The sequence below is a fragment of the Heloderma suspectum genome, chromosome 1, assembly GCF_057233095.1.
Source record: "Heloderma suspectum isolate Gila_16-S chromosome 1, 16-S_ref, whole genome shotgun sequence".
NCBI classification, from domain to species: domain Eukaryota; kingdom Metazoa; phylum Chordata; class Lepidosauria; order Squamata; family Helodermatidae; genus Heloderma; species Heloderma suspectum.
In genome coordinates this window covers 396,345,262-396,489,440 of record NC_139458.1, presented here as the reverse complement: position 1 = coordinate 396,489,440, position 144,179 = coordinate 396,345,262, and the positions used below count along the sequence as shown (strand labels likewise).

General features: G+C 42.8%; 3 protein-coding genes across 8 annotated transcripts; all 3 read right to left on the bottom strand.

The window, feature by feature from the left end:
• Positions 1-41,814: 41,814 nt before the first annotated feature.
• LOC146360064 (calcium/manganese antiporter SLC30A10-like) lies at positions 41,815-51,132 on the bottom strand. The gene is made up of 4 exons (XM_084828775.1): positions 50,327-51,132; positions 49,130-49,213; positions 48,061-48,300; positions 41,815-46,834 (listed from the first exon to the last, which is right to left on the bottom strand). Exons 1-4 carry the CDS (start codon positions 50,904-50,906, stop codon positions 46,350-46,352), a joined length of 1,389 nt encoding a protein of 462 aa, XP_084684901.1. The 5' UTR covers positions 50,907-51,132; the 3' UTR covers positions 41,815-46,349.
• Positions 51,133-65,377: 14,245 nt separating this feature from the next.
• On the bottom strand, positions 65,378-69,981 carry LOC146360063 (calcium/manganese antiporter SLC30A10-like). Its single transcript, XM_084828776.1, has 4 exons — positions 69,960-69,981; positions 68,419-68,793; positions 66,736-66,783; positions 65,378-65,694 (listed from the first exon to the last, which is right to left on the bottom strand). Exons 2-4 carry the CDS (start codon positions 68,789-68,791, stop codon positions 65,669-65,671), a joined length of 447 nt encoding a protein of 148 aa, XP_084684902.1. The 5' UTR covers positions 68,792-68,793; positions 69,960-69,981; the 3' UTR covers positions 65,378-65,668.
• A 2,482-nt stretch (positions 69,982-72,463) lies between these two features.
• On the bottom strand, positions 72,464-143,103 carry EPRS1 (glutamyl-prolyl-tRNA synthetase 1). Of its 6 annotated transcripts, XM_084828774.1 has the most exons (34): positions 143,003-143,103; positions 139,977-140,061; positions 136,416-136,515; positions 135,844-136,000; positions 134,822-134,967; positions 134,065-134,159; positions 133,766-133,892; positions 132,001-132,193; positions 130,995-131,166; positions 123,545-123,778; positions 121,292-121,376; positions 118,673-118,732; positions 115,665-115,775; positions 114,234-114,370; positions 113,497-113,704; positions 112,793-112,905; positions 107,505-107,622; positions 105,284-105,670; positions 104,485-104,718; positions 102,856-103,122; positions 102,198-102,431; positions 99,709-99,977; positions 97,875-97,926; positions 96,246-96,455; positions 95,820-95,892; positions 95,272-95,351; positions 94,287-94,388; positions 93,398-93,553; positions 93,114-93,311; positions 92,025-92,198; positions 91,337-91,497; positions 89,561-89,639; positions 75,492-75,556; positions 72,464-74,835 (listed from the first exon to the last, which is right to left on the bottom strand). In XM_084828774.1, exons 1-34 carry the CDS (start codon positions 143,043-143,045, stop codon positions 74,685-74,687), a joined length of 5,076 nt encoding a protein of 1,691 aa, XP_084684900.1. In that variant the 5' UTR covers positions 143,046-143,103; the 3' UTR covers positions 72,464-74,684. The 6 variants fall into 6 exon arrangements, with proteins under 6 accessions (XP_084684900.1, XP_084684894.1, XP_084684897.1 ...); XM_084828768.1 differs by lacking the exon at positions 104,485-104,718; XM_084828771.1 differs by lacking the exons at positions 104,485-104,718; positions 143,003-143,103 and adding an exon at positions 142,656-142,902.
• Between the last annotated feature and the right edge of the window lie 1,076 nt (positions 143,104-144,179).

Below are 144,179 nucleotides of genomic sequence, written 5' to 3'. Positions count from 1 at the left end.
CTGATCTTTTCAGGACCCTTATCAAAATAGATTTGGCATAAGCCAAAGTGAGACAAAGTCACAAATGGGTCAGTTTAACAGTTTACTGATTACACATGTGATGGTAAATGGAAATTTATAAATAATATAAATTTTATATTATAAATAAATAAAGCCAGGCAAAGAGCCTCACATGTCCCTTGTGCTGACTGGAGCTGTGGTCTCCCCCCACAGCTACACATGTATCTGAGTCTCAGTGAAGATACACTGGACGCTTCTCCACAGACAGATAATCAGTTTTCCAAGTTGGTATGTGCACAGATTCGCCTTGGAGAGAGACCAACTTCGCATGCTTTAAACAATGCTTATATACCTTCTCTTCCATGCCCTAGTGGATGCATAAAGCATCATAGCCAAGGCAATGGGCCCCAACATTCCAGTCTGGGCTCAGAAGCTTCCCAGCTCTTCATGGGGACATAACGCTATGCTCTTACCTGAGGGACCAGAGGGACCTGGCAAGAATCAAACAGCTTCACGTTTGTTTTGTTGACATATAGAACCAGCCTTGTCTGGCACCAGCCCTCCTGTGTAAGACAGCCTGCATAATTACCTAGAAGCCACCTTCTATACTATGTTAACAAAGGCCTATATGCACATTAAGAACTGTGTAGAACATGACTGTTGAAACTCACTATAGTCCTCGTCATGTCTTCCAGTGTAACCCACTACAGAAGGCCCTTTGAAGGAAATGATTATCCTACTCCTGGTCCCTACCATTTAATTGTTTGGTGTGTTCTGCAAATATTTCAGGGGCCCTTGCAGATTTGAAGCCTGCTAGCTTTGTAGGATTCATACATACTTAGGGTATGATTCTTCTCTTCACAGAGGGTTCAACAGAGCCCTCTTTCTCCACCACTGCCCCCTTGGCACAGGCAGCACGGAGGGTTGGTACATGGAGGGGGGATTTGTGCAAACTTCCCAGTCCCCCCAATCCCCTGGTCTGCGCTGCGAGGGAGAGGCACAGAACCTGTGGGGGGTACTGAGTAGAGGGTTGGACTCGATGGCCTAAACGGCCCCTTCCAAGTCTATGATTCTATAAATGCACCCTTAGTATTAATCATCATAGTTTTGGGCTACATTGTAGCCCTTTGGGGGCATTCAAAAACGTGCTTACCCATGAGTGGGTACTGGGATATACCCCCACCCTGATATTGCCACATACCCACCCCCCTGACATTGGACGTGTGATATAACTTCCCAGTAGGGTCCACTCTAGGTTTTTTAGGGCCCTTGGGCAAGACAACCTCAATGGGCCCATCCCTCAGTGAGTTTGCCTTCTCACATCCTCTTTCTCAGGATTGCTACCACTTGCTTGCTTGACAAGCAGAAAGCCAGTGAGCAGGAAGGCAGGGGCATCTACTGCTCCTCCTTCTCACCCTGACGGTTGTCTGGGCCAGAGCAAGAGGCAGGTGACCAAGCTGGTTGCCATGGTGAAGAGGAGGAGCAAGTCCAGGGGGGTCTTGTCAGCGGGCCCCTACTGGGGTGTGGGTCCTCAGCAGGTACCCAACCATGCCTACTCTTAATGCCAGCCCTGGTCCACGCATGTGGGAGGAATGTCTGCAGGCAGGAAGCCTATTTGCAGGTGTTTCCACCGTATGTGCAAACACCTGAGGAGGCCTATGTCATGCACATGATGTCAGGAGAAGGGCTGCACGGCGCATCCCTGCTCATGCATAGCGGTAAGTATGTTGCTGAAGGCCCCAACAGAGCTTCTGGCTCATCTTGAACATATTCAAGGGTGTTTTTTTTCTGGATTTGGGATTAATGTAAATTTGATTTGATCCCTCCATAACGCTGAAATGGGAAATGTCAATTGAAAACGCAATTCCCATTTTCATCAGCATCCATTTAAAAAAATCAGAACCATCCTTTCCTTCCCTCCTCCCACCCCCCTTACAGTCTGGCTTTCAATCTCATTGATGAGATGCCTTTAAAATACTCCACAGAAAGGCAGCAACGTCGCCAGTAGCAATGTCAAGCGACAGGACTGCCCACGCACATTAATTACTGTTGCTGTTGTTAATTATTTACACAATGTCATAGGTGTGCCTGGCAATACATCATTTCGACAGGTTCCTACCCCAAGGATTTTACATTCTAATCTAGATGGACACACTACAAGCAATTAAAGGATGGGAATGGGAGCAGAGAGCGCTTGGTTGACTCCATCCGGTCATTGTGACCGTGGGACATGTTTGTTCCTTTGGACACCCAACGTCATTGCCTGACCCTCTTTTCATCGGAGTACAGTACAAGTCATCTTCTCTCAAACATATACCAGAGACAGCGACCTATGCACATTCCTTGAATCAAGGTTTCCCAAAGTGGGGCACCAGAATGTATGGATTTCTGGGTGAAAACCCAGAAATTGTAAAGCTGTGAAAGATTTTGAGTTTCTAGGTTTCCCACAGGACTTGTCCAAAGAAGGACGCAGACAATGTGGTCACAAGGTCACAATGTTCTGGTTGGCAGAACACACACGCCAGTTTGGCCCAAGTCCCTGACATTGAATCCAGACAAGAGAGTGGTACTGTTGGTCAGTAGACAAGCTAATCTGGGATTGGGGGTTTAGCCTGCTCTGGATGGGGTTGCATCTCAAGGATCTGGTTCACAGCTTGAGGATGCTTTGGGGCCTATCATCACTCAAGGAGGGGCTGGCGGTTGCTCCGGCCAAGAGTGACTTTGCCAAGCTTTGGCTGGCGTGACAGTTATGCTCCTTCCTAGAGAAGGCAGAACAGGCCCAAGCGACCCATGCCTTAGTCACCTCCCAGCTAGACTACTGCAACATGCTTTACATGGGGCTGCCCTTGAGGAATGTTTGGAAATCGAAGCTAGTACAGAATGCAGCAACCACATTGCTTTCAGGTGTGCATTTTGCTGACTGTAGTATACTGGCCCATGCCAACTGGCCTAGCTCCCAATTTGTTTCCAGGCACAATGCATGGTGCTTACCTATAAAGCCCTAAACCAGACGTGCTCAGTGCTAATTCCACTTTAAGCTCAAGGGCCAAATTCCATTTTGGAGAAGCTCTCAGAGGCCACATTCCAGAGGCAGGTGGAGCCATAGGCAAACAGGGTAGTGACCCAAATACCAGAATGCCAGCATCTTAAAGTTCTTATTGCCAGTAACAAAGCCTTAGGAGAAGACTGCAACCTTTTAGAATGGGGGTGGGGAGCAACACCCTACTTTCACCATATACTTGTATGTATCATACTTGTATGATGCTAGAGGCTTTATTACATGTGTATTGCAATGCTTTTATGCAAGTTATTTTCTTCCTTGCTTTTTCAGCTACCAGTTCCCTTCGTTCTTCCTTCCCATTTAAATTGTACGTTTGCTCCAGGGTTCTGCTTTATTAAATGCTGTGAAGTTTCATCTACCTTTGTAGTACTGTTATTAGCAGCTCTATGTCTTGAGTCCAACGTGGCTTGAGTCAAGCCCTTAATAAGCGCCCCTAGAAAATAAGCATAGCTTTTCTTTTCTTTTCTTTTTGTAGCCTAGCTATTCTGCTTACATTCCTACCAGTGTGTTAGTGTGTGTGTGTGTGTGTGTGTGTGTGTGTGTGTTTTAAAGAAGTATCTCTGGGGCAGTATTTATGGACACAGACTAAAATAAAGGAGCTGGTAAGCGTGCTTTGCGTACACATTCAGTTTCTATGGGAACTACAGAGCTATCCATGGTTTGTCCAGAGCAACTATGCTCTTTCCAGGGGAGACAGGGTGGATCCCTGGTCCAGTATGTGGTTGTCCCACCCCTTCCAGTCCACCGTCCTGTTTGATGAGCATCTCAGGAAGTTTAACCTTCTCCTCCAGAGCTGGAAGAAGCGCCAGCCCGGGGCATTTTGCTGCCTGAAACAGAGCCCAAATGGCGACTCTCCTTGCACTAGGGACAAAATTTGAAAGCAGTCTGGAATACAAATCACATCATCCCCAGCCAGCCCAGCTGGGCTTGATGGGAGTTGTAGTCCCAAGACACCTAGAGAGTGCCAGGTTGGGCATGGCTGCTTTAAGAAGGCTTGCTGCACCATCCCAGATGCCAGTTCATGTCCTGGACTTTTTCACCTGAAGCTGATCGCTTCACCCTGCTGCACAGCAGCAGCAGCGAAGAGAGGTGTAAGAGAGAATGGAGGGCATTTGCTGTTGGCTAGCTGTATGTAATCATTTTTGTTAAACTGTATTCTTTCCTTTTTTTCCTTTCAAATCTGTTTTGGAGGTCAGTGCTTTCATATTTACACATCTGGAAGTTGACTTTGAAGTCAGGAATGTTTAATTAAAACCTTTTCAGAAAGGAGGAGGAAAGCTCTGTTTTTTAAAAATTTTGATATTATTAATATTTTTTTAATCCTCACAACAACCCTCTGGTGTAGGTTAGGAGTGTGTGACTCTCCCAGGTTCACCCACTGAGGTTTATGGCTGAATGGGGATTTGAACCCAGGTCTCCTCAATCCTAGCACGCTCTAACACTCTAATGAGCTCACTTTGTTTTACCTTTAGCAACAAAAGGAATTTCCACACACACAACCACTCACATTATGCCTTTCAGCTTTGAACAGCCAGTCGCAAAAATGGATCTTGACTGTCCCAAACATATTCATGAAAATATAGGTTTTTGTTTATTATCAGCTTGGGGATTTCTTCCAGTTTAGGGCTGGAAGAAATATTTCATTTTTCTGCTAGCCATATTATTATTATTATTATTAAGCATCTTTCTTTATTGCTTCCCCCACCAAAAAATGCAACATGAAATAAAGCAACATTTTCATTCCATCAGGTTTATATAGCATGCAAATATAAATGCCATATTTACTTCTAGAAAAGAAAAGAAAAGAAAAGAGAGATTTGTCTTATCTAGTTAGTAAAGTTCTCAGATCACAGTCAGAATTATTTATGCATATATTTATTTCTTTGTTTGTTACAGTTACATCCTGCCTTTTCTTCAAGGAGCTCAAGGCAGCCTGCTTACTTCACACACACACACACACACACACACACACTTACTTTATCCTCACAACAACACTGTCAGGTAAGTTAGGCTGAGAGAGAATGGTTATACAGCTATATTATATTAGAAATAATTTCTAAGCCTCCAATGTCTACAATGTAGATTCTACATGTTCAGGTGACAATGAACCTGGAATTTTTCCAGCCCTCTTGTGAAGAAAACCCTGAGACTTCAGTTTGCACTATTAGCAGCTAAGATCAATTGTACGTTTGGGCTTATATCATTAGCTTCAATCACTATTTGCCGTTCACTTTGGAGTGACCCAAAGGATGAATTTCAGTCCTCACGCTAACATCCTAATGCCAACATCATCCCTTCCTCTAGAAATTATTTAAAGAGACTGTTTTAAGGCAGCCTTATTCTCCCAGCCAGGTGACCTCCACATGTGTTGAATTACATGATAGGTCTATCCAATAAACAAAATCCCTTTCATTTTAACATATTGGGTTAAGGGTTTTCCATGTTCACTCAAGCTCCAACATGCTGGGAAATTACAGCTGTTAATGGAATATGCCCATCAAACTGCTGGTGGGCACTCATCAAATTTAAATGCCATTAAATAAGTCATTCCTTGCCCTTTCCACCTCAAAATTGGCACAGACCATCCTCAAAACTTCCTCTCCTATATTGCCATGTTTCAGTTCAATCTGTTGAGCTGTTTTCTCAGTATAAGCCATAGAACCTACTGCCCCACCCATGACTTCTGGTTATAATGGTGGAGTTGTGATTCAGCCATCGTACCCTTAACACAGAGCTATGACTGTTCCAAAGTAATTCTGTCATTTCTCTTAAAATGCTTAACTGTCAACTCTACCAATTGTCCAAATATTGTTTCCTCTTTAAACCTCCCCCAGTTTCAGGCAGTTGGGAGACTCACTGGAAAACATGGGGGGGGAAGCACATGGGATCAAGGGAAGGAGAAGAAGGGAAAGTCCCATGGCGTGAGCAGAAGTCTGCATGTGTGATGTTAGATGTAGCCCACACTATACGGAAGTATAACAGGGACTTAGGACCAGCTTTAGAAACAGTGAACTCAGATACAAGCTTCTGATTGGCTGCCAGTGATGTCATACCTGCTCTAAGTGTGCCGTTTAGATTAAGAATATAAGCTATAACTTTTTTTTTCTTTAGTTATATATTTTACAATAGTATATAGTCCTTTTGGGCAGAGAATTTCCAGGCAGTTATGGAGCCCTTTGGTTGTAAGGTCAAGCACCTCATGAACCGCTTGAGGTATTTAACACAGCTCACACCAAAACTACTCCTGCCTGTCAGAGCTGATTCTGCGAACACTTTACATAATTGCATAAATTGCTTTCACCTCCCATGGAGGGTACATAAGGCCAATATGAAAGAATACTGGCATTGCCAGTGGATGTATTTATATATTCAGTCATGTAATTAAAGTAATAAACATTTATATTTGTTGACTTTGGATGGACTAGTTTGGTGACATCAATATTGTGGCTAGTATCCAGTGTTAGTCCTATGTAGAGTAGACCCTTTGAAATGAATGGGACAAGTTAGTCATGGCTAATTTAAGTCTCATTCATTTCAATGGGTCGACTCTATGCAAGACTAACATTGGATGCTACCCTCTGTCTGCATGAGACTTCAACAACTAAATTGTTTTTAGATATATGTTGTCTGTGAGTGTGCTGTTTTTATGTAAATGGTTTTTATACTTTGTATAATGTATTTAGATGGCTTTTAATCTTTGTGAACCATCCAGAGAGCTTCAGCTATGGGGTGGTATAGAAATGTAATAAATCAGCAGCAGCAACCTTTTTCATTTCTCTCCCTTCTATCCCTTGGAACACTGCTAACTCATGACCTTAAAACATGGCCAGGAGCTGGGGAGAGCTATGATTAATTTCATTCCCATAGCTGAAATTCCACACCTTCCCCCCAAAAAGTGAAATAGGAAGAGCAGTTTCACCCCTTCTTTTAACCAAAAACTCCTCTCAAACCAACCCTAACATATATGTGTGGGTGTGGGTGTGGGTGTATACACACACACACACACAGTCAGGGCCAGAAATATCGGAACAAGGATAACTGTTTTGGCAGTTGGCCTCTATACAATACCACATTGAAGCTGAAAGGAAACACACCCAGATGGGAGCGAAGACAGGACTTTCAGCTGTAATTCAAGGGGTTTGACAAAAGTGGCGCTCTAACCATTCAAGAAGTACAGCCCGTAGCATACACACACCCCTATCGTTGGTGGTTCATAAGTAATGGAACAAACCAACATCATTTCAAACTTAAGGGTCGCCTTTAATAACTGGATGAAAATCATTTGCAGTCAATGATTGCCTGAAGTCTGGAACCCATGGACATGACCAAATGCTGAGTTTCCCCCCTTGAAATGTTTTGCCAGGCCTTTACTGCAGCTGCCTTCAGCTGCTGCTTGTTTGTGGGTCTTTCTGCCTTCAGTCTTGTCTTCAGTAAGTGAAAAGCATGCGCTATTGGGTTGAGATCAGGTGACTGACTTGGCCATTGAAGAACATCCCACTTCTTTGCCTGGAGAAACTCTTGGGTAGCTTTTGCTGTATGTTTCGGGTCATTATCCATCTGCAATATGAAGCAGCGTCCTATCAGTTTGGCAGCATTCAGCTGAATCTGAGCAGAAAGTATAGCCCTATACACTTCAGAATTCATCCTGCTGCTTTTATCAGTAGTCAGGTCATCAATAGGCACCAGTGACCTGGTTCCATTGGCAGCCATGTCCATGTCATAACACTGCCTCCACCATGTTTGACAGATGATGCGGTATGCTTTGGATCATGAGCTGTTCCTTTCCTTCTCCATACTTTTCTCTTCCCATCATTCTGGTACAAGTTAATCATGGTTTCATCAGTCCAAAGAATCTTATTCCAGAACTGGGCAGGCTTTTTTAGGTGTTTGCTGGCAAAGGCTAATCTGGCCTTTCTGTTCTTGAGCGTTACCAGTGGTTTGCACCTTGTTGTGAAGCCTCTGTATTTACATTCATGAAGCCGTCCCTTGACTGTAGATGTTGACAATGACATGCCTACCCCCTCAAGAGTGTTCTTGACCTGGCTAGATGTTGTGAAAGGGTTCCTCTTCACCATGAGTAGAATTCTGCAGTCATCCACTTTAGTTGTCTTCGGTGGTCTGCCAGGCCTTTTGCTGTTGCTGAGCTTGCCAGTTAATTCCTTTTTCAGGATGTTCCAAACTGTTGTATTGGCCACTCCCACTGTTTTTGCTATCCCTCTGATGGGTTTATTTTGTTTCCTCAGCCTAATGATGGCCTCCTTCACTCTCACGGACACCTCTTTGGACCTCATGTTGGGAGTTCCAGTGAACAGCTACCAAATGCAAATGTCACACTCAGAACACCTCCAGGCCTTTTATCTGCTTGATTGGCCATGGGGCACACAGGAAACAGGCCACACCTGGCCATACAGCTGCTTGTCAGCCATTCATTCCATTACTTATGAGCCACCAATGATGGGGGGGGTATGCCCCTGGCTGTCCTTCCCGAATGGTTAGTGCCCCACTTTTGTCAAACCTCTTGAATTACAGCTGAAAGTCCTGACTTCACGCCCGTCTGGGTGTATTTCCTACCTTTCAACTTCAATGTGGTGTTGTACAGAGGCCAACTGCCAAAACAGTTATCCTTGTTCCAATATTTCTGGCCCTGACTGTGTGTGTGCGTGTGTGCGTGTGTGAGTGTGTGTGTGTGTGTGTATGTAGTCTCTGTGTGTGTCTATCCAGGATCTGCCTTCCATTGGTGGAAGGGCTCTGTTCACAAAGGGCTTTTCTACACAAGGTTGTTTATGGGTTCTTTAGACAACAATGTGACCCTTCAGTTTCACTTCTGTGTCTAACCAGCACTTTGGGTGATTTTTTTTTTTGAGCAGGGGAAATGCAGCAATTAATTGTGAAAGCAGAAGAAAGCCTGATTTCCTCTTGAGTATTTACACTATTCCACTATACCACAGTGCCACCTAGAGGTGATCTAGTGGAAAAACAGGAAAGGAAATGCTCCTAGTGTAGTGCTTGGATCTCAATTATGTGACAAAACTGAAAGGAGATGCAGCAAATCAAAGGCCCATTAACAGCCTTGTGTAGAAAAGCTCAGAAAATGCCTCCACCCAATTTTGGGGGATCACACACACACCCGTACCACAGCTCACCCCATTCAGCAGTATTCACTGAACCTATGTTCACTGACCCTATTTGTAGCATTTGCAGGGGGGTAGAGGGCCTGCTATGGACAGGAGGGGCCAGAAAAGTCCACTTCTGCCAGCCCTGCTGCATGCACCTAAATCTGGATCCAATCCATACTTTCTTTTTGTCTCTGGAATCCATTTGCTGCTTTCAACATACTGAAAAACAGCATTTTAAATTTTAGTGTAACATAAAATAAATACATCCCATAATCTGTATTTCACATTCTTCTAACAACAGCCCTACAAGAGCAAAATAGAGATAACGCCACATGAAATTCTTCCATTGAATTGTGTGCAGTCAGATCACTATTATTTCTCCAAATGGGGTGTGTTTATAAGATTCGGTAACCATAGATAGAGGGTGGGGATGACTTTGTAATCATGCTGGCATGATCATGCTGGCTCCTGGCAATATTTTCCCCTAAAAAACTGATTGCAAAACTGGCCTTGTGTCAAATTTTGGAATGCCCATACTTCTACTTCTGTCATGAAAAGACTGTAAACCCATGAAATAAAATGACTGAATAAGACAACTGTTTCATGAAGCGACGCATTCTGTTCATGTGATAAAATCACTGCATATTTGCAGCACTCATGGTCAGGGAACGAGGCACTTGCAGCAAACTAGCATTTTTGGTAATGCTTTTGAGATAGATGCATATTGGTTTGTGCCTTTGAAGTTCCTCACAGAAATACAAAGAAGATGTTTTAACAACTGGTATCTGTTTACAATGAAATGCAGATGTGCAAACATGTGGCTGTAAGGTGTGCTTCCAGTGGAAATGATGTAAGGGGCAGAAGAATTTTTAGCAGACCACCTCTCTTGGTCACTTTGAGAGAGGTGGACTTTTTCTTCATCTTTTTTGTCATTCTGTCATTAGGGGACTTGCTTGCTTTACTTTTTGGTGGGTGTTGATTATGAGAGCTGGACAAAACTAAGAACACATTTTAGTAGGAAATTTGAATTGATTCATATATTTAAACCAAGCAGGATGGGGTTTGTTTGGGCTACTGCTGTTATCATGCTGAATCTGTGAAAGCATGTTGACAACATGTCCCATTTGAATCCAAATGTGCATAAATAATTTTAGTAAACATTTTCTAAACAAAAAAAAAAAAACACCCCCATTATCATAAGATACACTCCACATTCATTCATTTACATCAAAATATGCTTTTGCCATTGACGTCAGTGGGGTGTAAATTGCCTCCACGTTCAATTATATGGTTGTGTAAGATGTTGGGCAGGGGGTGGACAGGAGAAGTTAACAGAGCCTGGAGAACAGCTGAAGTTAGTCAAATCTGCTGGTAGGTCTGTCTATAGCTGTTTTTGTTAGGGAGATTACTGGCTAGTGTTTTCTGAATGGCTAAAAAAATACCTGAAAGGTTCTGAAAAGAAGCCTGCCTTTCTCTCTTTGCCTCCTGCCCCCCCACCCCAACCCACCCAGCTAAGGATGATGTAATATAGGTCTGTGGCTGTGTTTCCACAACAATGGAAGGAGAAGCTAATGGAGGAGTACTGGATTTTTTAAAAAAGGAATCAGCTTTGCTGTTCTTTGTTCATGCAGGGCTCCATGAGCAGGTTCTCCGCACCAGTAAAAATCGATGCACAGAACATACTTCCTGGTGGGGGTGGGAGTGAACGTCATCTGACTGGCAGGGGCTGCTCAACCAATAAGAGTGGCTCCCCCCTTTCTCCTTTCCCCTGAAAGTCCAGATGCACCTGCATTTCAGGAGCAAGCCTCAGGAGCACAATGGGAAATACTTCTGAGTAGGTACACATATGCTTGTGCTGGGAAAGACGGGGGCGGACACAGGGATGGGAAACCAGCCCCCATTTTAACTCGCAGGATCTCTATAATGAAGGGTTGAAGTAGTTACTTCCCAAGGCAATAACCAAACAAAGAAGAATCGGAGCCTTGAGATCGGGCTTTACCACATTTAGGGAATTGGGCTTTAAACTGTGCCATTTCAGTTGAGGGGGATCTCTGTCAGTTCTGATGTGGGTATTCAGGGGAGAAGCCTCATTGACCACAAGAGGAGTTACTTCTGAGGAGACACTAATTGGTTTGTGCAGGGACGGAAAACACATAGAAAACACCCCTTGACCGGGGTCACGGTGAAAGGCACACCCCTGGGCAGGGCTAGCATACTCGAGGTAAATGCAGGGGTTGGGGCACACAGCAACCATACCAAGGAGAACCTGACTTAAGGAAAAGAATCGGACTTTAAGCAGTCTCAGGAAATCCATTTTTTCCCTGATAAGCTCCAGGGTGGCTGCTGGATGGCCACAACATCATGTATCCCTAATGACCTCCAAATGCAGCCAGCTCGGAGTAAATCGCTGGTGGAAACACCCCCTGTATCTGTGGACAAACTGCAGTTTTCAAGTTAGATTCAAGGACAAATAGGGAGAGTGCTGAGCTGAGCTTTGGGCTCTGTAAGTTACAGAAGCATTTTGGGGAATGCAGAGCAGTGGTGCACTTGTTAGCAAAAGTTGCTGGATAAAGCAGACTGAATCCAGAAAGTGAAGGGCCTGGAAAACTTTACTGCGTCATGAACAGATAAGCTCAACAAAACTGTTACAATAATACTGCGGGTCTCGTGGGGCAGTTTACAGGGAGTCCCCTCAGCTAAGCAAAGCAGGTCAGGTTACTAATAGAATGAAACCACTACAACTACCGAACAGACTGAGCGTGCTGGTTTTTTATACACAAAGATCAGTAAGGTCCCATGGCAAGCGATGCTAGCGAGAAAAGGAGTCCAAGATGGATGGGAGCTTTTAAAAAAGGAAATTCTCAAGGCACAATCACAAACAATTCCAACAAGAAGAAAAGGTGGAAGACAACAGAAGAAGCCAATGTGGCTTCACAAAAAGCTTAGGGATGACCTGAAAACAAAAAAGGACACATATAGGAAGTGGAAAGAAGGCCAAGTAACAAAGGAAGAGTACAGGCAGATAGCACAGAATTGCAGGGATGGCGTCAGGAAGGCTAAAGCTGAGAATGAGCTGAGGTTAGCAAGGGATGTTAAAAACAACAAAAAGGCTTTCTTCAGCTACGTGCATAGTAAAAGGCAGAGGAAAGAAATGGTGGTTCAGCTATTAAATAAGGATGGCAAAATGATAACAGATGACAAAGAAAAGGCAGAGGTGATCAATTCCTACTTTGGCTCAGTCTTCTCCCAAAAGAGGGTCTATGACCCCCCTGGCAAAGGCGAAGTACAGGCTGAAGGGGCAGGATTGCAGCTTGAGATCGACAGGCATATGGTCAAGGAACACCTCATTACTTTGAATGAGTTCAAATCTCCAGGGCCAGATGAACTGCATCCTAGAGTCATAAAGGAACTGGCAGAAGAACTCTCAGAACCGCTGTCTATTCTCTTTGAGAAATCATGGAGGACGGGGGAAGTGCCAGATGACTGGAGGAGGGCTAACGTTGTCCCTATCTTCAAAAAGGGTAAAAAGGAGGAACCTGGGAACTACAGACCAGTCAGTCTGACATCAATCCCTGGGAAAATTCTGGAGCAGATCATAAAGCAATCCATCTGGGAGCACCTTGACAACAATGCCGTGATTACTCGAAGCCAACATGGATTTGTCAAAAACAAGTCCTGCCAGACAAATCTGATCTAATTTTTTGATCAAGTAACCTCCCTTGTAGACCGTGGGAATGCTGTAGACATCATATACCTCGACTTCAGCAAAGCTTTCGACAAAGTACCCCATGATATCCTGATGAGCAAACTAGCTCGAAGTGGGCTAGATGAAACAACGATCCGGTGGATCCACAGTTGGCTACAGAATCGGACTCAAAGAGTGCTTATCAATGGGACCTTCTCAAGCTGGGGAGAGGTAACGAGTGGGGTACCACAGGGCTCAGTCCTGGGCCCAGTGCTCTTCAACATTTTTATTAATGACTTGGAGGAGGAGGTGCAGGGAATGCTGATCAAATTTGCAGATGACACAAAATTGGGAGGGATAGCTAATACTTTAGAAGACAGAAACAAAATTCGAAGTGATCTGGATAGACTGGAGTTCTGGGCAGAAAACAACAGAATGGCATTTAATAGGACAAATGCCAAGTTCTGCACCTAGGAAAAAGAAACCAAATGCACAGTTACAAGATGGGGGATACATGGCTCAACCACACTGCGAGCGAGAAGGATCTTGGAATTGTTGTAGATCACAAGCTGAATATGAGCCAACAATGTGATGTGGCTGCAAAAAAGGCAAATGCTATTTTGGGCTGCATTCATAGAAGCATCGCTTCCAAATCCCGGGAAGTACTAGTTCCCCTCTACTCAGCACTGGTTAGGCCTCATCTGGAGTACTGTGTCCAGTTCTGGGCACCACACTTTAAGAAGGATGGAGACAAACTGGAGAGGGTTCAGAGGAGGGCAACAAAGATGATCAGGGGACTGGAAACAAAGCTCTATGAAGAGAGACTGAAAGAACTGGGCATGTTTAGCCTTGAGAAGAGAAAACTGAGGGGAGATATGATAGCACTCTTCAAGTACTTGAAAGGTTGTCACAGAGAAGAAGGCCAGGATCTCTTCTTGATCATCCCAGAGTGCAGGACACGGAATAATGGGCTCAAGTTACAGGAAGCCAGATTCCGGCTGAACATCAGGAAAAACATCCTGAGTGTCAGAGCAATACGACAATGGAACCAATTACCTGGGGAGGTGGTGGGCTCTCCCACACTGGAGGCCTTCAAGACGAGGCTGGACAGCCATTTGTCGGGGATGCTCTGACTTGGATTCCTGCATTGAGCAGGGGGTTGGACTCGATGGCCTTGTAGGCCCCTTCCAACCCTACTATTCTATGATTCTATGATTCTAAGAACAGGCTAAAAAAAAACTTATTTGGCTCCCTCTGGCTCCTAGGCAATATTCTCCCCCTGCCCTATTTGTGACCCCAGTTTGCACCCAAGGCTCTCTGATGCATCCAGAGCTGTTAATTAGGTCTGCATCCTGAGTAACTCTTCCTATTGCACCTACAACTGCTATAAAAACTCCAAGAACAAGCTTGCCCCTTTATTTGGTGTGAACCCCTGCCATAGCAATTCCAACAGCACACAGGTAATTTTAGACTCTGGACTTAATGGTCTTATGTAGGGGGCTTCTTTAGATACTAATGGGTATTATTTCACTTACTTCTAAATGTGGTAAGCCAGCCCCCTGCTCTTTCAGCTGGGCAGAGTGCTGAATGTCTCCCCAAAGTCCTGGCTTGAGTGCACTACTGATGCAGGGCTGCCTTTCTGGAAGTCTACTGTGGGGAATAGTGAAAAGCAGAGATATCACACTGACAACAAAGGTCCGCATAGTTAAAGCAATGGTATTCCCCGTAGTAACCTATGGCTGCGAGAGCTGGACCATAAGGAAGGATGAGCGAAGGAAGATAGATGCTTTTGAACTGTGGTGCTGGAGGAAAATTCTGAGAGTGCCTTGGACTGCAAGAAGATCAAACCAATCTGTACTCCAGCAAATAAAGCCAGACTGCTCACTTGAGGGAATGATATTAAAGGCAAAACTGAAGTAGTTTGGCCACATCATGAGAAGACAGGATACCCTGGAGAAGATGCTGATGCTAGGGAAAGTGGAAGGCAAAAGGAAGAGGGGCCACCCAAGGGCAAGATGGATGGATGATATTCTGGAGGTGACGGACTCGACCTTGGGGGAGCTGGGGGTGGTGACGGCCGACAGGAAGCTCTGGCGTGGGCTGGTCCATGAAGTCACGAAAAGTCGGAAGTGACTGACTGAATAAACAACAACTGTGGGGAAATGAATTTGCTGCCAGATTATTTAAACTCCCTGCCTCCACTTATGCTCAGTCTGTATATTGGAAATAAACTTGAATATTACAAAATGCCCATAAGCCTCCAGTGGCCTCCTTCCGAAGGAAATCAAATCCGTGCCCTGGAACTTCTCACCATGCAGATAAGTGAGATGAATGTAACAATATGCTATCTACAGCTCAGAACTATATAAGACTTTACCTAGGGAGGTGGAGGCCTTCAAGATGAGGCTGGACAGCCATCTGTCAGGGATGCTCTGACTTGGATTCCTGCACTGAGCAGGGGGTTGGACTCGATGGTCTTATAGGCCCCTTCCAACCCTACTATTCTATGATTCTGTGATTCTATGATTCTATGAGTGTGCTTTGTTTGTTTGTTTGTTTGTTTACAACCTTTATTAGGGTGCAATCCTAACTAGATAGGCGGCCGCCTCCAAACTTGGAGGCAACTGCCTATCCAAAGTAAGGCAGGAGAGGCATGGGGGGAATCGTTCCCTCTGCGCCTCTCCTGCTGATGGGGAGAGGAAGCTGCCATATGACACATTGGATGTGTCGTACGCGCAGCTCCACTCTCCCCACCCTGGAACGCCCCCCCCCCCCACGGAACGCCCCTTTTCAGTCACTCTGCGCTCCTCTTCCGAGTGTGGAGGACAGTGCTTCTCCACGCTGCCTGTGAGGCAGCGCAGACAAGGGGGGAGCCCGGATTTCTGGGCACCGACCTCGGAGCGCGGGCTCTGAGGTCAGTTCCCGGAAATGAGCATATCCTATGGTCCTCTAGACAGTGTCTAGAGCACACTTTTTCACCTTTCCTCAGAGTGCTGAAGGCACCAGATGACAAATTACAATCCAAATAAATAAAACAAGTCATTCACAGATTATTGTATTTATTGTTTTATCAAAAGGTTTAAACCTTGCCTTTCCATCAATGGCATCCAAAGCAGCTTACATATAAAATTCAATGAAAACAATACTAGGATTTTTTTAAAGAAAATCACTTCACCAAAAACAGGCTTTTAAATTTGTGACATAGCAACATCTATTTAAAGCAGGGGTGCAGAACTATTTTAAGGTGGGGGGCCAAATTGTCCCCACCAGATGACACCAGTAGCTGTGTCCATGTCCACTGATGTCATCCCCCCACCCATTTTTCCTTTCCCTGTGCCAAGAGTGGTTTTTCCCAGTGCCTGCTGAGTCGGGCACCAGCTTCATGTGCCTCTGCCCATCCCTTGCGGGGGAGGGGCGCAAGAGGCACACAACGAAGACTTGGCTGGTTCTAGAAAGAGCATCCACTCCTCCCAGGGCCAGCAGAGTCCCCTGCGGCCTGCATCCCCATGCTTATCTCCAAACTGAGATCCGACATAACAGCAGGGATTCTTCCAGGGGCGATTCCTCAGGGGGCGGGGGAGACAGAGGCCAAGCCCTGCCCTCTAGAGGAACCCAAGGAAGTTCTGCAGGCCGGGTGCAAGACCTCAACAGGCCAGAGTAGGCCCATGGCCTGGACATTCCACATCCCTGATATAAAGAATAAGAACTTGGTTTCTAATTTTTAAAAAAGTGGTGGCGGGTCCCCCCTGCCAGTGGTAGTACTCCAAATTCCACCCACAGCAGGATTCCTGATCACATGGAAGCCTATAAGCACATACTGCTATCCGCTTGTAATGGCCTCTTTCATATGTTCAACTACATGTGTAGATGTCAAAGGCTTGGCCAGGACGGTGTGCCAATACCGGGCCATGGTTTGCCAGTGCAGTTCTGCTTCCTCCTCAAGCTTTCACTAAATACATGAGGGATTCACACGAAGAATGCTGCTCTGTTTATTTAAGGAAGATGATTCTTTTTAAGTGGGGAAAAGCTTTTAGACTTGAAAACCACTGCTCTTGTTCGGTTTACAGGTTTCTGACACTAACAACGCATAGGGTGCTTCCAGACAGAGGGCTCCTAGTGCCACGAATCATAAAGCAAGCTGTTCCATCTTCCTTCCTTAACAGATTTTTTTCCTGGTAAGAAAAAAAGATGCAAGAAGCCATGGGAAAACATGGGAGGGATAAAAACTGAAGATGACAACATCTGGGCTCCCCTGTAAATGTTACAGTAAAAGCCTCATCTAGAAGCACCATAAATGCACAGAGACACTGAGGTTGGTGACAAGAGTTACAGACCTTTCTGGAGGTCATGAGGAAGAAATCATACCCAACCTGGAAATATAGCAGCTCCACCTAGTGACAAATTAAGATTTGTCTCACTGTAGCTTTCTGTCATGCATGGTGTGACACTCCATTAGAACTGCAGCTTTTCTCCGCTAGAGGGATCCATTTCATCACATTTGACATTCACAGACATAGTGGGAAGGAACTGTTTCTTTTGCAAGGTTAAGGTTTCTGTGATTCAGTTCCTTGTGTCCTGCAAAGAGGGCCTGTTGAATAGATACGGTACCTATTCCTTCATTATGTGTACCACATGATGATGCATGCTGAATTTTTACCCTTTACTATCCAAGAGCAGCTTTCCTGAATATACATGTGTGAAATATGTGAATGCCATCATGTCAGAGCTCAATTCATATGTGGATTTCTTGATGCTTCCTACAGAAATCCTTTGCGAATAGTGTCCTGTTTGGCAGGCTCTATGCGCTATATGACATTCTCTAAGATGTGAAACAGCTGGTCTTTAATGAGAAGTGTCGAGTAACAAAAGTCGAGTGAGATAATGTGAAATAATGGATGTGGTCTCTCAAGACAATTGGGCAAATAACTAATTGAGGAGAACCTGAAACGGTTCTTCTCTGTTCAAAAAATACTAATTCTTGAGCATCAACAAATTTGGAATAAGGGCAGAAATTCAGTGGCTTCTGTTCACGCTTGATGGATTTTTATGCAGTCCAACAAGACACAGTCCCAACTCACAGAGAAGCAACACAGATGAGAAACGGACTCTTCTTGAGTATTGATTTTCAGTTCTGCGGTGGGCATACAGGCATTGGCTGGTTTGCAAAGTCAACAAGTAAATCAAGCAGATTCGGTAGAGTATAAAATGCTTCTTTTTGAGTTTTCTGGGTTTTTGATTACATAGAAAGAGCAGTTCCAAAGTCTTGTTAGTCACCTCATAAGAGATGCAAATATGACCTTGGGCTGCAAGGTGTACGCAGCAGTTTCTGAGGATAAGTGATATCAGAGCAGCATAATTCATTCCTCGCACCATCCTCCTCTGATAACTGAACATAAATGGGCTAGCAATTTGCGTCAACGGGCCTTGGAAAATGCTGTGTGAACTGACAACGAGGTCTGTCACCTACAAATGCAGCCTTTCATTTTTCGCTGCTTTAAAAGTAGACCTTTTCTCCGAACAATGGGATAGCTTTCTGCAGTCACTATTAATACTTCATTAGGGAGAAAGAGGGCTTGTGAGGTAAACTCAGGGTGCTTCCAGATGAGGCTTTTATCATGCCATCATCCTGCCTCATTCACAGAATTTTACAGGGGGTTCAAACAACAGCCTTTTCTATTTGTAGCCCTCCCTTCTGCTTCTGTCTTTTTTTCTTAACACAGAAAAACAGTGAATGAAAAATCACATGGAATTGCTGCACAATGCTTTCTGGTTGGTAGTGCTAGGATCTCTCTGCCTGGAAGCACCCTTGCAGCAGCTTAGCAAGAATAAAGCAGGAACATTAGCTAAAGGAATTGACAAAGATTCAGTGTATAAGCTTTATTTTATCACCAATTTTTATTTAAAGGAATAATGGATTAGTATACCATCACCACCAGCCAGGAGTAACACAACAGAGGGCCTGCGAGCTGGGGCTCACAATCAAAATTCTCAAACGGGGGCTGAATCCAGAGAAGTTATCAAGGCTGGCATCAAATGTAGTTACTTACTTACTTACTTACTTACTTACTTACTTACTTCCAATAGCAGAAGTTCTCTGGGTGGTTCACAACAATTCACAAGATAAAATACAGCATAAAAATGTAAATATACAAAATTTTAAAACAATGTAAACACCTAAAACAATGTCAGTAAAATACTAGACCTGTTCAAACAGCTGGCATAAATATCCCATCATATGCCATTAAATGCCTGGGAGTAGAGGACCATCTTAACGTGGTGCTGAAAAGATGATGGTGTTGGTGCCGGGCAGGCCTCAGATCATTCCATAATCAGGGGGCTACCACTGAAAAGGCCCTTTCCCTTGTTGCCACCTTCTGAGCCTCTCATGGAGGTGGCACTCAGAGGAAAGCCTTGGATGTTGATCATAGTGTTCAGGTAGGTTCAGATTGGGAGAGGTGCTCCATCAAGTGTAGGCATGGTCGGGCACCTGCGGAAGCCCACACCTCAGCAGGGGCCCACCAACAAGAGTCCCCTGGACTTGTTCCACTACACCACTGCAACCTGGTTCTTCACCTGCTTCTCACTTCAGTGGTGGTGAGAAGGAGGAGCTGTAGACGCCTCTGCCTACTCGTTCACTGTCTCTCAGCTTGTCAAGCAAGCAAGTGACAGCAATGATGTGAAAGAGGATGAGGAGCAATAGCAGCTAGTAACAATGGTAATGAGAAGGCAGAGTTACCAATAGAGGAGGCCCATTGAGAATGTATTATTATTATTGTTATTATCATTATTAAATTTATTAATCGCCCATCTGGCTGGTCACCCAGCCACTCTGAGCGATGTACAGCATACAATAAAACAGTGTAAAACAATAAAATTCTACAATAAAAAGATTTTCTAAAATACCCTAACCCACCCCAAATGCTGCCTGAACAACCATGTTTTTAATGCACGGCGGAAGCTCATTAAAGAGGGGGCATGGCGGAGTTCCCTAGGGAGGGAGTTCCACAGAGTGGGGGCCACCACAGAAAAGGCCTTCTCCCTCGTCCCCACCAGTCTAGCTGTCCTGGCTGATGGGACAGAGAGAAGGCCATCCGAGGCTGATCTTGTTAAGCGGCCTGTCTGGTGCTGCTGGAGGCGCTCCTTAATAGGCTGGGCCGGAACCATATAGGGTTTTAAAGGTCAAAACCAACACCTTGAATTTGGCCCGGAAAACAACTGGTAACCAGTGTGACTTCTTCAGCACTGGAGTGATGTGATCTCGCCGGCGTCTTGCCCAAGGGCCCTCAAAAACCTGGAGCTGGTACTGGAAGTTACAAAGGTCAGGCAAAGAGCAAAAGGAGGTAATGACTCTGGGCACACTCAAGAAGAGGTTAAACAAAGGGATCAGTTGCTTGGCTTCTGAAATGAACAGAACACTTGGTTTAGGCTCTTGGCTTCTGGAGTGGATTTGGGCAGTTGCCCACAGGGATGCAGGGAGAAGCAGTGGTGAGGATGCCTGGGTCTTCTAGTTCAGGGGTAGGAAACCTCTTTCAGCCCAAGGGCCAAATCCAATTTTGGGAGCGACATTCCAGTTGTGGGAGGAGATGAAGGCAAAGGGAGTGGAGCCAAAAATACCAGCATATTTTAGCTTAAAACTCATACTGCCAGTAACTAAGCCTTAGGAGAGGCATTTCAACCTTTTAGATTGGGGAAAAAGCTGCACAAAAGCCAGGAAGCCACCAAACAATGGTTGATTAGGGAAAGAGGGAGAGGCCAGAGGAAGGGGGTGGGGCTGACTGGGAACCCCATAGGGCCTGACTGGAACCCCAGGAGGGCCAGATTTGGCCCTTGGTCCTAAGGTTCCCCACTCTTGTTCTAGTTGGTCAGCACTGTCTTCCAGACAGCCACCCTGTGCAGATATTCCTATTTATTAGTTTGTTCAAAGGGCAGGTAAGGCCTCAAATATTCCCACATAAGCTCAAAAGAATCAGGAGTGCTTATTACCTGGCCAGGCAAGGATCAAAAAAGGAAATCTTACCTAGTCTTTTTTTTTTTTTTTTTTAAGAGTTATCAAGTTTAAACCTCTAATGGCCTGGTCTTTGATTTTTCCGTATCTCAGTTCTGACACACATCTTGCATCAAATTTTACCTAAATGCTTCAGCCACAGCAAACTTTTCTACCTTTGAGCTTATTCCGATTAATCATCTTCAGAGCTGTTAGGCTAAGTTATATATATTTTTTCCAAAACACAGAATCAAGGACATCAACTACAATGCCCTACTTTACCTATGTTATTGGAGCATTCAGAAGAGATAATGTAATTGCTTTAAAATGTATAGGACTGTAAGATAAACTAAGAAGAGGAGTTCTACGTAACATCATTCGCCATCTGATTCATTCTGGAACAAGTTTCCATTACACTGTTTATATTGAGATAACAGCTAGCTGGCCACTTATACATCGCCAAAAAGGAGGAAACACATCACCAAAACAGGAGAACAAAATGGGGGCAGGTATCTGCATAAAAATGCATATCCTATTTTATATGTATAGATGCACATTTAGAAATATTACTGTAATTTAAATAGAAATTCAATACCTCTCACCATAGTGAGGAAGACTCATCAGGTGACCTGTGTGCCTTGCTCAGTCTGTTGCCCAGGTGTTAACGGCTGATGGGCAACTTCAAGGCCCAGCTCTTCCTTCTGATGGTTCTTTATCTACTGGACTTCGAATAGTAGACACCTTCAAATAGTCCTCAGTCTGTAGAAACTAGTAGACAATAGTAGACACCTTAGTAGACAATAGTAGTAGACAATAGTAGACAATAGTAGACACCTTAGAGTAGACAATAGTAGACAATAGTAGACACCTTAGTAGACAATAGTAGACAATAGTAGACACCTTAGTAGACAATAGTAGACACCTTCAAATAGTCCTCAGTCTGTTGCCCAGGTGTTAACGGCTGATGAGCAACTTCAAGGCCCACCTCTTCCTTCTGATGGTTCTTTATCTACTGGACTTCAAATAGTAGACACCTTCAAATAGTCCTCAGTCTGTAGACACTAGTAGACAATAGTAGACACCTTAGTAGACAATAGTAGTAGACAATAGTAGACAATAGTAGACACCTTAGAGTAGACAATAGTAGACAATAGTAGACACCTTAGTAGACAATAGTAGACAATAGTAGACACCTTAGTAGACAATAGTAGACACCTTCAAATAGTCCTCAGTCTGTTGCCCAGGTGTTAACGGCTGATGAGCAACTTCAAGGCCCAGCTCTTCCTTCTGATGGTTCTTTATCTACTGGACTTCAAATAGTAGACACCTTCAAATAGTCCTCAGTCTGTAGACACTAGTAGACAATAGTAGACACCATAGTAGACAATAGTAGTAGACAATAGTAGACAATAGTAGACACCTTAGTAGATAATAGTAGACACCTTAGTAGACAATAGTAGACACCTTCAAATAGTCCTCAGTCTGTTGCCCAGGTGTTAACGGCTGATGGGCAACTTCAAGGCCCAGCTCTTCCTTATGATGGTTCTTTATCTACTGGACTTCGAATAGTAGACACCTTCAAATAGTCCTTTGTAAAGTAGGGCACATGGCCACACTGCAAAGTGAAAAGAAAGATTGGTTAATGGGGATGGTTTTCTCCTAGGCCATCTTGATACTATCTGGTTCCTTAGTGGTAATATTAGCACAGCTTGTGAAACACCAAAGCGAACATAGCCCACACCAGACCCAAAGTCTGCCAGCTGTTTAACAACCCCCTAATTTTCCAATTCTAGGCAGGCAGCATAAGCTTCAAGTTTATTGATCCCCATGTGTCTGGTGAGTTGCATTCAGCTTTGTGTGTCACAAGCTGCATTGGCCTGGCATAGTTCAGGAAGAATAACATGAAATGGTTCCAGACTGGAATTTGCCAGAGCAGATTTCCCCAACCTAGTGCCCTCCAGATGTGTTGGACTGCAACTCCCATAGTTCCTAGCCAGGGGCGCCAGGTTGAGGAAGGCAGTGGAGGCTGGTGGCTCTGATGACAGTGAGGCTGTGCATTCGTTCTGGGTTTCAATCAGAACCAGTCAGAACTCCAAAGAAGCTATCCGACATGCTGAACCCTATCCCTGAAATGCATTCAGCAGCTTGGATAGCTCCTTTAGAGTTCTGGCTGGTTCTGACTGAAACCCAGCATGGGTTCACAGCCCCACCGAATCAGAGCCACCAGCCTCCCCTGGAGGGAGATTGTGCTAGAGCACCTCTACACCAGCCTAAAATCCCACATTTAAAACAGGGCTTTCTACTTCCATTTTAAATGCAGTATCACAAGTCCCTTTACACGTGCTTCCTTCTCCCTCTCCCCTTTTCCCCCTTATCTGAGTCCTCCATATGTGTCATTGGTCAGGCTCCTCTTCTTGCCACTTTTCTTCTTTTCATGGAGGGAGCTCACTGAAGCAGAACACAAGCAGGATAAATTGATAGCTCATTATCTCCAATCTATTTAAAAACAGAACAAAGGTCATTTAGTGTGGGAGACCCCCTGGAGGTTAACAGCGTCATCTAAAGGGCTCGCAAACTTCCGTGAGTGAGCAATCTCAATAGCAGAATAAAAGCTTTGCATGAAGAAGTCCCTAGAGACTTTGGGGGGTGAGGGGATCAAACTGTGTACTTTTATATGATTCCTTATGACCAGTGCTATTTGGTGGTATAGTCCAGGGGCATAAACAGAAGTCTTAACTCACACTGGTATTAGAATTTGCATCTTCTTCTTTTCCTTTGTCCACGGCTCACAGAAATTCAAAGGGTGAAACTTTCTCCATCACTGCCTCTCCATGCTGGGGAAAGATACACAGCTTAAACGTCTGCCTGCCATGCAGCTGTTAAAGGCACAGAGGTGGCCACGTTGCAACTTTTTCTTCCCAGTGTGGTCTGGAGGATCAAGTATTGGGTTTGCACAAGGCACACTGAGACTCATATCCTTGCTTAGCCATGACTCTTGTCAGATGGCCCTACAAACATAGGAAGCTGCATTCATCCATCCAGCTCAGTATTGGCTACACTGACTGGCAAGGGCTCTCCAGGGTTTCAGACAGGAGTCTTTCCCAGCCCTGCCTGGAAATGCCAAGGATTGAACCTGGAATTTTCTGCATGCAAATCATGTGCTTTACCCACCGAGCTACGGCCTCTCCCTTGAACATTTTGCTCTCTAAAGTTCAAGACAGAAAGATCCATAGCTAGGCATTTTATGGTAAGGAAATTGGAGTGAGTGCACAAATCACTGCATTATAGCCAGTGCATAAATACAGGTAGCCTGATACATTTTGTTGTTGTTCAGTCGTTGAGTCGTGTCCAACTCTTCGTGACCCCATGGACCATAGCATGCCAGGACTTCCTGTCCTCTGCTCCCTCCCATAGTGTGCTCAAGTTCATATTCCATGGGGTTTTCCTGGCAAGAATACTGGAGTGGGTTGCCATTTCCTTCTCCAGTGGACCACATTTTGTCAGAACTCTCCACCATGACCTGTCCGTCTTGGGTGGCCCTGCACAGCATAGCTTATGGCTTCACTGAGTGACGCAAGCCTCTTCGCCACAACAAGGCAGTGATCCATGAAGGGGCTGATACGTTTACAGTTCTTTAATTATAATTACATTACTTAGGGAGCAATCCTAGGGAGATAGGCAGCCCCCTCCAAACTTGGAGGCGACTGCCTATCCAATACAGGGCAGGAGAAGCATGGAGGGGATAGTTCCTGCCATGCTTCTCCTGCTTGCATTTGCAGCTAGACAGCCGATTTCAGCTGTCTAGCTGCAGGAAGGCGGAGCAGGGGAGGAGGCTGCTGGACAACACGTAGGATGTGTCGTACCGGCATTTCCACCCTCCCCGCCTCAGAACGCCCCATTTCAGCCACTCCGCACACCTCTTGCGAGCACGGAGCACGGGGCTGTTCCATGCTGCCTCAGAGGCAGTGCAGAAGTGAGGGGAGGTCAGTTATCTGGGAAATGACCTCGAAGCGTGGGCTCCGAGGTCAGTTCCCGGAAAACCACATATCCTATGGCCATCTAGCCACTAACTAGCAGCCATAGGATTGCTCCCTCCATTGAACAGATCAATAAAAATGGGGTCACAACAATGAACCTCATGTGTACCCATTAATTACTGGTAACATTCATTCTGTAATTAATCAGACCTGAACCAAATGAAACCGGGGTGCTAGTAGGCTATGTCGTTTTTTTGAAAGTGTCCTCTCTTTGAAGGGCTGTCCTGTCTAAAACCTGTTTAAAGATTAAAAAACCATTCAAAGGGAGGGAGCACAAGGACCTTGAAGTTGCCCATCATAAGTTGCCACCTGGACAACAAATGAATGAACAAGCCATCATGTCACCTGGTCACAGGCTTCCACACTATGGTCACACGTATTGCATTTCTATTTAAATTATAGTAATTATTTCTATATTTCTATATGCAAACATTATGCATATCTGTGTCCTCTTTCTGTCTGCCTAAGAGCCTGAAATTGAGCACGCTCCGGGAGAGAGCGCAGGACAGGAAGGCCTGGCGTGCTATGGTCCATGGGGTCACGAAGAGTCGGACACGACTGAACGACTGAACAACAACAAGAGCCTTTCTACACAAGGCTTTTATTGCACAATCATGATTGTTCATTCACGGTAGTTTGCGGGTCCTTTATATGACGTTGTCATCCTCTAGGGCCTCTCCTGAATTTGCAACCGTTATTGGGGGTGGAGGGATTCTAACAAGGAAAGTCTAGTATATCCTGAATGGTGCCATGAAACCCTCCATGGAATTGTGCAATTCCGCTATACTGCAATGCCATCTAGTGGTTATATAATGAAACATATAGAAAGGCAGAGAAAGAAAACCCCTGGAAAAAAAGTATGTGTAAAGAGCCAACTTAATCCCAAAAAGAATCAGGAAGCAGAAGCCCCAGTAAAGGTACGGTATATAGAAATGCCCTAAGTTAACCCTTATAGTTAGTCTTCCATTTGTTATGAAACAAATGCACACCCCTAAAAAGATATCCGGGGACTCAATCCATTCTCCCATATGCACACAGGCTCCGCTCCAAGCAGGGATAGCCTTGCAGAATATTCTAGGTGAGGAGCAACCAGCTGAATCAAATTATGGGAGGTGCCAAGGGCTTCTCAGAACAGGTCATGGCTAATTGCCTTGCTACGTGCTTGTACACAGGCAAACCAAAAGCCAAGCCTTCCAACAAAAAGAAGGGAAACTAAGAAAAATGGGTTGCCATTACACATGATCCATAGGAGGGTGGATTGTGCCCTGGGCAACCTTGGAACATTTTGCTCCTTTGTGTGCGTGTGCGTGTGTGTGTGTATTTCCCCACAAAACGCCAATTGTTAAATTATTGTTAACCCTATCAAAATAACCAAACTGAAGAGCAAAAGATTTGATGCTTCTTTATTGGGGGCAGGGGGAGCAACTGCGTAACCAAAAACCTGGGGAAATATTACTTTGAGGAGAGAAGACACTCAACAAAGCTCAGGGTCTTCTGGCAATATTCCCTCACAAGTTTATTAAAACACACTCTCACCTTGTCCTCCTATCTGCCTGCTGTCTTATGTTCCTCCCTGTTTTTTCCTGTTGCATTTACCTCAGTAGAAACAAAAGGGTCATTAGGTTTCTTCTTCATTATCTTTGCTTGCTTTGCAGTCACGTGTAATATCTTTGCTTGCTTTGCAGTCACGTGTAACTGTGCTTTAAGATTGGTCATTCGTGACAAAGTGATAAAGGCAACAATGGGTGACTGGCCTGCTCAGATGGCAATAAAGTGGCAGGATATGTAAAACCCTCCATTTAAGGTCCCCTTTCCCACACCACTAAAAAAATGTTTTTATCCTCACACATTTTACGTCACAAATGTGTCTCCCCACACCTCTTATTCCCACTGAAATTGCAGGTTGCCTTCTCTTTTATCTTTTTGATGGATATATCATTGTGCCTTTTCCCTGGAAAGGCTATCAAAACAGAACTAACAAGTCCTCGTCTCATTTGGGTAGACCAGATGGAAGATTGCCAGAGATGAGTTTGGTTGCTGTGATGGTGGGCAAGGAAAGGAGAGAAGACAACCATCTGGGCTGTTTGGTTAAGGAACCTGGCAGGGAACAGTATGGTGGCAGTTTTTCGAAGGTTGAAATTCTCTAGCAGTACCTGCTGGCTCTGGAGTCATTGGGTTGTATCCATTTGCTGGCTTTGTCTTAGCGCAGAGCAGGGATGAGCAACCTATTTGGGATTGAGGGACACATTCCCACATGGGAAAGTGGTCTGGGGCCACATGTGGCCAGCACTGGGAGGGGCAAAAGCCAAGAGTAGATAGGGACACCCCTTCTCTCTCTCTCTCTCTCCCTCTCTCTCAAGAACATAAGAAGAGCCATGCTGGATCAGATCAAGGGTCCATCTAGTCCAGCATTCTATTCACACAACCAGGTGCCGACCAGGAACCCACAAGCAGGTCACAAGTGCCACAGCATCCTCCCACCCATGTTCCCCAGCAACTGATGTACATAGGCATACTGCCTCTGATACTGGAGGTAGAACATAGCCATCAGGACTGCAGCCATTGATAGCCTTCTCCTCCAGGAATTTGTCTAATCCCCTTTGGAAGCCATCCAAGTTGGTGGCCATCACTACATCTTTCTCTCCCTTTCATTCATCCATCCACCTCTCTTCCATTCACTGTCTTTCTCCCTCCCTCTCTTCCTCTCCCCCCACCCCACACACAAACTTGGCTAAATTCTCTCTCCACCAGCACCAGCACCACAATCCCAATGAAAATCGGTCATTCTTCACTGCTTTTAGCAATACTGGAACAGCAATCTTTCACTGCCCAGCTAATGGCTGGTCAGCTGGACAGTTTGTTTGTTTGTTTGTTTGTTTGTTTGTTTGTTTGTTTACCACCCAATAGCTGAAGCTCTCTGGGCGGTAGACCAGTAGAGGGACATGGGTGGAGCTCCCTGGAACTCTGTGGGCTGCATGGAGAGCAGCTGAGGGCTGCATGCAGCCCATGGTCATGGATAGCCCCCAGGGCTGGCTCTTCCATTAGGCAGGGTGGAGCAGTTGCCTCAGGCAGCAGATGCTGGGAAGTGGCAGCAAAGTGTTGGAGAAGAGTACTGTGTGCCTCATGACCTGCTCTATGCTCCCTAACCCAGCCTGTTGTCTTCAGGTTCAATGGAGGATGCTGTCCCATCACCAGTGTTGTAAAAACAGTCTATTCAGCTTTTGTACATGAAACTGGAGAGGGCCTCAGGCAGCAAAATGTCTTGGGGTGGCCCTGGTTGCCCCCCTGTGCCTTAGCAGGAAGTTCTTCCACTCACAGAAGTTGGGACACCCAATTTTCACAGATCCTCCCTACCCACTTAAGCCTTCCATCGCCTCCCAAAATTTGCTCCTGGAGTTTGGGGACCCTCTGGAACTGAATGAGATATGGCATGAGGGGCTGCAGTAGGTATGGGAACTAGCGAAAATTGGCTTGCTCCAACATGCACAAATTGAAGCACATTTCATTAAGGCAAAGCCACCACTGGCTACAATCCAGTAGTAATTTTCTGCACATCGCTATATTCCAGCCTCATTTTCTACTGGATAGGCTGAGAATCTTAATGGGATACAACCCAAAATTAAAACATTCACACAGAAAAGATATTTGAAATGCTGTATTTCACATTTTAAAATGTAAATGTGAAGATGACTGCCAATCTGAATATTTGAATGGGAATGTGTTTTTCCATGGGGCAGGGAATTTGTGTCAGCCTGACCATGCTGTAAAAAGGCAGCAAAGAGGGGCCGTTCTCAATGCAAATTCACTTCAGGGGGATGTTCCTGTTTCTGCCCCTTATCTTTCACAACAACAGGTCAAATTCTGGCAGCTCTTGCCTCTCCCTACTATCATTGAAGATGGTCTGGCTTTTTGAAGTTGCTCCTGCAGCTGACATGTTGATTATCAGCTTGGCTGTATGAGTCATCATATCAGGTAGTTTTCAACATACAGATACAGTGCACTTACTTGCATATTGAACCTGATTTAAAAGATGGAAGGGGCAAGAAAGGAGCAAATGCCCGTAGTTGTTTATTTAATTCAGGGTGGGGGGAGAGATTGATAGTTTTACACAAACTTTGCACTGAAGCGTACATTTTGCAACAATTAAGGAGCAATCCTATAGATGTCTAGACAGAATTTTGAAAAAGTCCTACAATTCCCAGCATGCCCCAGCCAGCCATGCTGGAATGCTGGGAGTTGTAGGACTTTTTTCAGTCTAACCTTCCCCAACCTGGTGCCCCCCAGATGTGTTGGACCGCAACTCCCATCATTGGCCATGCTGGCTGGGAATGATGGGAGTTGAAGTCCAACACATCTGGAGAGCACTCTGTTGGAGAAGACTGCACTAAGATGAGCAGTTGCCAGACTTGGTATGTGTGGCACAGACACTGCACCGATGAAGGAGTGGTTCATGCATTGCCACAGCATCATGGGAACTGTTACCCCATCCCATCTGCCTACATTGCTCTGTTGGTATGGAGGGACGACGTGGGCATGAACAGTGACATGATGCAAACATTGCTCTCCTCCCCAGTCTTTCCATTCTATGGAATCTTTCCATTCCAATGTTTTCCTGGATTGCTGATCAGAGGCAGAAGTATAGCCATATGCTCTCCACTGCTTTGCAGGGCAATACAAATTCCTGGATCACCAAACAGTCACATGCACATCCAAGAGAAAACAGCATGGATACAGGCTAGGCTGCTTAAGATGAACTGAGGATGGCTGTATGGCATACATAGAACGCAGGACATTGTGGGGCAGACTTTGGATCAATTGTTCAGCACCCAAAAGTACTTAGGGTGGCCCCTTATGCATCACCAGAACCTAGGAAATGCCTCACCAAAAAGCTCAAAGGAGGACAAAGATTTGCATAAGATTTGCCTGTGCTAATTTCTCTGCATAGATAAGGATTTAGAAAGAATGGCTCTAATTTGAATACAATACATCTCACCGGAGTGGGGGAAACTGTGACCAGGTGACCTGTGTGCCTGCTCAATCTGCCGTCCGGATACTGTAGGTGGGAAACTTCCAAGCCCAATTCTCCCTTCTTCTTGTGGCTCTTTCTCTTTAAACTGGACTTGGACTGGACAGCCCTTCCAAGAGAGGAAGATTTCAAATAGAGGACTGTCCTCTGTAAAGTAGGACACATGGCCACCCTAGCACTGAACACCTAATGGAAAGTAACAGACAACTGTGGCCTTGGGAGAGCCCAGACACAGCACACCTGTTGTACCTAACACCTGCCATTAAAGGCCCCGCCTCCATGTGGCCATCACTTGCATGGTATTTCTTCCTTTTCCCCCAGTGGGTTTTTGTTTAATGCCAGGCAGCATCAGAGACTGCAATCAAAAGCAAGAAATACAGCAAGGAGGAGAGCAGCTGAACCTGTTGCCTTCCTGCTCTGTGTCTACTCAAAGTGTGTCCCAGGCATTGTCCGAAGGCACGTGAGACAGCCACCTTGCTGAAGCTAAGCAGGTCTGGGTCTGGCCAGTGCATGGAGGGGAGACCACCTGGGAACCCCATGTAGCCATCTTGAGTTCCATGATGGAAGAAAGGTGGGATAGAAATGAAATAAATGAAACTGAAAAAAATGAAGTGTCCCCCCCTCCCAACAGCTGCTTTCCCACTTGTACAAGGGGGGAGGGGACATGGGATTCACAGCTCCACCAAAATCAGAGACACCATTGGCTGCATTCGCTACGGTGGCAGTGCCAACAGATCAGTAGCGCCAGCGGTGTACCCTGCTGGTCCCCCTGGCATTTGTACCACCATGCTGCGTGCTGCTGCTACGCCTATTGCACCCCTCCCTGCTGCTCACTATGCAGAATTGGGAATGCGCCACAGTATCGTGTAGTTTTGCACTTACTAGAACTCAGAGCTGTCGCAGTTTTCTCTCCAGCCTGTTCCAGATGGCTGTGCGCATTAATTCCCTGGTCAGTTTAGGGCAGCAAAGGTAAGCGCAAAGGGTTTTCTGCTGAGAAAGCTGTGTCAGCACAGGCTGTCCATGTCACTTTATTTCTAGCAAGCCAGACATTCTAATAGAAGTAGCTCCAATATCATCAATTCATAGGCTTCCAGACAACAGTCAGAATCATTTTTATGGAGTGAAAACCAGTAGGACCCACAACAAAATCTTGCAGTTCAGGATAGTCCGTTCCATTCTATCCCCCCTCTATTTAGGAGAAGCCATGGCTCAGTGGTAGAGCACCTGCTTTCCCTGCAGAAGGTCCCAGATTCAATCCTTGGCATCAGGTAGGGCTGGAAAAATTCCTGCCAGAAACCCCAGAGAGTTGCTGCCAAACAGACAGACTAACGGTATGACTTAGCCTGAGCTTTGCTACACAAGGTATTTATTGTGCACTTGTGATTCCTTACTCACCATCGTTTAAGGGGGGGGTTAAACAACGTCATGATTCTCCAGTTTCACTTCTGTTTTTTCAGAGCACTTTCTCGTTTTGTTTTTAGAATGGGGAAAATGGGATATTATTTCTGAAAGCGCTGTTTGTACTTGTGTATTTGCGCTATTCTGCTATAGCACAGCTCCACCTAAAGGTTATGTAGCAGAAAAGCAGGAAAAGGAAAACTCTTTGTGTAGAGTTCGGATTTCAATTCTACTGTGAAACCAAAAGTAGATACAGCAATTAATAGCCTTGTGCAGAAAAGCTCTAAAACGCAGCTTCCTATGTTACCACACCACCCGGTCTTTTGGGTCTCTCTCTTGCTCACACACACACATGCCAATATTTAGATATATATATATAGATATATTTAACTGAGAGGAAGAAGCAGGACTTCATCCTATTTGAAATGTTTATCAGCTTCAATAGCAACAATACACAACTAACAGATGTGGTAGTATCTTGAGACACAGTGTCTGAAGGATTGCCTCTTCCCATATCTGCCTGCCTGGACCTTAAGATCATCCTCAGTGATCCTTCTCTCTGAGCCCCTGCCGAAGGAAGTGAGGTGGGTGGCTACTAGGGGGAGGGCCTTTTCTGCTATGGCACCCCCGCTGTGGAATGAGCTCCCTAGAGAGGCTTGCCTGGCACCTACACTGTATTCCTTCCGGCGCCAACCTTTTTATTTTCCCAATCATTTTAGCATTTTACCTTTCTAGACTTTTAGCTTTGCTGTTTAAAATATGTGTTTTAAATCTCTGCATTGCTTCTAGGTTTTATTCTAGTTTTATTCTGGTTGTATTGTTATATTGTGGTTTTAATGTTTTTATATTGTTTTACTGTGTGCTTTTTAGTTTTAATTTTTGTGAACTGCCCAGAGAGCTTGGGCTATTGGGCGGGATAGAAATAAAATGAAATAAATAAATAGTGTGATGGAGCTGACACATAGGCTATGGATTTGGGGATGCCGTTAAAGGGGGCAATATGAGTGACAGTCCCAAACCATGGGATACAACCCACTAGGAAGTTCTCTGTACACCAGACCCATTGCAATGAAGAGGAACTGCATGAAAGCCCCATGTTCGTTAGTGGTTAGGGGATCCATTTGGATTATCCACCTAAGGAACCAACCTTGGGCTTAACCTTGGCAAGCAAGGATAAACCAACTCCCTAAGTAATGCAACCCATGTCATTTTACCAAGGAAAATCGACCGTGACCACCTTTTTCCCATTTAACGGTTTACACAGAGCACATGAGAGATTAACATAATCCATCCTTAGAAATACAATGGTGAGTGAATCTGTCAGTGTTTTGTAACTGTCCATCAGGGGGAGAAAAACGTTCGTGACTCGATACAATATGCCTTCACAATCACTTTGGCAAACAAAACATGAGATGGTTATATTATATATTATAGGATAATGAGTTCAGAGCTGTATAACCTGGAAATCTTTTACTACATGGGGTGGTGTTACAGGCATTAAAGTCATGATGTCAGTTGTTATCATTGGTGCCATAATCTCAAAGACATCAGGAGACTCGAATTGACTGGCTCAGAGTTCCTGTTGAAGAACTACTGTACTTGAACCTGAAAAATCTGGATCTCTTAGTCTTCTTAGCAGAAGAGAAACGTAGCTGAACTAATTTGGCATTATCACAGGCTCAACCCCCACTCCATTTTTCCTCAAATACCTTACTGCAGCCTTCCCAGCCTGGTGTCCTCCAGATGTGTTAGCCAGCCTGCAACTCACTGGCTGGGAGTTCCTGTCCTACACATCTGAAGGGCCTACTGAATATAAACTGAAGAGTGTAGAGTGTTGGTTCAGCTCAAAAAAGCATTCTGGCTTCTAGGTAAGAATAATTGGGTTGGCTTAACAAGGGGAAACAATGGGCCATATTTCTCAAAATCACAATTCTCAGCCTCTTATTTCGTAGTTCTTGGAATATATGGACTGCCCCTGTAGAAATCTAAGAGTAGTTTCCAGTGTTAGTCCTAAGTAGAGTAGACCCATTAGAATGAAAAGGACTTAAATTAGCCACAACCAACTTAAGTCCCATTCATTTCAATGGGTATACTCTACATGGGACTAACATGGGATACTACCCTACGTCTTCAGTACTATGTATCACCTCAGCCTTTCTCACAGCTAACTACAATTTCCCTTTACTGCCCAGCTATATCCCTAATATCTATCCCCCAAAAAATCTACCATAAAGATTGTGCTTGTGCTGTTTTCCTTCTGTTCAGCTTTGTATCACCCCGCTTCCTAGAAAGCAGCTGGAAAGTGCTTAAAGAGACGAAAGACTTTAAATTGAGCTTTGGGATTTGCAGCTAGGCAGTTGATGTTTTGTGGAATTTAGCATTATGCCAGGGGTCAGGAAACTGTTTTCTCCTGAGGACCCCATGTGTCAGTGCATAGTAGTTGGGGGCCGCATGCCAGCAATGGGTGTGGACAGAGCCAGTAATGGGTGAGGCCTGGGCAGTCCTCCCATCCTCTCTCCAAAACATACACACATTCAGAAACATACATATACAGAAACACATACATAGCCTTCTGCCTGGTCACTGCCTCACAAAGGCACAGGGCTTTTCTACTTGAGGCTGTCAATGTACTGTATCTACTTTTGGTTTCATCGCAGAATTGAGATCCAAGCAGTACATGAAGAGTATTTCCTTTCCGGCTTTTCTGCTACATAACCTCTAGATGGCACTGTGGTACAGCAGAATAACATGAATAGACAAGTGGAAAAGGTCTTTTCTTTCGCTTTGACAAATAATACCACTTTTTCCCTGAGATAAAGAAAACTCGCTGAAAGTTCTCTTTAGACACAGAAGTGAAACTGGAAGGTAATGACAGCATCTAAAGAACCTGTGAACAAGCATGAGTAGGGAATGATGAGTGCACAATATATGTCTCATGTAGAAAAGCTTACAGACAGACACACACACACACACACCTCCACCTCCCTGCCCTCACTGTCTGTCTGCCTCTCTCACTCACACACAAAGAGACTTCCCTTGCCCAAGATTCTCCCCATGGAGGGATATTCATCAGGATCTTGGGGGAGATAAGGTTTATCTCCCCTCTTGCATAGTTCCCCCTTCCTGGCTTTCCTTTCCCTTCTGGAAGAAGCTGCTCTTGCCCACTCTTTCTCTGTAATAAGATTCTTGAGGAAGAGACCACAGATCATGGAGAGCTAAAGTATCTTTTGCCACTCTAGCCTGTTGTATTCTATGGTTTCCCTCTCAATTATGTTATACTTCTTTGTGGTTTCTCTCTCAAGAATGAGAAATCACATAATATCATGGGCTAGAGCAGCAAAAGGGTCCATTTGGGGGCCCAGAGGCACAAAGAGAGGGAGAAAGGTGAGGAGGGGAATTGGTTGCCTATTAACTACCGAGCGACATATAAGGTTATGTTATTATCATAGAAAGCCCTAAACAACTTGGGACCAGGATATCTAGCAAACCGCCTTCCCTTATACATACCCTTATACATACTTACATACCTTTAAGATCATCAGAGGAGGCCTTGCTGGTCATTCCAAAATTAATGGAATGTCACCATGCAATAACTCAGCGAAGGGCCTTCTCTGTAGCGGCTCCCACCCTTTGGAAAACCTTCGTGCAGTTCGGGAGGCAGAAAATGTGGCATCTTTCAAACACCTCCTGAAAACACACTTGTGCACCCAGGCTTTCCCTGGGCTGTAATTAAATTGGTCATGCCGCTCCATCTTACTGCTCCTTGTATCGCTTTTATTGTAACTGGAATTGTTTTAATGTTGTGTTTTTAATATTGTATTTTAAATGTGATTTTAATATTTATATGTGAACCACTTAGGGATTTTATTATATTTAGTGGTATATAGATATAACAAATAAATAAATACATAAATTGTGCGAGATCTGGGGCACCTGTGGGTTCCAGGGGAGACACCCCCCCCAAGGGCCATATGTGGCCTACGGTTGCCCAGAGGTTGCCCACATGTACATATTCAAAGAACTTAGCATATTGTGAGCTATGCTCACTAAAATGTGAGAAAATTGTACTGAGTGGGATACCAGATGCTGAAATCCTCATGTATTGAAGGGAAGTTTCTCATTTTTATATAGTTGCTTAAATCCAGAGTGTTTGTTTGGATTTTGAACTCTCATCCCAGATCACTACCCATTTGGATAGCTTGCACCTGCCACAATAGTGTAAGAAAGTGGCCCAAGAATGGTGGTTCTGTGTGGGAATTACAGGCCAAAGGGTGCTTACCCTACTGACACAAACGAGAGCCATACAAAAGCTTCGTACATAGCTGAAAGATGACAAGGCTGGCCCGAACTAGAACAATAAAATGGGGCTTCAACAAACCTGCAGAGAGCCGATTGGCACTGCAAGATAACAGCCGAGGCACTGAGCAGTGAGATTAGAGAGGCCAGCGGTAGATGAGGAAATGTATTACAACCAAGGATAAGGAGTTTTGAAAAAGAATCTACAATGGACACAACTTTGAAAGAGCACACATGGTCAGGGGGCATGTTTGCTAGAGAACCTTTATCATCGGAATGATGGTTTCATGAAGGCAGCAATAATTATCCCCTTACCGCTTACTAGTCCACACATAAGGCTACACCAGAGAATGCACGTATAATTTTCCCCTTTATTTTCCCATGCTTCAAACATTGCAGTATTCTTCGTGTAGTCACACAGCAGAAGCTGGATCCTTCCAGATGGCAGGCTTTACAGATCAAAAGACATTGTGGCATTATTCTGCAGGGTTGCTGCTTTCAATTCTCTCCCACTGAAGGCCTCAGGAATAGTTTTTGGTAGCTGGAAAGAGGAAGGCTCTCAGCTGGATAAACAATCATTCCTAGAATTCCTTGGAGAAAGCCATGATTATTAACTGGTATGAGACAAATATAACATTCTAGTGCATTCTATTTATTCATTTATACATTTATACATTCATCATTTTGACTTAGCCCACCTTTCCACATAGTGTCCAACAATAGTAAAAAAAATAACATTTTTTTAAAAATTGCACAATCCAGAAGACAACCTGGGCGATTCTGAAACAAACAAACAAAATTACCCCAGGGGAGGGAGGTTGTGATCCCAGCATTGGAAGTGTTTCTTGGGAAAGCTGTTGCTTAAATCTAATATGGTATTGAGATTTGAGAGTTAAAGAATAGCAATTTGAAGAGCTGGAGGTTTGTCAAAACAAGTTCCTGAGATATATATTGGCAGTACCCTCCCAGGGACCCCAGCTCCCTTTCTTAGGGTAGAGACAGGTTTGTTCTCAGTAGAAGCTTTTTCTCAGAAGGCACCCTGTATCATAAGAGAGCCTTGGATATGCTTGAGGATTGCTTTCCCAAACTTTGCTTCAGAGAACAAATGAAGAACGGAGGCTGAGCCAAGTCATGTCAAGAGCTGTCAGTCTCTAAAAATCTACCACCCAATATTTTCACTATTCCTAGAGGCAAAAATTAGTTGAAAGACTGGATATATGGGCTGGATAACTATCAGGACTTAGAGCTTAAATTCTCAGGTATTTCAGTGGTGCTTTTTATTTCAACAATATATTGTTTTTAATTTATTTAATTTATTTTAATTAAAACAAAAAAAATCTATTATTTAAAATGGATCCTGAAAGAGCTCTAATTTTTGCTTCATTGAAAATTGAATTTACAGAATTATGTTTTTAAACCATGCCTACAGTATTTGTGGATGGAAGATATTTGAAGGCTTTAATAACCTACAGCTCTGTGACCAAGTTTGCACATCACAACAATGGTTGTTGAGAATGAAATGGGAGCAAGTGAGTGTGCCAGTCAGTTCTCACCACCTGATCACTCTTGCTGCAGCCGGGCGGAGCTAAACAACCCAGGGACACTCCATCCCTGGGTTGTTTATTGTATCATCTGAACCTGAAATTGTTGAGGAACAACCCACCCTTGTAACCCATGAGTTGTTCTTGGGTTACAAGTCCAGGGCCCTGTTTCCACAACAATAGAAGAAAGGAGGAGTGGCTCATCCGCATTTTTGTAGGAGCCACTTCTGGTCCAGGCAGGGCTCCACAAGGCTGTACATTGCACCATTCTAAGTGGCTTCACATAACTTACTTCTGAGTAGGGTAGGGGGATTGGATTGAACATCATCTGAGTGGCAGAGGCTGCTCAACGAGTAAGAGAGGCTCCCCCCCAGGCTCCATAAGGAAGGTGCGAAGTAGTTACTTCCCCTTGTGCACATTTGTAAGACAAGCCTTCCAACGAGCCCCAAGCCTCAATGAACACAATGGGTGTTACTTCTGAGTAGACACACATGTGCTTGTGCTAGGAAAGAGGGGCAGGAGAACACAGGGACGGGAAACCAGCCCCCTTTCTAACCAAACCAATACTGCGCAGGATCTCTATAACGAAGCTGTGAATTAATTACTTCCTAAGGCAATGAAGCAAACAAAGGAGAATCAGAGCTTCAAGATCATGCTTAACCACACTTGGGGAACTGGGCTTTAAACTGTGCCATTTCAATTGAGGGGGATCTCTGTAAGTACTGATATGGGCAGTCAGAGGGCAAGCCTCATTCAGCACAATGGGAGTTACTTCTGAGGAGACACTAATGGGTTTATTGTGGGAAAGAGAACATAGAATCATAGAATCATAGAATAGTAGGGCTGGAAGGGGCCTACAAGGCCACCGAGTCTACCCCATGCTCAGTGCAGGAATCCGAGTCAGAGCATCCCTGACAGATGGCTGTCCAGCCTCGTCTTGAATGCCTCCAGTGTAGGAGAGCCCACTACCTCCCTAGGTAATTGGTTCCATACAAAGTTAAATACAGTAAATACAAAGATGGAAACCAGCCCCCATTTTAACCCACAGGATCATTATTCAGGGGAGAAGGCTCATTGACCACAAGGGGAATTACTTCTGAGAAGACACTAATTGGTTTGTGCAGGGACGGGAAACACACAGGAAACACCCCTTGACCAGTGAAAGGCACACCACTGGGCAGGGCTAGCATACCTGGGTCAATGCGGAGGTTGGGGCATACAGCAGCTATAGAGTAGAGAACCTGACTTGAGGAAAAGAATCGGACTTTAAGCAGTCTCAGGAAATCCGGTTTTACCATGATAAACTCCAGGGTGGCTGCTGGATGGCCACAACGTCATGTATCCCTAATGACCTCTGTACACAGCCAGTTCAGAGTAAATCACTTGTGGAAACAGGGCCCAAGCTGCTACTTCCCCAACACCCTACAATTCTAGATTCAGATGCCACAATAAACAATGCAGGAACAGAGCATTCCTAGGTTGTTTGACTCAGTGGGGGCAGCTGGGGCCCAGCTCACTTGCTCGCTCCCACTCACTCATGGTTACCCAGGGTTTGTTTAAACCCTGATAATCATGAATGAGTGGGAGGGAATGAGTGGGTAGCCATCATGTGCAAACTGGACCACTATCTGCAGTCTAGGAGAGGTAGAGGATGTCTCACATTTTTTATTAGGCTGCCCTTTATATCAAAATTCCAGGGAGAGGCAGATTTTGACATCTTTGCAGGGTAAGTATCTACCTGAAGATTGACTGGTTACCATCAGACTGTGATCCCTCTGTTACATATAAAACAGTTTTGTTTGTTAAGGCAAAGAAAAAAACATATTTGTGCAGTCACTCTGAACACTATCGCAGTCAACTGGGCAGGCAGTATGTTGACTTGACTCATGATTTGTGTTCTGTTATTACATGATGCTTTCAAGTTATGTTGTTTGTAATGGCTATTAGTAATATACAATAAAATGTTTGACTGACAGACAGACAAAATATTGCTGATGCAGCAAGCAGTGGAAAGGGTGACAAAGCATCTGTATTTGAGCAAGCATTGCAGCCTGTATAGAAATATGCTGCTGTGATGCTTGATTTGCTCATGAGGTAAAATGGCTAAATTCTTACATTTTGTACATAGATGTTATACTGAAGGAACCAATGGCATAATTAAAAAATAACTAGCATACCCAGTTATCACTGGCCTATGGGAGTCAGTTATTTGTATTTTTACAATGGTAGCATCTCAGTTTTGTAACTTGTCCTTGGCAAGGAAGACACATTACATAGGATCTGAAATATTTTAAAATTAGTTCATTCTTAGCTTCATTTTTCTTTAGGGCCTGCCCTTCTCCTTCCTTGACTTACCCATTCTTCCTGTACATAGTCTGAAGTCTAGTCCTGAAAACCTATGAGAAACACATAACATTTCTCTTTACGTAATTCCCATGTACTCTTGGCCACCTTTTACTTAATGGAGTTACCATTGCTAATGACAACAGAAACAGACTTCACTGACTCTGTGAAAGCTTTCATTGCAGTGGGTTGTTAACCAGAATTCACATGGAACTCGCCCGTTCCTTGTCCATGCTGTGTGTGTCCCCCATACAAAGAACGCAACCCTTGTCCATGCAGTATCAGGGATAGATGCGAACACAAATGTGGCCTGGAAGAAGCTATGGGCACATTGCTGAGCTCTCTGACCAACAGAGTTGGGACTTAAAAGATCTGTCAGAAAGAATGGTTGTTGTTTCTGCTGGGTTTCTTCTGATCTCTCGTTTCATGTAGTGTTTTATTTTGCAAAGAATGGGGCTGTTCCGGAGCAACAGAGAAACCGTTGCATCTGTGTGACTGACATAGGGAGCTGCCTTATACTGAATCAGTCTGCTGGTCCATCTAGCTCAGCTTTGCTTTTTTCCATGAACTCAGGTGCAGAACATCTTTCAGTCCAAAGGCTGAATTCCTTTTTAGAGAAGCTCTTGGGGGCCAAAGGGGCAGGGCCAAAAACAAAAATACCAGTATATGTTATCTTAAAAGGTCTCACTGCCAGTAACTAAGCTTTAGGGAAAACGTTTCAGCCTTTTTTAATGGGGAAAAACCACACAAAATATTGTATATTGCCCTGGGTGCCTAGTTGACAGGGGAAGGTATAATTTCAAAATAAAATGTTTACTCAAAAATAAATCTCGCTGTGTTCTGTGCAGCTTAATCCCAGATAAATGTGCGTAGGACTGCAACCCAAAGCTATGTTCCCAACATATGCAAAACTTTCTAGGGAATCAATATGCTCTTTGTCCAAGACTTTCACCGAATAGCACAAGCAGCTTTATTTTCTTATGGCTTAAACTGGGGGTGCACAACTTTTTCAGCCCAAGGGATAGATTAGGTGGCTGCTGATGTGGTGGGAGCCGCATGTGTGTATGTGGATTCATGCACATACATACAATTCACACACATACACCACTCACTCTCTCCTCTCCTCTCTGTTCTCTGTCTCTGTCTCTCTCTCTCTCTCTCACACACACACACACACACACACACACCATTCATTCAAAACCAAGTCCCACCCCAGGGTGTTTCAGAGGCCTGGCACCTGCTCTGATCAGATACCTCAGTTCTCAAACCAGCTGGGAATCCTGGCTCCTAGCCCTTCTCCCTTCTCTAATCTGCCCTCTGTCTGAAGGATCCTGACATCTCATACTCTGTTACCTTCAGAAAAAATACATGGGGAAAATGCTCTAGACACAGGATAGATGGAGCCTGTCATAGAGGCCTTGTTCCTAGAGCATGCTATGAAACAGGCAGGAGACTTCAAGTGCTGCTTCCTAGGACACTCTAGGAGCAAGACTTCTATGGCAAGAACCATAGAGCCCATTCCTAGTTTTTTCCTGCTGCCCCCTCCTGCTTTTTTTTCTGGGGGTTGGGAGGGGCACCAGATCTGGTTTGGGTGGGCTGCCCACAGGCCACAGTGTTTGCACTCCTGGTTTAAAGAATTGATACTGAGAGGCAGGTCTCTCTATTACTACTCAGACCTCTCTATACAACTCTATTAATTTTGGTGAGGCTTGCACAAAAAGCATCACTTCATAGAATGATCCCCCTGGTTTGAATTATGTTTCTAAAATTGGCTCCTCCGTATGGCTAGGACACCTTCCAATTCTCCCAGCCGAGTACTACACTGATTTGCATCCTACCCTTCAAAACGTATGACAACCCTGAAAGGCAGCTTCCCCCCCCCCAACCATTTTACAGCAGGTGAGACTATTCATCCATCTATCCCAGTATCCTCCACTGACTGGAGGCAGCTGTTTGGAGTCTCTGCCTGCTACTTGAGCCTTTCAAATGAACCTGGGACCTCTTGTATGCAGAGCATGTGCTATTCCCACGTCTGGTCATTGGTAATCCTGGAAGACAGCTTCTTATCTACCAGAGTACAAAATACATATGCCTTCTATGACATATGACACATGTAACAATTTGGCACATATCCCCGTAAAATACCAGTGATGGCTGGATCCTTCAGAGCATTTTAAAGCCACATGCACCACATTGTTCACATGTGAAATAAGGCTCATGTAGTTTGTACTTCCAGTTACATACCTGAGCGCAAAGTGTAAAGTAACCATCAGCCCTTAGGATACAGTGTTTCACAGATAGCAAGCATGACACGACTGTTTACTTTAAAAATTCTTTTTTTATTAGTAGCAGCATCAGACTTCTTTATTTACAGCATTAAACATTTTTTGCTGTTGTTGTCTTCAGCAAATCAAATGCACAAGGCACATGGAGAAAGTTTGCACTGAAGGTTGGTTTTTAAAAGCACTTGTACAATTCAAATGTTTAAACAACTGGCAGACCTGGATGTTTGGAACATCACTGTTCCAAACAGAATTCTGTTCCACAGAATTCACATACTGTAGCAACAGAAGGCAAGGCAATAATGTAACTTCACAAGAAGTTAAACCTTCATATAGTGAAGAGAGCACATTCCAAAAATGATACTTGCCACTTATAGTCAATTCATCAATCTGTACGTATAACTCCAAGACATGGAAGAGCCACAATTGCACTGTAAAGTACACTAAACTCTGTTTTGGATTGTGGCCATTATATTTGGCAGGCACTATAGAAATCTTTAGAATTCTTGCAGGTTTCTAATCCTCAAATCTCAAGGATCAAAACCTGCCTCCATCTCCTCAGCATAACCATAAGTTAGCTGTAGGGAAACAAACAAAAAAGGCAGGCGGAAAAAATCTTACTTAAATATGTCACATGTTATGTGTGTGAAGGTTTTAGGCTTTAAGGAAATCCAGCAAAACTCAAAAGGCCAATGGAAGGTCTATGGCATACTTTAAGCATACCAGGAAGCTGTCCAGTCTGAGAATTTTTTTAATGGGCCATGATTTGTTATAATTTACAGTGTATGACAACCGTAATGGTATAGCAACCACGTCTTACTTCCAACAGGGAAGAGACTTTATTCTCTTGCCAGGATGAGATCCTTATTAGGCCATTCAATACATAATGTGATTAAAACTAGAGGCTATATACACCATGCATTAGGAACAATATTCTGTAAACAAACATGAACATTCCCTTCTTTCAAAGCTAAAGGACATTTTTGAGAGAATGGGTAGTAATGGCAGAAAGCAAATCTCTTCACAAGTTCCTAATGGGTAGAGTGGAAGGCAGGGCCAACCAGCATAGCAAGTCTTGAAAATAAGACTTGTAAGATGGTTTTGCAGTACAACATTCTTTATTGTTGAGAAACAAGTGAATCCTATGAGCTACTGTACTGCCAAAGCAATACACACAACTGCGTGCTGGAATCACAGCACTGGCACATCACACCCAATCCACTGGCACCAACTTTACTCACACAGGGTAACACTGTAGTGGCTGAGAAAAGCCCAAGCAAAATTTAGCAAGGGCCAAGATATGGGCTATAGCTTGAAAGAGAGACTCCTGTTGGCTCCCCTCGACTTGTCAAGGGTAGGCTATTACTGTAGCACAAACGCTTGCTAGCACTTGCAGGTTGACTTGGCTGGATTGGATCAAGCTGCCAAAGGCAGAAGTTTCCCGTTTTGCTATTATCTGGGGCCTACAATAATGCCATTGTCAAGGGTACTTGAAACAAATTTAGCACCTTGCATATGTTGGGTTACTTCTGAAGATTTCTATAGTTCCTGGTGTTTACCATAGACATGGATGTTCAAAGCTGGTGAACCTCTTCACTATATGTTCAGGTTTGTTTTATTTATTTAAAGGTTAAAGAATTGCACTTGCAAGATCCTGAGCAACAGGTGTGCATTTCTTTAAAAACACATCTTATGGAAAGAAAGTGATCTACATTTCCAAATAAGATGTGTTACTTGCTTTATTTGCTGTGTATATTTTGGAAATAAAAAGGACACCACCTCCCTCAAACAAAACATGATTGTCCATTTGGAGATATTATGTATAGCAGAGTTAATTAAGAAGGTGTGTTTTTAAAAAAATGTGACTGCTGTTTTTAGGGGGAGATGTCTATTCATTTTAAGGCGATATAAATAATTTATATCCAAAAAGTATTCAAAACATTACCACTGAGCACATACTAAACCAACAGCTGGAAAAATACACACATGCACACTTGGTTAAATGACAGAAAACATATCCAGGCAGGTGATATAATCATTTTTTTAATAAGACTTCCTTAAAGTGAAGAGCAGCATAACTTTGGTGGACTATAGCCACATCTCATTGCCAGTAAGGCAGTTTTTCAGTTCATAATCCATTGTCTAAAACTCCTTAGGGTATAGGCTGCTAAACCTCACGCAACCAAAACTCAGTGTAGATGTGACAAGATTGTAGACTATTTTAGCATTCTGAAAAAATACTTCATATTGTATGGAGTCCAGGTGCAAGAGAATAAAGGACAGTCCTTTATACTAAAAAAGAAGAAGAAAGAAATCAACTGGACTTACTGTTAAGTAAACATATTTAGAACTGGGGTGTAAAATAGGCTAAGACGAAAAGAACCTTTTAAAATGAATTCTAAGAAGAAATTAGGAAGATGTTTAAAACTAAATTCTAGAGGTAAATGAAGTGTCATAATTTTAATAAATACAGCATTAAATAGCACCATATTTAAAAGAACAATGGGGGAGGGGGGACAGAATCTCAAGTGCTCATGGATAGGTATATATGCAGCATAATCCTGTACAAATTTACTCAGAAGTCAGTCCTACTGTGTTCAGAGGCAAGTGTGCAGCAGATTGCAGCCTTATGCAATAAGGCATAACTAATGAATTTATTCTTTATTAGTTCAACATTAATGACACAGGTGTATGTTGAAGTACTCACATAAAATGCCTACTCACATGACAAATTCAACCCAAGAAGCTTATTTCAATTACTTGCTCTTATACTTACTGTGATGGGAGCAGGGGAATGTATGATAAAAAGAGCATAAATTCATTGAGTATCACCATTGACACTCCTATAACACTATATAGTTCTCCATTCGTGAGGCTAGCTGTGCAAAAGGTATGTGTTGATTGGCTCCTGAATCACTCTACTGACTGACCTCACCCCGTTTAGTCAGACGATACCACCCTAATGGCAGAAAGCGAAAAGGATCTCAAGAGCCTCTTGTTGAGGGTGAAAGAGGAGAGTGCAAAAGCTGGTTTGAAACTCAACATTAAAAAAACTAAGATCATGGCATCTGGCCCCATCACTTCCTGGCATATAGAAGGGGAAGAAATGGAAGCAGTGACAGATTTTACTTTCTTGGGCTCCAAGATCACCGCAGACGGTGACTGCAGCCATGAAATTAAAAGACGCTTGCTCCTTGGGAGGAAAGCTATGGCAAACCTAGAGAGCATAGTAAGAAGCAGAGACATCACCTTGCCGACAAAGGTCCGTCTAATCAAAGCTATGGTTTTCCCAGTAGTAATGTATGGCTGTGAGAGCTGGACTATAAGGAAGGCTGAGCGCCGAAGAATTGATGCTTTCGAACTGTGGTGCTGGAGAAGACTCTTACGAGTCCCCTGGACTGCAAGGAGGTCAAATCAGTCCATCCTAAAGGAAATCAACCCTGAGTGCTCATTGGAAGGACAGATAATGAAGCTGAAGCTCCAATATTTTGGCCACCTAATGCGAAGAGAAAACTCCCTGGAAAAGACCCTGATGCTGGGAAAGACTGAAGGCAAAAGGAGAAGGGGACGGCAGAGGATGAGATGGCTAGATAGCATCACGGATGCAATGAATATGAACTTGAGCACGCTCCGGGAGAGAGCGCAGGACAGGAAGGCCTGGCGTGCTATGGTCCATGGGGTCACGAAGAGTCGGACACGACTGAACGACTGAACAACAACAATGAAAGCAGCCACTTGGGCTGTCTGCATCCCCCACCATGTCAGCCGATGTTACAAAGCCCTGTTTTTTGTGGGTTCTTGGTTCCTATCGGAAATGGTAAACAATACTTCCATTTCATTTATTACATTTCTATACTGCTCCATACCCAAAGCTCTCTAAGCAATTTCAAAAGAACCCACAGGGCCCTTTGCCCTCATTTTTTCCTTTCATCCACTTCTGACTTCAAGTAAACAGCATGTTGTTGTTTTTTTACAGATTAGTGAAACTTCTACCTACTTTCATTCCTTCATAATGATACAGCACCTCAAATCACAGATTACTAAAAAAATCTTGCAATCAGCATCCCACTTTATTAATAAGACCAGAGACAAATCCCAGTTTGCTTGCCCGCAAGTTATTTACCCATGGGAGATGCATGCACTGACACGTTACAGAGAGCTGCACTTAGCCGGGTCAAGGAATTAGGGTCAAACTTGGACAGTATATATCTGGTGAATGCAAGGAAAGTTCTTTGAAGACAAGGAAGACGTGCCTTCAAAGATCCTACCATGTGAGTATATGGCATTTTTGCTCATATGGGGCACAAAATTCCCCTTTTTAGGGGTATGGGGCTGAAGTGAGGGAAAAAATGGATGACTTGCCCTACAACGGTAGACGGGCTTGCCACATAAACAGATAGATCTTCGGATACAAGCCAAGAACACCTTCTTTAGGTGCAGTGTTCATCCACACATTTGGTACCATCTGTCAAATGCCACTTCCCAAGACCATGGCAAGCACTTGCCAAAGAGCTACATGCTTTTTAGCCAAAGAAGGCTTTGCCCTTGATAAGAGAAGTTACAAAGCACAGGCCAACAGCCTAAAATCGTGTACTATTTTTACATGGTTTGGTGTCACCTGTTTTTTTATAACTGTCCTGTGTGCTATTTTTTTTGACAGCATCTTCAGTCCACATGGGTTCTACAGGAATTTCTACAACATCTTTTTTATGGAAAAGTTTTTGCAGAGTGGGGGAAAGGCCGGCGATTTTCTCGGTGTAGTTATTCGCCTGAGCAAGGAACGCTTCCTGCCGGCTGCAACACAACTGGGCATCACAAGTTTCGGAGATACACGGGGCACTGCACAGGATCTCAGGACTCTTGTGATCAATGTACTCTGGCTGGATGGTCACCGAATGGATCCCTGCTTCATGGAACATCTCCCTCATTTTGAAAGAAGCATTTTGGTAATCGGATGTAGAGTGACATTTAACATGGAGAGTGGCAATGTTCTTGCCTTTGACAAGCTCCCAGACGTGCAACTCGTGAATGCTGCTAACCCCTGGCACTTCTAATAGTTTGTTTGCTAGGGAGAAGAAGAAGAAAAAACACAAGAAAAATAAGAAAATAAAATTCCATTCAATTTAATTGAGGATCCACTGTCAGCACTAAATGTATTACAAACATGGTTTAACCACAGCTCAAAAAGCAGAGAACATATTTTAGAACTAATACATTTCACAGGGACAGACATTCAGTCCATGACCTCCTTGTGCTGGGCAGCACTGCAGGCTGTTGTGCTGACGTGAGACGCAGCGGTCTCAGCAACCTCCATGAACAGTAGGTTCACAGCCTTGTGTTCAAATGATATCAGCCTGTTGTTGATACTGCAACGGCTTCCAACCAGAAAATAAGGAGCTGTTGGATGCGGCCTTCTAAAACTGCTTCTGCCCATCACAACAGCATCACTGGAAGAAGCAGAACCACCAGGGCATGTGATCACCCAAGCCCACCTATGCTCAGAGTTTGCCTGGGCTGCAGAGGCATCAGTGCAGCACCACACAGTAGAGGAAAAAACTGTGGAGCAGAGCTCAAGTTCTGAAAACACTGAATCAAATGTGTAATTTTAAAACTGGATCCGGCTAAACAGAGAGCTGCCTATATGGCTTAGGTACCAGCCTCATTTTTCTTTAGAACCCAGCATTTAATATTTAGATGACTGCCCCACACAGGACTGGGGGGGGGGGGGGGGAATCAACATCAGCTTTCAAGGTGCCCAGGTTTTGTATTGTTTTTGCCAACTCTGCATTAGATAATATCCCCTGGGAATATAGAAGAACTGTATTTCATACAAAATGTGAAATGATTCCGCAAGCAGAACTCAAAGCCAGTATCTCTGGGACTGGAAGTTTCCCCACAAGTTTAGAGAAGCTAATTCAAAAATAAAACCAAACAACCAACCACCTGTGCATGGTATAACAGTGTACATCATGTTCCATAAGGCAAAATAATTCATCAATCTTCCTCCTATTAACAATAAAGGTGCCACCGACTTCTACAGATGTGCAGCACTTCCAAGAAACAGCAGCTCAGGGTCTGCTATTTTGCATGTATTGCAGAAGGACCATGTTCTCAAAGTGCATGCTTCCATTAATCCACCAAGATTTTGAGTTATGTTGCTAGGACACCACCACGTGACTCAGTTTCTCAAAGCTCTTGAGAATGTAGAGCTGGGGGTGAGCGTATAATCCACAGATACCATTCCAGAAATAACACTGGCTTTCAGTGCCTCAATGGTAAAATGCAACTTACCCAGTATTTGCATATTAACACTCTTGGGAACCATCTGCAACAAGATGGTGGCTGTCTCCTTGATAAGTGGGAAGGCTGAAGACAGCATGATGAACACCATAACTATGGTCAGGCTTGGATCGATGTAGCACTCCCAGTTACATGGGGTATTCTCATCCAGAGGAAGCACATAGAATATTGAAGCAGCGATCACAACGATAACTGAGCCAAGAGCATCTCCCATCACATGTAAAAGAACACCTGAAACAAAGGACAAAGGAAACATTTGCTTTGAATTCTGAGAATTCCAAGGCAGTAGCTATAAACTGGATCATAACTTTTGAAACCATCTTTTAATAAATAAGACATTAAATACAAAGGTTCAATTTTAATATGCGACCACCTAAACTGAGAATCGCTAACATATTTGGTCACAGAAATGAGGCATTCAGTTTTCAGCCTTGTAAACTAAAGTGTAAATGAACAAGAACCTAATGACGTGCAAAATTTTATCTACACACATGTACAGCAGTGTAACTGGGAAAATGTGTACTGTGTTCCTCATGTGTGAAGACTGCATATGTTCATTTTGCCATATGTATGCACAGTGGGAAACCATCGCCTATTGTGGTTTCCCACTGCATGGGCATGCAGTAAGGCTGACATGTTCTCCAATGCCTATGCCTGTGCAATTAAAATCTTAAGTGTGAAGCCCCCGTTAAGTCTGACATTCTGAAAAGCTGGTACGACTGCATGGTTGAAGCTGGATTATTAAATATCATTTACAAAAGCCAGAGCTATAGAAATTCTGTGGGTACCATGTGTAAGCATTAAGTGCTTCTAATCATTTTCTTTCACAGGCTCAACCTGTTTGCATTTGAGCAACCATAGTTCAACTGTATTACTTTATTCAGTCAGTAGTTTAAAAACTTGTTGCATTTACACCTAGTTCTTAAAACGTGTTGCATTTACACCTAGATTTTAAGAATCTGGTATAAACATCTGTAGAAAGAGCAGTCATGAACAAGAACAGGTTATCTCCAAAGATGGTCCCTTAATTTTGGAGCAACCTTCTACCCTGCTGTAATACCTCTGATATTCAAGGCTTCGGACTTTTTCTCTTTTTTCTGTTTCACCTCCTCTTCAAGCTTTTTCTGGGTATTTATGGAATCACCTGCATTCAAAGAAGAAACGCTGTGTTGTGTATGAGTTCTACAAACAGAAAAAACACCAATCTTTTCAAAACCACCGGAAACCTTAAATAGTCAGTCTCAAGATAGTACCAGCAATCTTTACTTATGATGTGCTCTCACTTGCATCCACGCAGCCCATGTACGGTACAGCATAAGTACAAGCCAACAAAGAAAAGGACATAATTACATGAACATTGTCTTAATGATATTTGCAAAGTGAATAGCACCAGGGTAGACAAATTGCGTATTTATTTATTCATATTTAAGGGCTCTGCAATCTCCCCCACACCTCTTTGGTATAGGAAAAATAATGTATTTGATTAGCGTAAACAGACTGTGAAAACAAAATGTGAGGAATAAGAAATTAACAGAGATGTTATGTTGTTGAGAGAGGATAATGAAAATAAAAGTAGTAAGGTAGGATCAACAATGGAAACATAAACATGAAAGGAACAGGAAAACGTGAACAGAATGGGGGGAAGGTGTAGAAGAGGTGAAAGGGGAATGATGACAGTCAAATGACCAGAAAGCAGGTTGAGGCATGTAAAGATTGCCTCATTTAAATCTACTTTAATGTTGCAAGGTTAATTAAATCTACTCTTAAGTAGCATCCAGCATTTTATATATAATGCTTTCTATATTTTGCTGTAACCAAACCGCACTATACATAGTGCAGACTATAGAAATGATGGAGTAAAGGGAGCTCTGAAAAAAGAAAAGCAGGAATAGGGAAAGGGAATCTGGAAAGCCACGGAATTTCATAACACTGGTAAGATGGAATGTCCTAGAGAGGAAATAAGATGGCAAACAGAAGAAAATAGATAAATAAGAAATTAGATAAATAAGACTTGTGAAGAAAATACCCCATTTAAAGAAAACACTTAAAAAGTATTAAGAACTATTTAAAAGGATGGAGAGGATCTCCAAAGGAGACGCGAATATGGGGAAACAGGAAGAAAGCAGGAGTGAGAAATGAAAACAAAAGAAAGGGCAAGTGGGAAGAAGGAAGGAAATAGCGAAGAGGGGAAAAGGGATGGAGAAGAGGAAATAAGGCGGAAGAGGGAGTCGATGACTAGGAGGCAACCGAGGGGCACCTGCTTCGTCGATGCTTCGCGCCTCGGCTACCACCTGGTCGAGGCGGCCGGCCCTTCCCGCGGTCTCCTCGAGGCTGGATGACCCGAGGACGGCCTGGGCGCGGCCGTCGGCGAGGCGGCCGGGCGGCGGCGAGGCGGGGGGGCCGCCGCCGCCGCAGCAGGAGGGCCAGTCCTGGAATACGAGGAGGCCCACGACGTTGACGGCGAGGCCGAGCGCGCCCACCACGAGGACGAGGAAGGCGTCGCGGATGGCCTCGGGGGCGGCCAGCCGCTGCACCGCCTCCACCAGGATGGTGAAGTTGAGCGCGGCCAGGAAGACGGCGTTGCTGAGGGCGCCCACCACCTCGGCGCGGCCGGGGCCGAAGGAGGCGGCGGGGCTGCGCGGGCGGCGGCGGCGCGACAGGCGCCCCGTGGCGACGCCCACGCTGAGCGCGATCAGGTCGGACAGCATGTTGAACGAGTCGGACACCAGCGCGATCGAGTTGCCCAGCGAGCCGCACACCAGCTCGGCCACGAAGAAGCCCGCCGTCAGCGCCAGCATGACGAGCAGGCGGCACGTCTGGCCCGTGTAGCGCCCCATGGCGAAGGCGGCGGAGCCCGGGCGGCGGGGGGGGGGGGCGCCGCGCCGCCGCCTTCACTCCCTCGGCGGCGGGCTCGCTGCCTCGCGGCTGCCCAGCTCGCCTCAGGCCCGCCGCTGCTGCCTGCCCGCCCGCCCCCTTGGGCCCGCGGGCAGAGGCGCGGAGCTAAGCGCGCTCTCCTCGGCCGGGCAACAAGCGCCCAGCAGGTGCGTGCGCCCTGCTGGCTCCGCCGCCTGACGCTGCACTTTGCTTTATAGCGGCGCGGCGCCCTGCGGTACAGGCGCTGGGGGGAGAGTCGCGGGCGTTGGCTTCTTTTTCAGAGGCCAGCAGCAGCGCCAGGGAACAGGGCCGGACCAAGGCGTTTTGCTGCCTCAGGCGGAGTGGCAAATGGCGCCCCACCCCAACAAATCAATACTGCCGAGGCCAGCCAAGTTATTTTGCCACCTGAAGCAGAAAATCCATCAAGAACCTCTTCCCTTCCCTAGCAGTAATTTATTTATATATATATATATATATATATATTTATTTATTTATTTATTTATATATAATGTAATACATTAATTAGATAATGATTTGCTGCCTTTTCATGCCATCCAAAGTGGCAGAGGTGGCTGCCTCACTCTGCTTGCTAAGGGGTTTTTGGTTTTTTTTAAAGAAGAAGCCCAGGCTGTCACTTTCTTCTTCTTTTTTCTTCTTCCCTCTGCCAGGGTTCCCTACCTGTTCTGTACAACAGGTGCCTGACAGGTGGAACTCCCCTCCCATCACTATATCTCAATGGCAGGAAAAGCAGCACCCACTGAATTTCCCCTTACCATGCATCTTTTAGAGGTCCCTACGCCATGGGAACATCTGGGCCTTTAGAAGCTGCCTGGCAGGCAGATGTTCAATAGGTGAAGTTTTCCCCTGCCACTGGAGACCTTTTGGAACACATTCACTCCACCATTTCATCTTTCAGTTATTCAGCAACACACAATATACACTCATTACTATGTTTTATCTGCAAGCGATCTTACAGCTAATGAATAAGGAGGGTGCTGGTGCTGGTGTGAACTTACCTTTAGAATCAAGAATTGGCAGTCCTAGAACCCACCTTCATTGTTATTGGGCGATTCTCATTAGCCTGGTTTGCACAACACAACAGCCCACCACAGCTTAACTTCTGCATGGCACCCGTGAGCACCTGGCTTGCTGTGACTTGTCATGTCATGTGAACCCAGCCAGAAGGGGTTGTTTGTGGGTTAGTCAACCGGCAAATAACCCATGGGTTGTTTTAGGTTGCCATTAACGCACAGTGGGATGTTCTGATGTATGAACAGTCCCTTTCTACCTAAAATCATATAAATTTGACCAATTTTTTAGGATATTACTCAGTTTGAGCCCAGAGCACAAAGAGGAATTGGGCACAAGAGAGCTGTGGAGTTGCTGGTTCACCCAGTCAAAAAGCTTGTTTTCCCAACATAATTGCATCACCACATATAGGGTCATATGAAGCAAATGTGAAATAACCCACGGCTCACCACTAGGCCTTACACTGTAAATCAGTCTTCCCCAGATGTGTTGGACTGGGACTCTACCATTCCCATGGTTAATATGGAGTGATGAGGATGGAAGCAAACTGCACATACTAACATTTTAAAAGACCTGCCCTTTCTAACAACGCAGTTTAAAAAGACAGAAAGAAAGCCACCGTGAACAGAAGAAACAGTCTATTTTCCAATAATTCCATACCCATAACAAAAAATGTATGCTACTAATTGCTTATTTGAGTTACGTCATTATTTCTTTTTTTTATTTGATTTGTACCCCGCCATTCTACCAAGAAAATGGCATTCAAGGCAGCTTACAATGAAAGATAAATAAAAACTTGATTAAAACAATAACAAAACAAATACATTAAGGGCACAATCCTAAGTAGACAGGCTGCGGCCTCCGACCTCAGAGGCGACCGCCTATCCAAAGCAAGGCAGGAGAGGCACGGGGGGGGGGGGGGGATCGTTTCTTCCGCGCCTCTCCAGCCTTGCCCTTTTTCACTAGACAGCCATTTTTGGCTGTTTAGTGGGGGGGGGGGCTGGAAAGGCAGCTGCTGTGTGACACATAGGATGCGTTGTACAAGCAGCTCCGCGCTCTCCGCTCCAGAACGCCCCCCCCGCTGCCCCCCCCCCTTTTCAGTCACTCTGCGCTCGTCTTCCAAGCACGGGGAACAGGGCTTCGCACAGCCTCCAAGGCAGCGTGGACGACGGGGGAGGTCGGATTTCTGGGAACCGACCTCGGAGCCTGGGCTCCGGGCTTGGTTCCTGGAATAGAGCATAGCCTATGCCCGCTAGACAGTGTCTAGCGGGCCACAGGATTGCTCCCTAAAAGCACAATTAAAAACATAACAGAATAAAAACAGCACCCAACTCAAGAGAGCCTCTTATACACCAACTTTAAGGCTGCAATCCTATACCTACTTACCTGGGAGTAAGACCCATTGAACTCAATGTGACTTACTTCTGAGTAGGATTTATTGTATAGGATTTCACTGTAACACACTATTGGCAGATGTATAACATGGATCAGTTTTTGGACAAGAGAATCAGAGAAATGCAGTGGAAGATCAACCGATTTTATTTTAGAAACAAGCACCCAACATTTTCCCATAGTGTTAATTCTTCTGAATCAAGTAGGCATTAATTACCTTTAGAAATATATTGACATAAGCCACAGCTCAGAACTCCCTTCAAAAGTTACATAAATGTACTTCAATTATTATTTTGAAGTATCACTAGACATTATCTATTCAAACAACTCAGCAACACTGACACTTTATATAGAAAAGATGGCAGGCTCTTAAGGAAAGTTACAAGTAATATATATTTAAAATCTCAGATCTGCATTGCTGATCTTCACTTGTTCATCTTTGCCCATAACTTCCAAGAGACATTTCTAATTTCTGTGAGTAAGATCCCATTTCCCTTCATACCTAGAGTAGGCCTAACCCCCATTGATTTCAATGGAACTACTCAAAGTATGACTACATCTGGATCCAACCCCATGATATCTCGTTTAAAACATTGCTCTTCATTTTATCGAAAACAGTATTATCTTGATGGCTGTTGTTTAGTCTCCTACTGTTATCTCCATCTTTTCATCCTTGATAGCAATTAATGTATGATTTTCTAATCCTTGCTAATCAGGACTAATGTATACTCCTCGGTTTAATCCTACATTCCTTATATGCAAAAACTTAATTTAGAAAATATTAGAGAAGCATCTGAATTTTCCTTTCTCCAGATTTCCATCTGGATTTAGTGGTTGCAATATATTTTTATTAATCCATTTTAAACATTTATATACTGCCTTTCAGGACCATGAACCAAATTGTCTTAATACAAATACAATAATAAATCTGGTAAAACGCTTGAACCACATTAAACCTTTAACAATATAAAATGCCTGGGTAAACAAGAAAGCTTTTGCTTGTCACTGAAAATATTGCATGATTGGTGCCAGGCCGGCAAGTCGGGGCCAGCAGGGTGGGCATTCCATAACTGATGCACTGCTACTGATATATGGGTGGGGGCATTCCATAACTGGTGCACTGCTACTGATATATCTTATCTAGTCATGGAATGTCACCAAACCATTTGCTTTTTGCCATTTTTCCAGCTTGGATTTCTGAAATATGTAAAGACCACGATGCATCTGCAATTTGGTCTTGCTGCAACTTTCTGTTAAAAAGAATTAACAGAAAATTGCAGCAAGACCAAATTGCACATGGATGATTGATTGATTTTTGCCTTTAGCATAAGTCAAGCACATGCGTAATTGAGTGCGTTGAACACCAGGCTGTTTTTTGGGATTTGTTCATTTCGTGAGCATTCAGTTATGCTCATATTCACATCCATGTCCTTTTAGTTAATGGAAAGCACATATACAGACCAGCAGTTTAATTTAAAGTTCATTTGCCATCATTAAAATTTCATGCACATCGTTAAAACTGCTGCACTCATCCTCAAATATGCTCTCCAACTCAATGTAATCTTGATGTAATCATGGGCATGATTACATGGTCAAAAAACAAAAATGCAGGGTTTTGGATCCAAAGGTGTCCTTCCTCTAATGATATTACTTACTCTTTTAAATTACGACCTGATCCAGCAGGACTGACAACAGAGCCTTTCCCTGTGTTGGTAATTCGTTGGGTAGGTGGGGTCATCTCTTTTTAAGTAAAAATCAGTTCATGGTTAATTACAGAGCAATCCTTAAGCAATTTTAACTGTCTTAATATCAATGAAATCAGGGGGATTGAGCTATTTTATTTGAAAATTTGACAGTTTAGGTGTCTCATGGTTTAGTCGTTTAAGAATGTCCTTACCACCTGTAGGGTGGGCTACAGTAATGCTGATGAATTTAAATTTTAATGGCAGTATCCAATGCTGTAGCTGTGCTAGCTGGAACAGCTGCTAGCAGAACAGGAAGCTAGCACAACCAGAAAGTAGCCAAAATTACCACTTCTGGAATGGAAGGGATCTTCGCTGACTTGTCCCATTCCAGAAGTGGTAGTTTCAGCTAGTTTTCTGGATTGCACTCATGGTCATTCCCACTAGTAAAACATTTTGAGAAAGGGCAGATTGCCAGCATTGGATACTGCCCCTATAAGCATTTAAAAAAAAAAAAAAAACTTTGTGTCTGGATGGCCTTCTGAACTGATTTAAATAAAGGATGTCTCATTTAATATTTCTGATTCTACAGTAGCAATAATCAGAACGTTATAGGAGATGGTTTGCGTACAGTGTCACTGTATATAACATAAATATGTGACAGTAAATGTCACTAATCTGGGAGTTTGAAAGGTTTTTCCTATAAATGCCCATTGAAACCTGGACAGGAATCTCTAGAGAAGCCTAGGAATTCTTGTTGTTATGCTTCTTTCCAGAAGAAGGATTCTGAGAAATGCAGCCATTTTTAACATGATCAATTGCACTACTTTTTGTTTCCTTCTTTGTCTTCTCTGTCCCATATACAAACTTTTATAGTTTTGTTGTAATCACAAATAAAAGCAATATAATCTATAGACTACATTGGGGTGGACAACATCTGTGGGTTCCAGGGCTCGGTTCCCCCATGAACCCACCAGGACCCATCTTCACACACTTCCACCACACTGCTGAATTCTTCAATTTTCTTGTCATTTACTTGTATCCAGTACCACTATTTAAGTTGGCAAATGCCCCTCCATCAATAAAGCCTCCAGATTAAATCAGGCTGTTGACATATTTTGTCATTCAATGGATCTTGGATATTAAGCATCACAAGACAGGAGGGATAGTTATCCAGGAGACAAGGAGGATTATGGACAAAGAATTAAACACAGAGCTAGGAAAACAACATGAAAGATTTCTAGAATTAATTCAAATTACATATACAATACAAGTTAAAAGAACTTACAACACTTGCATATGCCTAAGCTACTTCATTAGATTGGAGCTGTAGTGTTTAATTGCCAAGCTGTAAACAAATATCATAAATGATATTCTCTTGTCAGTTCATCACAGATAAGAATATTATTGCAAATAAGTCTAATATTCCCAATATTCTGTCAAGGAAAGAACAATCTTTTCTCTGAACAGCATTGGGGGCTGTCATATATAGACATCAGTTGACATGGTGAGCAAATCTTTAACAAGAGAGAGAGAGAACCTAACATGTGATGGATGGATGGATGGAGGTTTGGATCCAGACTGGCCTTCTGTTTGTAGAAAGATCGAAGAAGGGCTGTCTCAAGATATTGAGGTGAAAGACAAGATGACAGCCCCTCCCATTCCATGTACAAAAGCTAACTGGACTGTGTGGCAATCTTTCTTTTACACTGGCAGTGGTGCACAGCATTGCTTTTACACATCAACCTCCATCACTCCTGAAGGCAGCAGGCTGTCAAGATTCCCTTAGCCCCCACTTTACTTCAACACCCAAACATACACAGCCCAGAGGCTTCAGTCTATAGCTTTTAATCCATTACTTCACAGGGTCATACAGATGTAAATTCTCAGAGACTCTCCGTCTACAAAGGAATGCCTTCAGGGGAGTCAAATAGGATTTATGAGAGTTGCCGCCGTTTGAAGAGGGAGGCAGACTGGCTAGCCTGACTTAAGGAGGAAGGTCCCTCTCTTCTTGTGAGGCCTCTAAGCGCAGCTTTTCATGCAATGCCAATTGGGTAGACCGTCTAAGTTCCGCCCCTGCCTTCTCTCTCTTTGCTGTGCGTCTGCATCTAGTATCTATTAGGTCATCTTCCCCAAACCCCAAACTGTGCTTCTCACAGGGAAGAGTAAAGAGAGACCCTCATGCTCAGCCATCTAGATGTTTGTAACCGGAGAAGCATGCCTACTCATATCTGGACTAGCCTGAGAAAACACCTCCCCCATGTTTGACGGTTCTCCTTCAGAATCTGAACTGCTAGCCAACTCCCTGCAGTCAGAAACACCCCTGACACAGGCTAGCTTAGGTTGTGCAGGGCAGGCTGCATGGCCCACAGCTCTTTCCACTAGCATCGTGCTGCCTCCTTCCAGCATCTGCCACCTGAGGCAACTGCTTCACTCTGCCTCATGGTAGGGCCAGCCCTGTGTCTAGATCCAGTGGAAGCTCCTACTGGAAGAAGGGGGGAGGCAAAATTTGCCAATTCCCCCTGCAGCCTCCCACACTATTCTTTTTTCTGGAGGGCCGTACAAATTTTTATCTGGTAAAAATACGATTTTTATCTGCTGATGGAACTGCACTGGCTGCCTATTCGCTACTGGGCCAGGTTTAAGGTATTACTACTAGTGTACAAAGCCCTAAACAACTTGGAACCAGGATACCTGTGAAAGTGCCTCCTTCTTTACCAACCTGCCTGGTCACTGAGGTCATCAGAGGGCTTGCTCCTGGTGGTTCCACGTGGACCTATGGCCCGGTTGGAGTCCACCAGGAAAAGAGACTTCAGTGTAGTGGCCCCCCTCCTGTGGAATTCCCTTAGGGGTGTACGAAACCCCGCTTACATGGCTCCGCCAGGTTCCACAGGTGGGGGGAGGCAATCCATTCCTCCCCCCAGAATCTTCGACGAGGTGGGGGGAGGCGATCTGTTCCTCCCCCCCGGAATCCTGCCCAGCTGGCTCCGCTCCGCAGCCAGGCTGCAGAGCCGCCAGCCGGGCCAACCTGCAGCGGGGCCTCCAGCCGCTTCCGGGCTGGTGCGGACGGAAATTGCGTCCTGTGTAGGGGACGCCATTTGCGTCCCTACGCCAGCCCATGATAGGCTACGTAAATATTTATGTAGCCTATCACGGCAAAAAAAGGGAACACAAATGGCAGCAACTACAGCGGCCGCCATTTGCGTTCCCTTTTTTAGCTGTGATAGGCTACGTAACCCCTTCATGGATCACTGCCTTGTTGTGGCGAAGGGGCTTGCGTAACTCAGTGAAGCCATAAGCTATGCCGTGCAGGGCCACCCAAGACGGACAGGTCATGGCAGAGAGTTCTGACAAAATGTGGTCCACTGGAGAAGGAAATGGCAACCCACTCCAGGATTCTTGCCAAGAAAACCCTATGGAACGTATCACAAGGCTAAAAGATATGATGCCGGAAGATGAGCCCCTCAGGTCGGAAGGTGTCCAATATGCTACTGGGGAAGAGCAGAGGGTATTTCCAAGTAGCGCCAGAAAGAGTGAAGCGGCTGGGCCAAACCCGAAAGGACACTCAGCTGTGGATGTGTCTGGTGGTGAAAAGAAAATCCGATGCTGTAAAGAACAATATTGTTTAGGAACCTGGAATGTCAGATCAATGAATCCAGGTAAGCTGGAGGTGGTCAAACACGAGATGGCAAGATTGAACATCGACATCTTGGAAATCAGCGAACTAAAATAGACAGGCATGGGCGAATTTAATTCAGGTGACCATCATATCTACTATTGTGGGCAAGAATCCCTTAGAAGAAATGGAGTAGCACTCATAGTCAACAAAAGGGTGGGAAAAGCAGTACTGGGGTACAATCTTAAAAATGATAGAATGATCTCAGTACGAATCCAAGGCAAACCATTCAACATCACAGTAATTCAAGTCTATGCCCCAACCACTGAGGCCGAAGAAGCTGAGGTTGATCGGTTCTATGAAGACCTACAACACCTTCTAGAACTAACACCAAAAAAAGATGTCCTCTTCATCATAGGGGATTGGAATGCTAAAGTAGGAAGTCAAGAAATCACTGGGATAACAGGCAAGCATGGCCTTGGTGTACAAAATGAAGCAGGACAAAAGCTAATAGAGTTTTGCCAAGAGAACATGCGGTTCATAGCAAACACTCTTTTCCAACAGCACAAGAGGCGACTCTACACATGGACGTCACCAGATGGTCAATATCGAAATCAGATTGATTATGTCCTTTGCAGCCAAAGATGGAGAAGCTCCATACAGTCAGTAAAAACAAGACCTGGAGCTGACTGTGGCTCAGATCATGAGCTGCTTCTTGCAAAATTTCGGCTTAAATTGAAGAACGTCGGGGAAACCACTAAACCGTTCAGGTATGACCTCAGTCATATCCCTGATGAATATACAGTGGAGGTGAGGAATAGATTTCAGGGATTAGACCTGATAGACAGAGTGCCTGAGGAACTATGGACGGAGGTCCGTAATATTGTTCAGGAGGCAGCAACTCAATCCATCCCAAAGAAAAAGAAATGCAAGAAAGCCAAGTGGCTGTCTGATGAGGCTTTACAAGTAGCTGAGGAAAGAAGGGAAGCGAAAAGCAAGGGAGAAAGGGGAAGATATATGCAACTGAATGCAGAGTTCCAGAGAATAGCAAGGAGAGACAAGAAGGCCTTCTTAAATGAACAATGCAAAGAAATCGAGGAAAACAACAGAATGGGAAAGACTAGAGATCTCTTCAAGAAAATTGGAGATCTCAAGGGAACGTTTTGTGCAAAGACGGGCATGATAAAGGACAAAGAAGGCAGGGACCTAACAGAAGCAGATGAGATTAAGAAGAGGTGGCAAGAATACACAGAAGAACTATACAGGAAAGATCTGAGTGTCCCTGATAGCCATGATAGTGCGGTCACTGAACTTGAGCCGGACATCCTAGAGAGTGAAGTCAAGTGGGCCTTAGGAAGCATTAGTAACAACAAAGCTAGCGAAGATGACAGTATTCCAGCCGAGCTATTTAAAATCCTAAAAGATGATGCTGTTAAAGTGCTGCATTCAATATGCCAACAAATCTGGAACACTCAACAGTGGCCACAAGACTGGAAAAGGTCAGTTTACATTCCAATTCCAAAGAAGGGCAACACCAAAGAGTGTTCAAACTACCGCACCATTGCGCTCATTTCACATGCCAGCAAGGTGATGCTCAAAATCCTACAAGCTAGGCTTCAGCAGTATGCGAACCGAGAACTACCGGAAGTACAAGCTGGGTTTCGAAGAGGCAGAGGAACTAGAGATCAAATCGCCAACATTCGCTGCATCATGGAGAAAGCAAGAGAATTCCAGAAAAACGTATATTTCTGCTTCATTGACTACGCTAAAGCCTTTGATTGTGTGGATCACAACAAACTGTGGCAAATTCTTAAAGTGATGGGAGTTCCAGACCACCTTACCTGTCTCCTGAGAAACCTGTACGAGGGTCAAGAAGCAACAGTAAGAACCAGACATGGAACAACCAATTGGTTCAAAACTGGGAAAGGAGTACGACAAGGCTGCATATTGTCACCCTGCTTATTTAACTTATATGCAGAGTACATCATGAGAAATGCCGGGTTGGATGAATCACAGGTCGGAATTAAGATTGCTGGGAGAATTATCAACAACCTCCGATATGCAGACGATACCACCCTAATGGCAGAAAGCGAAGAGGATCTCAAGAGCCTCTTGTTGAGGGTGAAAGAGGAGAGTGCAAAAGCTGGTTTGAAACTCAACATTAAAAAAACTAAGATCATGGCATCTGGCCCCATCACTTCCTGGCATATAGAAGGGGAAGAAATGGAAGCAGTGACAGATTTTACTTTCTTGGGCTCCAAGATCACCGCAGACGGTGACTGTAGCCATGAAATTAAAAGACGCTTGCTCCTTGGGAGGAAAGCTATGGCCAACCTAGACAGCATAGTAAGAAGCAGAGACATCACCTTGCCGACAAAGGTCCGTCTAATCAAAGCTATGGTTTTCCCAGTAGTAATGTATGGCTGTGAGAGCTGGACTATAAGGAAGGCTGAGTGCCGAAGAATTGATGCTTTCGAACTGTGGTGCTGGAGAAGACTCTTACGAGTCCGCTGGACTGCAAGGAGGTCAAATCAGTCCATCCTAAAGGAAATCAACCCTGAGTGCTCATTGGAAGGACAGATAATGAAGCTGAAGCTCCAATATTTTGGCCACCTAATGCGAAGAGAAAACTCCCTGGAAAAGACCCTGATGCTGGGAAAGACTGAAGGCAAAAGGAGAAGGGGACGGCAGAGGATGAGATGGCTAGATAGCATCACGGATGCAATGAATATGAACTTGAGCATGCTCCGGGAGAGAGCGCAGGACAGGAAGGCCTGGCGTGCTATGGTCCATGGGGTCACGAAGAGTCGGACACGACTGAACGACTGAACAACAACAACAACAACAGGCTACGTAAATATTTACATAGCCTATCATGGTGAAAAAGGGAACACAAATGGCGGCCGCTGTAGCTGCCATTTGCGTTCCCTTTTTTTGCCGTGATAGGCTACGTAAATATTTACATAGCATATCACAGCCTCTGCAGGGACGCAAATCCCTGTGTTAGCCATGATAGGCTACGTAAGTATTTACGTAGCCTATCACGGCCATTTGAAAGGCGTGAATGGCGGCTGCAGATGCGGCCGCCATTCGAGGAGCACCGGAACAGCCGACTAAGGTAGGCTCCGTTCCGGGCCCATTTCGCGGGGTGGAGGGCAGGAGGCTTCGTTCCGCCACGGATTTTGGGGGGCCGAATGCACTGGCATTCAGCCTCACCGAGATCCGTGGCAGAATTCTCCGCCATGCCTAAATTCCCTGCCTTTAGAGGTCAGGCAAGCGCCAACATTGTGTTCCTTCCGGCGCCTCCTGAAGACATTATTTCAAGAGGCCTTCCTTGCATGACCAGCCGTGGTTTGTTAAATTCCACTTTATTGGGGTTTGTCTTTTTAAAAAAGTTTTAACTCTTTTAACCTGCTGTTTTATTCCTTTACTCTGTTGTTCACTGCTCCAAAATCTTCTGATGTGAAGCGGTATATAAATATTGTAAATACATACATACTGTATATACTTAGAAAAGCCTCCTCTCTTTTTGTAGGTCATTCTTTTTATCATAGTTTACTCTCTTTATCGTTACTTAAAACTACAATTTAATGCTACAAATTATTTGTCCAAGGATTAAACTGGGACAGCATGGTGTTTCTGTGGACCAGTTCATGACAGACCAGAGTTTTCTCTTTGTAATGAAAGGTTCTCACTCGCAGTCATACAGTTGCTCCATAACTATTTTTCTTTCTAGATCTCACCATCTTAATGATACCAGAATTCTGTGCAGGACCTCATTCTGACAAGTAAAAGCATGGGAACTTGGTGACAGGATGGGAGCGGTCAAATGTTGCTGGTCAGGTCTGATTGCATAGAAGAACATAAGAAGAGCCATGCTGGATCAGACCAAGCGTCCATCTAGTCCAATATTCCGTTCACACAGTGACCAGCCAGCTGTCGACCAGGAACCCACAAGCAGGACATGAGTGCAACAGCATCCTCCCACCCATGTTCCCCAGCAACTGGAGAGCATAGGCTCACTGCCTCTGGTACTGCATGTAGCACATAGCCATCAAGACTAGTAGCCATTGATAGCCTTTCATCCAGGAATTTGTCTAACCCCCTTTTAAAGGCATTCAAATTGGTGGCCATCACTACATCCTATGGTAGAGAATTCCATAGTTTAACTATGCAATGTGTGAAGAAGTCCTTCCTTTTATCTGTCCTGAATCTCCCACCAATCAGCGTCATGGGATGACCCCGGGTTCTAGTATTTTGAGAAAGGGAGAAAACTGTCTCCCTATCCACATTATCCACACCATGCATAATTTTGTAGACCTCTATCATGTCTCCCCTTAGGCTCCTTTTTTCCAGGCTAAACAATCCCAGCTGTTGTAACCATCTCTCATAGGGGAGATGCTCCAGCCCTTGATCATTTTAGTTGCCCTTTTCTGTACTTTTTCCAGGAAGAAAATATGTGGCCTTCCAAATGTGGCCTACCTTCTTCAAGACATTTGATTTAATCATTTACAAACTCAGCACAGAGACTCCCCCATTAATAATAAACTAGTTTAGTAACAGGATCCTAGTGGAGCAAATCAGTGTAGAAAAGAGAAGCAGTATTGTACAGTGGGTGGGGTTTGGATGGGAGAAAATTGCTAGGTAGTCTTGGGCAAGTTACAGTTTCTCAGGCTAATCCGTCTCCTAGGGGTTTGTTCACTCATTCATTTTAGGGATTTATATTGTGCTCTTCAGCTATTTTTCCAGGTGAGTTTATATAAGAATAAAACAGAGCAAGAATACATCATATACACTGAAAGTCCTAAAAAGAACTATAGCAGCAGGTTAAAAAAAGCCGAATTAAAACTTTAAAAGCCTAGGAGAATGGCAACATCTTTGCCTGTTACACTGAAAGCCTTCTTCAGGATGGAGTTTCACAAGAGGATGCCACTACCAAGGAACCCCTGTCTCTGGCCTCAGCTGCCTTACCTCAGATGGCAGGGGCATCTGGAGGAGAGCATTCAAAGATTAACAAAACGCATGGGCAGGCCGATAAATGTGGCCTTTCACGCACCCAGATCCCAACCACGTAGGCAGGGGTAGGCAACTTTGGGGGGTCTGGGAGCCATTTTCACTCCCAGACACACACACACACCCTTGGGCTGCACACCATAGAGTGGCCAAAAAAACCCTGGCAGTTTTGCCATCAAATTTCAGCAGGAAATGACTATGGCGTGCAAAACATATCAAATCTGGCTTGTTCTGAAGCTAAATTTGACCTATTTAGCATACTGTGGTGGCTACAAAGCACTAGAAGGGGCAAACTGAGGTTCAGATGAAGTTAAATTTGACCTGTTTTATCATTCTGTAGCACTAAAGCTATATATGTACAGTACTGTGCAAAAGTCTTAGGCCACCATTAGATTTGTTGTTTTAGCAATGGTATAATGACCATATATAATTATTTCTCAGTCTCTCCATTAGAATACAACCAGAAAATACAGGAAATTTGTATGCAGTATTCAACAATAGAAAAAAAATCAGAAAAAACAGCTTCCATAGGCTAAAGTGGCAAGTATTTAGTGTGACCTCCCCTTACACTAGAATAACAGCAGGCACCTGGCCAGGAATGGTCTTCGTGGAAGGGTAGCAGCCAAGAAACCACTTTTGCGGAAGGGGAACAGGGTGAAAAGGCTAAGATATGCTAAAGCTCACAAAGATTGGAATGAGGATCAGTGGAAAAGAGTATTATGGAGTGATGAATCCAAGTTTGAAGTTTTGGGGTCCAATCGTTGACAATATGTGAGAAGAAGAGTTGGAGAGAGATGGATGAATGAGTGCTTGCGGCCTTCAGTGAAACATGGTGGAGGGTCTGTCCTGGTTTGGGGCGGCATTTCTGCCAGTGGTGTTGGCGATCTTGTCTGTATTAATGGGATCATGAATGCTGAAAACTACAGACAGGTTTTAATTCATCATGCCATTCCTTCTGGAAAGCGCCTGATTGGGAATGGTTTCATTTTTCAGCATGATAACGATCCCAGGCACTCTGCTAATGCAGTGAAATCATATTTAGCGAGGAAAACAGCTGATAAAACACTGACAGTCATGGACTGGCCTCCACAGAGTCCAGACCTGAATATTATAGAAGCAGTATGGGATCACCTGGACAGAGAAAGAAATAGCCTACATCTAAAGAAGAACTCTGGGAAGTGCTGAGAGAAGCCTGGTATAATATACCAGAAGATTACTTCAGAAAATGTCAGGACAGTCTCCCAAAAAGAGTTCAAGATGTGCTTAGAGCCAAGGGAGGTCTCACTAAATACTCACTTTTGCCTGTACATATTTCCTGTATTTTCTGTTTGTATCTTAATACAGAGACTGAAAAATAATTATGGATGGTCATTAAAACTTTGCTAAAACAACAAAGCTGGTGGTGGCCTAAGACTTTTGCACAGTACTGTCTGTCTGTCTGTCTGTCTGTCTGTCTGTCTGTCTATCTATCTATCTATCTATCTATCTATCTATCATTTAGCAATGGCCAAAAAAAAAAAAACCCTACTGGCAGGGTTTTTAAAGAAGCCCAATAATTTGAATTCTGCTCCCTGTAGAATTTAGTAGAAGAACCAATTCTACATTCAGCAAGAAGCTTCAGTCAATCCTGGGTTCCTGGCAAGTATACCTACATAATGCATGTATTTGAAAATAAGTTTGTCATATTCACGCTTTTCATTTTCAGGTATACATAAAATATTTTTGGTGTACACCAAATATTTTGTGAAAAGTCACCCCAAGTGTACTGCAGATTGGTTATATAAGCTGGCATGTTGTTTTCCTGTTAATGTCTGAAGGATTCTTAATTATTGTGACTCAAATTCAAAAGTTACTAGCTGGCATCTATACAATAATCAGATTATTAGTTGCTAGAAAATGATATCAGTACATCCACTGACGTCAGCAGGCTGCACAGTTATCACTAAGGGCAGAGTGTGAAGAAAACTGGATTGCATATCTTGCAAGATGGGCTCTAGAATCTGTTCCACTGCTCTTGAACTGTGGAGGAGGAAGGTCCATGTAAACTCTCGGGTCAAACTGAAAGTGCTGATATTTTATTGGAACACCCCAACCCCCTGGACTCACACACCTCGACTTTGCAAGTGTACGTTGGCCACAATAGTGACTAAAGCTTTTCTTGTTTAGGCAAAGTACATTCTAATGCTTACGTGCTAGTATAACCCCTTGATGGCTAAGTTTTCAAATGCTCTACTTTCCAGGAACCATTTCCACATTGGATTGCTGAGGAACCCTTAAACATCTGGCCGGGAACCCTAGGTCATTGAAGAAGATTCTGGGGGCGTATTCTAGGATGCACACTCAGTTCATGTCCCATAGGCCTTTAAGGCTTCACCTTTTCCCCTCATAAGCTGAGTATATGTCCTAAAGCATGGCCAACATTTTGTGGTGGGCAAATTATCTTTTAGTGGAAGCTTATAATGTCCTCCAGCAGCAGTCTTCTCATTGAGAAGACTGGTAATGATAAGGTTCTGAGGAAACCTAGGAATCTGTGGAACATATTTTGCATGCAGCTGTACAAGTGAGCTTGAATACATTGAAGAAAATAAACTTGTAGCTTTAGAAAAGCATGAATATCAACTGCATTGATATTGCATAATCTGATACCTGCAACACATGCCACTGAGTAATTCATTCAGACTGCAAATCTCCACACTGTGTGCCTGAGTCTAGATCTAAACTGTAGATCTCATGGCCATAACATCTGGCCACATTTTTGGACTTTTCTGTCCAAAAACTTTTGTCTGGACTTCTCCCAAACTTCTAATATCCTCTTAAGGTGATTCACTTAGATTCATAGGGTAAATAATTCAATTTCAAAGTGCAATGAGACAACACTTCCCCTTCCCATCTTCCAAATAAGCAATAATTCTGTAATGTGGCTATTTAATGAGTAGTATGAATCACACTCACATACACATCCTCCAAGAGCAACAATTCCGCTAATATCTTTTGTTCATACTGCATTCTCACTTCATTTTCATTTCAACTTTCATTTCAAAGTTCATTTTCTAGACTTACCTAAAGCAGGGAAGGGAGTGATCACTGGGCCATCCTTACAAAAGTAGCCTGGGCGGGGAGGGAGAGAGAGGGGAAGAGAGAGAGAGAGAGAGTACATACTATTTTAATATGGTGTGAATGCGTCACAATAACCACATTGCAATGAGATTTCTTCAGCTTGAAACTACCAATCTAACCTCCAGTGACCATCATAGATAATAGAAAATATCCATAACCCCCAGAATGTTAGCATTACATTTCTAGGAAAAAATGTGCCTGATCTCATCTGATCTCAGAAGCTTAGCAGAGTCAGCCCAGGTTGATACTTGGATGGGAAACTGCCTGGAAATCAGGCTTCCTGCATTGAGCAGGGGGTTGGACTCGATGGTCTTGTAGGCCCCTTCCAACCCTCCGATTCTATGAGCCTATTCGCAGTAGTTAGTATGCTTTAGAATGTAATGCACTTGAGTTGTGCTTTGATAGAGTTGTCAGTGCCACACTTTCCCTTCTAAGTACAACAGAAATCCACTGTCTCTAACTTGGCTCTGGAAAGCCACATAATTGTCCAGTTTCACTGAGGATGTGTGCATGCTGAAGTAGAGAATGCAAATGCAGGAATGAAATGGACAACTGCTTTTCATACTTCTTGTGGAATACCCAAAGGCATCAGCAATGTGCCTTCCACACTGTCCTGCTGTCTGTTCTATAACTCTCACCACTTTAGATGTCTCTCATAGGATATTACACCCCACTTTAGCATACCATCTGAAGCCAGCATAGATATTTCTTCATCCCAGTTCCATATCTAATAAGCCCTATTTAAGTAGCAATCCGATTTATCCAAACTTTTTCATTGTCCTGATCCCAGTGATGAATGTATGGTAAAATGCTGACAAAGCCAGCAACCATATACATCCACTGCAGTGGCTTGATGATTTCATGAAGTAAATATAGCTATGTTTTCTGTCCCTAATCACATTACCCTACTTCAAAAAAGATCTGGAAAAATCATGCGAAGTTACCGACATTTTGTTCTCCTAACAAAGATCTGTTTCTTGACACATGGTCAAGAAGAACGTAATGTGGATTCACATGACTACCACAAGATGTGATGGCCACCAGCTTGGACAGCTTTAAAAGGGGATTAGACAAATTCATGGAGGAGGAGGCTATCAATGGCTACTAGTCATGATGGCTATATGCTGTCTCCAGTATCAGAGGCAGTATGCCTATGTACACCAGTTGCTCGGGAACACGAGCGGGAAGGTGCTATTGTACTCATGTCCAACTGGGAGGTTTCCACAAACAGCTGGTTGGTCACTGTACAAAGAGAATACTGAACTATATAGGTTTTTAGTCTGATCCAGCATGGCTCTTCTTACATTATTATGACTACAAAGGTCACGTAATGGTTAAAAAAGACTATCTCTGCCCTGGTGGCTATCGGTTATGTAAGAACGGTTCAACGTGTGGTCAGTTCACAGACTATTATGTGTTGTTCTTTAAGGCCAACACGCAATGGCTTTTAATCAAAACACATGTTGAACTATTTAAAATACTGATGAACACCAGGATCTCTATCAAGGAGCACCCTAAAAAAAATCATCTTGTGTTTGTTCGGGTTCTTTAAGAAAACAAACACCTGTGAATCCATATTACAAGTATTAGCTCTAGACAGCGTCGTGGCTTTGTTAAATTACTTACCAGTTTCCATGTCTTGGTCAACAGAGCCATGGCAATAACAGCAGTCCATAAAGACAATGTAATTGAGCACGTTGAAGAACAGCCCTACGATCCCAACAATTAGAACATACAGTGCCTGTTCGGTCTTCTGTGGGTGGAGGTACCTCTTTATGGCTTCAATCAGGATGCTGAACATCAGGGCAGTGGCAAAGACAGAATTGCCAAAGGCACCCACCACATCAGCCCGGGGAAAGCCAAAGGTGCTGTTCTTGTGCCACCTGATGCGACTGAACCGAACGCCAAGGAAGCCGATAATCATGGAGATCAAGTGGGACACAACAGCAAAAGCATCTGATGCTAGAGCGAGGGAGTTGCCTACATAGGCTACTGACATTTCTACAATGAAAAGCAAGAAACTGATGATGCACATAAAGAAAAGCCTGCTGCTTCTTCCCGTGTAGCGGCCCATAGCTGAAACTTTCCTTGCGTTCCCTGTGCCTATGGGAAGGGTCTTAATGGCATTAGTGGGAAATGTTTCTGTGGCTCTCACCTTTTTATTGGCTCCTGCTGTTTGTGTCTAGAAGTTAATTTTTATAAGATGCACTAAAACAATAAAACCCGTTTAAAGGGCAATTAAGCAAGAGGTTATCTCGTGAAGGCTGCTATACCAGAATGAGTATAGGAAAATGCTATCTGCCTTCTATACCCTTCCACGCTGGTCGTTTATTCTTTATGATCACCATGGTATCAAATTAAAGAGTTGTTTTGTTTATCTCATTGGCTCTCATGTTATTATTTAAGCCAATAGAAACAGTTCCTCCTGCTTTGTTTGGTTTCATATGGCACACAGTCGAGATGCTTGCTTCATTATTCCCAGAAGTTAATTGGATGCTGGGAAGGAGGGAAAGAGGGAGAGGGAAGAAAGCCTTGACCCAGGCCAGCCTCCCCTAACGTGATACCCTCCAGTCATGTTGAACTACAGCTCCCATGGTCTCAGCTAATGGCTTAAACTTGTTTGTGGTCGGAGCGTCAGCCACTTTTGTGCAGCCTGCATCAGCTGGCAGGAATTGCAGCCTGGGCCCCTTTTAAACGTCCAGCATCTCCGGTATCTATTATTATTAACTATTATTATTATTACTACTACATTTATACCCCGCCTTTTTTTCCTCTTGCAAGGAACTCCTCCTCTCCATTTTACCCTCACAACGATCCTGACCAGCTGACCTATGTGCCTCCTCAGTCTGCCATTGAGGTGCTAACTGTTGATGGGCTTTATAGTTCTTTGATGTCAAAGCAGACTCAGACTGTGCAGCCCATCAAATAGAGGACACCTCCAAATAGAGGACTGTCCTCAGTCATCTCCCCAAAGTAGAGGACTGTCCTCTGTGAAGTAGGACACCAGGCCACCTTAGCAGCCCTGCAAAATTCCTCTGATTTCTCTGTCTTGCTGCAGCCCCCTCGTATTCCATCCCATGCTGTTGCAGAGGGTCCAATGACTCTCAGGAGTAGCCTTTGTCATGGGGGATGCTGCAGTGGAGGAGGAGGAGGAGAAGCCCTGTTACCCAAGTGAAGTTCTGCTTGCTCTTCTCTGGATCCAACGCCTTAGGTTTAGGCAAGACCTTACTCCCCCTCTTGGGGAATGGCAAGGAACTGCTATGCAAGGCATTGAAGCACCAACCCTGACCACTAGATTTTCTATTCCCTTGTCTTCTGAAATTTATCCAGTATCTCCCATACACTTTCAAACCTAACACTGCAGCCATGAGGGATAAAAACGGGATATTCTAAAATGATGTAAACATGTGGGGGAGGTTTCCAAAACTATTTACATATTTCCAGGGGTGGGGGCAATATGCCACCTGGTCACAGTCTTTCAGGCTATGATGAACTGTACTGTAGTATAGCAATTATGTCTAAATTTGCATATGTACATGTAAATTAGCAAGTGTAAATTTTATGCAAACCATTGCTCTCTCTTCCTCTTTCGGGGGTGATATATTTCCTCCTTTTGGCAACGTGTAAGCGGCCCTCATAATAGTCTCCTAGCTTTAGAACAGGGCTGAGCAGAAGGTAAGTCCAGATCTTCTGGTAGTCATAGTCCTTAGGAATGCATCCAGCTGCTTATTTTCTGTATAGTTTTACATTTTTTTGTGTGCATATGTTTTCTGGGCAGCCCACATTCAAGTACGTTCATGACAAATTGGTCATTTGAGGACACAGTAATGGATAAAGCCTGCATTTCAGCACTCTCATGCAAACAAACTTGAGGTTATAAAGGCCAGACAGGGTCTTTGCATTGATTACCAGGAATTAGGTCTTCTTAATGTTTCTTTTTTTAAACCAAGTGACAGCCTAAATGGGCTCAAAGGTAGAAATGTAGTAATTTTACCCATTTTTCTTGTAATTCAGAGTAATCTTTAAGTTGAAACAATCGCATTTGCATTGTAGAAAAGAAAGTTTGAAGTACCCAGCCTTGCTGCTCCTTTACTCCTAGGAGTATGTTTCTTGGCCTAGTTCAGAGAGGGAACGAGCGATCCACATGGGTCACTACTCAAAACGCAGGCTGGAGTTCCACACAGGCAACTATTTGTATGAATATCTTCTGTTGTAGGTTTGGAGCTAGTCATCTAGGAAAATTCCATTAGGTTCCTGATGATGAGCTACTTAGGGATGCACAAGAGATATTTTCCCGTGTCATTCATTTTCTTTGTTAAAGACCTAATTCATTTCACAATTCATTTGTTACATTATGTATTAATTCAGCTTATTTTTGTTTTATATTTGTGTTTTGTTTTGTTGGGTTTTCCCTATCGTTGAACTGTGCATGGTGCTGGTGGGGAAAGGGGGGGAGGGAATGGCATCCATCATGAAAAAATCGTGTAATACATTTTGGGCAGCTGGGCCACTGAACTCAGCTTTCCTACCACTGGAGACAAGTAAGCCTCCCCCCACTCCCACAATGGGTTCCTCTCTTCATTGGTTTAAGAACAAATTTATATTAAACTATGTGGTCCTATGAGGTTCAATTTTTCATTAGTTCTAATGTGAATGCACTGCCCTCGAACTAACTGCTCAAAACTTAAGCTGGATTTTTACTACTTGAGTTTTTGTTTGTTTATGGTGCTTCCCCATAGGTTTCATACGTGCGAGCAGAATGTAACCATGTTGGACGAATGGCAGTTGCTGAAATTAATTTCTAAGCAGTCTCTCATACCAAGAATGGAAAGGGCAGAAAACACTGTATCTGTTCTGTGTGTGTGTGTGTGCACGCACACGTGCAAGCATGCCTCTTGGCTATTACAATGCATTCTATTTGGAGTTGCCACTGAAAAATGTTTGGAAGCTGTAGCTAATGCAGGAATAAGAGGCCGATCTCAAGAAACTATACACAGCTACATCGGCTGTGGGATACAATTCAAAATGCTGGTCTTAACATATAAAAGTTGCAAATGGCATAGGACTTGTGAAGCTTTCTTTTCCCATGTGTATCCTCCCTCTGATTGAGGTCTTCTAAAGAGACTGTATTTTGGATTCCATTTCTTAAAATCAAGAATTAAATCAACAAGAATACAAAGCATGCCATTTTTGTTGCAAGCCCAACTCTAGGTAATTCCTTCAAGGGAGTTTTTCCATAAGCGGAAAGTAGTTAATAATTATGTGATCCAAGTGGTGAATTCTGTAGATCTTTTAGAATAGTGGGTGTAATCTGCAATGCTTGCATAAGAGCTTGTGCAATTCATACAGTGTTATAATAGTAGGTTCTATAGCAGTTATCACGCTTCTCCAAGAGGGTTACACAAGCAGAAGAATGTCTGGATTGTTTGACTTTTCCTGTGCAATACTCTCGTGTGAGCTATATCTTTTCCATGAGTGGAAGATGGAACTCACTGCCTTTGGAGGTCAGGCAGGTGCTAACATTGTACTGTTTTCTGAACTTTCTGAAAACATCTGTATTTCAGGAAACCTTCCTTGAGCCCCGGTTTTATCAGAATTCTGCTTCCTTTTAAAAATAGTATTATTTTAGCATGCTGTTTTATTTTTATTCTATTTTGTATCTTTTTTTGTTCACCGTTCCGGAATCTGTCTAGATATGGTGTGGTATAAAATAAATGCCTTCTGACTGCAGTAGGACACGCTTGGATTCAACCTACTAAAAGTTATAGATAATATTTTAAAATACTACAATACCAGGTATTAGAATGGCTTTAAAAGGAATGCATAATTCTCACCGAAGGAATTGATTCAATACACTTGTTTGGCATTTTGAAGATCAATACTGCAATGACCATGAATATAAATTATATTTAAGGCATCTGCAAGCAGGAAAGTATTCCATCTTTTGCCCTTACTAAGTCATGTTCACAAAGTTTACAAGCATGTCATCTACACTGTGATAATTGCAGATCACTGCTATGGCTGGCATGAAAGCATTAAACATAGTTGGCTTCTGAGTCACTACAGCTTCAAAGAAGTGAATGGCAGATTCAGAACTGCTCTATTTCAATAATGCAGTTTCTTTGTTCAATTCCTGCCCCTTTTGATCTAAGTGGCTAAAAGGAGTAATTCTCTCCCTTTAATTTCTGAGTTTCAGTGTGCATACTGTGGAATCATTAAGATGGCAGAATTAGGTGGGAGGCCCAAAATCTTCCTGACATGAATGGTATGTAAAATATTTAAGTAACTGAGAAAAGAACTACATACAAAGAACACAACCCAGCTGAAGTTAAGCACTAGTAAACTCCAGTGATTTCAAAGAGAATTAATCAGACATGTTTAAGTCTCTCTCTCCCATTAACATCAATGAGACTTTAAAATACTTAACTTCGGGTTGGATCATGACTACCATATAATAATTTTTTTCTCACATGGTCATTAACTTCTTTAGTGAGAGCTGATTCACATTTTAACATGGAAGATGAGTTTGGTACATGTCATAGAATCACAGAATATTTGGGTTGGTCTATAAGACCACCAAGTCCAACCCTCTGCTCAATGCAGGAATTTAAGTCAAAGCATGTCCACCATGTGTCTTCCAGTAAAGACCCATCATATTTGAACGGGAGATCAAAGTCTGAAAATGTGATTGACCTGCAAGAAACATCTTTGCCTACAGCTTCCCAGAATGCCTCCTTTTCATTTATAGTCAGTTACTCCCTTCAGAACATTACAGGTAATGTTACTAAAACTGGCTTCAATTCTCTCTAATAAATTGTTATGTTAGAATCTTCATGAATAATTCATATTTACTGAATATATGACTGACAAGCACTCTCGTGCTGTTTCTCCCACACACAGAGTAATTTCTATGTTCAAGTGCTTCCATATGATCTTGCTTCTATAGAGCAGTACATGGGAACACAATTTTCTAAATTGGCACCAATATTTATTTATGTTAACTCAAGTTTATTCCAGGATATCAAGTGCATTACTTGACCAGGAGTATTAAGGAGAATCTGTTTTGACTAGGCATAGCCTTAGAATTATTGATGGCATAGTTCCCATTTTCTACGAACTTGAAACCATTTCAAGCATTATCTTAGAAGTAAACTTCAGAGAAAGGATACTGTTCAGAGTAATTTTTTGTATGCCATCATGTTTCAACAGTTTTTAGCACATTTTGCAGCCACAATGTCAAGCTTGTCTTCCAGAAACCAACATTTGTTATGTATTCAAAATTTCAAAGCTGAATGCATGAAAAGTTTTTCACAAATCCATCAACTGATTTGCCATTCATTCTATTCCTGCACAATGTGTTGAAGTTATGCTAATAGAATAATGTAGTTAAATAGGTCACCGTTGAATTTGCATATTCTTCCACCATGTCTCCAATGAAGAAGCTGAGATCATTCTGCTGTAGTCCATGAAAGCATTTGCCATAATAAATTTGTAAGTCTTTAAGGTGCCACAAAACTTTGTTGGCTACCCCTCTGGAAATTTATACTGAAGATGCTTTTAAAAAGTTCAAACACAACACCACACCACACAAGCACACTTCCGCTGCAGTATTCATCTAACCTCTGTGTATATGTTACTAGTTATCTTTCCCCACAAGCAAAAAAGAAGCCAGGTGATAGCTGACAATACATATTTATTATTAGAGATGATGTATACAGAAAAGTCTGTGCATTACTGCTAGTCTGACTGAAGGGGTATGACTCTGTATGGCTTTATTTGTCACTGTTTTAAAAAGTAACAAAAACCTGGATAGGATCTAGGAAGATTTCAGTCTTTATTTTAAAAAGTTGAAGACTTGAAAGATAAGGAAAATGGTGTTTCCAACTAGCAGCTTAGTAACTACGGCCAAAGAGGGTGTAGAACTTGGCAGGGTTCTTGCCACAGACACATTTTGCTCCATTCTGCAGCTCACACAGAGGTTTGAAGGGGATGCAGAGACTTTTTGCTCCCATGGATGGAGCACCTGGCTCAAGGTCTTGATCTCTGAAAGAGAAAGTAGATTTCCTTTAATTTCCAACTCATCTAAACTGAAACACCCCACTACAGCTGTGGGCTAGAAGAAGTTATCATATATGACAGTCCTAACCTATGTTTGCCTAAACTTTTATGACTCTTTGTGAAAGACATCATACCTATGTAGATATTCAATGCACCACTGACAAGATGAGGGAGCAGTCTATTGTACCATAATTAGTAGGAAGGCCACAGGCCTACAGATGAACCTAGAACCAAGGAGTCTCTTAGCAGATTGCACCACAGTAGTACAGACTGCACCACACTTCTGATCCTACCCTCCTTTCCCCAGTGAATGCTAATGTGGAGATCCAGCAAGTGCCAGTTTAAAGGGAAAAAGCTCCCTGAATTATAGATGTCTGCTGTCACAGTACTTCCATGGGCCTAGAAAAAAAGTCCCTACCCTTTCAGACAGATCACACGCCTTCATGATTTAATTCTTTGGAGTGGGCCCGATTCTCACATGCATCTACTACAACGACTAAGTCTCACTTTTACTAAATAAGAACCATGATTGCATATTTTAAAGCCTCAGAGTACAGTGTACATCTCAATGGTAAATATCATTTTAAAAGTTCTGCATATATTTTACACACACACAGACACACACACACACACACTTTTACCTGGCTGTGATTTTTTTGATCCAGTCCTCACACTCTATTTCTCCACAGAAAGGAATCTGGACTATCTGAAGTAAGAAGGGAAAACACACATTAGGAAATCTTTCCTTAAAAAAAAGAAAAGAAACTCCTTCCATATTTAATAGGCCATATGATTGGCTTTTAAGTTGTCTGTCCCTATTTGCAAAACAGAACAGCTGAAGTGAAATTAGCATGATGTTCTGCCATGAAAATGCCAGCGAAAGCGGCGTCCCTCTAGGAGTCAGCAATAACTAGGCGCTTGCACAGGAGGAACCTTTCCTTTCCTTTGTCTGTTTTTGCTGCCTTGAAAGAAGTCAGATGACTGAATTTTGTGAATCATACCAGCTTCTATTTAACTAAGAAGCAGAAATAAAATTTGCTTTTAAGAGCTGTCTATGTATTAAACAGATTGGACCCAGTTTAGTGTTCCGGGAATCAAGGGAAAATTCAGTACATTCTGATAGGATTTTTAAAGTACACATCTAATGAAAATATAAAGTCGCCCCCTGGTGCTGAAACTCAGTAAATACTTCATTAGAAAGCTAGAGGATTTGAAGAAGGATAAAACAGGCAAATTTAAAGACATCATCCTTACTTTTGTTGAATGACAGACAAAAGGAAAAGTTCCACTTTCAATTTCCCATTCTGTTTTCCAGGGATTAATATCTACATTTTATAATAATTATTTTTTATTCTTAAAATATGCTAGTATCCTACAATTCTTCAAATATCACCATGCATGTTCAAGCCCGCTCCAAATGGGACAGGATAGGAACTTAAATTTTGAAGTTTATTCTCAGCATTTAATGAAGAAAAAAATCTTCTTTGCAGGGATTTGCATTTTTAAAAATACTTGTAAATATTGCTCACTCTCTTTCATATTAGGACAAGTAGGGAAGAAATCCACAACATTATGCTTGCAAAGATGCAGAAGAGAGTTAAATGAGGGGACTAGATTAAATGCATTGATAAAATATACTCATTAGTATTCTTTCACTCAAATATTCTATATTTACTTTGTTTTATACCAAAGTCACCTCAACCCCCCCTTCATGGATCACTGCCTTGTTGTGGCGAAGGGGCTTGCATAACTCAGTGAAGCCATAAGCTATGCTGTGCAGGGCCACCCAAGACGGACAGGTCATGGCAGAGAGTTCTGACAAAATGTGGTCCACTGGAGAAGGAAATGGCAACCCACTCCAGTATTCTTGCCAAGAAAACCCCATGGAACGTATCACAAGGCTAAAAGATATGACACCGGAAGATGAGCCCCTCAGGTTGGAAGGTGTCCAATATACTACTGGGGAAGAGCAGAGGGTATTTCCAAGTAGCGCCAGAAAGAGTGAAGCACTCAGCTGTGGATGTGTCTGGTGTTGAAAAGAAAATCAGATGCTGTAAAGAACAATATTGTTTAGGAACCTGGAATGTAAGATCAATGAATCCAGGTAAGCTGGAGGTGGTCAAACATGAGATGGCAAGATTGAACATCGACATCTTGGGAATCAGCGAACTAAAATGGACAAGCATGGGCGAATTTAATTCAGGTGGCCATCATATCTACTACTGTGGACAAGAATCCCTTAGAAGAAATGGAGTAGCACTCATAGTCAACAAAAGGGTGGGAAAAGCAGTACTGGGGTACAATCTCAACAACGATAGAATGATCTCAGTACAAATCCAAGGCAAACCATTCAACATCACGGTAATTCAAGTCTATGCCCCAACCACTGAGGCCGAAGAAGCTGAGGTTGATCGGTTCTATGAAGACCTACAACACCTTCTAGAACTAACACCAAAAAAAGATGTCCTCTTCATCATAGGGGATTGGAATGCTAAAGTAGGAAGTCAAGAAATCACCGGGATAACAGGCAAGCATGGCCTTGGTGTACAAAATGAAGCAGGACAAAGGCTAATAGAGTTTTGCCAAGAGAACACGCTGATCATAGCAAACACGCTTTTCCAACAGCACAAGAGGCGACTCTACACATGGACATCACCAGATGGTCAATATCAAAATCAGATTGATTATGTCCTTTGCAGCCAAAGATGGAGAAGCTCCATACAGTCAGTCAAAACAAGACCTGGAGCTGACTGTGGCTCAGATCATGAGCTTCTTGGTGCCAAATTTCGGCTTAAATTGAAGAACGTAGGGAAAACCACCAAACCATTCTGGTATGACCTAAATCATATCCCTTATGAATATACAGTGGAGGTGAGGAATAGATTTCAGGGATTAGACCTGATAGACAGAGTGCCTGAGGAACTATGGACGGAGGTCCGTAACACTGTTCAGGAGGCAGCAACTCAATCCATCCCAAAGAAAAAGACACGCAAGAAAGCAAAGTGGCTGTCTGATGAGGCTTTACAAGTCGCTGAGGAAAGAAGGGAAGCGAAAAGCAAGGGAGAAAGGGGAAGATATATCCAACTGAATGCAGAATTCCAGAGAATAGCAAGGAGAGACAAGAAGGCCTTCTGAAATGAACAATGCAAAGAAATCGAGGAAAACAACAGAATGGGAAAAACTAGAGATCTCTTCAAGAAAATCGGAGATCTCAAGGGAACGTTTTGTGCAAAGACGGGCATGATAAAGGACAAAGAAGGCAGGGACCTAACAGAAGCAGATGAGATTAAGAAGAGGTGGAAAGAATACACAGAACTATACAGGAAAGATCTGAATGTCCCTGATAGCCATGACAGTGCGGTCACTGAACTTGAGCCGGACATCCTCGAGAGTGAAGTCAAGTGGGCCTTAGGAAGCATTAGTAACAACAAAGCTAGCGAAGATGACAGTATTCCACCTGAGCTATTTAAAATCCTAAAAGATGATGCTGTTAAAGTGCTGCACTCAATACGCCAACAAATTTGGAACACTCAACAGTGGCCACAAGACTGGAAAAGGTCAGTTTACATTCCAATTCCAAAGAAGGGCAACGCCAAAGAGTGTTCAAACTACCGCACAATTGCGCTCATTTCACATGCCAGCAAGGTGATGCTCAGAATCCTACAAGCTAGGCTTCAGCAGTATGCGTACCGAGAACTACCGGAAGTACAAGCTGGGTTTCGAAGAGGCAGAGGAACTAGAGATCAAATCGCCAACTTTCGCTGGATCATGGAGAAAGCAAGAGAATTCCAGAAAAGCGTCTATTTCTGCTTCATTGACTACGCTAAAGCCTTTGATTGTGTGGATCACAACAAACTGTGGCAAATTCTGAAAGAGATGGGAGTACCAGACCACCTTACCTGTCTCCTGAGAAACCTGTACGAGGGTCAATAAGCAACAGTAAGAACCAGACATGGAACAACCAATTGGTTCAAAATTGGGAAAGGAGTACGACAAGGCTGCATATTGTCGCCCTGCTTATTTAACTTATATGCAGAGTACATCATGAGAAACGCCGAGTTGGATGAATCACAGGTCAGAATTAAGACTGCCGGGAGAATTATCAACAACCTCAGATACGCAGACGATACCACCCTAATGGCAGAAAGCGAAGAGGATCTAAAGCGCCTCTTGTTGAGGGTGAAAGAGGAGAGTGCAAAAGCTGGTTTGAAACTCAACATTAAGAAAACTAAGATCATGGCATCTGGCCCCATCACTTCCTGGCATATAGAAGGGGAAGAAATGGAAGCAGTGACAGATTTTATTTTCTTGGACTCCAAGATCACCGCAGACGGTGACTGTAGCCATGAAATTAAAAGACGTTTGCTCCTTGGGAGGAAAGCTATGGCAAACCTAGACAGCATAGTAAGAAGCAGAGACATCACCTTGCCGACAAAGGTCCGTCTAATCAAAGCTATGGTTTTCCCAGTAGTAATGTATGGCTGTGAGAGCTGGACTATAAGGAAGGCTGAGCGCCGAAGAATTGATGCTTTCGAACTGTGGTGCTGGAGAAGACTCTTACGAGTCCGCTGGACTGCAAGGAGGTCAAATCAGTCAATCCTAAAGGAAATCAACCTTGACTGCTCATTGGAAGGACAGATACTGAAGCTGAAGCTCAAATATTTTGGCCAACTAATGCGAAGAGAAAACTCTCTGGAAAAGACCCTGATGCTGGGAAAGACTGAAGGCAAAATGAGAATAGGACGGCAGAGGATGAGATGGCTAGATAGCATCACTGATGCAATGAATATGGACTTGAGCACGCTCTGGGAGAAAGCGCAGGACAGGAAGGCCTGGCGTGCTATTGTCCATGGGCTCACGAAGAGTCGGACACGACTGAACGACTGAAAAACAACACCTCAACCCAAGGTTACCATACCAGATCATTAAGTCTCCTAACAGCACAAGTTCTCATTACAGTACATTTATTTCCTGGTAATTGCTTGGATCCAGAATAAGGCTTGAATCCAACGCTCATGAGACTGGACTTCAATTTGCTTTCCTCCCCTTTGCAGACAACGCACACCTCCCAAATCTGCTCCTGAGGTTTCCCCAACCCTCCAGAGCAGATTTGGGGGGGTGCACAGGGGGAGGAGAACACCATTCCACCAGTGGTTTCCATTCTGCTGGCATATGGCCAGGATTGGATACAACCCTGAGTTAATCACACTTAGGTCTGATTGAAATCAGTATGATAAGTTAGTCACAAGTAACTAAAGTCCCACTGATACCTTGGTTGACTAATGGAGGGAACAATCCTATGGCCTTTAGACAGCGGCTAGATGGCCATAGGATATGTTGTTTTCTGGGAACTAACCATCCCCCCACTTCTGTGCTGCTTCGGAGGCAGTATGGAACAGCCCCGTCCTCTACAGTTGCAAGAAGAGCGCGGAGTGGCCAGAAAGGGGCATGGCTGGGGGTGTTCCAGGGCGGGGAGAGCGTAACTGCCTGTACGACACATCCTATGTGTCATACATCCTATGTGTCGTACAGCAGCCTCCTTCCCCGGTCCGTCCTCCCGCAGCTAGACAGCTGCAATCAGCTGTCTATCCGAAAAAGGGGCAGGAGAAGCGCGGAGGGAACAATCCTCTCCATGCTTCTCCTGCCCTGCTTTGGATAGACAGTCACCTCCGAGTTCGGAGGCGGTCGCCTATCTAGATAGGATTGCTCCCTTAGTCACTTGAAGTCACTTGATCCATCCTTGTGTGTGTGACACACCAACGCAATGCCATATTAAAATAAACAGAAGAATCTCCCTAGTCTAATGATGCACTAATCCCTGAAACTTTTCCTTAAAGTGTAGTTTTGAAGATTTGGAATGCAAGGCTTTCTCTTCAAAAACCATTCAGTGAGTATCTACCTAAAATTATTTCTAGGCCACCCTTAAAGGTAAAATATTTTAACTGTCATCTGTTTTCCAGAAGCTACCAATTTAAGAAACATTTGCTTAGATCCAGAGCCAAACATGCTTTGCAATTCACACACACACACAGCTCCTCACTTCAATGGGGAGACGGGTATATGTGCAGAAAGCTCATGCTCACAAGGCATTACTGGACTGGCACATAGAGTGCATAAATAAAGTGCAGCTACGTGCCTGTGGTTTGGAGAATAAATGGAGAAAGCATTACGAGTTCTTGAACTTCAAGGGACTGCTTTAACTTTTCAATAAAGATGTCCTCTACATTGTTTGTTTTCCAAGTCATAAAGGCTTTTACAGGCATTTGTACATTTGAAATTTAACATAACCCAAACCCAGCTTCAAATTCAGCACACTTCGCACGTATGAAAGTTAATAATTTCTCATAATTCAGAATTCTTTGAGTGACCAAGCTTCATTCTGACTTGCTGCATTCTGACTCACATAGATCTTAAGTATGGAGAAAGAATAAACTGATTCAAACTCTGAATACACAGTAAGAATGCCACTTTTTAGAGAAATGTTTACAACTTGTAGGAACCAGAGTCACTGAGCCAAAAAAAGGGCAGGGGGAAGCCCGGTTAACTGACTTGCCTAATACAGTTAAACAACCAACAAAGGAATTTCTGTGAATTTCAAAGAAATAAACTTATGAAAAATGACATTATCATAAATAATTGTAATGAACAATGTTACACAAATATGTATCCAGTTCCTCTCAAGAGTTTAACAGTGAGAGTGCGGGAAGTACCAAATCACATGATAGCCCTTGCTCCTTAGAGGACATTCAACGAACTCTATGGCAGACCTTGTTGCCCCACTGTGTGAGCAGAATACTGGGCTAGATGGACCCTTGGTCTGATCCAGCAGGGCTCTTCTTATTTTCTCATGTTCTGATGCTTGAGAGGAACAGGGTGGAAAATACCTGGTTCTAAAGCCTAGTTAATCTGAAGACACACAGCAGTAGAATGCTTAAGATGTATCCATATATAAAAAGTACCACACTCTTAAGTCTGCTGTTTCTTCTTCATATCAAGGAGGTATGTAGGAACGTGACCTAATAAATGTTATCAAAAATAGGTCAGTGCTGGCTTTGAATAATTTCCATTAATCGAATGCATTCATGGAACTGTAGAACCGGCAGACAGGGCATAAAACACTCTTGTAAACAAATAAAATAGTTTATTGCATAATTACTAGTGCTTCACTGCTACTTCATATCAGTCCCAATAACCTCTGGTTACCCAACATCACTGTATGCACTTGATGGCCTCTACTTAAATCAGATAGAAAGAGTTCTTTGACGCAAGCAAACTGTTCTTTGATCTGACACACACTAGTTATATTGTTCACTAACTATTTCACAGTTATCCGCATTATTAGTATATGATTCAACTTGCCATTATTATGTATGGCATGGTCATGTTCTGCTGAAACTGCAGCATGGTTGAGTTTAAGTGTCACTGTCTTAATGATTTCAGTGGCAGCCTTCACCTTTACAACTGTTTCAGGGGCACACAGAGAGAACTTAGTGCCAGTTCATACACTATATTTCAGCACAGTTATCATGATGAACAGCTTGCCATATATCATCTCCAATGCCACACTGGTAATATAGGGATGTCCCACATCATTGTGGTACCCTCTAAGCCACAATAAGCAGCCTCATGGAGGAAGAACTATTCATGGGAGCTCACCATGAAGGAAAACACTCATCAGTGGTAAATGCAGGTTGCTTACCGGTAACTGTAGTTGTTCGAGTGGTCATCTGTGCATTCACATATGTGGGCTCTGTGCCTGTGCTGAGCCTCTTTCGGGAAACTTCTAAAGCTGAGGAATGTTTTGGAAGGAACCTTCCCCCACTGTCCACTGTGCATGTCCCAGCAGGTTCCCACCCGTTCCCTCAGTACCTTGAGACCACCTAGTGTGGCCTTGGATCCAAGGAAAAACACACACCTCAGTACCAACATCAAATTCGACATTGATATCAAAGGGGAGATGGTGGGTGGGTTGTGTGAACGCACAGATGACCACTCAAAGAACTAAAGTTACAGGTAAGCAATCTGCATTTCTTCTTCGTGGTCTCTGTGCATCACACATGGGTGATTAACAAGCTAACTTAACAGTGGTGGGTAGGTGTCTCATGACAAGATCACTGACAGCACAGCTCACCCAAAAGCACAGTCAGAACGTGCCTTGGCATCCAGTTAGTAATGCTTTACGAACGTTGAGGGTGTCAGCCAAGTCACCACTTTGCATAAGTCTGACAGTGGCACACCTTTGCCGTAGTCGTGGCAACCCCTCATGTCGAATGCACCCAGACATGAGACGGACACTCCAAGCCTGATAAGTCATAGGCTAAACAACAGTCTGCACAATCCATGAGGCTAGCCTTTGAGAAAACATTGGGAAACCCCTCTTGGGACCGCCGTAGCAAACAAAAAGTCATTGCGTCTTACAGAAAGATGCTGTCCTTGACTTATAAAAAGCCAATGCCCTTTTTACAGTCACAGCATGTAATTTTCTTTCCAGATCAGAGGATGGCTCCAGAAAAAAAAAGTTGGTAATGAGATAGATTGGCTGACATGGAAATCAGAGACCACCAGTCAGTGTCTGGTCTCAGGTCAGCCTTGTCATTATCAAAGATCAGGTAGGGATGATCATCCCGTAAAACACAAATCTCACTAACACATCTGGCGGACGTGATGGCCACGGCAGCGTTGCCCTTATTTTCGCCATAGTCTACGTAAATCTTTACGTAGACTAGACGTGTCAAAATAAGGAACGCTAATGGCGGCGCCCATGGGCCACCGCCATTTGCGTACGCGCTTTTTTTTTTTTTCAAAGTCACCCGTGATAGGCTACGTGGCGATTTACATAGCCTATCATGGCTGACTTTGAAAATCTAGCCGTGATAGGCTGCGTAAATCATTACATAGCCTATCACGGGGCTTTTTTTTTTTTCTTTTGAAGTTCGCAGCCGGGGAGATGGGGCACTTCTCCCCGGCCTGAATTTCGGCCGGGCGAGGCGGGAAGCCTCCCCCCCGGCCTGAATTTCAGCTGGGCGAGGCAGGAAGCCTCCCCCCCCCCGGCCTGAACTTCGGGGGGAGAAGCGAAGCGCCTCCCCCCCACCGCGAAGCAAGCTGCGAGACCAGGTAAGTGACTTTCGTACATCCCTACAGACAGGCTCCACTGAGGTACTTGAGTTCTCACCAGAGGTGCCAAATTCTTTAAGCCTTGCAGGAACTGATGAGTAGCAAGGTGAATGAAAAGGGAAAAACTTTGAACTTGCCCTCTGTAAGAGGAAAGAGCTGCCAAATAAACCCTTATGGATGAAAACGTCAAACCTTTCTGGCACAAGTGATCCAGAAACAAAAGAACATCTTCAATCGATCCCTTAAGGGGGCCGAAACCGTGGATACTTGCAAACTTCAAAAACGATGACCACTTAGCCACACAGGATCAAATGCATAGCCAGTTTCCTAGTCACGTCCAAAACTGCCTGTACTTTGAAAGGGAGCCAAGTACAAATCCTCCAGGCCATGAGTTTCAGGGTGTTGAGATCTGGATGCCTCAATCCCAAGCCATCATATCCAGGAATTATGGCAGATGTAGGAACTGCCTTTTGGGCAGCTGCAGCAGGGCTGCAAACCATGGCTGCCTTGGCCACAAAGGAGTGATCAAAATGCAGTCCGTCTCATCATTTGCTAATTTCTGGAGCACCCTTGGGAGAAGAAGAAATGGAGGGAATAGGTAGAATAGTTCCCTGCGGCATCGAAGTTGAAAGGTGTCGCCCAGCGACAATCAACCGATCCCTGCTCTCGTGCAGAATCTCTCACATATTGCATTCAATGGGGTTGCAAACAAATTCATCATAGGCCAACTCCAGTTTTGGAAGAGACGTCGCAGGATGGGAGTGGACAGCTGCCATTCGTGGGACTATTTGTATGACTGGCTCAGAGTGTCTGCCAAAACACTGTCTTCCCCAGCAATGTGAAGAGTGCTCAAAAGAATGTCCCGTTGGATTGCCCACTGGAATATGTCCATCGTGAGATTCACAAGCTTGGACAAATGCATGCTCCCTTGCTTCTTGATGTGCCACATCACCGCACTGTCGGTCAGGATTTGCACATGCCATCCTCGAAGGTAAGCTCAAATGCACATATGGCCTTCCAGACAGCAAGACATTCTATGTAATTTATATGATGCTTCTTCTCCACTGCCAGCCAGGTTCCCTGAATCCGAAGTAGACCACAGTGAAAAGGGAAGTGTCTGTCATTAATATCCACATAGGGGATGTTTGGACAAAGGGAGTGTCTTGACATAGGCTGCGTGGTTGCATCCACCAGAGGAGAGAATCCGCTATTCTGTCTGGAATTTTCATGTAACAGCACCAAGCATCAGTGGTGAAACCAAAGTTTCAGAGCAACCAGTTTGGCAGTGGTCGCATCCAAAGCCTTGCCGAATGAACAACCATGACCATCGCTGCCATATGCCCCAGTAGTGTTTGAATAGTGTTAGCAGTGACTAGCCGCTGAATGTAAAGGGTCTCTACAAGGGTAATCAACTGCTCTTACCACTTTTGAGGAAGGTAAGTGTGTGCAACTATCGAATCCAGCAATGTCCCTATGAATTGGAGCCATTGTGTTGGCTTCAAAGTTGACTTTTCCCTGTTCATGTACAGGCCCAACGCTCCCAGAACGTTCAGAACAATCTCAATAGCATGACAAAGGGAATCTTCAGAGTCTGAGATGAGAAGTCAATTGTCCAGGTAAGGGCGCACTTCGATGTCTTGAAGTCGTAGGTATGCACATACAACTACCATGCACTTCGTAAGAACTCTCAGGGCGGTTGCTAAACTGAAAAGCAGGACTTGAAATTGGAACATGTTGATACTGATGATGAAACGCAAGTACCTCTGGTGAGCCTCTGCGATCTTTATATGGAAATACGCATCCTTCAGGTCTATGGCCGCAAACCAAACATTTTTCCAAAGGGGAGGGAGGATCGAAGCCACCGTGATCATTCTGAATTTCCTGGGAGTAATAAACTTGTTCAAGTTCCTCAAATCCATAATAGGACGGAGGCCTCCCTCCTGTTTCGGTGTGGTGAAATACTAGGAAAAGAAACCACCCTCCGTTTGGTATGGAAGAACTCTTTGGATTGTTCCCTTTTGGAACAGGGAGGCCTGCGACGGAGGGGTGATATGAACTACACCCAACTGGGGGAGGGTATGAAACTCTATCATGTAGCCCCAACTGGTTATATTTAACACCCAGCTGTCTGTTGTTATTATTTTCCAGGTGGGCAGGAATCAAGCCAGGACCGACCCGAAAAAGGGTTGGCTCGGGACAGTGGAGACAGCAAACACCGGATAGCCAAAGCCGCTGCTTAGAAGAAGACTCATTCCTTCCACATCCCTGACGATACTTCGAAGAAGGATCTGCTTCTGCTGCTGCCGAGGAGGCTCATAGCAAGAATAATGATCAAACTGCTGGTTGGTCGTGTACGGTTGGCAGTGGAACCACCTACGTGATTTGTAGTGTTGCTGTGGAGGTTGAGGACCCAAACCCATCTTTCAGGCAGTTGTCTTTGCCTTCTGAAGAGAGTCCATTTGTTCATCAGTTTTAGCATTAAAGAGGCCTTCACCGTCAAAGGGCAAATCCTCAATCTGCGAGTGAGCCTCAGGAGCTAAGCTCACAGACCTCAACCAAGCATGCCTCTGGAGCTCAATCACACTCACCGTTGACTTTGCGCTACAGTTGGCTTCATAACGGGAACTGTTAAGCTGCTGCCTCGACAATGTGAACAACTCTGGTGAGATCCCTTTGGTCCTCTGGGAGATAAGCACAAAGAGAGTCCATCGTCTCCCATAGGAACAGCTGGTATCTGGCCATCATGGCCTGGTAGTTCGCCACATGGAGACCAAGAGCAGCCAAAGAATACATCCACCTCCCCAACAGATCCAAGCGTCTACCCTCCTTGTTGACAGGCGAAGCATGAATCTTCTGCGATTGCTCTTGCACCAGCTCCCCAATAATGGAATTTGGGCGTGGATGGCAGTATAAGAATGCTGCATCTTTCTCCAGTACATGGTACAGGGACTTGAGCCGCTTAGACATAAGTGCCATCGAAGACGACACCTTCCATGGTTGCTGCACCGTTTGAAAGAGGGTTGGGAGGAAGGGAACCGCTACTGGTTTCAATGATTCAGTATGTCCTGAACATGCTGCTCTGGCTGCTGCACTTCGATACCCAGCAAATGGGCCATTCTGCTAACCTGTTCAGCAAAATTAAACATGTCCTCTGAAGCAGAAGCTCCCTCTTGCATCCCAGCTACATCATCTGGAGAGGGAACAGAACATGGAACAGAGGAGTACAAAGAGGAATTGGACTGGTAATCAACAGCTGAATTATGAGGCGAAGATGGCCCAGGAACCGGGACCACAGAAGGGGGTCAGTTGTACCACAGGTGAAGGTGGCAACTGCGTCAGCTTGACTGCTGCTGCTGCCTGACTCCATACCAACAATAACAAGTGAGGAGGCACAGGCAGAGGTGGAACAAACTCATCTCCTGCGGGGGGATGAGAAAGAGTCGCCGATGGCTGAGGACAGTACCGAGGCGAAGCTGCCCCAAGGTATCTCGTTTGATCATAATAATATCCTTGATCCCGAGGACAAGGACAATCCTCAGAAATCTAACAACGCGGTAATAGGTAACACCACTAGAAGCGCCTATCCCAATCGCCATGAGGAGACCTGGACCTTTCCTTATACTGGTAATTGTAACAACCAAGACCTGAATGACTCAGAAAGCGGGAAAATATGTTCCTAGTCCCGAGGAGGGGACAACAATCAATGTTGAGAAGCTTCATCCCTCACTGAAGACCACAAGGGAGACTTCTCTCAACAGAGAAGTTCCTCGAGATTTCCAAAATCTCACCTTCTGACACCGTAGGGATTGTTGCTTGGAGCGCTTGGCACTGACGAGAGTACCTGGATAGGTGAATCCAGTAAAGAACTTCAGGAACTTCAGGTTCTGTTGTGTTGTGTTGGAACTTCAGGTTCTGAAGGATTATCAAACTCCTTTTACTTTTATTTCTTGAGGCTATCAGATCCCGACTTTGGAACCTTAGCCTTAGAGCGCCCTGGAGTCAGGGGATCTACCCGCTCAGTGGAATCCGAAGGAGATGACAGCTTTGACAAAGACATAGCAGCCACTGCTTTTCCTTTACACAAGAGTGAGATGACTTTTTTGGATCTGTGGCCAACAAGGCCCTCCTCCACAGCTCTGCTTTGAGTCTGTCAGATCTATTCTTCTGTGCCTGTTTAGTGAATGACTGGCACAAAGAACAAGCATCGGGTAAATGGCCCTCACCCAAGCAAAAAAGGCAAAGAGAGTGAGAGTCAGTGGGGGGCAACTTACTCCCACATTTGACGCATTTATGGAATGGGGCCTTTGTGGTCATATGAAGACCACAGCTGTGGCAGACGACAAAGGATGAACAAACAGATGACGGATTTTTTTAAAAATGACAAAAATTAAGGTGTCAACAAAAAAAAAGAAAACACAGAGAAGAAGACCTCAGCACCAGGGTAAAACACTGACAAAAACTAGGGGTGTATGAAACCCCACTTACCTGGCTCCGCTGGGGTCCGCAGGTGGGGGGAGGCGATCTGTTCCTCTCCCCGGAATCTTCAACAGGGAGGGAGGCGATCCGTTCCTCCCCCCCCCCCCCCGGAATCCTGCCTGGCCGGCTCTGCTCCGTGGCCAGTCCGGCCGGGCCAATCCGCAACGGGGCCTCCAGCCACTGCCGGGCTGGTGCAGACGCAAATGGCGTCCTGCGTAGGGGACACCATTTGCGTCTCTATGCTAGCCCTTGATAGGCTACGTAAATATTTACGTAGCCTATCACGGCTAAAGCAGGGATGCAAATGGCGTCCCCTACACAGTTGGCGTCCCCACTTTAGCAGGACACCATTTGCGGCTGCAGCCACCACCGCATCCATCACCAGGTAGGTCTGTCCCAGGGGGATTCCGCGGGGTGGCGGGGGGGAGGCCGTTCTGCCACAGATTCCGGGGGGGCAGATTCTAAAGAATCCAGCCTCACTGGAGTCCATGGCGGAATTCTCTGACATCCCTAACAAAAACGTTCTCCACACGTGGAAGAAGCTCCCAAAGACGCTACCACTAGGAGGTCGAAAGAGAACTGAAGGAATGGGTGGGAACCTGATGGGACATGTACAGTGGATGGTGGGGGAGGGTTCTCGCCAAAACTTTCCTCAGCTTTAGAAGTTTCCGGAAAGAGGCTCAGCACAGGCACAGAGCCCATATGCGTGATGCCCAGAGACCACAAAGAACTGCAATGTATATATTATAATTGAGCCTAAGAGACTGAAGCCTTTTAACAACAACAACAACAACTCAAAAACTGCACTACATATCATAGAATTGCAAGCTTTAGTTCACATGAAAGGAATTTTAATTAAACATTAAGCATTCTTTGAGGCTCCAATTATTCTTTGAAACTCCTAACTCTCTAAATGTTTTTAGATCAGTACAAACAATGAACCCTACAATCCTTGCATTAGCTTATGTTGATCAAGTGTGCTTACACATGGCTCCACTTGCTTAAATAAATGAAGGGAAAAAAGAAAGAATTGCAGCCTGCTCTTGCAAAATAAATCACATTATGTTCACTAAGGATTTTTAAGTGTGCACAGGCCTTAGTCACAGTGCTAATTCCTTACCTTTCCTGAATCAAGCTCATTCTGAAACTGTTCCATTGTATTGGCCACCACCATATGACTCTTAAGGTCTTCAGCAGCTCTGAGAAGAAGAAATTTAGTCAACACAAACAGACAAGTAATGTATGTATATGTATACACACATGCCAGTTATTTTCTGAAACAGATGTTTTGAATACGAGAGAAGGCTTGCATTTAGAGAGTAGAATTCTCACAATCATAACACTCTATTCTACTAACTTTGTCTCTAAAACAAGAGTTTTGTTGAACACGCACCTGCAGTTATTGCACTTCACGCAATGGACAGAGGCTAAATTACACTTACAGTAGTTAACTCACATTATAGACCTCATATAGAATAAAGTTTAAAATACGTCTCATTCTGCACCTCCAAACTGTTGTACTAACGCAGACCCTGATCGCTGTTAAGATCAGACAATCTAGGTGCCTTTTTTCCTACCAGGTTACGGAAGTAGGAGAGCAAGGAGGAAATTAAATTTCTTTAGTTATCAGGAGTTGGGTTTCAGGAGCTGACCTTCTTAGAAGACTTTCCACAGGTTGGGATATTTAAAGCAGCTATTGACAAACAAAAACTTATTTTCCGATAGTGTCATAGGTCTTCATATTGCCAAAAGTGGCAATAATAAAGGAGCAGAAATTTAAAAGGGATTTTGTCTTAACAAAGAAAACCTCTAAGACTATAAGCCTAAACTTTCTTACTTGGAAGTCAGTGGGATTTACCTCTAAATATTGTTAGGACTGGTCTATAAGCAAAGTGCTCTGTTGTTTTGTTCATGACATTACAAGAATAGGCCAGGGTCCAAAGAACTGCACAACTCATTCCATGTGCCCAAGGTGACTTTGGATTTTTGTGAACTGAACAGCAACCTTCCTCTTTTGAAACTGAAAAGACTTTGTGACTCTTATGTTATATTTATTAGACACACTCAAATCCTTGGGCAGACCTAACAAAGCTCTTGGATCCCCAGCATAGTATGAACAAAAGAGTCTTGTGGTATTTTATGGTAGCATAACCTTTTGTGACTATAGTCCATTTCAAGAGACTCTTGATTCTATCCATTTAGGCCTCACAGTACACTCTCTACAGGGGTCAGACCATGGAAAGAATAGAACTTAAAATACAAGGACTGATGGCTAATATCGGGAGATTTTGCTCCAGGTGTCAAAGCAGTGAGTAACTATGCTTAGTGATTGCTTGCTTGGGTTACACCAACGGGCGAATGGTGTGACTCTGTCGTTTGCTGTCATCACAAAATTGTAGTCCCACAACACTGACACCCCACAGTTCAACCTGTTAGGAAACTCTGAGGTGGTTAGAGTACATTATGAAGATACAGATAACTCAGTTCACCATGTACATGGTGCAAGCCAGGCAGGAAACAAAGTCTAGTTATACTAAGCTGTGAGAACTGGCCTTCTCTGCACAATCAATTGGTTAATCAATGGTTACTAGTCATGATTGCTATATGTGACCTCCAGGATCAGAGGCCTTTAAATACCAGTTCCTGGGGAACAACAATGGGAGAGGGCTATTATCATCATGTCGTGCTTTTCGGCTTCCCAGAGACATAGCCGAAGCTCTCTGCTTGGCCACAGTATGCTGGGTCACACAGACGTTCGCTCTAACGTTTTTATGTTAATGTTTCTCTAGGCCTTCAGAAACTGATGAAATGGCAGACAGATGAATGAAACTTATATAGTATAAATATTAAATTTGTCAGTTAGTAATGACAGAAAATGGGTTTCCCTATATTCAACCTGTTGTAAAGGTTTGTGTGCATTTCTTCCAGAACACGTCTGAGCTGGTCCACTGCTTCATTTTCAGCAAATGTCGACTTCTCTCCTGTGTCTCGTCTAACAGCTACAAACTGATGATTCTTCATATCTCGTGGCCCCACTTCAAGCCTGATTGGAACACCCTAAGAAGCAAAAGATCATGAACAGAGCATTGTGTGCCTCTTTGCATTTGTCTGCACTGATTAAGTAGAACACAGAAGCTACTTAAGGGAAGGGGATGCTCTCAGTTATTTTCAAAACCACCCACCCTTACACATGGCCAACACAAAGTATTTTTGAAAATTACTCTATACTCCAACATAATATGAATCAGAGAATATTAAGGGCACTGTTCGAATATGGAAAGATCTTGAAAGTTTTATTCATTCAAAACATATTACTCTTTCTCAGTCTCAGCTGTGAGGTAATATGGGGGGGTGGATACTGAGGTGGAATAGCTTATTACATGGACAATCTTGAATTGATGATTTGTCAGAATCAGAAAACACAGATATGTTTGTCAGCTAGCAAAAGATGGCATGTACTTATGGAAAGAGTTCACAGGTGGTAAGGTGTATCGATTACTCCCACTTAAATTCCACATATGCCACCAACACTTGAGGAAAGCCTGACAACAATCAAAAGGAAGAAGAACTGAAAAAACATTTACCTTAAGCTCCCAGTGATTGAATTTCCAGCCAGGTGAATAGTTATCTCTCAAGTCAGCCCGCACACGGATGTTAGCACTGAGTAATCGCTTGCGATATTCATTACACTTTGTCATCAGGGCCTCCTTGTCTTCTTCCGAAAGTGAATTAGTAATACCACAGGGAATAATGACAACCTGAATAATGATGAAGTGGTAATAAGGTTAGGCACATTAATGTTTGCAGGAATATGCAGTCACCAAATTCGTGGGGTGGTTTTTAATCCATCATTTTCAAGCAAGACCATCCCAAAGAACTGTGGAAAATTACAAGACTGCCTAACTTGAAGAAAGAAATACTAAAACCGAGAGGATTTGAATAGTTCTCAGTATTTTTACAGAACATTCTGATGATCCTTCCATATGCTTTATTTTTATTAGCCAAGATTTTACTTTCATAATTTCTGTCCAGTTAGAAGTGAAAGTAGGTTATTTGAAACATATAACTTGTCTGCTACATTAATTCAATTATTCTCAAACTCCAAAATACAAAGCAAATATTCAATTGTATGCAAATATCCATCTCCTAATGGAGGTACCTTCTAAATACTTCTCCCACATTAAAGACTGATTCCAAGGTTACTTTCCTATTAAGCTATATATACAGAGACGTAAGGAGAAAAACAGTCAAATATTACAACTGGATGACAATGACAGATATAGGTCTGACACATGGAATTGGCAAAGCTCTTTGAAGCTGGTACATCAGCAGGTTTTTTGCATGAAGACAAAACAACAGCAACAGTATCTTCCCATTTGCTCTTCATACATCTTAACAAGTCAGTCAGTGGAAAGCAGTAGCTGCACAAACCAACTCAACGGATTGGATCCAGAGTAACTTAGTTGCACCTAGGTCCCACTTAAACTTATAGGACAAGTTGGTCATGACTTATTTTCCCATTAACTTAAGTCAATAGGATTTAAGTCCAATTTACTTAATCTGGATCCAGCCCAATATGTGTATATCCCTCTTTCTAGAAAATAGGAATGAAACAAAAGGGGGGGGAGCAGCTAACTTAGCATTAGTAAAAGCATGACAACTATTTTACTCACCTGAACACAAGCTACCCTGGGTGGTAGTACCAAACCCATGTTATCTCCATGAATCATGGTCATTACACCAATGGTCCGAGTAGTGATGCCCCAAGAGTTCTGATAAGCAAACTGCTTCTCTCCTGGTATCCTGGGATCTTCAAAGACAATCTCAAACATCTTTGAAAAATTCTGTCCCAAGTGATGAGAAGTTGCTCCCTGAAAGGGAGCACAAGTTAAACAAGTCCAGATACCATTTTTTTGGTATATTAATAAATGATATTAAGATATTTATTCATCTATACCTGGATAGCTCGCCCACTTGCAGATATAAATGCCTCAACAGTGGTTGTATAATCTCCACCTGCAAACTTCTCTTTTTCTGTCTTTCTTCCTTTCACAACAGGAATTGCAAGAAGGTCTTCATACACACGAGCGTACAGATCAAGAATCTGCAACACCTGGGACCATTAATACATTTTTTAAGTTTAGAAATTAGAAAACTTAGTTCTTATATACATCAAAAAGCTTACTTTAAAATTTGGTAGGAACCTGCAAAAACCAAGGATCCACACTCTTCCACAAACCTAGTAATCCATGGTGGCTACTCAGTAAGATCTTGCAGTTATTACAGGTTGTAGCTGTACTAGTAACCACAGAGTCCTATTTGACAACAAATGAAGATTCTCATAAATGATATTCTCATTTGTTTCTGAATCTGGTAGTTCATTTCCTCAATTGTTTATGACTTTTCTCTAATTATGCAATTGTCCTTTTCTAAGGTTCACGTCTTTAATGGCATCCAATTTTGAAACTTGTTGATTGTTCAAGTGCCAACAAAAGAAGGAAACAAGCCAAAGCCATTCAAATAAATCCTTGTATAGTACACCTTGGAAACGCAAAATCGAAAAGAATTCAACACTGCATGCATTCTCAAAAGTCACAAAGTCAGCTGAACACATCTTCCTTGATGAGAGCTTTTCTCTTTTTTTTCCAGAACAATTATCCTAAAATAAAAAGTGGACTTTCTCCACAAAATATAAACAGGAAAGTATACACGGCACAAAGCTAAAAGTTTGTTAAAACTGCTTCTGAAGTAGCTCAGTAATATTTCTGCGGTTGTTTCCGAATTGTCCTCTGAAATCGCTAGAAGGTGAATAATGCAGCTTAACAAAAACATTAAGCATGTTGTACCTCTTCTGCCGCTTCTTCGTAAGTCGAGAATGCCGTGTGTCCCTCCTGCCATAGGAATTCACGAGTACGCAAGAACGGTTGTGGATGTTTGAACTCCCAACGCTTCAATACAAAAAACCCAAAAGGTCTGTCATGCAGTTACAAAGTTACAATCTTCATCAATAAACTTACTTTTAAAACAATTTTTATCATTGCACAAAACTCTTATTTTTTAAAGGTTCATCACGCTATATTAATTCAAAGGCATATAGATTTTACATATTGTTAAGAAACTATTCACACAAACAGTCAAGAATTATTTGAACTGCATTTGTTTTTAGCATATTTTCATACACTCAAGATGCTATATATTTTTCATATGATTTTGTGAAGGGCTTTTGGCTATTGGGTGGTATACAAATGTTATACATACATAAGTATTCTGTTAATCTCTATGTAGGTTTGAAGACTATCAGACATAGATGTGTTTCACACAATCACAAATATAGCAATATTATAAACTGTTGTGGAGGCAACAGGCCTGCATAAATGATCAAAATGTATGCCTTGAATGACTTTACCATTCAATTGTGATAATGGCCTAAACATAGTATGTGAATCAAATCCCTCAATGCAAAGTGACTCAGATGCAAAAAAATAATTTCCCCCACAGAAAAACTCCATAGCCTAACAAACTACTGTATAAAAATGGGGGGTGGGGGGGGGGGAGAGAGAGATTTTTGATTAATTAGGAAAGAATAAACACACTGGGCAGTATCCAACAAGACATAACCACTAACATAAATTACATTGTGCTAGCATAAACTACACTAGTGCAATGCCATTAGCTGGCTTGCCAATTTCCCCAAGAAATTGGCATGCCAGCTAACGCTATTGGTATTGTCCTAGAGTAGTTTATGCTAGCACAATGTAATTCACTTTACTGGTTGCACCCTGCTGGATACTGCCCACTATGTAAAGCACAGAAAATATAACCTGTACTTACCACAACATTACACCATTGATTAAGTTTGATTGGCAGATCCCTGTGTGACTGCACCCACTTTGCATAGGCAGGATACATTACTACAAAATGAAGGGGAAAAAAATTCTGAAAGCATATAACTAATCTTACAATTATTTGTTTTGAAAACCTGATTTGGTGGTAGCTTTTCTTCACAGTAATAAAAATGACAGTATAGAATAAGCATTAGACTAAATTTGTATAAGTAAAATTAAATACTTTGTATGGCGAAATAAAATAATTTAAAAAATAATTATTAAATAAAAATTATATGAAGAGTTGGATCCATACCTAAGAGTAAACCCATTGATTTCAATACGTTTAAGTATGACTAGGTTTGGATCCAACCCATATTCTCCATCTCATTCTTCCCCCTTGTTAACAAACCACTTACATTCTTTTTCTAGTTTACCTCCTACCAGTTCATTACCAGCTGTGGTTCTGAATTCACAGACCTGCATAATTAGTTTGCAGTAAATCCATATGAGGGGAAAGGGGAATGTGTTTTATTTTCAAGCTTTAGATATTACCTGTTTCACTAGTAGGACGTACAGCTATTGGTTCAGCTAGCTCTGTTTTTCCAGACCTTGTAACCCATGCAACCTAAAATCAATGAACATTAAACACGTTCTTTTAGCTTTATCTATTTCACATTCTTAACAACATGGAAAGTACAATTTTGTTTAAGTAACTATAAAAATATCTAGCTACATGTATTTTTGCTTTCACACTGATCCACTGAGAGCCCACACGTGCAAGCACATCACCACCCACTGGGCTCCTGGGCACACCAACCCTTCTCCATTCAATTCAGTGTCTGAGGGTGCATTCCACAGAGCACATGCAGCTACTTTTATTGTGATGCATGTATGAATCCTGTATTTCATTTAACACTAGTATTTATAAGCTTTTAGACAAACAGAAAATATTAGAATTAATACAATATCAGCATTTACCTCTGGTGCAAAATCGGCAATGTGTGTCTTCTCCTTTTCTAAAGCAGCCTGGGACACGAACATGGGAAAGTAGCAGTTTTCCACACCAAGTTTCTTGATTTCACTATCAAAAAAGTCCTTGATGGCTTCCCAGATAGAAAAAGCCCACGGACGGAGAATGTAGCAGCCACTCACATCATAGTATTCAATCATCTCTGATTTTGTGATCACCTTTATAAAGAAATAGGGATATTTCAGGGTCATTGATACAGTGCTGCTGACTGAAAGTTTAAAGTCTATACAGAAGAACAGAATTAAAATTAAATATCAGAGCATGGATGTGGAACTTCCAGCCTGTGGGACTAATTGGAGGTTACACATCCAGCCTATGGAGTCTCCTTGGGTTGCTCTGGGGGGCAGGGTTTGGCCTCCAAGCCCCACCCTCTGGAGAAATCCCCCTGGAAGAATTGCTGCTGTTATCTCCAGCCTCAGTTGGAACAGCTGCACTTCCCAGAGCTGTTCCAGTCCTTGGCGTGGGACAGTGTTCGCCATACAAAGCCAGGGATTCAGCTAGCGCAGGGAGTTGCAGCCAGCACCATCTGAGCCCCTTTCTCCGTGCCTCTCTCAGCCAGGAGAAAGGCAAAATGGGTGAGGGCAGGGCAATGATGTCAGCAGGCCTGGTCATGCCCGCCGACGTCATCCAGCCTGCAGAGGGCCCAGTGGGGGACAATTTGGTCTCTTGCTTCAAATTAGACCCCTGCACCAGAAAATAACAAAGAGGAACAACTAAAGGGCGGAGAGAGACAGAAGCATCCAATGAACTAGGTTTTTTTGCCTTATTTATAAATATAATCAAATCAGACTTACGTATATCCCATGGATTTAAATGGAATGGTGTACTGGACTGCAACCAATGTATGAATAATACAACACCTTTTATGAGATTATCCAAATGTACTCAGAATCCAACTATTTATTTATTTTATGTATTTACTAGTAGTACTTGTATATTGTTGAATATAATAAAATCTCTAAGTGCACTCACTTTGTTTGTATTAACTTCTGGATATTCTGTTCCTTAGACAATTCCAGATAGTTGCATTTTTCAAGTTGTGTTTCATTTTTAGGCACAGAAATGAACACTCATTTTACATTGAAAAACAGTTTACAGAAACTGACAGTGTTCTTCTACTAGAGAGCTGAGCTTTGGATCTCAACTGATAAGCCTGAATCATAAAACCCTCATTCTTTCTGTTGTTTTCCAGAATGCAGAAGGATATTGGGAGCCAATGTTGTATGAGTGGAAGTCTATTTGCAGTACAGGACTTTCTCCCTCTCTCCTCCCCCTTGTAGTCCTGCACCCCTCGCAAAATCTGCTCCAGAAGGTTCCCTGACACTCTGGAGCAGATGTTGAGGGCACACCAGGAGGAAAGGAGATCACCCCCTCCTAGTTCTGCTGATGGAAGCAATTCCATCCACAGAACAACGTCGCTATATTCCACCCATTGAGAGCCTGAGTTAATTTCCTTATAAAGATAAGTGGTTCAGAAAATAATTCATTATTTCACCAACACAATCTACTCCAGAGTTCTTATGAGCAGAACTCTTATTATTTTAAGAAAAATAATGTGAAATTTGAGATCTACTTGCCTGAGAATACCATTCAGCTAGATTCTCTTCCTTCTTAGCCTCTAGACCCAACCTGTAGTATTTGAAAGAAAAAAAATTAATATTCCCCCTAGCCAAAAGGAAATACCTTTACTGAATTAATTAAGCAAAAGTCAACTGGCCTTTGAATCTTTTGCTTTAGAATATTAAATCACCTATACATTCTTCAAATCTACCCAAACATAAATTTTAATTTACATTGTATATATATGCAAATGAAATAATGGCAGGAATATTCAAATTGCCATGATTCCTCATATACTAAATACATTAAGCAGGACTAGACCATGCTAAATGTAAATACTTAGACTTTTTTTTTTTTTTTAACTCCAGGGTGTTCTGGCACCTCTGATTTTGCCACCAAGTCTGCTAGTAACTTCATTACATTTAGCAAGCCCTCTCCCTCACCTTTGTTATAAGAAGTCTAGGCAGGGACCATGTCACTTATGTATTTTACACAGAGTCTAGAAAACTGCTGATGTTATATACATTTTAAACAGAGAAAGCAATAGTTAGAAGGGGTTCAAGCACAATTATAGAATAAGAAACATTTTTTGGTGTTCTATCATATATGAAAATCCACCAGCACTAGAAAGATGTTTTCTTTACTTAATATTGTGTCCATCATAAAGCACATGTTTGTGCTTTATGAATTTGAATGTTTAGCACAGGAGTGGGCAACTTCTAGCCCTCCAGATATTTAGGCCTACAACTCTCATGACCCCACACCATTGACTATGCTGGCTAGGACTGCTGGGAGTTGTAGGCTAAAACATGCGGGGGGATCTTCACAACAATAGAATGAGAAGCACGTTGGAGTATTATCCAGATTTTTATGGAATCAGCTTTGGTCCGTCGAGGGCTCACGAAGCAAGAAAAGCCGAGAACACCGTACCTTTAAAATCCTGTTTTCAGGGGTCACACAGCACTTGAAAAGAATGTACTTCCGGGTGGGGTGGAGTAAAACTGAGCATCCAACTGGCAGGGGCTGCTCAACCAATGAGAGAGGCTTATTTCCTGGCCCATGTCCAGGCCCTTCCCTGCTACTACATTATTATGAATGGGAAGCAACTAATTTTTCCCCATGTGTGCAGATTTCCTAAAGAAGCCCAAATCCCCGATTCTCCAGTGCAGCATCTGAAGGCTCCCTATGACAGCATTCCCCTGCCCCCTTTTGCCTCATTCCAGCAGTCACAGAGTTATTGCTTCCAAACACCCCCCCCCCACACACACACACACACATACACACTCTTTTGTCCCTCTCTGGGCACTTTCTCCCTGCTTGCAATGACTGGCTCCAGAGACCTTGCTAGATCGGAGAAGTGACTTTACATATCAAAGAAGTGCCTTTACACAACATCGGAAAGCAATTTAACACAACAACGGAGAAGCGAAGCAATGCAAACATCAGAGAAGTGCATCATCACAGAGGCTAGTTACTGGAGAAATGGGAGTGCAGGGTGATTCTGAAGGCTGGAAAGACTCAGTGAGGTAATGGCCGGGTGAAAGACACACCTCTTGGCAGGGCTATCATGCCAAAGTAAATGCGGAGGATAGGGGCACACAGCACCAGAAGCACAGAGACCCCGTATTAAAGAAATAAATTGGAGTAAAAGTAGTTTCAGAATATTTGGCTTTTCCACCAGAGATTTCCGAGGTGGCTGCAGATTGGCCCCAGTATCATCTGCCACCAATGACCTCAAAATGCTCCCAATTCACAGCAAATCCCCTGTGAGGACAGCCCCTTGGAGAGCCAGAAGTTTGCCCACTTCCCTTTGCCATGCTGTTCAGACTATATTTTAAGCAGGCTTTTTACCTGGTTTGTTTCTTTGGTCCTTGACCATCTCCTGGACCATTTGAAGACAGGTTGCTGTCACCACCTTGGTCTTTCTGTGATTCTTTCTTCTGTCCCTCATTCTGTTTCTGTTGCTTATTTTGCTTTTCAGATTTATTCTCCTTCTCCTTCTTCTTCTTGTCTTTGTCCTCTGCACCAGTTGCAGAGACTGGTTTGTAGTCTACTCCTGTCAGTGACTTGTACTGTGCCTTCAGCTGCAGCAGTTCTTTCACTGCAGCATCAGTCTTATCCTTTAGGAAGATACCATTCCCATGAAACACAGGCAACAATGCCACCCCCACTCCTCTCTGCAAATAATACAGTTAGTTGCACAAAATATGTGAGATACAACCACAAAGCACACACTGAAGAGGGAAAATCCAAAGAAACTTAAAGGATCAGTTATTAGTAATTTCCTGGATTTTCAGCAAATCATCATTAGCTGTTACATGTGAACCTACAGACCAGGGTTGGAAAGATGGCTTTCAGTCCTAGTTTGCAGGGCTTGCGCTAACTGTGGTCTTTTGCTTCGGATACAACAGCAAACTGTGGTTTGCTAAAAACCAGGAAGTTACTAATTAAGCATGAGGAAGGTAGGAGTTACAAGCACCATTGTTTAGCATTACAACTGAACCAACCCAAAGATCTTCAAAAGTTCAAAGGGAGAAGCACACCGTGACTTTATTATTTTCATTCTGTTTTTGTAAAGCAACCCTACCTAGACAGAGATAGCCTAACTATAGTTATCCATGCTTCGTAACCTCAAGGATTGTCTCCTCCCATATCTATCTGCATGGACTCTAAGATCATCTTCAGAGGCCCTTCTCTGGAAGTCCCTGCCAAATGAGGTGAGGCATGTGGGTACTAAGGAGAAGGCCTTTTCAGGAATGCGGAATGCCCTCTGTAGAGAGGCTTGCCTGGCACCTATATGTGGACTTTCTGGCACTAGGTGAAGACCGTTTTATCTTCCCAGGCCTTTTAGTTCTTCAGTATTTTTAGAAAATGTGTTACTGTATTTTTAGATCTTTAAACTGCTGCTGGTTTTTACTTTGGTTTTACTCTGTTTAAAACCTTTTGAACATTTTTATATTATTCTTTATTATCTTGTTGTATTTTATGGTTTTACATTTTGTGAACCACTCAGAAGGTTTCAGCTACTGTAATAAATGTAATACATAATAAATAACATAAATAACATAAAATAACATGATAGGAGGGCTGGGAAATGACTTATTTGATGGACACGAGCCCTATTCAGGCATTCTGAACCTGAACAGAAAAAACACATGAAGAGAAGGAGCACTCCAGTCCTGCCCCCTTTCACTGTCGCATCCGTTGCTCTCTACTTGTGGAGGGTGACTGTCTAAAGAAGAGAGCCTCTTGTATCCATGGAGACTCTCCACGCAAACCAGAACATAGATTTTTCTGTGTTCTGGCTTGTGGGGAGAGCCTCCACAGATACAGGAGGCTCTCCTCTTCACACAGTTGTCCTCCACAAGTAGAGGGCAACAGATGCGACGATGGAAGGGGCGGGGGTGAAGCACTCCCTCTCCCATGCATTTGCTCTATTCAGGTTCTGAATGCCTGAATAGGCTACTTTGGGAAGCTGCTGCTAATCAGAGTAGACTACAGTAGGCTAGATAAACCAATACTCTGACTTAATATTAATAGACATCTTCATATATTCTCCTCCGCTTGCTGTATCTGTCGCAATCAACATTTAGGTAAGTTCCTTGGAACAGGGGTCTAGCTTTTCCTGCTTAGACTATTCTGTAAAGTGCCATGTAAATTTACTATACCAATATTGATGAAAAAATAAAATGGAAAATATACAAAGCAGAACAATTAAGTCTACATTTAGACCTGTTTCACCTGTGACGACACCCCAGAGTATGGGCTGAATATGGGTTGTCATTGAATAGTGGATTGTCATTACGTGTGAGCCCTGCACTATGATTTAACCATGAACAACCCAGGAGGAGAACCCATGATTTGTTGTTGGGTTGTGAATCCTGGGTTGTTTGTAGTTTACAACACATAGTTAAACCATAGTGCAGGGTTCACACATAACGACAACCCACAATTCAATGACAACCCATGTAGCCTGTTTAAACCAGGCTACAGAATAATATCAACATACAGTTAGGGGTCTTTAAGTCTAAGATGTTTCTGGGCAATGTAGCAGGACTACTGGGGCAGTGAAAATAGGCTGAACTAAGAGGGGAAAGACAAGGTTTGTCTTGGTGTGTCAGGACCACTGGTTTCAATGGCAACTATTAGACCCATTGCTTGACCTTCTGGGACAGCTATGATGCCAAATTCTTCAGTAATTGCTCCAAGTATAGAACTGCAGAATACATAACACTGAGTACAGGCCATCAGGATATTACCATAAATTATAAATAAAAATGAATGCAACAGGTATCCCAGGATCTACTCTAACACATGAAGCTGTTAATTAACATTGTTACCTTTTCTGCCTTCTCTGATTTTAATTTCCGGACTTCCTCTCCTTGGAGGGCAACCTTGTTAAAGAGAGCTTTTGCTTCTGGGGAGTTAGGACCACTGATTTCTGTCCCTGCTGGCTGGTTTAAGGCGTATGCCTCAGGTGATGGTGGTTGTCCTGGCTTATAGTCCTGACCAGTATTTTCTTTATACTCTGCTTTCAGGGAAAGGAGGAGTTTTACAGCTTCATCCACTTTATCCTATGGAAAACATTGTTAGGAAAGAGTAGTAAACACAGTTATTCCAAAAGTTATGTACATACCCTCGAATACATAGGCAAGAAACAAGAGGTAAGTCAGCAACAAACAGTTTTAAAATAGTAATTTTGCAATAGAAGTGATCAATGCAGATTGTTTTCTCTAGGTATCACCTCTCAAGATTTTTTTAAAAATAGAATTTATATGCCACCTTTCAAACCAAAGTTGTTTCATGGTGGTCTAATTCCACATTCAGTGAGATCCAGATATATGAAGTAAAGTACTAGCAGTTATACTAAATCCCTGATCCCTGTAGAATCACTTGAAAAACCCTCTGCTTAAATCAGTATCAATATTGTTAATGCACAGAGAAAGAACACAGGAGACTTGGAACCACAACAGACAGGTATATTTATCACTATTCTACCTTGGAAGCCTTTTCTGCCTTGAGTCTCCGTACCACGTCGCCTTGTTCAGCTACCTTATTGTACAGAGCTTTTCTGTCTATTGGGATAGAAGATGTCAACCCACTGCAGGATAGAGAAGTAGGATCAGAAGCACAAGAGGATAAGGAAGAGGAAGAAGAGGGAGAAGGAGTTGCAGGTGGGTGTCCAGGCTTATAATCTTGACCTGTCTTTTGTTTATATTCTGCCTTTAGAGCAAGAAGCACTTTCACAGCAGCATCTATCTGATCCTGAAGCAGGAAGAGAATATATGTATCAGTAAGAATGGAAATGTTTCTTAAAAAAACAGTTTTAGTGCAAGATGGGAGAGGGAAAGATATCATTAGCTCATGTCAGAAATAACAAGAAAATCATGGTTTATTGCTGTGTGAATAAGCCTGAATGAACCTTAGGCTTGTGCGTTCCCTCCTCCCCATTCCTCCTCCTCTGAGTGGGCAAGGGAAAGATTGAAAACTTTGGAACTAACCACACATTCCTATTCTGTCTGAACTTGGGTGAACTGTGGTTTTGTTCTAACTGGGCTTAGTTAAAACAAACCAGGATCAAGCAACCAAGCTACAGTTCACTGAGTTCGAACATTACAGGGAACTGTCATTAGTTCAAAAGAGAAAGTGTAAGCTTTCACTCTCTTCCTTGCCCAGAGGAGGGGAACACACGAGCTCAAGGCTCATGTAACAACAAACCATAATTAGTTGGTACATCTGAACTGGACCAATATCAAACATCCATGTTACGCAACACATTTTCATCTTATGTAAAACCTAGTATGTTTGTTTGTTACCCTTTCTCTGTCTCTCTCTCTTACACACACACACACACACACACACACCCCCGTTCAGATCTTATGCAGACACCTTATTTAATACTAAGTGCTTGGCCACTCTCTATAGTTTGTGTGATATGCTTCACTTTGATCTAAAATATTCTTATTGTCCAAATTTTAAGTGGGCTTTAATGTGGCCTTATTTTTTACTTATGGTCTTTCCCCAAACCTTTCAGATTTTTCTCAAATTTATATTTGCAATAAGAAAGACTAGCAGCTTGGACACAACTCACCAGGACCGTCTCCTACATAAGCTCCAATTAACTGAATAGCAGCCATTCCTTGAGCACATCAGGATGCTTGCATTAAGGTCTGTTCACTTGAGGGCTTCAGATATATATACAATCTTAATATGTACGAAGCCATCAAGTGTGGTGCACGCACACACGCGCGCGCACACACACACACACACACACAGAGAGAGATAGATATTCCAACATGAAAACCAACTGAAGATAAAGGGGGCTAATGCAAAAGGTAGCTATAATGGAGCATTATTGCTGCCACCTTAGATTAATGTTCAAATTGCAGATTAATTTGCTACTATTGATACCCAAGTTTTGCTCTGCTTGGACAAAATAATCTGTTTTGCATACAGTAGGACAAAACATTGAGAAACAATACATGCTTCTTACTTAATACTTTAGTAAGAAAAAACAACGCAAGACATCCCTGCTATTGTTTAATTCTGTAAATTTTTTGAGGACCTACTACTGCATCTTAGAAACAGATTATTCAGAACCCCTTTTTACTTTCATGGTCATTATACCTTTGATGCTTTTTCCGACTTAAGTCTACGAACCACTTCACCTTGTTCAGCTACTTTACAATAAAGAGTTTTGCTGACTACTGGACAGAGGGACACAGAAGGAGGAAAAGCAGAAGGAACTGAACTAGGAAGGGAACTCTTCAGTGGGTTGCCACATTTGTATTCCTGGCCTGTTTTTTGCTTATATTCTGCTTTCAGAGCTAGAAGCACTTTCACAGCAGCATCTATCTGATCCTAAAACAGGAAGTGAAAGAAGAGTTTAAGGGAGGTAAGAAAGAAAAGGAAGAACTTAGTGTAGAGCAATAGATACAATCATTAGCGTGCACATGGTCGAGCTGACGAAAGTGAAAAATTCACAAGAAGTTTGTTATAAACTAGAAAGCATAATTTGCTCTTTGCTGAACACAGCTAGTAAAGTGTAACAACCAACTACGATTTTGGGGCGGTTGGTGCAGAGCGCTCTTTTATTTACGACTTTTTGTATGCCATCTGTATTTCATTTTAACACTACATTCATGACCATCCTTGTATAAAACAAGATACAAATTACAGTTCTTTGGTTTCTGTTGGCTCTTATTTTTAAAGGTCTATGTTACCAGCACTTTGAACAGTTCCCTCCCCCAATGGAGGTCAGGAGATATTTTGTCCACCTGTTAAGGGTTACTGTCCAAAGGGTCTATCCCTGCCTACCCTCTCTAAAGGATGGAAAAGTCAGATCGATTGACCATCGCATATAAGGATGTGAAGGCCATCTAAAGCTGTCTTAAGATACTCTAGGTTAATTTCTGCCCATACTAACCTTGGGTGCTTTTTCTACTTTCAGTTTTCGCACCACTTCCCCTTGCTCAGCTACATTATCATAAAGAACTTTGCTGTCTACAGTGGTGGTCTTGGTGGTAGCCACAGACTTGGAAGGCTGGACCTGAACTATTGCAGCTGGAGGATTTCCAGGCTTGTAGTCTTGTCCAGTCTTCTCCTTGTATTCTGCTTTCAAGGCCAACAGGTGTTTCACAGCAGCATCAATGTCTTCCTTTGCTGCCTTCTTGGATTTGAAGTCACGAACTACATCACCTTGAGCAGACACTCTGCTGTAAAGAGCTAAGTGGTCCTGGGCTGAGGCAGGGGCTGTAGCTCGAGAAACATCAGCCCCAAGTGGAGCAGAGAGTCCTTTCACTGCAGTAGCAGCCTTGGAAAAGAAAAGCAAATTTATATTTTCACACTGTATTTAATCAATCAAACTGGATGAAACTAGAGAAATATGTATCCCATGAGAAACAAGTTGTTGCTTACTGTTCCAAGTGTGACATAAAAAATGTTTTGTTACTACCCCTCCCACCGACCCCCATAGCTTCAAATGTTTTGCCAAAGGGGGAGAAAAAAGAAACGTATATAGTATCTTTTAATGCATCAACTTTGCTTGACATAGGAGCTTGCCAGTGTCAATGACTAGTTCCATGCTGTTCAAAAGCTAGCACTATAAGTTGGTCTGAAAATAGATCTTAGGCTATTTCAATCTTTTTTTATTAGAGGAATCCCACAGGGCTTTAGAAACTAATCTTTATTTTTTTTTCTTGTTCTGTATATAAATGTGGACCTTAAGGGAAGAGTCTGAATAAGTAAGCAATACTTAGTTAAAAATCTGGTCTAGGAATTAGTGGGAATATGATTATAGCATCATAGAGCTGGAGCATGGTAGACCATTCTAGTCCAACACCCTGATTGATGCAGGACATTCAGAGCATCCCGAACAGATAGCCATCTTGAAGAACTCCAATGAAGAAGAGCCCCATCCCACCCCCGCCCAGAAATTCATTTCATTGTCTAACTGCTCTTACCATCAAGAAGTTTCTCCTAATGTTAAATCAAAATCTATTCTCCTGTAACTTAAGCTCATTCGATCTACTCCTGCCCCCTTGGGCCTCAGAAAACAAATCTTTGTTCTCTTCTACGTGATAGACCTCCAGGTATTTGTAAAGTGCTATCAGTCTTTTCTTCTCCAGTTAAATGCATCTACCTTTTGTCATAGAACTTGTTTTACATATACCCGTCCATCTTTGTTGCCTGCCTCTGAACCCATCCCAAACTGTTTATATTCTTCTTAACAATGCAAGTAGGTTGCTGGATCTTGAAACAAGTTGGGATGTTGGATTTTATCCTTTAATAATTCATTTGGATTATCAGGGTCCTGGCTTCTTAAAGTTTGATGGGGTCAAACTAGTGCAGCATAAAGTGGAAGTATTTCTTCTTATGCATGGAAACTATGGTTCTATTAATGCAGCCTAAAATTGCATTCATCTCTTTTGTAGCTGTTTTCCAGTTGTTTTCCAGGCCAAATTCAAGGTGTTGCTTTTGACCTTTAAAACCCTATATGGTTCCGGCCCAGCCTATCTCAAGGAGCTCCTCCAGCAACACCAGACAGGCTGCTTAACAAGATCAGCCTTGGATGGCCTTCTCTCTGTCCCATCAGCCAGGACAGCTAGACTGGTGAGGACAAGGGAGAGGGCCTTCTCTGTGGTGGCCCCCACTCTGTGGAACTCCCTCCCTAGGGAACTCCGCCATGCCCCCTTTTTAATGAGCTTCCGCCATGCATTAAAAACGTAGTTGTTCAGGCAGGCATTTGGGGTGGGTTAGGGTATTTTTAGAAATATGATGTTTTTAATGTAGAATTTTATTGTTTAAAACTGTTTTTATTATTGTACATCGCCCAGAGTGGCTGGGTGACCAGCCAGATGGGCGATTAATAAATTTAATAAATACATACATACATACATAGCTGCATCACATCGCTGACTCATGTTCAGCTTGTGATACACTACAATCCTGTGATGCTTTTCACATGTACTGCTGCCAAAGCCAGGTATCCCCCATCAGCATTTGATTCCCCCACCCTGCAAATGCAGAACTGTTTGTCTCTTCTGACCTTCATTTTGTTAGTTTCAGTTCAGTTTTCCAAGAAACACTGCCTAGCATCCCAGGATATCCCTCTTGACTAACAATCCATATAAACTTGTTTTCTTTACCTCTTTCTTTGCCGTTTCTGCCTTGGTCTTTTCCTTAGATCCAGATGTTGGCATTTCTTTTGTATGCCCATCGGGGATATAAATCAAAACGCATGGAGCTTCTTTACAGCTGTATGGGCTAAAAACACAGGCTATGTCAATGTATTTTCTTTATGATTGATTGAAATAATACAGAAAAGATGAACACCTACAAAAATCAAGCACCCAAGTCCCAAAGGGAAATATGGGCTTAACTTCCCTGCAGAAGTCAACGGGATGTGTAACCGAATCCTATGCATATTTAGTAGTAAGTCACACCAAGTTCAATGTGACTTACTCACAAGTAAACAGGAACAGCACTGCAGCCATAAAAGTATGCATAGTTCTCATCAATCTGAAAGCAACTTCATCTATATCAAAATAACAGCTACAGAATCAGCTACATATAACTTTCCCAAAGGAATAAAAAAAATTCCCACAAATGCTGTTGCAATCTTAAAAAAAGAGGAAGACAGAGACGGAAAGCCCAATTAGCCAAACCCATTATTTAATTCAAGGGTGGGGAATGTGTGGCTCTCCAGATGTTGCTGGACTGCAACTCCCATTAGCCTTAGCCAGCACACCTAATGGTGAGGGATGATGGAGACTTGCAATCCAACAACATCTGAAGGGCCACACGTTCCCCATCTCTAATGGGTTTCAACAGTAATTTTTGCACCTATTTGTATTCTTCCTCCCTCTTAATGGTTGTTGTTGTTGTTCAGTCGTTCAGTCGTGTCCGACTCTTCGTGACCCCATGGACCATAGCACGCCAGGCCTTCCTGTCCTCCGCTGTCTCCCGGAGTGTGCTCAGGTTCATGTTCATTGCAACGGTGATGCTATCTAGCCATCTCATCCTCTGCCGTCCCCTTCTCCTTTTGCCTTCAATCTTTCCCAGCATCAGGGTCTTTTCCAGAGAGTTTTCTCTTCGCATTAGGTGGCCAAAATATTTCAGCTTCAGCTTCAGTATCTGTCCTTCCAATGAGCAGTCAGGGTTGATTTCCTTTAGGATGGACTGAACTGACCTCCTTGCAGTCCAGGGGACCCGTAAGAGTCTTCTCCAGCACCACAGTTCAAAAGCATCAATTCTTCAGCGCTCAGCCTTCCTTACAGTCCAGCTCTCACAGCCATACGTTACTACTGGGAAAACCATAGCTTTGATTATATGGACCTTTGTCGGCAAGGTGATGTCTCTGCTTCTAACTATGCTGTGTAGGTTGGCCATAGCTTTCCTCCCAAGGAGCAAGCGTCTTGTAATTTCATGGCTACAGTCACCGTCTGTGGTGATCTTGGAGCCCAAGAAAGTAAAATCTGTCACTGCTTCCATTTCTTCCCCTTCTATATGCCAGGAAGTGATGGGGCCAGATGCCATGATCTTCGTTTTCTTAATGTTGAGTTTCAAACCAGCTTTTGCACTCTCCTCTTTCACCCTCAACAAGAGGCTCTTTAGATCCTCTTCGTTTTCTGCCATTAGGGTGGTATCGTCTGCGTATCTGAGGTTGTTGATAATTCTCCGGCAATCTTAATTCCGACCTGTGATTCATCCAAGCCAGCGTTTCTCATGATGTACTCTGCATATAAGTTAAATAAGCAGGGCGACAATATGCAGCCTTGTCGTACTCCTTTCCCAATTTTGAACCAATCGGTTGTTCCATGTCTGGTTCTTACTGTTGCTTCTTGGCCCTCGTGCAGGTTTCTCAGGAGACAGGTAAGGTGGTCTGGTACTCCCATCTCTTTCAGAATTTGCCACAGTTTGTTGTGATCCACACAATCAAAGGCTTTAGCGTAGTCAATGAAGCAGAAATAGACGCTTTTCTGGAATTCTCTTGCTTTCTCCATGATCCAGCGAATGTTGGTGATTTGATCTCTAGTTCCTCTGCCTCTTCGAAACCCTGCTTGTACCTCCGGTAGTTCTCGGTTCACATACTGCTGAAGCCTAGCTTGTAGGATTTTGAGCATCACCTTGCTGGCATGTGAAATGAGCGCAATTGTACAGTAGTTTGAACACTTTGGCGTTGCCCTTCTTTGGAACTGGAATGTAAACTGACCTTTTCCAGTCTTGTGACCACTGTTGAGTGTTCCAAATTTGTTGGCATATTGAGTGCAACACTTTAACAGCATCATCTTTTAGGATCTTAAATAGCTCAGCTGGAATACTGTCATCTCCACTAGCTTTGTTGTTAGTAATGCTTCCTAAGGCCCACTTGACTTCACTCTCAAGGATGTCCGGCTCAAGTTCAGTGAGCGCACTATCATGGCTATCAGGGACATTCAGATCTTTCCTGTATAGTTCTTCTGTGTATTCTTTCCACCTCTTCTTAATCTCATCTGCTTCTGTTAGGTCCCTGCCTTCTTTGTCCTTTATCATGCCCATCTTTGCACAAAAACTTCCCTTGAGATCTCTGATTTTCTTGAAGAGATCTCTAGTCTTTCCCATTCTGTTGTTTTCCTCCATTTCTTTGCATTGTTCATTTAAGAAGGCCTTCTTGTCTCTCCTTGCTATTCTCTGGAACTCTGCATTCAGTTGGATATATCTTCCCCTTTCTCCCTTGCTTTTCGCTTCCCTTCTTTCCTCAGCGACTTGTAAAACCTCATCAGACAGCCACTTTGCTTTCTTGCATTTCCTTTTCTTTGGGATGGATTTAGTTGCTGTCTCCTGAACAATGTTACAGACCTCTGTCCATAGTTCCTCAGGCACTCTGTCTATCAGGTCTAATCCCTTAAACCTATTAATCACCTCCACTGTATATTCATAAGGGATACGATTTAGGTCATACCAGAATGGTTTGGTGGTTTTCCCTACGTTCTTCAATTTAAGCCGAAATTTGGCACCAAGAAGCTCATGATCTGAGCCACAGTCAGCTCCAGGTCTTGTTTTGACTGACTGTATGGAGCTTCTCCATCTTTGGCTGCAAAGGACATAATCAATCTGATTTCGATATTGACCATCTGGTGATGTCCATGTGTAGAGTCACCTCTTGTGCTGTTGGAAAAGCGTGTTTGCTATGATCAGCGTGTTCTCTTGGCAAAACTCTATGAGCCTTTGTCCTGCTTCATTTTGTACACCAAGGCCATGCTTGCCTATTATCCCGGTGATTTCTTGACTTCCTACTTTAGCATTGCAATCCCCTATGATGAAGAGGACATCTTTTTGGGGTGTTAGTTCTAGAAGGTGTTATAGGTCTTCATAGAACCGATCAACCTCAGCTTCTTCGGCCTCAGTGGTTGGGGCATAGACTTGAATTACTGTGATGTTGAATGGTTTGCCTTGGATTCGTGCTGAGATCATTCTGTCGTTTTTGAGATGGTACCCCAGGACTGCTTTTCCCACCCTTGTGTTGACTATGAGTGCTACTCCATTTCTTCTAAGGGAGAAGAAATTTCTATTTCTTGCCCACAGTAGTAGATATAATGGGTCACCTGAATTAAATTTGCCCATGCCTGTCCATTTTAGTTCGCTGATTCCCAAGATCTCGATGTATCTTAATGGTACCTGTCTAAAATAATATCTGAAAGATGTTCATAAACCTTTTCAACTGCAATAAAGCATCCCTCACCCTGCCATTTATGGTGATTTTTTCACAAACCCTTGCAAAAAGGTGGAACAGAGGGGATAAGAGAAAAGGGAACTTGTCTCCATTGCCAAGACAGGAGAGCTGAGGCTGCTTTGTCCCAACCCAGTCATGCTTAGTTAAGCAGTTGGGGCAGAATATAGATAAAAATGTATATCCTGTTAAAACTGATTAAGTGAAGATGGATGATATCCATATTCAGAAGATGTACAGTCATTCCTCTGTTCTGCATTTCTTTCAATGAAATGTGCATCCAGATGCATATCCAAACGTGCACCCCATCCATATTCTGCTCAAACTAGTCATGTGTAGCTATATGTGCCTAGAGCTGGTTTAGGGTTTATATCTTGCCTCAGAGTCCTAAAGGGTGATGAAACCTTCAGCACGGTATGGCATGGAAGAGACCGTTGGCCCAGTTACCTGAGGAAACAAGGATGGATTCCCCGTTCCTCCAGCAAATCAAGTGAACAACTGCTGTGAATTGGTGTGGGGTTAAAAAAAAAATGTGCAAAAAAATGGAAGGTAGGGATTTTCTTGCAAATATTTTCACGTACTCCAAACTGGCAATTTTACAGTGAAAAATCAAGCCTCATCAAAATTCAGCACAGAAATACTAGACCAAAATGGAGCTGAGGTAAATAGTAAGTATGACTAACCTGCACAGAACATTTACAGTTTGTTCCTTGCATATTCTACAACAGAGAAAAATTCCAAAGTCTTGGGTGGTTTTCCCAGGAACACTGGTTTTCAATTATTTTTGTTAAAAGGGATGCACAAGAGCAGAGGTAGGCAACGTGGTGCCCATGGGCACCAATATGCCCCCCAACACCTCCTTGGTGCCCACCGAGACATACTACTTTCCCCAATTTTTATTTTAAAAATATGTTTAGATTTTCTTACTGGCAGCTGGGATTGCTTCAAAGCGAAGTGGGATCCTCTAGCTGCTGCCATCTTAATTTCCCATGAATGCCTCTGGACAGGATACTTGTCCTTTGTGACTAGCCATGCCTATTTTTATATTTTATAACATTTTATGGTTATGCCCATGGCTGTTTCTCCAATTTCCAAATGTGCCCAGAGGTGAAAAAGGTTGCCTACCCCTGTACTAGAGTTACACTAATTTCCACATCCCTGCCCCTTTTTGGTCAATATTTATTTATTTACAATATTTATATACCACTCCACATCAAAAGATTTTGGAGTGGTGAACAGAAAGATAAAATAATAAAATGCCAGGTTAAACAGTTACAACATTTTAAAAAGACAAATTCTAATAAGGCCAAATTTAATAACCCACAGCTGGTCACTCAAGGAAGGCCTCTCGAAATAGCAATGTCTTCAGGAGGCGCCAAAAGGAACACAACACTGGCGCCTGCCTGAGCTTCAACGGCAGGGAATTCCACAGGAAGGGGGCCACCACACTGAAGGCCATTTTCCTGGTGGACTCCAATATGATACAAAAGCACTGCTTTATAAATTTTAGCAAAGTGCAGTCCACAGAATAGAATTGTATATTTCCACAGACTGCTCTCCAGCTTAACTGCAAAACAGGAATGTTTACAGCATGTGAATATAAGTAAGTTAATTTCACTTCAGAAGTTTAGTGCTGTGAAGCTATTAAATTGCTATACCAAGCTTTCCCAAATCTACTACCGAACATCTCAAATAGATAAATGGAATGACTTTGCAGCTGCTTACCTAATGGGCTCATATGGCTGATCACAAATATAAAAGCCTCTTCTCTGAAGTTGGATGATGTCTCCTTTTTTCAAATCTTTAAGACAAGGATCACCTAACATCAATTCTTCTTGCTATAAAAACAGTTAAAAAGCAAGTCACCATGACTTCCTAAGAACAACATATACTGTGTGCTAAGGATTACTGTAGTTGTATCAAAAGGCTGAGGTTAACACAGGAGGAAAGACACACCTCAGTGAATATTGAAAATCTTCAGTTCACAGTACAGCAGCTCATTTGGAGACATGAAAAATGAGGGAAGAGCAGGTTTACAGCCAGTTTAGTATAGTGGTTAGAACAGACTTCCCCAACACGACATTCTCCAGATGCTTTGAACTACAACTCCCATCAGCTGCAGCCATGGCCAATGATCAAGCACGATTAGAATTGTAGCCCAAAATAGCTAGAGGGCACCACACTGAGGAACCTGGGCTAGAGTGTTGGACTTTGACCAGGGAGACTGGAGTTCACATTTCCACTGAGCCACAAAGCTTAGTAGATCAGCTTGGGGGCCAGTCAATATAATCTAGCATAAACTTTCTCTTAGGGTTTTGTGAGGCATACGGGAGGGGAGAATATGATATGCCACTCTCTGCTCCTTGGAGTAAGGGTGGGATAAAAATGTAATAACTACTAATAAAAATAGGTGGCTTGCTGCAGGTTACCTTGCTATTTCTGTTGACATACTGCTTGAAGTCTTCCTCCTTGCCTAGGACAGGTTTTGTGATCAAGTGTTCATAGTTGACACAGACAGTTGGGATTGGAGGAGCACGAGGAGTTTCTGCTAGCCAGGTAATCTTAGCAGTTTTTTTGTAGTCCTTATTCTCTAAGTTCAGCTTACCATCAATGGATGCGATTTTCCCAGTAGAATTCCTACATAGAAACAGAATAGACATTGTGGTTATGTGTGGGGTTTTTTGCAAATAAATTACTGAATTATACCAAGGACATATCACTGATACAGATTAAATGCAGGTTAAATTATTTTTCAAGATTCAGAAAAGCATACAACTCTACAGACAAATTTAACAGCCAAGCAACATTGGGCTGGATCTAAAGCGACCCCATGTGAGCAGATAGCACTTCTGCTTATGCAAGCCCTCTGACCCCCTGCAATTTCTGCAGACCCCCGCCACCAGATGCAATTCCCTGCACCATATTCCATGCTGTTCCCAAACATTTCTTGAGCCTCAAGAGCACCTTTGGAGGTGCTCCTGGAGGTGCTGCAGGAGGCTGCAGCAAAGAGAGGGGATACATATTGGAAATGTGCTTGCAATTGTTACAGTTCAACAAATTACATAATTCTCTTCAGTATTTAAGAAGCCAGAACTCTGATAATCCAAATAAAATATTAAAGGATAAAATCCAACATCCCAACTTGTTTCAAGATCCAGCAACCTACTTGCATATTTTGGTGATGATTATGTTGCCCCAATTAATAAATGTAACATTCTCTCCTTCTGTCAGCGTCTCTGCATCAGCTCCTTCGACAAGCACTTTGGGACTGTACCATACAGGCTTCAAGCCAATTTCAGCATTCTGCAAGTTAACAAGGAAAAGGATAAGGAGCTAACCCACTTGCTTCATTAAGTGTTTGTTTTACAAAAATTACAATAGAATAATCCATTCTGGAATAATGTGCAAAGGCTGAGTGTGGCTGGGATGTTTGACATTAATGTGAATAACTTCCTCCTAAAGAATGCTACTTTTTAGAAGATGTTGTACTCCTGGTTCTGTCTTCTTTAGATTGTAAAGAGATGACTTAAACAACTAAGGGTGAAATCCTATGCATTTTTAGAGTGAAAAAATGTCGTACAACTCCCAGCATTCCCCAGCTAGCCTAAGCTAACTTTCCTTTCCTTTTCTTACAATTATTCCAGACTATAACAAATGTTTCAGACAATATGTGGAAGATCCACACCAACTCTCAGGGGTTTATCACACGGAGCTTTTATCCTGCTATTGAGATGGCTCTCTCTTGGAAGTTTGCGGGCTCTTTAGATGACGCCGTTACCCTCCAGGATGTCTCCCGCGATTTCCTCCAGCCTATCTCGTGTTTTCCCCAAATGCAAAAAATGGAACAGAAGCGTAATGACCTCCCTGTGAAAGTCTCCAGTACTGGAAGAAACTGCGGAGTCTGCCTGTGGGCATTTGTTTTCAGTTGTTGGGGGCTCGGTCAGGATGAGATTTGACAGGAGTGAGGGCAAGAATCACTGCCGATTGCATCTCCTGCCTCTGCATTTTTCAGTTGGAGGGAGAAGAGGGTAAAATGCCTCCATGCAATGAAGAGAGACACCGCTGATCCCCCAGCCCACCAAGCTCAGAAGCAACATCCCCTGTTGTTTCAGAGCACCCTATTAAGTTCAATCGGGCTTACTCCCAAGTAAGTGTGCCAAGGGTTGCAGACTTACAGGGTGATCTTATGTCTACTCAGAAGTAAGTCTCACTGAGTTTAACGTGGCTTACTCCCACATAAGTGTGCCAAGGGTTGCAGACTTACAGCACAATCTTACACTTTACATCTACTCAGAAGTAAGTCAGAGGTTTCCTGGGGGCTGTGAGAAAACAGTACAGCAGAAGTTAAACTATGAAAACAAGACTCCCCCCCCCCCCCCCGTGCACACATGCCAGGGAGGGAGGAAGACATTCCCTCAGTTCAAACTACGTGGCTGCCATGTAAAGAAGCCCTTCCTAATCCTGCAAAGAAACCAAAAGCAGGAAGCTCCAGAAAGGATGTGGGGTTTTGCGGGGGGTTTGCTTAATGTAGAAACACCCTCAGTTTCAGCATTCTGCATTACAGTACTTCTTCAGCTAAAACAACTAATTAGCAAACCTTTGGATGTTTCGCAACTTCTTTCATGTCTTCTTGAGCTTCAGGAATGTTCACTGTGACTGCATCATCCTTCAGCAAAGCAGTGTACCGAGGCGCCACTGGATCTATTACCTACATACCAAGAAGAATCCAAAGAAGATCTCAACTATTCAGTGCTCCCAGAACATGCAGAAGTCAGAGTTAAGTGAACTAAGAAGTATACACATCATTTAGGAATATTAACTGGTATTCTTTGTGTTACTGCATCTGCAACTGCATATAAATTTTGCTTGAATCTAAACTGTAACAGCAAAACCAACAAGAAAACAAAGTCAAAGACAGTAGTTCTTATGCAATTCTCCTGACCTTCCTTTTAAAAAAGCCCTTATTTAAAAAGCAGACACCAAGGCTGACTTTAAAACAGGGGAGAAGTAGCAAAACTACATCACCTTTAGAAATCATCTAAAATTGAACATCAATATTACAAAAGTTTAGGAGGAGGGTAAGTGTTATCCCAGTAGTCTCAACTGAATTTGCATATGCATTCCTGTGTAGAGGACTACAGGTAAATTCTAATTTTGGCACAAGTCTTAACAGTGTAATCCCATGCATGTCTACTCAGAAGTAAACCCCACTGAGTTCCAATGCAGCTTACTCCCATGTAAATATACACAGGATGGCAGCCTTATTGTGAAATTATCTACACGATGGGGGGTATTTATGGATCTGAGCCCCTTTTGGCACTTATGGGATCATTTTTTGAAACAAGCACAAACTCTGATATGATATTGTTGTATATGCAGTTGATCAAGACATTTCAACAAATGATCTTGTAAGTGCCAAATATCACACTTGAAGCTGCCCTCAATTTTAAACACATTGGTGGGATCTGTTCTTTACTTACACAAGGAACAATTCCATAATTTTCCTTCTCTTCTTATTCAATCCATAGATTTTTTTTGAATTTATTCTGATAAATTTGTTTTCTAGCATGATTTAAACACAACGGCATTAGATCACTATAATAAGGCAATACCACAGCACTGAACTAAAAAACAGCCTCTCCTCTTTGGCATCCTTGCCAAACTAGTTTGGTACCCTACTCAGTATGCAAGCACAGCCTCTTCCAGCAGTTTTGCTTCTGTTTTTACCACACCAGTCATTTTAGTGGTGTAGGCTTTTCCATTTTTCTTGAAATGCTTTGCTACTCCATACTATTTGGAGCTTTGAGACTACTGCACAATTTAAAAAGGGAAACCTAAGGTGAGAAAAAATGCACACACCTATACAACATTAGCCTAGCTGCCAGACTAACATGAGGATGAAGTCAAGGATTTTCTTTTTTAAATGGGTGACCAGCCAGATGGGCGATTAATAAATTTAATAATAAATAAATGAATGAATAAATTCTGTGTGAAAACAATTACGTTTAAGGATCCTACATTCCCAAGTTCCCTACCACAATAAGAATACAGTAGCTAAACAGTGAAGAAAAAAAACACTAAAGCCTGTTTCACACCTGAATTCCCTTATAAAAAACAGATACACTCTTATGTTCACTCACAGCCAACATGGATGTTAAATTCTTAAAAGTACTTGAGACAAGCATCACTCATGCCTCTGTCGATCCATTAAAAATATGTGCAAACTGCTGACACACTAATCTGTGCACTACAGAATGAGTATGAATTCAGGAATTTGTCCCTGGATGAGATCTGTGTGTCAGCAACTGACATGTTACCTTTTTAGTGAGCGAGCAGAGGTACAAATGTTTCTCTTATCTGCAGTATCTGCAAGCAAGCAAATCCTTAATTCGCCTATAGCTGACCAGCAGTTTGTTTTCTGCATGGATGAATAGGGGTTCTTTGGGTGCCCATGTATAATCTCATATTTAAAGTTTGCTTTTGGTAGTGCTGCAACTGAACCACTCATTTTGCTATCTTGATGGCTAATACTTGCGCTACAGAGCAATTCAACACCTTCACTTTCACTCTTGCCCCAATGAGAATGCATTATATAGGGCCATATACAATGCCAAGAAGTGAGCTGTCCAACAGCTTAAATGTAACAGTATGATGTTTTGTAAATTTATTACACACACACAAAAGTCAATCTATGCAGCAACAGAAAGAGCCAATTGATAATCCCTCACATAAATGAAGAGAACAAATAAAAAAGCTATAGGACACATGCCAGGCAAGCAAACACTTAAATCTGGGAAGAGCCTCTTTGAAAACAAGCAAAACTCCAGACTCAAGTTAAAAAAAAATAGGAATAGCCACAGTGTTGTGCAGACAGACACTAACAGTTCGCCTTATTATAGTGTCCAAGCATCTGCTGCCAAAAAACCACTAACAATGTCAAGATGCAGTATTCCTTATTTGACTTTCAACTGAGGAACATCAGAAGAGCTTTATTGATTGTATCAGAGAGAAAATGTTAAAGCTTTCAGTACACTGCAGAAGAGCAGTATGGCCAGCATCATAACTTGGAGTGATGCTCTCTTCTCCACTGAGAAATCAAGACTCAGATTATTTATTTACTTTTTAGATTAGGAATAATGCATTTTAAGATGGAGATACACAGCTCTTGTTATGTAAGCAAACATGGTTGTGCTATGAGAAGCTGCATAGTGATGGCTTATGCTATGTATGCTTACAATACTGTAAGCTATATGCCAAGGCAGAAAAAGCATTAAGTAATACCTTCTTACAGATAGCTCGCAGCTTGAAAGCAGAAAAATGAAATGCAGTTTTTGTATCAGTTTTTACATCAGCAAAATAACATTACCTTCCCACACAATCCAAGAACAACAATTCACTATCAGTTTGGCAAAAAGTAAGTAACATTAGTGTTAGGCCTTGTTAGCAAGACAGAACATTCCATTTTCCTGAAAATGAGCCAGATGATGCAACATACTGCATTCACTAGCCTTTGAAGACATTCCAAAGAATGCTGGATTTGCTACCAGCACAAGAGAGCAGGTGTCAACCAGAAACATCATCAGATCAAAATGGAGGATCATGTACCTTTTTGTTAAATGACCAAATTTTATCCCATTCCATGTTTACGACTGATCGAGAGGAACCCTGAAAAAGTATTTAAAAAAGAAGAAAGGGCATTAAATATTGATGCCCAGCATTCAGTGCAGCACTGTATATTCTTGGCAATGATTCAACATATATTTTCCTTCACCACTGTACATTATGAAGTGTAGAACAAGGAAGTACAATGTTAGGCACAAGAGCTACAAATCAATCTGCATAAGAGGAGAGCTACATTAATAACTAGCAAAATGGCATGGTATATATGGATGAACCGTGGTGTGTACCTGTGCCCATATATACTGTACAGAACATGGCTGGTCCTGGGTTCAGGAGTCCTTGACAAGCTGGGCCCCCTGGTTGCCATTTTAAATTTCCTGAAATGCTTAGGAGCAATGCTATGTTGCGTACCCAGGTATTATAGGAAATTTAAAATAATGGATGGCTCCCAAACCCAGTCTCCCACTGCAAGGGAAATAGGTATGCTTTGCTGGGGTGCTTGGACCCTTTCAGCTGGCCAAGGATGTCGGATGCTGACATGACTCTGGCACAGAGACATGACATATTCCATGGGTCCCTGCCATAGAGGCTGGGCTACCCGCTTTCAGGGACAGTAGGCAAGTTCTGCCCTCACTGCCACTTTTTTCTATTTTAATTATTTTTAATAGAACTACTATGGTATATAACAATAGAATTCAAACCATAAAGTTTATACAGGCACAGAATCAAAGACTCAGAGAACATACATGACACACAAAAAATAGAAAAATCCATCAGACTGCACAGAAAAAAAAAAGATTTTCTATGGGAATCTTGAATTAAGTCATATCTACTTTAACCATCCTTTTCCACAGCATTCCTTCTTTCCAAAAATAAACAACCACTCTCAGGGCTGGAAATATATACATCGGTTCACTTTGGGGAAGGGAAATCAATTTAAATTAATCTTTTCCAGTTGCAATGTAAAGGTAAAGGTGTCCCCAACCAGTCGTGTCCGACTCTAGGGGGTGGTGCTCATCTCCATTTCTAAGCCGAAGAGTCAGCGCTGTCCGAAGACGCTTCCGTGGTCATGTGGCCGGCATGACTGAACACCGAGGTGCATGGAACGCTGTTACCTTTCCGCTGAAGTGGTACCTATTTATCTACTTGCAATTTCTTGCTTTCGAACTGCTAGGTTGGCAGAAGCTGGGACCGAAGATGGGAGCTCACTCCATCACGCAGCACTCGGGTCTCGAACTGCTGTCCTGCCGACCTTCCGGTCTGCAATTCAGCATCTTAACCACTAAGCCACCGCGGCCCCAAGCGTTGCAATGTAGAGGTGATCTTTAAATAACTATGTGGTGTTAAAGTTTCAAGTAATTCTAATAGTATCTGAATTAAAGACTGACTAATAATGAAGCATTGATCACATAATATTTATGTATATGATTCATATCCTGTTTTATTTTATAGGCTCAGAATGGCGTACAGTAGTTATTCTAAATTTTAACAAGCTGGATCAACTTTTTAAAAATTCCTGTTAAACATTTCTATAGGAATGTCTCTAAAATAGCAAGCCTATCCTTCCTGGGAGGGCAGTCCAGGGGCTGTAAGATGCTTAGGATTTATGGAGGGGTAGGTGTGTGGGTGGAGGCCTCACCACTGTGGCAACAAGTTTTACTCTGGCTGAATTTTTATTCTGTAATTTTAATCTATTATATTTTCTGTTGTATTTTCTATTGTATTTTAGTGGTTTTAATTTTGTAAACCACCCAGAGAGCTTTGGCTATTGGGCAGTATAAAAATGAAATAAATAAATACATAAATACATAAAATAAAATAAAATTCTGTCACTGTCGACCTGTCCATGGTGTCTCAAGAGAGGTAGCAGACAGAACGGGGCATTCTCACAGACACTGTGCATCCATAGGACCCTAAGCCCCCTTATTCCCTCAAGACAACCCCAAATAGCCCCTGGAGCCAGCATAGTTAATTCCTTCTCATTCATTTGAATGGAAGACAATTGCTTAAAAAAACACATTGGCAAAGAAAAACTGCCCCCACCACCTCCCACTCTAGCCACTGTGAGCTGGTAGGACTTTGGATGTGATGGTAGGTCCACTGTGGATCATCCCCCACTCCCAGAGGTACCTAGGATTGCTCCATAAGACATTGATTTGGACCAATATAATCAGATTTCATTCTAAACACTGAATCAATTCCTGGATTCGTCTGCTTGCAAATCTAATAATGAAGCTATCACATTTTTCAGAAGGTAAAGAGCATCCCTTCCCAAATTGCTCAGCAAAGCCTCACATCAAATAGTTTCATCTGGCTTTATTTTTCAGTCTTCAACTTGCACAGCTGACATAATAATTGTTTACTAGTATTAACAACATATTTTGCCCAGACATTATTGGGAGATTTTGAAACCCTCATCAAGGAAGTATTTCCCACATCACTTTCCCCTTACAAATTATTAGACATCTGAACAATCAAGAGGAACACTTTCTGGATGTTTTTGGCAAAAGGCACAATCTATAAAAGATTACTGGTCTTTTATACCAGCAATGGTCAAAGACATTGCGGCAGCAAGGAAGGGACAGTGGAAATACAAACACCCACCTGTGCAGCAATAAACTGTTTCAATCCTTCAACCGTCATGCCTCTTCTCAGGACACCACGCACAGTTGGGAATCTTGGGTCATCCCTAACAAAAAAGATGTGCTTAGTTTAACATTGCAGAAATGTGCCAGTTTCAAGAAAAATATTTATTGGCTTGTATGAACTCAGAACACAGGATACTAAAATTCTCTTTTTATCTTGACCCTCTAACATCCTACCCACCCTTATTTTATGTTGCAAAAGTTGTGATATCTAACTTCAGTTAATTCTTAACACCTATGTAGTTCTTGTTTTTTTCCCCCAGGGAGAACAAAGTAGAATCAAATAAGCAGAGGTTGATCAGAACAGCAGGTTTTTAATGGGAAATGTTGCAATATTTCTTTGCTTCTTTGTTTCTTTTCTGTTGTTTTTTTTTTATTTAACACAGTGTTTTAATTCTTTATCCTGTCTGCTGTTCACAGCGCAGAGGTCTCTGGATGTAGAGCGGTATACAAACGCTATAAATAAACATATATTTACAAGAGCTTTTCCGAAAGTAACAGCAATTTCCAGGAACATGAAAAATTTACACCATTATCTAAAACTTGTTCCATATCAGACTTTTAAAGTCTGTAATACCCTTCTCCCTTGGACCCTTCTAGCCATTTTCCTTTATTTAAGTGCTTGCTTTTCAAAGTGCTTATCAGGCAGCAAAGAGAAGTAAACAGTTACACTGGGAGGCGTGAGCATCCTCCCAATCACATGTCTGGGTATGCAAATCATGTGAAGGAAACCCCAGTCTACTCAGAGGTTAATGTAATACAGATAGTTGTGTTGGTCGGTGGCCAGGAAAAACACATTTATCCCCCATTTTTACTATGGTTCCTGTTGCCAGTAAGTAGGAGAGAAGGTTTTTTCCTCACTTTCTGTTCCCTCAGTTTGCAACTACAGTATTCAAATTATTTAAGGAAGAAAATTTGATGTTAACAATCTCTCTTCCTCCCCAAGCCCCCATCCAAATCTGCATATTCAGAAGTTAGCCTGGCAACACTGCTCATCACAGTACAGCAGGGCTGGGCAACTTTTTTTTCAAGTGGAGAACCACATTGATTGCTGGGGAATCATTAGTGGGCTGTACTGGTGGGCAGAATGAGGAACTGGTGGTGGGTGAAGCCAAGGTCAGCAGTGGGCAGGGCTGCACAAATATATCCTTCTCAGTTCTCTCTCTCTACACACACACCCCTTCCCTCCACCAATCCTATCCTCTCTGATACTCTTCCCCCCCTACACACACACACACACACACACACACAGACACAGACATAGAAACACATACATATTCTTCCCCCACCCCGTCACTCACTCTCTCTCTCTTTCTCTCACTCACTCACACACACACACACTCACACACAGGGCCGCCCTCCATCCCTCCCTTATTTAATTTATTATTGCATTTATATCCCGCCTTTATTCGTCTTGCAAGGAACCCAAGGCGGCTTACATTATCCTCCTCCTCTCCATTTTATCCTCACAACAACAACCCTGTGAGGTAGGTTGGGCTGAGAGTGTGTGACTGGCCCAAAGTCACCCAGTGAGCTTCCATGGCCAAGTGGGGACTAGAACCCAGATCTCCCAGCTCCCAGTCCAACACTCTTGCCACTACACAACACTGGCCCTTCGTGACACCCATGAAAATCACTGCTCATGAACGAGGAAGATTATTTTTTTAAAAATCCACACAAATGGGAATTGTTTTTACTAAGCTTCCTAGGAGGTGTGGGAGAATCCTGGCCTCTTGGTTCTGGGTGATGCTCTACCAGTTGAGCTCTCTATGGCCAGCCTTCCAAGTACAACTACTAGAAAATTGCCTCTCAGAACATTTTGGGGTTTTTTTAAATCAATAATTTCAGACACTATGGGTTTGAAAAGCTGAACGCTGGTGGTTAAGGAAAGATAATTAAATAACATGTCTTTGCTGAATAAAAAGCCTGAAGAAGAGCCTTTAAAAATATATTAACAAAATTAGGACAATGATACAGGCACAATACCTAGCAAACTGTAAGCCTGTAAGTTCTTCAGGGTTTAGATATATATAGGCATATGCGAGGGAAGAAATGCAGTCCAGACTTCTTTAAAAATATATTTTTAGTATTACTGATTTTAAAATGTCTGAACTGATTACACTGCAAAACCAAGTGTGCGAATAATCTGTTAGACATATACAGTTATATAAACACCTAGATAGTTCCTACCAGGTTAAACTCCTTAACGTACCAGCCATCCACTAGCCCTTCATTAACAAACCAAGTGAGCTTTCTTTTAGACAGCACAGTGTTGTTGAGATTTAAACGACTGTATTCCCAGATATATGGTTTCCTTATCCCCAAGGCTTCAATGATCCAGTAGAACTGCTCATCTCTGTCATGGTACTCTGTTGTTCTTAATGCATGGGTGACACCTTCAATACTGTCAACTATGGGGCAGGCAAAATCATAGGTGGGGTAAATGCTGAAACATAAGCAGAAATATAATTAATCTTCTACACCGGGCAAATGTTGAGTACTACACGTACCATTAATACATTTAATAAGAGATCTCTAAAGCAGCATTTATAATGTGTAATGCACATTATAACAACAGAAGGAGAAGGCACATTCACAAAACACTATATTGGATTCAGGCAGCCTACACTGTATTCATGGTAACTATTGTGCTCTCACTGAAATGTTAAGGGTTACTTTTTTCCCAATCAGGGGAACAAGTTAGTTCCAGGAATTGCTATTCCAGAAAGAAAGAGAGAAAGTGAAAGCAGAAAGGCTTTTATTTTTAGCTCATTTATAGCACAGGATTTACTCTGACACTAACTGTTAAATATTAATAAAGCAAGTTTGCTTTTTAGCTAACATTCCAGGGGGTGGAATCAGACATATCACAGATACATAGACCAAATCCTATGTTTGTTTACATTTATTTTTAAGCCACCACAGGAACTTGGAGAGCAAAGGAGCACTTGCAGGGAAGGATCAGGAGTAGGAAAGGGATGCTTAACCCCTCGCAGGCCTGTCATTCCCTGCTCAGGGAAATGCCCTCTGCACAAAGAGGTGTGTCCCCTCTGCTCCCCACCACCACCCTGCCAGCTCACTTCCAGTTTTGAAGTCTGGCTAAGGATAAAAGATAAAAAATGCTGGGGACGGGAGCACTTTCAGGAGAGAATTGGTGGAAGACCCCACACCCCATTAGTGTTATGATGGAAATATGGAATCAGAAGACACCCTCGTAACATCTAGCTCTGCCCAGAGTTTTCATCTGAATGAAACTAAACTGCCATGACTGCAAGCTGCTGTGGAAAAAAAAAATCCATGACTTTGGATTTCTCACCAGACAAAGCACAACTAAGAATACTAGTGGTTCCAATTTGTTAAGCATCATAATCTTTTGCTTTGAAGCAGTTCTACACAGAGCCAAAAATACAGACATCAATTCAGTGTCTCTTCTCTAAATTTATCACACAGTGCAGCAGGAAATAGGTGCTTTAAACCAGCAATGAACAAGGGCCATTTGTCATTACATAGACTTCATCTAATGTATATGCAGTAATTCTTTATACCGACCGAAAGATCTATTTAGAGAAAGTGTTCCATGATCTTTAAAAGTCATATAATCAGTGCTCATAGTGAGGGCATCAACATGGCGATAGCAGGGAAGATGAAGAAAGAAAGGAAGTCCAGCACTTTATGTATTTAACTAAATAGGAAATGTAAGAAATCTGAAGCACACATTTTTACTACAATGCTCAACTGTTTATCGAAGTGAACAACTTCGTTAGAGAGACTCTAAGTCCAAATACACACAGAATCTCCTCAGCTCAGTCACTCCCCCACTCCAGCTCCAGTGGGTGGGAGCACAGGAGCCTGACGCCCACTGCTACTAATCTCACTGTAGGTAGAATTACTGAACTGGTCCTACAACTTAATGAATCACTGTTTCCATTTATTTTAAGAGTTGGTACAAGCTGATACTTGATACTGTACCTATTGTAGCAGCCATATCGGGGGTCAGACTAAGTAGCCTCATGCAGTCTCATGCTTCATGTTCTTGCTGAGCTCTTTCTCCCTTAAATATATTGTTGTAAGCTGACGAGACATAGGAATTCCTTATCTTGTCAAAGGTCATACAATTGTATATCTTGTTCTCTGCTGTTCTCTTCTGTTCTCTCCTTATCATGGCTACCCTATAACCCAGTTCTTGTATTATAAACAATGGTGCTAGGAGAAGAAATGTTGAGGACTGCAACCCCACACGGGAGGGGGAGGAGAAGCCGTTTCATATGTGTCACAATGTCTATAAAAACAATGTGCTGATGTATTTCGGGGCTTCTGGCTCTTTGGAAATGATTCCAGCCTTAAGCCCGCACGTTAAATAAAGAATCTCTTTTTCCTTCACTCCGTGGTCTCTCTGACTCTGAGTTCTGCAACATAAATGGTGCCGTGACTCGGATGTGGCAGGCTCTGAGCCAGACAGGTGGCAGTTGCCTGCTCTTGATCGCCGCACCAGGAAGACGAGCTCGGCGCATGCCTCCCTTTCTTGGCGCCACCGACCTTTTTGTCGAGTGAATGGGATAAAGCCTGCGCCGGGATCGCCCAAACGGCAGCGAGCAGCAAGAGAACCTTGGGAAGTGGAGGAAGGAACTTGAGCCCTGCCTGTATCGCAGCTGCAATTGAGTTGAAACCCACATTGGAAGCCTTCAGGAGAAAGGCAAGTATATGGGAAAAAGAGGGCCCCGCCTTTAGGGAGAAAGGCCACGGGGCAGAAAAAAAGAGGGCCCCGCCTTATGAAGAAGGTCAGTGTTGGTGGTATACGTATACAAAAAGAACCTACTCCTTGCGGGTAGAAGGGGGGCCTGATCACACCCCCGAGTGGGCGCCAGTACCCAGCACACCAGTACTCAGTAGGAAGCTGGGGAAGCCGCTTTCCGCTCTGGTAAAAAGTGGGAAAAGTGGGTGGCAGGGACATATGGATGCAGTGGAGAGATTGATGATTGTGTGAGTGGCTACTGCGGTTTCTGACGCATACCGTTGACCGTCCGGGTGCCCAGGCCAGTAGCAAAGTGCGTGGTGTGTAAAATCCTCTTGTGTCGGCCAGTGAGACCCCTTACTCACTGACCAATTCCCATTCCCTAATTGTGTCTGTCTTCAATTTAGGAGGGAGGCTATGGGTGGTGGGGGAAGCAAACCTTGCACCCCCTTGGGATGTATGCTAGCAAATTTTAAGAAAGGTTTTAGTGGAGATTATGGGGACCCCCCCATGAATCCTCAACGGTTGCAGACTTTGTGTGAAATAGAGTGGCCGTCTTTTGGTGTAGGATGGCCTACTAAAGGCTCTTTGGAGCCCAGCCATGTATATGCCATTGTGGTTGGGAGACCTGGGCACCCCGACCAATTTCCCTACATAAACTCGTGGGATTCCATAGTCCGCGCTTCTCCTCCATGGCTAAAGAAATGCCTAGAATCCCAGGCAAAAGTTTTGGTGCTCAGAAAAGAAAAATTGGCCAAAAAGAAATTACAACCAGTGTTAGAAGCCCCGTGTGAAGATCTGGCAGAGCTAACGGCGTTTCCACCTGCTTATGCCCTGCTTCCACCACGGGCCCATGTTACTGTAAGACCGCCCCGTCGAGATCCAGATCCTGTGGCTCCTGAGCCCCTGCCATCCCCCTTACAGAGGCATTGCCCCTCGCTTTGACTTAGAACTGTCGCCATCAGTTTCAAGCCCCACCAGCAGTAATTCGCCGATTTCAGCTACGGTCCTCAACTCCCAGATATTGTCTGCCGAGACTTTCATCTCTACGAGATCGGGAGGTTCCCCTCTTACACCTCAATCAGCATTAATAAAAGAAACTGAAAAATTGAAGTGTTGGACAAAAGATTTAATAAAATCGGCAGTGACCCTTAAAAAGATGTGTTCTCTCAAAAAAAGGGAGGCGAGCTCGTCTACTGCTCAAGACTTGCACCCCCTTGAGATGTATGCCAAACAAAGAAGGAAAAAGGTTTTTTTAAAAAGATTCAGAATAGAGAGAGAAAACAGCAAAAAGGTCAAGGTCGAGCTGAGAGGAGAAAAAGAACAAGATCTGAGGCTGTTAATTAGAAAAATGTTGCAGGACAGTCTGGCTTTTAACAAAGCGTGGGAGCGTGGGAGTGTAAGGCCGAAGAAGTAGCTGTTAGCCTAGCGCGCCGAGAGGGGGGGGGCAGGAAAATTGCTCACAACATTCTGAGTTGTGCAACATCATCACCTCGCCTAATTGAGATGAAATCCCTAAGAAATGGAAACTGAAAATGAAGACCCAGAAGATGAAGGCAAAATAGAAAATAAAGGTGAAGAATCAGCCCCCAGAGCACAGGCTAGACCCCTCTTCAAGTGAAAAGTGTGCCATAAGACTTCCCAAAGCAGAATGAAGCAGAAAGACCATGTTGAAGATCTCTGTCAAGGTAACCGTGTTTAGCTTTGAACTGTGTTAGAATTGCATAGAGCCTGTAGCTACTGACCATCGGCTATATGATTTCTGAAGAGCGTAACCATTAAGCTTTTGCCATGGGATTCCCTGCAATGAAGAAATCTCACTGATTTAAGTGTCCAGTGTTACACTGCCTAAGTGTGTGTGCTGAAGAGACCGAGAAACCAGACAGCATGTTCCTGGCCAAGCCAAAATCACGCTACTACCATGCTCCTGAAAGCTGCAATAAACTGTGTAAGCTGGGAGACCCAACCTGATTGAGAAGAAAAGAAGATATTGGAGCAACTGTCTTAAAAAAACAATGAGATCTGTGTAGCTGGCTGGCTGATGCTGTCAGTGATGTTACAACTTTAAATTAAGACTGTTTTCCTGTTTGAGACCCCGGCGAAGAAAGCTGACCCGAGTTATTTGTTGCCCATGCCAAAGCAAAGATTTAGCTGCCCTGTACCTCATCATGTCCTGTTTTGAGCTTGGGATTTACAAATACAAACAAACTGAGAAGCTTGCCTTTGAAGTCCTGCAAATCACCCCACCGCCTCCCCGAAGATTAATGGCTGCCTGAAAAATGCAAGTATAAGGCGATGCCCATCACCCCCCAGCGTCCTGAGTTTCGGCACTCAGTGTTTCAGTGCTTTCGTGTACCAGGTTAGAAGAGAAAAAAAAGAGTAAGTTTTTAAAATGTCTGTGAGGGGCCGTGACATTGACTGTGAGGGGCCGTGACACTGACTTCATAATTGACACTAGAGAGGCATCAAACGCAAGCAAACGTTAGCCTTAAACAAGAAGTCCAATCACTGAGCAAAGTTCTTCAAGCCCAGCGTTGCTTTGTCTTAAAAAATAAGCCATTCCCATCACAGAAGTTCATCCTTTCCAACCAAGAGTTAAAGTATGAGTTAAAGAGAAAAAAATAACCCTTTGACTCCCAGATGGAAAGGACTGAGAAATGTCATACTTTCCACCCCCGCAGCTATGAAAGCAGCTGGAGTTAAACCCTGGATACATTGGACACGAGTCAAGAGAGCGAGAGGGGGAGAGTAGACTGTAAACAGAAATCCTGAAAATCCTTTAAAAATCATTCTAAAAAAGCAGTAAGAAGACTCAGGCTAGACCTTACTGTGGACACACCGGGAGACTGTCCCCCTGCGTACGGTCAGACCTGCAACTAGAGAATTGAAGAAGGGGACTAGACCCTACTGCAGCTTGCCAGGTAAATAGCTGCCCGGCGTACGGTCAGATCCCAAAGAAGATCAAACATGCTGTATTGTAGTGTTAGTAGTGTTGCATTGTGTTTCCTTAATAAGGTGCAAAAAGGGGGGTCTGCCCCTGGAAGGAGAAGTTTGTCCCAGTGATTTGCTGATAATTACTGGCTTCACCTGGCTAACATCACGAGAGTAAAACATTTTTGTTTGCCAAGAGATATACCTACAAACAGGCTTATTAGCTCTTGCCTAATACCTGTCTGTAGACATCCTGGGAAAATTCAAAAAGATACCATGTTAAGACTTTATGGTGTAAGTTTAACTTATTCCCAAAATGCTAATTGGAGCGTGGTTGCAAAGATCCTACCCCCTACAGAGTTCACTCTACGCACCCCCATCGTTGCTGAAACAAATGCTACGTGTGCACGAATGCTTAATTGTCAAAAATTTTCCAGAAAATATAAAGCTATCCCTGGCCCCCTTCCACTGTAATAAAATTCAAAACATATCTTTTAATGATGCCCACATGCTTTTGCCTCATGGATGGTTTTAGACATGTAGTTTCCGCACTTGGTCATTCATTCCTGCCAACTTGTCTAATAACCACCCATGTTGCCTCAGCTGCCAATTGAACTGGTGCCAATTCTTCCCCTGTGGCCCGAAAAAATCCGTCGACGGCAGCCTCGAGCACTCCAACTAACTAAAAATTGTAATAGTCATGTGCAGTTATATTCTGACTCAGAAAAATTGGCCTTAGCAATGTCACTGGTTGGGGTTCCAGGTTTAGCCTTGGCTGATGGTCTGGAGATCAACCGGTTAGCTTGCAGCTTAGCCAAAAGCATAAATGCCACCTCACGAGCATTGTCATTGTTAAATAAAGAGTTGCGTGATCTAAGAGGTGCAGTTCTAGAAAATAGAGCTGGTATAGATTACCTCTTCCTTCTTCATCATTTAAGTTGTGAGACACACCAAAAGCTCTGTTGTTTTAACTTAACTGATAATTGCAATGCTGTAAATAAACAGATCAACAAGCTGCACAATATAGTAGCTAACAAAACAATAAGACAAAACAATTAGCTCAATTAGTTAACCCCTTGGCTTCCAGATCTTAGCTGGCTTGTAGCATTGTTCATCCTAATTCTACCAGTGTTGTTCATAAAAGTTCTGTTATGTCTCTGCGTTCCTTGTCTTATGCGCTGTTTAACCAATCTGTTTTATGTCTCAGCTAGTAAAACTGCTGCCCTCTACACTCTAATAGCCCAACAAGAGGCTAAGTAATATGTATGTCACAAAAAGCTCTGTATGGTTATCAGAAATGCTATAATTGTAATAAAATTATGCATTTAAGGGGGGAATGTAGCAGCCATATCGGGGGTCAGACTAAGTAGCCTCATGCAGTCTCATGCTTCATGTTCTTGCTGAGCTCTTTCTCCCTTAAATATATTGTTGTAAGCTGATGAGACACAGGAATTCCTTATCTTGTCATACAACTGTATATCTTGTTCTCTGCTGTTCTCTTCTGTTCTCCCCTTATCATGGCTACCCTATAACCCAGTTCTTGTATTATAAACAATGGTGCTAGGAGAAGAAATGTTGAGGACTGCAACCCCACACGGGAGGGGGAGGAGAAGCCGTTTCATATGTGTCACAATGTCTATAAAAACAATGTGCTGATGTATTTCGGGGCTTCTGGCTCTTTAGAAATGATTCCAGCCTTAAGCCCGCGCGTTAAATAAAGAATCTATTTTTCCTTCACTCCGTGGTCTCTCTGACTCTGAGTTCTGCAACACTATAAATACTTATTTGTAGGGCAGATTCAAAAGCTACAAGAATAAGGGCTTGAAAGTGTCAAAATAGTAGATAAGCAGGGACCCAGACCATAGTTTCCAGACATTCATTTCCAGAAACTAATTAGTTTCCAGAAAAGTTTAGGCTGGGTCCTACTTAGCTATGAGAAGACAAAGTAGAAAACAATCTAAGGAAGTGAAAGAAAGATCTTCCTCAACATAACACATACTTGTACTTGTTTTCAGTACGTGGATGTGGTTGGTTTTTGCAACGATAAAGAGTTGGGTCCCTCATACATCCATTATTGCTATTCATGTCGATCTTGGCTCGTAGACAGCATGTCTGTCCATATTCCGTTCCCTTTTTCATTTCCTCCCACATCTGCAGGTTCTTCTCAACAGCTATTAGAATTGCAAACATTTCGTTCAGATTTTAACAACCCAGCTCCGATACCATGATACATTATTTACCAAATGTTAGAATCATCCAAATTAAGAATAGATGTAAATCTAGTAACAACTCTAGCACATATAGTTGGCAATAGTTTGTTATTTTTTCCATGCAACATTTTAATGGCCTTTTCCTGTAATTTTGTGGGTGGCCTTTTCCCATGGATTCTTGACAAGTGTGTCAGGAATAGGTAAGCATTATGTGAGGGAAAAATAAAGGAAAATGGGGGAAACACCAAATTAAATATGCCGACCATTACATCAGGGGACAGGATGAGAAGCTTCATACTTTTGCAGTCTTTACCAAATGTTTTCTTGGAGATCTTTGTTCATCAGATTCATATATGGGTATATGAAGCTACCTTATACTTAATCAGATCATTGGTCAACCTATCTATCATTATCTATTCTGACTGGCAGCCTTTCTCCAGGCACCAGTCTCTTTCCCAGCCCTACAATCCAAGATCGTTTTAAGTAGAGATGCTGGGGACTGAACCAGGGACCTTCTGCATGCAAAGCATGTGCCCATCTCAGTACATCTCAGGATCCTTTCCAGTGGGCTCTTGACTGATTCCTTAAGAAATAACTTCCCACTACCTGTTGTTACTGGGCTATGAGCACTCAAGCAGTTTTACACAATGACTTAATGAGGCCATGTTTAATGACACTCAGCAACTGAAGGCTTCTGCATACACTGCAATTCTATACCGATGAGGTAATTATCAAGTTTCAGAGAGTTTACATTAATTAAGCAAAAGGAGATGGAAACCAGATAAAGCATCTTACAGTTATTTCTGTGCTTGGATTCTATTCTCTGCTCTCGTTCCATTTTCATTTGTTCCGCTGGTGTGTCATCTACATAAGCCTTCCCCTCCCGAATGAGCTTCTCAGCATATTTCATTATTGTTTCGAAATGATCAGAAGTGTATGTAAATTGGTCTGGCTTAATGTGCAGCATTGCAACATCTTCCAAGATAACCTGCAAATATATATATATTTTTAAGGATCATTCTGACATAATCCTCTGCTAGTATTAAGTCCTATCAGTGATGGCAGCCTGTTTTGTATTTTCTCATCCATGCCATTCCCTCCCTCAGAGAGCTGAAACCTTTGGCTGATATCTTGGTGCTATCATTAATTATATTAATACTGGGTGTGGGGAGAGAAGTTTAAATCTACAAAAGAGCTTCAAAATCCAGTTCTCACCTATATCAAATTTCTTTTGTTTTTTAAACACTCTAGTTGTCAGAAGACAATAAGAAAATTCTGTTTTGGATATGAAGCGAATCTAGATCTCAGTGCTCAGTTTCAAACACTGTAGCTAAATGAGGAAATGAGTAGTGACTGTTTCAAGAAATGCAACTCTGAGCTCAGAACCTTCGAGAAAGAGTGAAGGCTAGAGAACAAGCAAATGTTGTTCATCCAAAAGAATACTGCAAGTTTCATAAGCTTCTTGTATCAGGGATTTTTCAACACTGGGTATCCCAAGCAGACAAGATGTAGAAGTTGTATCCTGTGCAATGTGGGAGAGCAGGAAGTAGTAAAGCAGAAGACATTCTGCATAATATGGCAAGTACCTCCAGGCACTATTAGCAATGTACATCAGGTTGAAAGAGTCAACAAGGAACTCATCTTCTATCAATGTGGCCATTTAATTTTTTTTTTTTAAGCAGACTAGCTTCACACAGAATCAAGCTCTATAATAATGTTATTTCATAATAAGCATTGTAAAGGACATAACTCCATAAGAAGTCTCTTTCATATGTTATTCCAATCACACACGCCCTTGTTGTCATCCCAGATCGCCACAGTGACATTTGAAAGGCTGAACTCACATGGGCAAGGCCAAATGGACGAGTCCTTCTCATCCAACTGTCTGCTGGAATGGGAGGGAAACAACTGGGTGGGAAAGACTTGCACAGCTAGCCAAGTCCCATAGTCTCTGGGCATATTCTAAAGGCACATGATGCAACAACTTTGCTAAAGCTAAGCAGGTCTGGGTCTGCTGACTGCCTGGATGGAAGACTGCCTGGGAACTCCATGCATGCCAACTTCAGTTCCATGTAAGAAGGTAAGACAGAAATGTAATAATATAAATAGATTCCAGCCTTTCAAATGTTACTATAGCAGCATGAGATGATGTCATGAAAAGGCTGCTCCTTGGCCCAGCAGTAATGAACGATCAGGCAGACTTGCTTTTGAGTTCTAGATGGTAAAAAGAGTGACAGGAGCCTTTATGTAGCTCTATCCCGAGCTAGAAATTCTTTAGGAAATTGTTCTTATGTTATATAAAGTCAGTGTTCTTGAAAAGAGTAGTACTCAATGTTATTATTTTAAATAGTCTGTGGCAATCTATAAACAAATTATTTTTCTTCAAGCTGTTTTTCAGCAAGTTCATGTGTGAATGGCATATAAAGTAACCATATCCTTTGTATTGTCTCCCCCTCCTCCGTTAACAAAACTGCACTGAAATTAAGCAATTAGAACCATAATGAGGTATCTGGATAATTTAATTGTGCAATGACATTATAAATGACCAGCTTTCAGATACCTTTTCAAAGTCTTCTTTTTCTTTTTCTGGATTTGTATCATCAAACCTCATGATCAGTTTACCCTTGAAGTTGACCTGGTAGTGCTGATTCAACAGAGCCGCTTTTGCATGACCAATATGCAAGTATCTAGAACCAAAATCACAGTGGAGAAATAATGAAGGTTTAATTTACAAAACCTGGTTTTTAACTTCTACTGCCTTTATGGCTATTGCAAGAGAAGCACCTTTTAATTACACTATCATTCATTTTGAGAAAGGGATCTGGGTTTAAAAGTCCTTAGCAGAACATGTCACCTTACCCGCTTGCCTCAGGAGGAAATCTAACAATGACTTTCCCCATCTCTGCACCAGGGAGCTCAACAAATTTTCCAACATCTTGTTTCTTTTCTGCTGCCTTAAAATTAAAACAATAATGAAATTATTAAACCAAAAACTGAATAGGGGAATTCAGTTGTGAATTTAGTAGCACAGACTAACAGCTGTGCTACTAAATAATTATTTGAGATAGGCTATATTAACCTCCACACAAGTGCAATGTCTTAGGCTACAGTGTTATCTCTCTATTACCATGCAGATCCATTAAGCTGAAAACAGAACAAGGTTATTAGAATGGCTATCTTACATCACTTAAAACCTTGCATCTCAACTGTTCAAAACTGAACATGTTTGTTTCTTTAACTTCATTTTTACTAAATGTTGACTATTACACCCAATACTGTTGACATTGTATATAAAGACAAGAAACTGCTTAGAAAAAAAAGCCATAGTAGAGTAACACCTTCTATTAGGACCAACTAAAAAGTCACAAAGTAATTAGCTTTTAATTTCCTCCCATTCTTAACATTACATATCCAACTTATTTCTTTGGGAACTATGCAAACTACAATTGCTGATTCAGATCTTATATGTCCACATTCATCTCAGTTATGCAGCAGCCCATTGTTACCCTTTTTGCTTAGCACTTTGCAGATAAAATCACTTGTATCCTGTCTTACTTAGATGCCAGAATTTCTGACTGAATTTGAGCCAGAGATGCCTAATCAGCAAAAAGCTTACCACTTTAGTCTTCGGAATAGCACCTCCCACAGTCCACCTGGAACCTACTGACTGAAAAACACATTGTGCCTCAAGGAAGTTGTACCAGCGTTTTACATGAACTGGACAATTACTCTGAAGTAACTGTTCTTGCCAGACATCGTTGCCTGTTGGGAAACAGATGTGTTTTATTGAACACTAGGAAACTGTTTGACAAGACAGGCTACTGACATTATTCACACCAAACAGAAGCAAAGATGAATGTTTACACCTTAATTATGAAACACACAGTAGAGAAATCACTGCTAGAAGAATACAATTCTAGATTTCGATTTTATTTGGTGGGGGAAGAGAATGGCGATATTCAATTAGGATTACAAGTCTCCCAAGACATCATATGCTGTTTAAAGAAAAAAAAATAACAAGATTTTTCACTAATGAAAATGGGAATGACATGATGGAAAAAGCTGCTTAAATATTTGTCTGTAGATTTAATGGTTCTGTAGATTTAATGGGTTGTATCCAACATTTTTTCCCGGTGAATGGAAAAAGTTTCTGTTCACAAAAGGAGAGTTACATTCCTGGAAGGGGTCCTTACGTGATCTGAAGGTGTCTTTCCATGAATGGGAACTCCTTCCTTTTCCTAGACTGAAAATGATGGATATAATCCAATTATCTTGCAGCATTTATGCAAATCATATATTTATTTTATTTACAGGTATTTATATCCTGCTCTTCACCTAAAAGTACGTCCAGAGTGACTAATAATTAAAACCAACAATATAGAACAATCACATTGAAGCAATAAGATTAGATTAGAACATTAGATGCCACAGCATATATCACACCTCTCATGATAAAAAAGAAAAAAAATTGCTATTCACACTAAATTTGCTAATAGCCGAAAATAAACAGGGAAGTCTATGGATTTTAATTTCAAAGGGATCATCACTTGTTATTACTCCACTTGATCCAATGAAATACCTGAAGGGGAAGTTATCAAGATATAATAATTTCAGCATTTTACTGTGTTCTTTTTTTACCTTTTAGTGTTGCCCAGACACTGAAATCTGCAAGGCTTAAGGTGTTCCCAACCAAGTAGGTTCTCAGAGAAAGGGAGTTATTGAGCTCTTGAATCGCTAAAGCAAAATCAGTGGGAGCTGACAGCCTTGTGGTGCTGAACTCCATCCAATGGTCAATCTTTGGAAAAGGAGAAAATTATTTCTATTTAAATAATATCTAACAGGTTACATAGAAGTATGAATTATGGGCAACAAAAACTCATACACTGTCCTTAGGAAAATATTAATTATTATTAGAAGTAGAATTAAATAAGTACTGCTCAATGAATGGAATTTGGCAACATTTAAGGAGTTCATCAAATAGAAAAAAATACAATTCCAGGCAATACAGTCAGAACAGTCAGACAATAGAACCAATTAGGGAGGTGGAGGGCTCTCCATCACTGGAGGTATTCAAGCAAAGACTAGACAGCCATCTGTCAGGGATGCTTTAAACAAGATTCTTGCACTGACAAGAGGGTTGGACTCAGTGGCCTAAATGGCTCCTTCCAACTCTTATGATTCAACATCAGATACACAAGACTGCTTCTCACCTCAGTGTGTTCCAGCAAATTAGATCCATATAATCCAGCAGATGCGGCAATTCTGGCCAGATAGCGAGCTATGGAATTCACGTCAGTGAATGTAACTTGACTATTAGAAAAATATGAAAAATATATGTGTTTATCTGCACTTGAAATATAATTGCATTTGAAGAGATTTTAAAAGTGGCCAAGCAAGGTATTTCTAGAAGAATTAATGGGCAAACAAGAATAAATAGACGGGTATGTGATTTATCAGAACTTTATAATTGAATACGCTACAGTAATCACTTGATATTTGGGAAGGAAAAAATGCTAAGGAAAGTTTAACAATTTTCAGTGAGTTAAGCAGATTTTTTTTTTAAAGCTTATATGCAATTATAACAAAACAAAACAAAATAAAACAAAAGGCGGGGGACTGCAAACAGTAACACTGATAACAAGAACATAAGAAAGACCAGAATAAAAGTATATCCAATCACAATAACTGTTCACAACACCACTAATTTTTTTTTGAAGTTTTGACACTTCTCTTTCAAATACACATGTTAATATCAGCAGGCCATACGTCTAAATAGGCATCCAGACAAAACTGACAACTGTAAGATATGTGTTCAAAGGCAACAAGAGCAGCAAGATCTTCATTTCACTGAATAATAGGTGGTGGGTGTTTATCCTTACAGGCACAGAGTATAAGTCTCTTTGCAACTGTTAGGGCTCAGAGTCCACTTAATTTCTGTCCAAAATTAAGGTATACTTCCTGATTATTTACAAAGGACATCTAAAAACGTATTTGAAGAAATCTTTTATTTGATTTTTGTGGACTTAAAACTATATTTAAACACTACTATTTTCTACTTGGAACAATCAGGCACATGCTGCTCAACTCTGTTCCATACCATCCGATGGAGGAGGGGTGTCTCCGCCTTATTATTGATGGCAACCTGTCCTTACTTTGAATATAAAGAAGGGGCAGTAGCAAAACAGCTTGTTTGTTATAAAAACTCACTTATAGCCTGGTAAACAATCAAATATAGTGCACATTTCTGGAGGGGGTGGGGGAGAGAGTGAAATACTGAATGCAAAAATGATTTAAATCAGCTAGGGTTCCATCCAATGTTGTGCCAGCAGATTCACCTTACGCAAGAGGATTTTTCCTTCCTCTTCTCCTCCCTGGACACATCCTAAATGGGCTCTGGAAGGTCCCCCAACCCTCCAGAGCAGATCTAGGGAGTGCACAGGGGGCTGCAGTGGGATGGGTAATCTGTTCCACCAGCAGTGTCCATTCCACTGGTGAACAGGCACAGTTGGATACAAGCTTTAGTTCAGAGCAGGGGTGTTGAATGTCTTTCATCCTGAGGGCCAAATACCATTTCAGAGAAGCTCTGGAGGGGGGAGTGGTGGGTGGGGCTGAAGGCAAAAGCTATGGGGCCAAACTACCACGATATTTTAGCTTAAAGATCTTACTGCCAGTAACTAAGCCTTAGGACAGGCATTTCAACCATTTAGAAGGGGGGACGACAACTGCAGAACAGATAAGAAAACATAAACGCTAGACTATTGCTTTAAATTACACCCCAAAAAAGAGCTCAGATTCAGAAGCCATAAAAACTGAATTTGAAATATTTGAAGCCAATTTCATGCAGCAAATTACAAACCAAATTCATACATTAATTTCCTTGGTGCAACAGAAGTTATTTACCAGGAAAATTTGTAAAGTCAGACACTTCTTCAGCAAATGCTTCTTGCGTACCATTTTAAGAGATCTGCTGCTATAAGAAATCCATTTTAAGATTTGTTACAGAGTTGGAGAGAAATAAAAGCACCTGCAATATTGAATGACAAATTGATTTCTCAAAGAAAATACTGCAGTACTACAAAATATTATCTGTTGTGGTGTTCTATATATTTTAAATTGTTTTATTGTGTGCTGTTTGGTTTTAATTTTTGTGAACCACTCAGAGAGCTTTAGCTATTGGGCGGTATAGAAATGAAATAAATAAAATAAAAAATAAAAATATTGCAAAGATAGGCTGTGACCCAGAATACTTGCTGCTTACCCATACACACACACACACACACACACACACACAGAGTCAAGCCTGGTCTGTAGTGACTTTTTTCTGACCTCTTCCTGCGGGGGGGCGGGATTTGAGATGCAGTATACAGGACTGCAGTGCCAATTGTCAAGAAAAATATCAAAACTTTGCTGCATGTACACAAAACCTTGTGCACACCAAAAGGAGTTCTAAGGGCCACAGACCTTGGAAATCAATTCATTTTTTTTCTTTATAATTCTCCTATGTGCTGAAGATGAGCTACATATATATGTCAGGCACAAATGTAATGAAGTCTTGGTTTTTCGTTAGCCAAACTCACAACTTGCCACATCTCATACATCCTCTTACACTTCTACAAAGGAATCATAACCCACTTATCCAAAATGAGGTCGTGCTGACATGTTAACTTTCCTAATCAAAAGATTTGTAAAATTATTTCATAATAGAAAGGATCAATACAGCATACTTCCTTTTAGTCTACTGCCTGTTCACATTGTTCAACAGCTACTAACAAGTGATTAGTATAGCAGAAGAGTGCCAGTCACCTGTAGCAGGAAATTCTAGTCAACACCCATTTCCCAATCCACCTTAAGAATCATCAAAGAATAGGAGAGGTGGGAGAGGAAAAGAATGACTCAGTGGATACACAGGTCCGCAGAAAACTGCCCACACAGCAACAAAATCCATGTCAGTCCACCAGGCAAGTATTACATAGCTCACTGGTCAAAGATAACAGAGAACCTAGAAAGATGCTACAACTTCCCACTCCAAAGTCTGTTCAACAGTTATGTCTCAAGAGCAGGAATGAAGTTTGCCAAATGTCTAAAAAATGTATAATCATGAGTCTTTACAGGAAAATTAGCAATAAAAAAAATGATGAGAGTATGTCCAAATATATATGTATCATAAAGTATGGAATACAGAAGAAAGCAAACAAGAGTCAAAACATAAAATGATTAAGGGTACAATCCTATGGTGCTTGGGAGAATGTTCCAGGGACACAGGATTTTATCCAATTCCTTCTCCCTTCCCCTCACAATCACCACAGAAAGAATTGCGGTGACTGCTTTCCAAGGTTGGAAAGGCAACCTTGGATGACATTGTAGAGGTCAAAAAGGCGGCGTTTGGGTGAGCGGGGAAGGGAGAAGTCGGTATCCGCAAAATCCAATGGCCTCTATGGCTGTGGCCGCACCTCCAGCGACACGCCTCCTCTAGATGGGCTAGAGGAGGAATGTCTAAAGGAAAATATTAAAAAAGAAGGATGGAGAGGCGAAAATCACTTCCGTCACTCCTTCTGCCCTGTCAGGCTTGGCAGGGTACAGGAATCTTGGAAGCCTCTGCGATCAGAGACTCCCATCTAGTGGGGGTCAATTCGATAAGAGTTGTGCCCTGAACAGTTATCTATTCTACATGTGATCATTAACTCAGTATTATTCTGCTCTCCTCTTAACAGCACCAATATTATATCAATTGGCTTTTAAAAGTACTGATGGCAGAGATATAAGGCACTTACTCAGATACCCGTAGTATGGTCTCTTTGCCTTCTTCAACTGAAATTTTAACATAATTCTTCACATGTTCTGCAGTCAGCAAGGCTCCTAAAATACAATATTTTTTGATTAAAAGACAAAATACTTCATAGTCATTGTTTAAAAGAAAACCAACCTCACAGCATTTTCTCCATCACCTGAAGGCCAATAAACTCGAGAAAGAAATCAGTTCAATCCCGTATAAATTCATTGGCATCTTTTTCCTGGATGCAATTAGTGCTGAAGAGAAGGGCTAAAACCTAGAATAAACTTCTGCTGTAACCTCAGCAGGAACTAGCTCTAAATTCACTGCCAAGAACTACTGTAAAATTTATAGTGCTGCACAACAACATAATACTAAAGCCATGATCCAGCTAAATCTTAACCATCTTTAAGTCCCACTGATCTCCACAGGACAGAGTTATGCCTAAATCAATGAAACCAAAAAGGTGATTCACTTTGGCTGAATCATGCCTTAACACTTCAAGCATTTTTTAATCTCCAAACTTCCAAAAACGCAGAGAAGTCTGTCTAAACAGGACAGATACTTATGGCAATTATTAAAACTACGAAAACAAATGTGTCCCATTCACATATAGGGGTAAAGATTGTATAAACAGATTTCAAACTAATCTTTTACATTTGACAGCATTCCAGTTAACATAAGTGGAGGGTTTAAAGAATTATGATCTGTACTTAAAAAAAAAACTTCAACAGCACAATGAGTAGTTCAGGTAAACTCATATTACTACTGACTACTAGGAACAACAATCAGCTTTCAGTTAATTATGTATATTCACTCCGTAGATGTAGTTAAATTTAAACCTTAATTAATATTAAATACTTTGGGGGACAAGCTAGGTTAGCAAGGCAACTCACTGAATGAATGGTTTATGTTTCCAAAGTCTACTGTATAAATATCAGCATCTTCTTTTGTCTATGTAACAGTTAGCCTAATCCATAAATATTGCCTTTCTGAAATTCAAAAGGTGCCCTGTTTCCATGGCAACCCTGAGATAAAACCTTTCCATCTTGACTGTATAATCAAGTCCTCAGAAGTCGAGATCTATAAATATTTTGTTTCTAACCACAATTCTATTCACATCTACTCAGAAATAAATCCCAGTGAACTCAGTAGGGCTTACTACTGAGTAGGCATGTATAGGATTGTACAGTAAAGTACTAAGTTAATATGAAAGCACAAAATGAAAGGTTTGTACTATGACAGGAGCAGAATTTGACAGGAAATTAAATCCCAATGTGAAAACAGAGTTCCCACAAACATATTATACACCAGCTGCATATTAACAAAATTTTTGTATTTCTGCATACATGCATGCGTATGTGAACTCAAGTCATAATGTTCTATTACCAGAGAACATTCCACTGCTCAATTGATAGTTTGCACCATTTTTGGAAAATATTTATGGTACACAGTACTGCAAATTCAACATTTTCAGTGACTGAGGAGTATTACTGCAGGCAAGTCCAGACTATTTATTTCAGTGTACAATACAGCTGCTTTTAGAAACAGGATGACAAGCTGTAATTACTATACAGAAACCTCATGACTGGGCATAAATCCTCCTGAGCTACACCCTACCACTATGTCAAAACAGTCCCAATTCAGTATGGACAAAGTCTTTAAAGCTTTCCCTAAAAGAACATTGTGTCATGTAAAACAAATATTTTAATATATGCTACCCATCAACACTTTTGTAACTTCCCAGAATGTATACAATTTACATTTTTCTCACACTGTGTCAACCCTTCTCCTGCGGTACTTACTCTGCTTCAATATATATACACATAATATCATTACAATGTGTATTCGTGGATGTGGGGTAGGGGAAAGATGGCCTACAGTGTAATCCTATGCCTGTCAGTTCAGAATTCCTACTGAGTTCAATGGGACTTAGTTCCAAGTAAGTGCCATGTAGGACTGCAGCCTTAATCTCAAAGCTAAAAGATGAGGAGTCCACAAAGTTAAAGCTTCAATTAACATGGACATCTTCAGCAACTTATGAGGGATACATCATGTACAATGCCATATGCTCAACAACAACAAGCTAGGCCTGAAATCCTGAGATTCACTTTAAAACCCAGAAATCTTGACCTATCTATACATAAAATTAACAAACAGATGAGGCTAAATGGTAGAAGGAGAAGCATTATCTATTTAGGAGTGACTGACAAAGTCTTGGGTGGGAAAGATCAGGGAGTGGTGCGTGTGCCTAAATGAAAAAGATCGAAAGACTGCATACAAACATGTGAGCACCCTTATGTCCTGCCATAATTAATCTAGGGTAACTATCACCCTTGGCCCCACACTCACTATTACAGATCAGAACCCACACTTCATTCATTCCTTAGGTGGACAAAATCTTTACCTATATGCTGTTCGACCCTGCTTGTAATTGGGCAGGGTGATTAAAGGGGGTTAAGAGATCACTAATCCAGAGACTACAGACAGGGCAGTGACAGATGCTTGCGGCCTACACACACCCTACATGTCAACCTCTGCGCCTCCCCACCATCCGCGCCACGTGTCAACTCCTCTCAGCCCACAGCCGCCCCCCCCCCGGCCCATCCCGTCCTCTTCCTTGCCTGTCTGTCGTCCCGCTGTCACGTCTGCCTCTCCTGACCCGCGTCTCTTAACCTACCTCCCCTCTAAAGCCCTTCCTCGGCCTCCTTCCACCAACCCCTTTCTGTCCGTCGTCCCTTCGTCAGCCTCGTCCTCCCCGACGCAGAAACTCCTTGGGGCGAGTGTGAGGCGCGTGTTCCGCCCCCTCAGCCCCCTCCCGAGATATCCCCTTGGCCGCTTGCTAGGGATGAGCCGCCAGCCAAGCGCTTCGCGCGCGCACAGCCTGATGCAACATGGCAGCAACACGCCCCGCTTCACCTGGCCCTGGGGAAGCGGGGCGCGGGGCGGGGAGGACGCCGGGGGGCATATCGAGTGGCCCCCGTCTGCGTTGAGGGCAGCCCGGCAGGCGAAGCGGGCCGTCCTTACCGAGAGGGAGGTCCCCGGGGTTCACCGACAAGCTCAGCGCCATTCCGGCGGCGGACAGCGGCAGGCAGAAGAACGGGGCGGGAACACTGCGCGGCGGCGGCGGCGGCGGCGGCTCACTGGGAGGCGGAGCACAGCCCGCCCCTTCGGCCGGCCAGCCTCTGCTCCCGCCTCGGCGCCGCCTCCTCCGGCTCCAGCTTGCTCACAAGGCTTGGCCGCCCTCACACGACGGCACACCCCCAATTTCTAAGGGCGCAATCCTCTGCCTGTTTAGACAGAACAAAAGTCCTACAACTGCCAGCATTCCCCAGCCAGCCGCGGCTGGCTGAGGAATGCTGGGAGTTGTAGGACCTTTTTTCTGTCTAAAGATGATTGCACCCTTAGTTACTCTTCGCCTGTCCGCCGCACGCATCCTTCAGGGAACCACAGCTCTGTATCCTCGAGTGCAGCGGTTCGCATCCCTGGATCCCCTGATGGTGTTGGCCTACAACTCGCTTCACCCCTAGCTGGCATGGCCAATGATCAGGGATGATGGGAATTGTGGACCAACATCTGGGGACCCAAGCTTGGGAATGGGGCCAGGCTAAGACATTTTGCTGCCTGAGGTGAAGAATACGGGGGCGCCCCCATTACTTTTACAAAACCCAGCTGGACAGACAGTTGAATCTTTTTTTGACATTCGTGATGGGACAGCATGTTCCTCCACACCTGAAAGCAACAGACCACATTAGGGGGCACAAGTCAGGCCCTGCGGCACACACATCTGTCTAACACTTTGCTGCCACCTCACAGTAGCTGCTGCTTGAAGCAACCACCTCAATTTGCCTAATGGAAGTGCCGGCCCTGGTTGGGAACCACTTGTGTTGTGGTGGGCAACCTGTTGCCCTCCAGATGCTTTTTTTAGCGAGCGACTCCCCTCATCCCACACCATTGACTAAGCTGTCAAGGGGCAATGAAAGCTTTAGGCCAAAACATCTGTAGGACTACAAGTTGCCCACCTGTGGGTTTATGTGAAGGATGTCATTTCACACATCATTATATTTGTTTCTAAAGGTGGACACCAGGAGGCGGCAACAAAAAATGTCCCAATGAAAAAGAAAACCAAGAATGCAAGACTGTCTGCTGAGACACTGGAAGTAGCCCAAGAAAGAAGGAAAGCAAAAGGCAACAGTGAAAGGGG

Coding starts and splice junctions, on each gene's coding strand:
- LOC146360064 (XM_084828775.1), bottom strand. CDS start 50,906: ATGGGGCGCTACACGGGCCAGACGTGCCGCCTGCTCGTCATGCTGGCG. Junction 49,214..50,326: donor GCGAAGCATCGACGAAGCAG/GTGCCCCTCGGT, acceptor CTTTGAATGCAG/GTGATTCCATAAATACCCAG. Junction 48,301..49,129: donor CGAAGCCTTGAATATCAGAG/GTATTACAGCAG, acceptor CCTTTGTTTCAG/GTGTTCTTTTACATGTGATG.
- LOC146360063 (XM_084828776.1), bottom strand. CDS start 68,791: ATGTCAGTAGCCTATGTAGGCAACTCCCTCGCTCTAGCATCAGATGCT. Junction 66,784..68,418: donor TGACCAAGACATGGAAACTG/GTAAGTAATTTA, acceptor CTCCCCGCCCAG/GCTACTTTTGTAAGGATGGC. Junction 65,695..66,735: donor CACTCCCTTCCCTGCTTTAG/GTAAGTCTAGAA, acceptor CCTCCTCCACAG/TTCAAGAGCAGTGGAACAGA.
- EPRS1 (XM_084828774.1), bottom strand. CDS start 143,045: ATGGCGCTGAGCTTGTCGGTGAACCCCGGGGACCTCCCTCTCG. Junction 102,432..102,855: donor AGGCAGAAAAGGCTTCCAAG/GTAGAATAGTGA, acceptor TGTTTTCCATAG/GATAAAGTGGATGAAGCTGT. Junction 99,978..102,197: donor AATCAGAGAAGGCAGAAAAG/GTAACAATGTTA, acceptor ATCTTCCTAAAG/GATAAGACTGATGCTGCAGT.